At 58.8% G+C, this 111,211-nt stretch overlaps 5 protein-coding genes and 1 long non-coding RNA gene across 9 annotated transcripts in view; 4 read left to right on the forward strand and 2 right to left on the reverse strand.

Moving 5' to 3' along the window:
• Window positions 1-7,872, reverse strand: part of LOC119104132 (tensin-2) — a 40,844-nt gene extending 32,972 nt beyond the window's left edge. Inside the window, exons 1-2 of the mRNA XM_037227818.1 lie at window positions 7,774-7,872; window positions 3,616-3,678 (exon numbers count right to left, since the gene is read on the reverse strand). Coding sequence (XP_037083713.1) covers window positions 3,616-3,678; window positions 7,774-7,872 — 162 coding nt within the window. The remainder of the gene's footprint in view (window positions 1-3,615; window positions 3,679-7,773) is intronic.
• Window positions 7,873-18,440: 10,568 nt separating this feature from the next.
• Window positions 18,441-30,465, forward strand: LOC119104134 (protein ROP). Of its 2 annotated transcripts, none has more exons than XM_037227820.1 (7): window positions 18,441-18,579; window positions 20,023-20,756; window positions 22,587-22,811; window positions 23,220-23,414; window positions 24,700-24,981; window positions 29,501-29,785; window positions 30,306-30,465. In XM_037227820.1, exons 2-7 carry the CDS (start codon window positions 20,085-20,087, stop codon window positions 30,408-30,410), a joined length of 1,764 nt encoding a protein of 587 aa, XP_037083715.1. In that variant the 5' UTR covers window positions 18,441-18,579; window positions 20,023-20,084; the 3' UTR covers window positions 30,411-30,465. The 2 variants fall into 2 exon arrangements, with proteins under 2 accessions (XP_037083715.1, XP_037083716.1); XM_037227821.1 differs by having other exon boundaries at window positions 29,501-29,736; window positions 30,306-30,394.
• A 3,152-nt stretch (window positions 30,466-33,617) lies between these two features.
• LOC119104145 (uncharacterized) lies at window positions 33,618-36,568 on the forward strand. 3 transcript variants are annotated; one of them, XR_005094876.1, is made up of 6 exons: window positions 33,618-33,675; window positions 34,014-34,162; window positions 34,591-34,701; window positions 35,292-35,459; window positions 35,799-35,911; window positions 36,201-36,568. It is a non-coding gene; the product is annotated as an uncharacterized LOC119104145 (long non-coding RNA). The 3 variants fall into 3 exon arrangements; XR_005094875.1 differs by lacking the exon at window positions 33,618-33,675 and adding an exon at window positions 33,688-33,791 and having other exon boundaries at window positions 36,201-36,567; XR_005094874.1 differs by lacking the exon at window positions 33,618-33,675 and adding an exon at window positions 33,688-33,818 and having other exon boundaries at window positions 36,201-36,564.
• A 1,437-nt stretch (window positions 36,569-38,005) lies between these two features.
• Window positions 38,006-51,647, forward strand: LOC119104133 (rho GTPase-activating protein 12). Its single transcript, XM_037227819.1, has 10 exons — window positions 38,006-38,338; window positions 42,153-42,287; window positions 42,888-43,006; window positions 43,972-44,332; window positions 45,152-45,289; window positions 45,458-45,640; window positions 46,445-46,615; window positions 47,130-47,285; window positions 51,291-51,406; window positions 51,644-51,647. Exons 2-10 carry the CDS (start codon window positions 42,159-42,161, stop codon window positions 51,645-51,647), a joined length of 1,377 nt encoding a protein of 458 aa, XP_037083714.1. The 5' UTR covers window positions 38,006-38,338; window positions 42,153-42,158.
• Window positions 51,648-52,155: 508 nt separating this feature from the next.
• Window positions 52,156-67,196, forward strand: LOC119104143 (rho GTPase-activating protein 15). The gene is made up of 8 exons (XM_037227828.1): window positions 52,156-52,232; window positions 56,936-57,067; window positions 58,048-58,170; window positions 58,551-58,710; window positions 59,899-60,027; window positions 64,224-64,399; window positions 65,164-65,408; window positions 66,216-67,196. The coding sequence occupies exons 2-8, from the start codon at window positions 57,065-57,067 to the stop codon at window positions 66,391-66,393; spliced, it is 1,014 nt and encodes a 337-aa protein (XP_037083723.1). The 5' UTR covers window positions 52,156-52,232; window positions 56,936-57,064; the 3' UTR covers window positions 66,394-67,196.
• A 4,325-nt stretch (window positions 67,197-71,521) lies between these two features.
• On the reverse strand, window positions 71,522-91,076 carry LOC119104151 (tensin-4). Its single transcript, XM_037227834.1, has 6 exons — window positions 90,652-91,076; window positions 76,215-76,373; window positions 73,669-73,931; window positions 73,121-73,303; window positions 72,420-72,591; window positions 71,522-72,117 (listed from the first exon to the last, which is right to left on the reverse strand). Exons 1-6 carry the CDS (start codon window positions 90,874-90,876, stop codon window positions 71,908-71,910), a joined length of 1,212 nt encoding a protein of 403 aa, XP_037083729.1. The 5' UTR covers window positions 90,877-91,076; the 3' UTR covers window positions 71,522-71,907.
• Between the last annotated feature and the right edge of the window lie 20,135 nt (window positions 91,077-111,211).

Consider the following 111,211-nt stretch of genomic DNA (forward strand, 5'->3'; position numbering starts at 1 on the left):
CGTCAGCCGGCCGGTCCGGGTGACGAGTGCTCGGCGGCCCCTCCGGCGCCGGACCACGGACACCTACACGGGCGTCAGCCGGCCGGTCCGTGCCCGCTCAGCCGTGCCACCAGCGGTGGCGATCGCAGCCGCGCACCGCAGGCGGCGGGTCAGCCGTCCCGCGACGGGGCGGCCGGGCTCCGAGTAACGGGGGCCTGCCAACCCTGGCGAGGTCGTGCGTGTGCCCGCCTCCGCCCTACTGCCTCAATGAAGGCGGACGGGGGAAGACGGCGTGCATCTCAGGGTGGGAGTGACCCAACTTTGGCCGCAGGAGACGCCTGCAGCGGCCAGCGACCGACCAGATACGGCCTCCGCGAAGCTGCGGGGTTATGTCTCTCGCTCCACTCCGGCCGTCCCAGGGGGAAGGGTTCACGCGTGACCGGCGCCGCAACCACGGGACAAACCGGCCTGTCGGCGGCCCCAGCTGTCGACGGGGCCAGCTGGGGAGCGCGCGCGATGCCCCCCCCCCCCCCCTCCCGTCCCCTTCTTTTCCAGGACTGTGCACCACAGCGCACGGGCTGCGCGCGAGCAGACCCCCGGGACGGAGTGCTGTCGCGCGCGCAGCAGACTCGACGCCAGTCACTGGGAGCCGCCGGCCGGGAAAAAATAGTCCGCCGCCGTCCGGACCGCGGCGGGCCGCTCTCTCCAGCCGCCGAGCTGTGAGGAGAGCTGCTGCTGCCCTCCGAGTAAGCCGCGCAGCCAGCGCCGGCCGTCCCAGCCCGGCAGCGGACAGCTGCGGTACAGAGGCCGCCCGCTCCCAGGTCGGCGCTGGCTGCTCGGTATCAGAACAGCCAGCGCCGGCCGTCCCAGCCCGGCAGCGGACAGCTGCGGTACAGAGGCCGCCTGCTCCGCCGCCGCTCCCAGGCCGGCAGCGGACAGCTGGGGTACAGAGGCCACCCGCTCCGCCACCGCTCCCAGGTCGGCGCTGGCTACTCGGTATCAGAACAGCCGCCACTGGACGGCGACGCACGCCGAGGTACACGCTACGGTACCCGCGTCCCCGAGTCGCAGGCTGCCGCGTGTGGCTCCCTTCCATCATACCTCAGCTACCTGTGCAAACGGTCCACACATGCGCCCCTGTTCACACGTTCGCCGGGGGCAAGGATACCGCGGAAAAAGTGCGGCCATGCCTTCGCCGCGGCGCACGTACCCAGTGCGGAAATACCTGCGCTCGGTGCAGAATTTTGCAAAGGCACAAACAGGTTTCCTTTCCCTGGAGCCCATGGTTGGTAACGGCTGTTGCTGTCTGAGTAACCACAAGCTGCGGCAAGGTCACACGAGGAGCCGAGTGTGTACGTGTATAAATACTGCTGCATTCACCCGCCGCAAAACGTATTCATCATAAAGCTTTCGTCTAAAACCGGGACCGAATTCCGTGCGCTAGCGCGGCCTTCCCTCAGGTAACACGGCTTCTCACCTGCCCCCCGTCAGGCGGGCTTCCTACCGCCGCCGCTCCTCCCGGGGCGCCCCCACTGCAGCCCCGCACCGCCAGATCCGGGACAACCAGCAGCTCAAACAGCGAGGCCCGCACGGCGCGAAGCACCTGTTTACGGCCGGGAGGTCGCACGCAGTCGGCGGGCGGCGGCTCGCGCGACGGTCAGCTGACGGTTCACGGCAAGGTCAGTGGGCGGCCCGACGGCGGGCGCGACACCCGCAGGTAACGGTGCCGGTCCCATCAGCGGCGGCCCGGCCCAGCCCGGCTGGGGCCGGCTCAGGCTGGTGAGCGGTGCTGGCCCCTTCACACTGCCGCCGGCCGTCGCCCCGCCCGCTGCGGAAGGCCACCACACAGGTCAGGACGGGTGGAAGGCAGAGGGGGGGGGGGGCAGGATCAAGCTGGGACCGCGGGCAGGGATCAGGTGGGGAGGGGATCAGCTGGGGCCGGGGATCAGCTAGGACCGGGGACCGGAGTCAGCTGGGGCCGGGGAGATCAACTGGAGCCGGGAGATCAGCTGGGCCGGGGGATCAGCTGCGGCGGGGGACCAGAGTTCGGCTGAGGTCTGGGGGTATCACCTGTGGCCGGGGTAATCAGCTGGGGCCGGCGTATCAGCTGGGGGCCGGGGATCAGCTGAGGCCGGGGGATCAGCTGGGACCGGGGACCGGAGTCAGCTGGGACCGGGGAGATCAACTGGAGCCGGGAGATCAGCTACGGCCGGGGAGATCAACTGGAGCCGGGGGATCAGCTGCGGCCGGGGGCCGGCTCATGTGCGCACACGCTGCTCTGACCGCAGGCCAGCTTAGTGGTCCAGCCCGCGTGTAAGCGCCGCCATCAAAACACGCCTGGCAGACGGGAGGACGACGAGCGTGATGGTGTTTACCGTGAAGACACCAGCCTGGCTGACGTACTCTGACAACACAGGACAGCCCGCGCTCACATGCGGGGGATTGCGGAGTGTCAGGTGGGCACCAGCGAGGGCTGACCGCAAACGGCTGTCTGGTGCAGACGCTCCGAAGGACTTCGACCCAACGGAAGGCTAATCCCGCCGAGCTGAATAGAAACACGATGATGGTCACTTTTTGTGCCATCATTCCTAAATTACCCGCAATACAGATACGCCCGCCCTCCCAAACAGGCACGCCCCTAATCTGCGCAACACGCGCTCTTAACGCATGCGAAGACGCACGCGGGGGCGAAACCAGCCCAAACGCGGAGGGCTATCATCAGCCATAAAAGGCTGCGGCTTTTCGGGAGAAGGAAACTGGCCCTATCAGGCCGAGGCCGTCACTCCAAAAGAGCCGGCGTGCCAAACTCACGGCGGCCGAGACGGCGCGCCGGAGCACGGCCGGCCCGGGCCGGCGCGCATCTCCTGAATACCATCGGGGAGACGGGCGGCGGGCGCGGGCGGCGGGCGGGCGGCGGGCGGCGGGCGGCGGGCGGCGGGCGGCGGGGCGCGGGCCGGTGGGGCGGCGGGGCCGGCGGGGGGCGCACGGCTGGCCCGGGCCGGCGCGCCATCTCCTGAATACCATCGGGCGGCGGGGCGCGGGGCGGCGGGGGGCGGGGATGGCGGGGCGGCGGGCAGCGCGCCGGAGCACGGCTGGCCCGGGCCGGCGCGCATCTCCTGAATACCATCGGGGAGACGGGCGGCGGGCGGGCGGAGGGCGGCGGGCGGCGGGCGGCGGGCGGCGGGCCGGCGCCGGCCAGCTGGCCGGACGGTGACGCGCGTCCTCCGCCCGCGACTCTATATGGCACGGCACCAGATCACAGCGATGGAAGCCGGCGTCTTGAAAAGGTCGGCCGTCGCAAGCTTCAAAACGGGCCGGTGCCACCCCACGGAAGCAGTCTCATTCGTATCGATCGCGAATTCGGCATAGGCCGGTTTTGCAGGCCGGCTGGGCTCATCTGGGCGGCGGCGCTAGGAGGCTAGCCTAAGGCATTATCTCGGTGGTTGGCCTTGCGGCGCCGCTCGTCGCTGCGTCACGTGACGCGGACGTCACGCCATCCTCCTGGTGACTGTGCATAGGCATGCGAGCGCTGCGGGGAACGTCCGCGGGTCTCGCGTATCTCGCGCCTGTGAGAGCATTGCTGGAGCCCCACTCTATCCGATGTTCGCGCCGGTGCACATTTGGCCATCAGCTCACCTGCGTCTCATGTATGGCGGGCAGCGGGCCCTGGTGCGCGGCCAGCGAGTAGAAGCCGGGGCTCTGCACGAAGAGCCGGCATAGCGCCCGGTGCCTGCACGGTCACGTTCATGCCGGGGCGCACGGTCACGCGCGTCACCGGCTCTGCCAGGGGACCCAGGGCGGCCGGGCCGGCCGCCGCCGGCTGCTCGCTGGCCTGCAGCGCGCACTCTCACTCGCGCCCGGCGGCCCTCCGGCCGGGTCGCCCCGCCTCCTCCACGCGCCCTCCTCACCGTCACAGACTGCTCGGTATCGGCGTCCTGCACCCGCTGCGCGCCCCGCTTGACTGTCGCCAGAGCCACGCGCCGAGCGCGCCGCCGCCCCGCCGCCGCCGACGGCGCGGCCGTGTACGGTCTCTGGCAGGGAGCGCCCGCGCGTCAGAGACTGTACGCCACGGGGAGACTGTCGCCGGCAGCCTGCCGCCGCTGCTGAAGCTGTTGCTGATGGATTAGTTCTGCGCAGATGGCTGGAAGCGGCAACCACTTTCAAAGCCGGCATGTCGGCTCAAGCCGAGGATTAGCGAAAGCGACAGATGAGGAACGAGCCGGACATCGAGTGACATAACCGCGCGAATAGGCGGTTTTTGCTTTTGACTGATTTCGGGCAATAGCGCGTTTTTTCACACACTACGGTTTCGCAAGACATCAGGAGTCCAGGAAAACTAAACGTGCTAAATTACCACAATCCTTGGTAAGCTTCTACAATGATACTGAACGAATGCATCAAGACAAGACGGCTTGTCATTTCGTGACGCGTTTATCCCATCCCTGCCGAAATAGTCAAAAAATGAAATTATTTGAACAAAATACTCGACAGCAGTCACTACCCAAACAGCGTAAGCAAGAAACTGGACAGCAAAAACCGACTCTGACAAGCAGTAACCGGCTACCTCGGTTGTATTCCACGTGGTCCCAAGCCAACGATCCATGGTCACACCTGATCACCCTGTCCTGGGAGTTCACGGGCCCGGGCGCCGCTGATCAGACCACAACAGGTCAGGTCAGGTCGGACAGGAAACAATCGCTCGCGCACCGGGGGCTCCGGCTCCCACGCGGATGCCGCGCCGACACCGAGCCGGCGGGGGTCCTCCATCACCGGCCCGGCCGGCCGGCCGACGCACGTCACCGGCTCAACTTAACACGGCGACGCCGTGAGTGGCAGGCGGCGGCCCGCCTGAGCGGCGCCCCCGCCGGCACCGGCCCACCCCGAGCCGGAGGACGGAAGCCCGCCAGCGCCGGCCCCGCCCCCAGGGCAGAGGACGGGCGCCCGCAGGCACCGACCCACCCCGAGCCGGAGGACGGAAGCGCGCCAGCGTCAGCCCCGCCCCCAGGGCAGAGGACGGGCGCCCGCCGGCACCGGCCCCGAGTCAGAGGACGAACGCCGGACTCGGCGCCGGCTCCCTGAGCTGCTAACACGGCCGGGCGTGAGAGGGCCGCCGACAGTGAGCCCGCCTCATGATTCGCCGTGACAGGCCGGCCGCAGCACCGGGGAGCTGGCAAACCCGCACAAGCGGCCATGGCGAATCCACCGGTAAAAACGGCCTCCTTCGCGCCAGAGGCGGCACCGGTCCAGACGGAGGATGAAAGTCTGACGAGGGTGGAGAACGGCGGCGGGGGCCAGCGGGTCTTTCATTTTTAAAAGACGCTCGTCGGGAAGCCACTTCAGTGCTCACACGTAAAGCCGACGGCGGGTTTCCCATACCTGATATGGCTGCACCTTGAGCGCGTCACGTGCCGACGCGGTGTAGATCAATAATGACACGGCCAGACGCTTCGAGACATTTCGCCGGACATGGCTGAGCTCGGAACAAATCGTGACACAAAAGAAAGCCGAACAGAATAAATGGAAAACAATAGACAGATCAGATGACGTCAAAATTTGTTATATCAATGATACTGTCCGAACCTGCACCGAGGTCATCGCGACCCAGAATGCGAGCCATCGACTGCAAGCAACTAAGCAGTACCGATTGGCAACACCAACAACATTCACCTCTGTACAAAGCTGATGGCAGGGCCGTCGACAAGCGGACGGCAAAAACATGCCCACAGCTAAACAAACGTGCCCCATCGCCAACTAATCTCGGCTGCTTTCTCCGCGTGTATGACATGAGGATGCCGCTATCACCGTTATCTTATGCCGAAACGAGCCGTGCAATCTACCCGCGTATCAGACACACGTTCGTTATCTCGATCTCCTTGCCGTGGCAATCTGGTACAAGGTCTGCAAACCAAAGTTAACCACGGCTGTACTGAAACGATAACTGAACTACGAAACAAACCTGTCCATCCAGCAACCTCATGCACACGACCACTGTCAAGCTCAACATGTTACGGGATACCGCTGCAAAAATGCAGGCACCTGGTACCAGCAACAGCCCAGATGTATTTACGTTGGCGCAGAACTGCCAATTTATAGCTGACGCACTGGTGCCGGGTTCCAATGCATCCAAAACATGGTCAACTCTTTCAGTTGCCAACAAACTACCTGTATCACCAGCCCACGCATTGCTGCGTGGTGCTGAATGGACCGCTCCGCGGTGCTCTGCTGGTAACACGGCGCCAGAATATTCCTCCGCTTTCGAGGGAACTGTAAAGATACTGCTCAGAGTACCCGTCTGAATGTCCATAGACCATACACTACCCTTCGCTGCATTGCGCTACAAAGAGCAGCTAGTTCATGCGCATGTGAATGCAGCACTTGCCGCACTCATTCATTCGTGAGGCACACGAACAGACCACACATACGCGCCGCCACCCGGCAGCCAACGCACGTGAGAAGCTATTCTCTCCCCAGCCCGCCAACCGAGCATGCTGCACCGCACCACAGCGACACTCGTACGCCACCTGGTGACACGTTCTGAAACTGAAGCTTGCGCTGGCGGCCGGCTGGCGGCCAAGCGGCGGGCGCCCAGCGCCGACAACCGGCAGCAAAAACGACAGGTGGGCGGCGCAAACACCGTAAACAAACGCACTTATGCCGACAGCGCCACTTTACGTCAGCGCAGGCGCCGAACAAAGGCCGGCGTTGTCATTGGAGCGTGAGCGCGCGCGCGCGCGTGTTTGCCGATCAGGCGGCATTCCGCAGGGCGGACAGCTTTGTTTGATGCCCCGCCCCGCGCGCCCAGCCGCCACAGGCTCGGCCCTGAAAGCCCACAGCGCCATAACACGGCCGGACAGTGTCGGCTTCGCCCAAAGGCAATGCTGACCAATCACGCGGCGGCTGGATGGCCGCCCAGAAGCGATCCGATCCGACGGTCGCCGGGAAGCGATCGGAACCGCTCCATTGTGACGCCATACATGTTCCCACGTGCCGGGCCCCGCCAGCGCCGCGGGCCGCCGTCGTACCGCCGCCGCGGGCGGGGAAGGCCCAGCTATCGCTCCTCGACGCAAGGCCTGGCTGGCACCGCTATCAGGCCGACACGGCGCCGTCCAAGCTGCCCCAGTCAAGGCAGATCAGGCCGAGACGGCGCCCAGCTGTCTCAGCCAGGGAAGCGCAAGCCGAGACGGCGTCGTACCAGTCAGGACGGGTCCAGCCGATACAGCGCCGCCCCAGCTGTCCCAGCCAGGGTAGCTCAGGCCAACACGGCGCCGCCCCAGCTGTCCAAGCCAAGGCAGCTCAGTCTGACACGGCGCAGTCCCAGCTGTCCCAGTCAGGACAGCTGCCACAATGGCCGGCAAGTCTGGCCATTTTCCGGGAGATATGGCCCGACAGCCGATACCACGGCCTCACGGTACAGCATTGCTCGGCCGATACTCGACACCGACAGGCAAAGTTCAACTGCTGCGCAGACCACGCTCAGCTGTCACGCAGGCGCGCGCCACTGCTGGCAGCGCCGGGGTGCAAGCACAGGCGAACGGACCGCCGTTGAGCTCGAGGTGCCAGGCCCGACCCTGACGGCGTGCGCCACACAGCCGCGCCCCGCGCGAGTACTACATATAGACACACCGACCATGTACTACGTATAGACACGACCGACCTTGGCTTCGTACGGGGAACCTTGTACACACAACCTCCCACAAACCCCAGGAGAAGCGAGTCCACCAACAGCAGGAGCGAACTGCGCAGCCACCAGCGGCCTCGTGCCTGGCGCCCCCCCCCCCCCCGCCGTCCGATTACCTGGGAGGGTCGCGGCGAGTTCATCCTCAGCGTGTAGCTCCAGCCCAGTGCGCGGCCCAGCTTGCCGCCCAGCACACGCCGCAGCCGACGGAACCCCATCGACGCCGACGCTACGGCGCTCGCGCCGCGCGATCGCTCAGCAGTCTTGTTGCCTCACTCGGCAGCGGTCACGGGGTCGGGGCGGGCGCGCACGACAACACCACAACGTGCTGTCCACTGCGGCACCGGCGCGGTCACCAACGGGAGGTCACGAAGACTGGTCACAGACCGCGCGCGCCCAGCTCCCGCAGCCGACGGCCAGCCGCCACTGGCAGGAGACGACGCGGGCGGGTCGGGCCGCCGCGCGCATGGAGAGGCATACGTGAGTGGCGCGTTCAAGGCACGCTCGACTCGGCACGGCGCGCCACGGCTCAGCGCGGCTGGCGGCGCCGGCGGCGGACCGAGTCCAGGGTCAGCGGCGGAGGAGAGGTCTCGGCCGCCCGCCGACCTCCGACTCCGGGCCCTGCTGCCCCGCCCGGTCACAGGCGGTGCCGGCGTCACTGGCACCGTCGCCTTGGCTCGCCCCACGGCTCGTCACCACGCTCCACCAGCCGCCGACCAGCTCCGTGATCGACCTCCGCCCACCACGTCCGCCGAGCCGCCGCCGGCAGCTCGCCGCACGGCCGAGAGCACGAGTGAGACACGGCCACCGCCCGGGCCGAGCCGAGCCGGCGGTTGTCGGCGCGGCGGGCAGCAACGCCGACTGTGACGTGATGCCGAGCGCCGCCGACAATCGCGGCCGGCCTATCGGCTGGCAGCGCGGCCGATCGCCGCTCATCTGATACAGACGGTCCACCCCGCCCACCCGGGAACTGCGCTGCAATCGAACACGGCGGGGCCAGCCCACCTGGCCCACCCCATGGTGGGCACACCCCGCTGTGTTCGGCCGCGATGCAGCCGAACACAGCGGGGCTGAGCTGCAGCCGCCCACCCGACCCCGGGAACTGCACTGCAGCCGAACACGGCGGGGCCAGCCCACCCGGCCCACCCCAGGGACCGCGCTGCAGCCGAACACGGCGGGGCCAGCCCACCTGGCCGACCCCAGGGGCCGCACTGCAGCCGAACACAGCGGAGCTGAGCTGCAGTCGCCCACCCGACCCCGGGAACTGCACTGCAGCCGAACACGGCGGGGCCAGCCCACCCGGCCCACCCCCAGGGACCGCGCTGCAGCCGAATACGGCGGGGCCAGCCCACCCGGCCAACCCCGGGGCTGAGCTGCAGCCGAACACGGCGGGGCCAGCCCACCCGGCCAACCCCGGGGCTGAGCTGCAGCCAACCACGGCGGGGCCAGCCCACCTGGCCGACCCCGGGGCTGAGCTGCAGCCAAACACGGCGGGGCCAGCCCACCCGGTAGCTCTTGCCATACGGCCGGAAGTACGGGTGAGCCCGTAGGTTTATGCAGCACATGCAGTAGCGGGCTTTCGGAATTTCGAGCAAGGCAGCTAACAATGATATAGCTAGGTCAGCTCTAATTGTAATGAGTACAGACCATAACGCACATAAACCTAACAAAAATGCTTATTCTAGAATCAAACTATGTTATCATACAAATTGCAACATCGCGCAATGTTGGCCACTAGTGGTCTTACATTAGAGATGCTGCCTAAACCAAAGCACATCGAATTGGTCTCGCATACTGTTGGGTCATCACAGATGACATCAACGACTTTTTTCTTGTAATTCCTATCGGCCACCAATAATTTGTTGATCGAAGTAAACAAAACTGCTCTACATAAATGGGTACTAGCCCCCCCCCCCCCCCCTCTGGCGCGGCGGTTCAGTCCGCTGTGAGTAGACAGGCCGCCCTGTTAAGTGAAGCCTGGGCGGCTCTGTACCATTAGCACCAGGTGAACAGTTGGGCCTGTGAAGCGGATTCTGGGTGGAGAAGTGCGCCAGGAACGTAAACAACTGAACAATTGGAATGTACATGCAAGCAACACATATAACACATGCCTAAGGTTTGACGGCATGGTACACGTGGATCGGATCTGAAACATCGAAATGAATGTGCAGATACCAAACTCTGCGTATGTGCCGTGGCCCTGTGGACCATGATTCTCCATCGGGATCTAGCACGTTTATGTATTTGTTCCCTCTCTATTTCCCGAAAACTGAGTGAACTGATTAGGCGGGACAAGAGTGCCGGCAGTCAGATGCTGGTGTCCTAGCCAGCTAAACGCCTTTTGCAGTGGTACGGGCGGGCGGAATAACATATGTTTATTATCACCCTGCGGATATACCCGAGAACAAGAGAATGGCGCTCATCGCCTTCGGGAACCAGTATCGGTAGGGTACTAATATATGGACACATCCTACTGACATGCGTTTGGTAGGCAGAGGTAGACTGATGTTTAGCGTCCGCACACTAGATACCTATGGCCCGCGCGGCTGGGATATTGGCTGGCTTTGGGCCCGTCCGAAGGAGTTTACGTTTTTGGTGACTGTGACGCAGGTCTGGGGTTAAATCGCGACCATTGTGAACGGATATTGCTCACAGTGCACTGGGCAATGCGCCCGCGTTACTTTCATGCCCTGGCCTGCCTGGGTTCAGGTCAATGTGTGACATTGGAGGTCGGTTTCGGGAAAGGGTGCCCGTGGCGGCAGTTTCCTGCCTGTCGCTGGTGCACCTTTGTTCTGGTTCGCCTCTGTCCACCGCCCCCTCCGCTGGTATGAGTGCGCCTCACGTCGCTGCGACGCCCGGTCGCCGACATCTGGGCCGTTTTCCGCCGAGACCTGGGCCGTTTCTCGGCTCATTTCCTCGGCTCTATGGCGGTCTTACGTTTCCTGTCCTAGACAAATGACATATTGCTGATATTCCACCGTTACGAAAATACGGACCTGATCAAAAAGCCTGCATTTAAGCGACTTAAAGACATAACAGTGCAACCTTGAAATATGACTGCAAACTGTTGCAGATAATTTCAAGACGGTGCGACAACTAGTTCTAATCATACAAGCTCGTCAAAGACGTTGCTGGTTAAGCCGAGCTGGGCAGAAGGAGCTGAACATTTCCTGTCAGCTGGTGCTGAAACCAGTTGGGGCCGCGGCCTTGCTCGTAATCCCGTCAGCATCGCCGTGAGTCACAGTAGCTCAACAACAAACCACTCCAGCGACAGACTGTGCCACTTTGTCGGCACCGCGACGAACGTGACGCAGTGCGCGAGCTCGAGCCCGCAGCGTGCCGACCGGCAGGGGACGGCAACGGCGACGTCCGCACAGCGGAGCAGCCGCAACTAACGGCTGTGTGGATGCCGCGCCGGGCCGGGCACGGCGGTCAATGCAGACACAGCTTCCTAACTCCGAGGGTTGTCCCACAGCTGCACCCAGTCCAGACGCCAGTCGCAGACTGCCTGCGCTCACAGCAAACGTAGTTCACCGGGACGCGGGGCCTCGTCCCGTCTCGTCCCAGTGGAGCCGACTGCGAAGGGAGCCGGCGCCCGACCCGAGCCGCACCTCGGCGTGATCCAGCACCGGGCCTACTGCCGGCACACCCGCTGCCGACCTGGCACGTATGCAGCCCCGTCCGGTGCAGCGCCCAGCCTCATCGCTGACGGGGCGCGGCGCCGGTATCTCCGGCGGCCCGGCTGGCGGGCGGCCGGGCCGTGACTCCGTTAGTCGCTCGGATCAGGCAGGTGGCGACAGCGCCGATCGGATGGGGCCGCTATCCGAGCCAGTCGCGGACCACCGCCACTCAGTCGTCACTGCACACCCGCCCGGGCCACCGAGGCGACGCACCGACACCGCCAGCACGCCAGAACGAACGGCGCGCGCGCACGTCAATGGCACCTCGCGCGTTAGAAATACAGATTACCGTTTATTGTGTTTCCCAGCGGTGATACTGAAGCCCCAGGCTCCGTTTATAATGCCTGCCCACGTATGCGACGCCCTAGTTTTAACACTCGTATGTTGACCAGTGTCTCGTAAAATGGAGGCGGACTTTGTACTGCTATTGTCACTGTGGATTATATGAGAACCAAAACTGACGAAAACAACTTCAATCCGAGGTTTGGTTGCATGTTTGCATGCATGGCTTTGGGACCAGTGTTTGATACGCGGAGCTAACTGCAAAGGCTCTGACTCTAACACCCCGCGCGAACGAGACCTGTTCAACGAGTTTTCAATCTTTGTTTCGGCACTTCGTTTCGCAAATATTCCCGATGGACCCGAATATGACCCCCACTGCTCTGACACGGCTGCGCCGTGCCGGCCTGGTCTCGTTCCCCTCCGGCTCATTTCACCAGGTGTGTCTGTTGAATCATGTTTTCTTGGACACAAATGTACTACCATACGGATTCCAGAAACGGATTTTCCTGCTACGAGGAGGTCCATTTCCTGGTTCTTTGCACACCGCGCTGCGGTGAACGTCGCCAGTATCAAACTAACCACGAACTGCCAATAGATTGAGCCCACTAGCCCAACGCTCTGACATCCACAATGCCACCGAGCTAATGCTGCATGTCAAAACGGCCAGCTTGTAGTACTTGACAACGTGCAGCCATGGCAGCTCGGCCATGATACCCAGTTGAGGCCACCTATGCAGTGCATCCCACAGCTCCAGCTCGCGCCCGCCTGGGCAGCACCATCCCCATCCCATCCCACCCAGCCAGAGTGCTCCTGATCAACCCACCTCCACACCGCATCACAAACCAGCTCAGTCAAGCTCCGCGCGGCATCTTTCGGCTCGCTCCAATGACCGAGAGCCCCAGCCAGCTGGCGCCACTGAGCGGCCGCGCCGCCCGGCCTGGCCCACTGCCCCAGCCAGCCGCTCAGCCGGCCCATTGATCGGACAGCGCGGTCGACTCGGACCGGTGCGCGCGGCCGCCGCCGCCCGTGACCGGCTGTTCCGCCGCGCGCTGCGCCCCGCGGGGTGTGGTCGCCGATGGAGCCCGCTCTCCGGCGGTGGGCCGCGCCCGCCGACGCCACTCCCAGGCGGCAGGTGCGGTCCCGGCGGCCGGACGATCCCGCAGCTCTGACGGGCACGGCGCCCGGCCGGGCCGGCACCGGACCCGACGCCGGCCGCTCCGGCGCGCCGCCGCCGCCGCCGCCGCGGCCCAGATGTGCGCGACTTTCCCGTGACGGCGCCGGCCTGCGCCACTTCCGCGCGCGCCGCCGTACGCCGGCGAGCGGGGGAAGGCCGACCAGCCGGCCGTCAGCGGCGGGACGCCGAGCGAGCGAGGGCGGCTCGGCGGACCTGCCCCACACGGCAGAGTCGCGCCTGGCCGCCTGACACGGCCTGCGCCGCACAAAACACCCGCCGGGCGCCGCACGACCGCGTGCTCCAGCCCGCCACCGTGTAGCCAGCCGCTCAAAAACACAAATCAGCGGACCAACTGTTATTCTCCAGTGCGGTTAGACCGTGACAGGTTCTACGCTCTTCAGAATATGACTTGATGAAAGTGGACAGAAATATCGGTTGAGCGGGAGGCGGCACCCTCCGCCCCTGGAGACGGAGCGGACCCCTCCTCAGCCCGTCAGCAGGCATGACGTAACCCCCAACCATGCACAACGCCGCCGCATCTGCGTCCGCTCCGCCGTCGCCCCCGTCGCTCATGGATGCTCCGGCTGCTGACACTGAACCGCCTCAGCGGGCAGCTGAAGCCCTGCAGCAGGCGCGATGAGCGTGTCTGCAGCCAGAAACGATGTTCCCGGACGAGCTGACGTACTGCCCAACGCAAACACGGCCCCCGGCCGGCGCAGCTGCGGCTGGGTTGGTCGCACCGGGGTAGCGCCGGAACCGGACACGCGTGGGAGTGAGGCGATTGGGGCACTGCGACCGAACACGCGATGAGAGGAGCAACCCGATTTTAAGCTTGTGACCCTTGAAGTACTTTTGCAGCTCATAAACATCGCTCCGTGATCAATATTGAAGGACGGTACGTCACTGACGGCACTTTCTCCTTCGATTTTAAGTAATTCTCCATTATAAACAAAAAGCAAAACCAATGCACAGCCTGCATCAAAAGCCAGGGACTATTATCAACGCACGTGTCTTCTAGACACCTTAAAACAAAGCAACGCTAATTATGCGAAAGTAGTTGAGTCAGCTACAATTTATTTCATGACGACCGCTAATCCCAAAAAGCATTAAGTGCGATGCGAATTGCATCGCACTCATCGCAATTATACAATCATCCAATCACCTTAATTGCATCGTAAGATAATCATGCAATACACTTGACCCGAGTAACACAATTCGTTCACTCCAATTACAATCAGAGAGCAAATGTAACAGCCTGAAACATCGGAACAGTGCCCCTGCTCCAAGCCCGCCCACTAGACCGGTGTCCCTAGCACTGACAGACCGACCGGCAGACGCGACCGTGACGTCATGACCCGTGCCCATCCTGTACGTCTATAGGTCGCGTGTCCGGCCGGTAGGGGCCGGTTGGAGACAGTGGCCCGCTCTCACCGGCCGCCGCGGCTGGCGACAGCCCCCTCCCCCTGGCGCCGGACGCCAGGTCAACAAACAGTCGGCTCCGGTGACGCCGCCGTGTCAGACCGACGCCCCGCCGGCGGCCGGCTCCTGGCGCAGAGGGGTGTGGGGACTGGCCGACCGGAGGGCACCGGCCAGGGCACGCGGCTGGCGTGGGCAGGACGACTCTGGTCGCCTCGCCGCGTGGGCTCCAAGTGTGCAACATGAATTGACGGCGGAAACATAGTGCTTAGCTGCAGGGATTAACACCAGATTTTACGGAAGGCGATGCTGTGAGCTGCCCCTGAACAGAGCATACAGAATCAACAGCACGCAAGTGTGCCGTACATTCCCGTGGTTTAGACTCGTCACGATCGGTCGACACTGCTATTGTTCAGGATAACTGATCGAGATCGACTGTATCCGCCCTCCTTTCCTCATTCACGCCTCATCTGATGCCCTGGCAACGCCCCGTATATCCGAGGCAAGCTGCATGTCTCAGCCATGAGCTGGCTAAGTGCCCCTTCACCTGGCGGGGCACCCGCACATACCGAAGAGATCTCCCTGTGCGGGGTATGTCCCCGTAGCAGAGGACTTCCAAGTGTACGGAGTCTGTGTGGGAGGCCACTACCCAGCCTCATTCATGCAATAACCCTGTCATGGTTATTATTCGCCGAAAAAGCTCTAATCCAAATCAAACCAAAGAAAAAACCGGCGCCAAAAGGTGCATCGTCAGCACTCGCGGTGACGCAACCGCATGCTCTATCTTAGAGGGATAGTGTTCGCCAAGGCAGGTGAGCTGGAGTGAAGGACAATTTCACTTGAGTCGTGGTTTGGGTTAAGTGAGCCTTCGAGATCCATAAACGCCACTGAAGATCTGGAAAGGGCGATCCAAAGACCATCCAGACGTACAAATAAAAACGCCGTGTGAGTAATACATACGGCAGATATGGGTGCTGCCCTGCGCTAAAAAGGGAGAGCAGAAAAAACGGACGAGCAGACGTCTTTGCTTTTTACAGCAAACGCCACTTTCGCGAGCATATCCAGAAAGCCTTGATGACATCCATCTTTTACAGCGCTTTACGAGCTTGGAACAGAGCGGTGCTGAGGCCGGAGAATGAGGCCGTCTCCTCTGGCTTCCCTGCCGCCACCATTTAGCGCTGAGGCCGGAGAGTGAGGCCGTCTGCTCTCGCGTGTCTGCCGCGGCCATCCAGCGCTGAGGCCAGAGAGCGAGGCCGTCTGCTCTGGCTTGCCTGCCGCCACCATCCAGCGCTGAGGCTGAAGAGTGAGGCCGTCTGCTCTGGCTTGCCTGCCGCCACATCCAGCGCTGAGGCCGGAGAGTGAGGCCGTCCGCTCTGGCGTGCCTGCCGCGGCCATCCAACGCTGAGGCCAGAGAGCGAGGCCGTCTGCTCTGGCGTGCCTGCCGCGGCCATCCAGCGCTGAGGCCGGAGAGTGAGGCCGTCCGCTCTGGCGTGCCTGCCGCGGCCATCCAGCGCTGAGGCCGGAGAGTGAGGCCGTCCGCTCTGGCGTGCCTGCCGCGGCCATCCAGCGCTGAGGCCAGAGGGCGAGGCCGTCTGCCCTGGCGTGCCTGCCGCGGCCATCCAGCGCTGAGGCCGGAGAGTGAGGCCGTCCGCTCCGGCGTGCCTGCCGCGGCCATCCAGCGCTGAGGCCAGAGAGCGAGGCCGTCTGCTCTGGCGTGCCTGCCGCGGACATCCAGCGCTGAGGCCGGAGAGTGAGGCCGTCCGCTCTGGCGTGCCTGCCGCGGCCATCCAGCGCTGAGGCCGGAGAGTGAAGCCGTCCGCTCTGGCGTGCCTGCCGCGGCCATCCAGCGCTGGCCACTGCACGGTCGCGGCCGGACCATCGACGCTGCATGGGGCACGTGCGGCCCAGGCCGTGTCGCGCCCCGCACAATCCGGGCCGGCCAGCCATCAATCAGAGCCGTTTCCGGTGCGCGGGGCGCCGCCTGCCGGATATTCACCCGTTCCGCTCTCGCGGCGCACAATGTGACAAAGCTGCAGCGCGTTTGCCGGGCTCCCAGTTATGCACCGGCTCGCGCCGGACGGCAGAGACCACTAGGGGTAATGATGGGACAGCACTGGTACACCTCGGGGATGGTGGAAGGTGAACCACTGGAGGGAAATCCATCCACTGTCAGCACAACTTTCTGTGTCCCAATATTGGTCGAAGCAGATGTTCTTTCAAATCTTGTCAGTTATGGGCAGCACTTTAAGTCACATCATTTTCCCAGAGTATTCAAAGTGTTTACCCAAGATCCCAGGAGTATAAACAACTGGCATACACTGGGGGATATCAATCTGGATTGGGAGTATTTATGATGCAGGCAGGAAGTTGTCATAAGCAAGACTTAAAATGAGTAAAGTGGTGACCAGAGATGTGCCTGGAGGACCCCAAAAAGATCCCAGAATCCCATTAACATGCAACCACATGGGATCCTGGCTCTTCCATTGGCATCCAGGTACATGTCTAGTGACAACTGACTGCAGTATACAATCCAATGGGTTACCATTGCAACAGTCTGAAAACAAACTGGGGAGGTTTTAACAAGGAGTAAGGCTTTGCATCCCCCTGGATAACACATGAGGGGTGTGGACAGATCCTGGCACTGTATCTGGCACTGTATGGGTGGCTGAGCATCTTCTGCTGAGAAGTGTGGTGTGCGGAGGGAAATGGAAACATAACACAATGGAAAGGAAAACAGGAACAACAATGTAGCTGGTACCTGCACCACTGTTTGATGATCAATTTATCAGCAATAAAAAATAACACAAATGCTTGCAATCATACATATTCTTCACATATTTTGTGTATTTCTTTGCATACTTTGCTGAAGCAGCTACTTTTTATGAGGAACAAGACATTGCTTTTAAAATAATTCTGCATGGGACAAAACAATCAACTAATGCTTGTAGACATGGACAACTGATACAGCAGAAGCTACACTGCACATCTGAGAAACACCAGGCTTGATTCTCTGTGGTGCCCACTCTTCGTGCTAGGGTGCGTGGCAAGTGAAACCTAGGGTCATCAGTTGAGTGAGTTGTAAAGCCCCAATGACAATGACAATACCTGTTCCTGTTGTGCATAACTACTCTCAGACCCTTATCATGAGATAACCATCATCTGTTAAAAGCTTTCTGCAGGTTTCATGAAATCCTGATGGTCCTATGAACTCTTGCTCTTGGATTTCTTGTATTCTTTATGTGTGCTTTTTCATTATATATGATATGCTATGCATAAAAATGTCAAAGTATCAAGATTCTGCATAATGTAGGCAGTCAATGTCAGAAACCAGACATATCGGCACCAAGTGCATAACTATAAAACCAATATGTCGTACACAACAGCACATGTTAGTTGCCATGCAAAAGTCAGGCCTTAACACATTGCAAAGGTACTTATAAATATCCTTAGTCAAGCAACTTACCCATCCAGTAGCTTTTGTGTATCTTGTAGCTGCTCGCAGCATCAGGTCACGAACTGACCCATTTCCATCTCCACAAGGAACAACCACTCTTATCACACCGAAACACACTGTCACTTTCATTGCTAGTTGTACTTCCACAAGCTGAAGCAATGTCACTCAATCACTGTGCTTCATTGCCCTTCCTCACGTGCTCTGACTCACATGATCGGAATGTTCTGCTTCCTGAGCTGTGATTCATCTGTTACCTGCAACCGGATGAGCCCATCATGAGTTTAACGCTGGAAAGCACCGTACTATCAGAAACAGTCGTTAGCACAGAGCTAGTTCTACGAACATACAATGTTAAAGGCCCTAACGGCACCGTCTCCCCACCCGCCTCCCAAACATTTGAAAACCAACCGAATTGGTGTCGAACATGATCGACGCCGTAATTGCCTCACACGATTTCTAACTTGAAAGGCCGAGATCGTTTGGGACCACAACACCCACCTGTTGTTCGCAAGTATGCTCATGCACCACCACTCACCTGCTATTCCTATATAGTCACATGAGAGAGTGCTACCTGTGTTTGCCCCCCCGACCACATAACGAGCGCATCGCGATCTGAGAACCCCGGCGGGCGCCTTTCTTGTTTACGTTTACGACAGTAGAACTTGCCTTACGCACCACCTACTGTGCAGACTGTCTCCTATAGTTCAGCAGTAGACACTAGATGTCTCTCGACTCGCCTGAGCTCACAATCGATAAGTCCCCAGTCTGCCACCAGCGAAAGGGACTTGCTTTGCGTTTGTGGGTTGGCTGTTGTTTGTTTGCTGCGGTCGTGCTCCGGTCGGATTGTGAGAGGACCAACACGTTGTTACTGCGCGGTATTGTGTGACCTCAGCAGTAACCACATTGCAAGTGTTTTAGTGTGAGTATTACTTTGTTGACATTGCTAGATTGTGGCTGTTTAAGAAAATCGTGATATGCCTTTTAAAACTTGTTGCGATAACTAGACCAACCCACATTCCTTTTATATGAACATAAGTTACTTTACACATTCTGTGATTGAAGCATTTTAGGAGCAGGTCCTAGTGAGGATAGGTCTTGTCTGCATGTAGCAAACAATAGGGCATATCAAGTGCAGGCTGTTTGTGATCCCATAGACATGGCATGGGCTGTGTAGTGAATCAAGTCTTCAAACTATGACAGGGATATGGAAAAGATGTTTGGAACTGTACCAACATATCTGCAATATTTTGTCAAGATGTGCGACAATTGTGAGTTGGCAGACCAGCCAAGAGTTAATGGAAAGCACAGACCAGGCAGGCAGTAGTAATGCAAATTTTCTGCAGTTGAAAGCACATAGGTGCAGGGAATTAGGTGGTTATGGCCACCACTGGTTAAGCCTTTAAATTCAAACCCATAGGATGATGATTCAAAAAGTTGTGTGGCTCAGCCACACCCTGCCTCCTACATCCCCCACCCTTACTGGCAAGATTGCTGTCCTGTTAATATTGTAATGGAGGGATATTGAAGCATACAGTTTTTTTTAGGGGAATTGGTGTTGCTTTTGCTACCACTGACTTACTTCATTTTGCACATGGTGTTATCAGCCTTCTGGGGATCGGCTACACTGTGACTTGCCAACCAGCCTGGCACACCATCACCCTGGCTGCCTGAGGCCAGGTGCTCTCCATCCTATGCAGAGCTGCATTCAAAAGGCAAAGAGCCATAATCTCTGTAATCTGAGAATAATATTTTATCAAAAGTTTTTCACCTGGGGTGGAAAGCTGCTGTTGTGTTCATAGTTGGCCTACTTGAAGGAAAAGAGCATAACTTTCCTAATGTGCATAATACTTAAACAGCTGCATTTGTTAGTGATAATGTCATTCCAGAGGAATTAGAATAAAGACATGATTGCAGATAAACAGTGGATTTGTGGTATACAGTATGTAGAATGCTTGATTTTTATTCTTAATGTTTTGTGGGGGTACATTTAAAGGCTCTGACATAATAGGCTGACCTGCCTGCATGGGCTTCACATTACATAACCAGCATATGCCCCATCAACCATCATAGTGGTACCATTGATCAGTGGATAGTCCCAAGCAGCTCATAAGAAAATACATCTACAGCTGCATATTGCCCAGAAAGAGACACATGTGTGAGCATCATAGCCTGTAGATATCCTAATTAATGGGAGCTGGTTTATGCTGGTGCATTGCTGTCTGGTGGAGAAAAGTGCAAGCCATATAAGTGATCATGAACCTACCTTGTTTTCTTTCCATTGTTTATCACTTAAAGTTGCATTTTTCACTGTATTACTGCAGTGTCCAGCATGACATACCCTATTCTGCACCTCTGCTCACAGGACGTGTCCACCTCGCTGACACTGCCATCTGCCTTGCCTGTGGCCTACACCCTCGCCCAGCCATGTCGCTGAAGTCAATCGTGGGCCAGAAGATCATGGACATCGTGATCAAGTCGCAGAAGAAGGGCGCGTCGCCTGACTGGCGCGTGCTCATCGTTGACGAGCTGAGCATGCGCATGGTCTCTGCCTGCACCAAGATGCATGACCTGGCTCAGGAGGGCATCACCATCGTTGAGGACATCTACAAGAAGCGCGAGCCGCTGCAGCACCTGGAGGCCGTGTACCTGGTCCAGCCCACTGAGAAGTCCATCAACGGCATCATCAACGACTTTGCCATTCCCACACGCACCATGTACCGCGCGGCGCACATCTTCTTCACGGAGGCGTGCCCGGACGACTGCTTCAACATGCTTGTCAACGCCAACGTCTCCAAGTACGTGAAGGCGCTGAAGGAGATCAACATCGCCTTCCTGCCACAGGAGTCTCAGGTGTTCTCACTGGACTGCGAGGACACGTTCCCCGTGTTCTACAGTCCGTCGCGCGCCGCCGGCCGAGCCCAGACGATGGAGCGCATGGCGCAGCAGCTGGCCACCCTCTGCGCCGTGCTCGGCGAGTACCCCAGCGTGCGCTACCGCAGCGACTTCGACTACAACGTCGAGCTGGCGCAGATGGTGCAGCAGAAGCTGGACGCCTACAAGGCGGACGAGCCCACCATGGGCGAGTCGCCCGAGAAGGTAGGTTTGAGGGCGGCGGTGGTGGCGGTGCCGGTCCCAGTAGCTGACCGATTTGTTTGTACGCCGCGGGACTGCCGGTGACGGATGTGACGCGGCGGGTCCCCTTTTGGAGGATCTTTGTTGTCCCATAGGAGAAAGATTGGTCAGATGCTAGCAAGCTACTTTCGGGGGAAATTTTGCCTTTTACTTGTCATGTCAGATGGTTTGGGCGCTCATTGTGCTTTACTGCGCACATATTGTGGTGAGGTTTGAAAAGCATCGCAAGAACTTTCCAGATCTTCTATTACTTGGAATGCCACGGAGGATTTCGAAATTACCCTGTTTGGGCTAAAGACCTTCCCCTGAGTCAGTTGCGTGGTTTATTTTAGACCACGTAATCTCCACGATCACGTGTTTTTTTTTTTTTTGCCAACAGTGACAAATTGCTGTACATCGAAAGATGCAACGCTTATCCAAAAGGAGTTTGCATTAAGAGGGCATTACATATTTGGTGACTAAGCCTCTATTTGCCGACCAGGGCTGCTGAGTTAGGTTGAATGCTGTGCAGATCGGCGTGGGCGGACGGTGGCTGTATCCTTCCTCATGTAATGAGCAGGTTTTTCCTGTGGTGCCATATTTCCTTCTATTTCTTTCCATCCAGCCCTCCCAGCGCACACTTCCGTTAGTGCCGCCGGTAGATGGTGTGTCGGCCGACCCGCGCGGTTTGTGCCTCTGTGATTTATCCCCGTAGTCTGGACTCCGAGGATGGTCCGCGGCTTCGGGCTTTCGATTTGGTCTCGTGGTTTTGCTGCCCCGGGGCGGCCGGTCCGTTCCGAAAGAGAGCAGCGGACGCACGCGACACCTACGATCCTCGGAAGAGCTTTTTGTGCCGCTCATTTCGGCGCAGCCGGCTGTGTGAGCTGGATACAGCGATGCTGAGCACATCGGCTGGTGCTTAACCCTAGCATGCGTGTTACCAATTGACACGTTCAAAAACACTGGACATGCCGCCAGTCAAGCTTACGCCATGCATTGTATGAGATGGGACGGGCAGAAACGCCTGTCATACTTCATGGGATATTTGTTACTCTCCAGCTGTTGAACGGTAACCACCCTGACTCCACAGCTGTGATCTTCATCCGCTCCGCCTCAAAGACACAGCTCTGACTTTCCAACTCGTGATTCTGTTCCCTGGAGTATCCCCACTCGCGCTCTCGCTGTTGACCCCGCCCCGCCCTGGGTCCCCAGTCGCGCCCTCAGCTGTTGATCCCGTTCTGCCCTGGGTCCCCAGGCGCGCCCTCAGCTGCTGATCCCATCCCGCCCTGGGTCCCCAGGCGCGCCCTCAGCTGTTGATCCCGTTCTACCCCGGGTCCCCAGGCGCGCCCTCAGCTGCTGACCCCGCCCCGCCCTAGGTCCCCAGACGCGCCCTCAGATGTTGATGCCGTTCTGCTGTGCGTCCACAGGCGCGCTCTCAGCTGCTGATCCCGCCCCGCCCTGGGTCCCCAGGCGCGCCCTCAGATGTTGATCCCGTTCTGCCCTGCGTCCCCAGGCACGCTCTCAGCTGCTGATCCCGCCCCGCCCTGGGTCCCCAGGCACGCCCCTCAGCTGTTGATCCCGTTCTGCCCTGGGTCCCCAGGCGCGCCCTCAGCTGCTGATCCCGCCCCGCCCTGCGTCCCCAGGTGCGCCCTCAGCTGTTGATCCCGCCCCGCCCTGGGTCCACACGCGCGACCTCAGCTGTTGACCCCGCCCCGCCCTGCGTCCCCAGGCGCGCCCTCAGCTGTTGATCCCGTTCTGCCCTGGGTCCCCAGGCGCGCCCTCAGCTGTTGATCCCGTTGTGCCCTGCGTCCCCAGGCGCGCTCTCAGCTGCTGATCCTGGACCGCGGCTTCGACGCCGTCTCTCCGCTGCTGCACGAGCTGACGCTGCAGGCCATGGCGTTCGACCTGCTGCCCATCGAGAACGACGTGTATAAGTACGAGGCGAGCCAGGGCGAGAGCCCCAAGGAGGTGCTGCTGGACGACAACGACGACCTGTGGGTGGATCTGCGGCACCAGCACATCGCCATCGTCTCGCAGCAGGTCGGTCACGAGCGCTGGTCGGCTCGCCCTGCCGGCAGAGGGTGGGTGTGGGGGTGGACGCAGGTGTGGTCCGACGCAGAGCTGTGTGCTGCTGCGGCAGTGGCGGGGACCCTGGCGGTCTCCGTCCAGCAGGCGTATGTGGAAATGTATGTGTAATGGGAGTCGGTCATAATTGGCTCGGGGTGGTTGTGAGTGGGCAGCCACTGCTGTGATGTGCCCCTGGGCATTGCGGATTCTACTGTAGCACAGTGGATGCTACTCTGGGGTATTTTATCAGCGTCTCTCCAATGTTGGTTGCATTTTACAAGTGACTTCTCATCTCTGGTTGAGCAGGTGCATCACTGATGTGTAAAGGTACGTCGAGCTATGTAGTCTGCTTTTTGACGAAGCATTCCGTCCCCGCCTCAGGTGACTAAGAATATGAAGAAGTTCATTGAGAACAAGCGCGGCATGTCCACGGACAAGGCGTCGATGCGCGACCTCAGCCAGATGATCAAGAAGATGCCGCAGTACCAGAAGGAGCTGAGCAAGTACTCGACCCACCTGCACCTGGCTGGAGAGTGCATGGCCGCCTACCAGGGATACGTCGACAAGCTCTGCAAGGTGAGCCGGGTGGCCAGCTGAGCCGAGCCGACAGCTGATGTGAGCCGGACGGCCAGCTGAGCCGGGCTGTCAGCTGATGTGAGCCGGACGGCCAGCTGAGCCGGGCTGTCAGCTGATGTGAGCCGGACGGCCAGCTGAGCTGGGCCGATAGCTGATGTGAGCCGGACGGCCATCTGAGCCGGACTGTCAGCTGATGTGAGCCGGACGGTCAGCTGAGCCGGGCTGACAGCTGATGTGAGCCGGACGGTCAGCTGAGCCGGGCCGACAGCTAATGTGAGCTGGTGGTGGACGGCCAGCTGAGCTGGGCCGACAGCTAATGTGAGGGACGCCGTCCGTCTGTGGTCCACCCCCGGCTGGGACGCATGCTCCGAGAGCTGGGTTGTGTTGCGGTACGCTTGGGTTTCCGAGCCATGTTGCGTAACTGTTTGAGGTCTGAAAGGCCATTGGGATTTTGGTTCCCTTGAGGATGTTCGCCAAGAGTTTAGGTTGAGAGTGTCTACGCTTTTCATCTACGCGCAATGTCAACAAAGTCGAGCGGCAAACCCGTCGTTATAAGCCGTTTGGACATAGCTGTTGAGGGTTTGGCTGGAGGCTTTAGGGAGTTAATGAAAACAGGCCTATTTTCCGATTTTTTAAAAGTCCGGTGAAAATTGGACATCAAACAAAATCGAACAGACTTCGTCACCAGCCATGCTGCAGTCTTCGGAATTGATCCGAATGGAGTATGCTGCTAAGTAGGGCGTACCCCGCCCACTGCCGGGACTGTCGTGGCCTCGAGCTGTGTTAGCCAGCTCAGCCCGCTAACGTACGGCCAGAGGAGGGGGGCCCGCATGACGTAAGGCAGGCTCAGGCAGAGGCCCCGTCCGGGTCTAGTCCGAAGATTATGCCAGTGTCTGGTGTATTTCTGTGTAATTTTCTGGCGGTTTAATACCAGACTGCATCACGGCCCGGGACGGACTCGCCAGGTCAGTTTCTCGGGCTGAATACAATGGAGCCGAAGCTAATACAGCCACACGTCTCACAAGCACAGGAGACAAGGGTATAATGGAGGCGGTGTGCGCTCACTTGAGACCTGGCGTTCGGAGAGCGGGACAGAGACTATGTGTGACGGATTTGCTCGTATGACGGCGTTCGCTGTTACGGACGCTAGCCACAGCTTGGACACGTAATCCGTGCTGATTGTTAAGCAGCCCAGGCCACTGGTCATCCGCTGATGTGCTCGCTCGCTCCCTGCACCGGGCCGCGTGACCCCAGTGACATCTGACCCCGCTTCCCGTGACCCCAGGTGGAGCAGGACCTGGCGATGGGCACCGATGCCGAGGGGGAGAAGATCCGCGACCACATGCGCAACATCGTGCCCATCCTGCTGGACCAGAACGTCACCACCTTCGACAAGATCCGCATCATCCTGCTGTACATCCTGGTGAAGAACGGCATCAGCGAGGAGAACCTGAACAAGCTGATCCAGCACGCGCAGATCCCGGCCGAGGACCGCAACATCATCACCAACCTGTCCAACCTCGGCCTGAACGTGGTGGTGGACGGCAACAGGAAGAGGATCCACCCGGTGAGCTTGTGCTGGGGCCGCTGCGAGGTCGCTCGCTCACCGCGGCCAGCTGTCCGACCTAGTCTGCAGCAGCGCTGCCTGGTGAAAGTTAAGCTCATAAAATCTGTGTCGGTATTCCCGTTATTCACGAGACACTTTGTGTCCCAGACAACTGGGGTCTGTTTTGTGAAAAGAAAGCTCAGGTTCAGAAGCATGAAAGCGTGGCTTATTTCTTGGCAGGCCTTTCACGTTAGGATTTGGGCTATGTGCTGCCTTCTCGCTCCTCCCTCACCTTTGCATTACGATCTGGCACACCGTACAATGACCCTGTGCTTTACTAGCTCACTGCTCCGTTGCAGTTCTGTGTTTAGGGCGGTCTGCGTGTACAAACTGTTGTATTCTGCAATTCACAGCTCCGATATTTCACTTAGAAGTCAGCAGGGGCCTTACCGTCAATGAATCCGAAGGGCCGACGTCTGATAGATCCACCGGTGCTCATATACCAACATTCTCAGTTTACCTCCTGACTAAGATGTCGGTCTGTTGCCGAGGTAGGGATTCCATGAATTCCAAGGTGATCAAGTCTCGCCGATCAGGACGGCACTGGGTGGCAGCTACAGCTTGATCAGCGTGGCGGCGATCAAAGATAATTACACTCCCCTCCTGACCCCAGCGCTCGGTTCGTAGCCCGTTCGCTGTCGTTTCCGTTCCGAGTTGATCTGGCGTTCAGACGCTGACTAAGCCACGGCAGCCATTTCGTACGACGCTCGGCTATGTGCGGTCCTAATAACGTCCAGCCAATGGCAACGCTCCCCCGACCCGCTGTGACCAATAGCAGCCAGGCTAGCGCAGACAGCTCAGCTCGTGAATTCTGCCTCGCCAGTCTCTCGAGCGAGATGAAATAAGCACGACAATCCTGTCGGGTCTATATTGGTCGGCACTTTAAAGGCATCCGGTTGGCAGCGCAGCAGTGCGTTGGCGTTCGGTCTGACGTCATCAGTAGACTGATTGGCCGGGTGTCGCCAACGTCCCGCCCACGGCCGCCCGGCGGAGAGCAGCCCCGGTGAGAGTGCGGGACCAGTTATGTGGAGCTCTGTGAACCCCCCAGTGGTGCCATCCATCTGCCGCTTTATGAACCCGGACGGATCAGATTTGAAAGCCATTCCATTAGGTTCAGTGCGCTCGGTTGCGCCACCGCCGCGGATATAGATCCGGAGAGTGACCCCGCCGCCGCCGTCCACCGGCGCTCGAGCTGCCCCCTCCCCCCCCCCCCCCCCATCATTAACGTCGGGCGGCTGGGGTCCCCGCGCGCCGCCCACGGTCTGCATCGGTGGCTGCCGCCGGCGGGCCGCCGCCGGGAGTGGAGCGGTGTTGGCGGCTCGCCTCGCTGAGGTCGGCGCCAGCGGCGGCAGTGTCGGCCGCCGGTGACGCCGAGACGGTCGATGGTCCGCCCGGCGGCGGCGGCGCTCGGGCGGCGGGTCCGCCCACGCCGGCGGAGCGGTGGCCGGCCCGGTCGGTGACGGCAGGGTCGGGGGGCTCCAGCCGTCACTGGCTCCGAGGGCTTCACCGGACCCTAGCTGTCGATGTAACTGGTAGACTATTTGCAGACTACCGGAGGTAGGCGGCCGTATTAGTACCTGTTGCCCATACGCCCCCCCCCCCCTCCCGAAAACCGTCGATGGCGTGCATAACATGGCGTGACATTATAATGATGTGGCGGTGTCCCGACAAAAAAAAAAACGAATGGAAATAGTCGAACGAAAAAAGTTGATAAAAATTCGACCGGGATGAAAATCGAATCAGAACAAGTCGAGGGCCAAAAAGTTTCAAATGGGATAAAAGTTCAACCGGAAGAAGTTGAACGACAGAAAACTACAGGGAAAAGGGATAGAAAAAGGTAAGGAAAAAAAATATACAGAGAAGAAAGTTGAACTGGTCGAATTGGATAAATATGAAGGGAACAAATTCCAGGCCTATATGTCAAAGTCTATATGGAAAGTCAAAATAGAAAAGTCAAAAGACGGAAAGCGCAAAGGGGCGAAACTCGGCAAGACGTCCACGGGACACTACTGAACGCCTATGATGGCACACCTCGTTATTATAAGCACAACATGACACGCCGGGTACTGACGGCATCTTCAATATTTACTCCGTCGCGTCGTTGAGCTATACTTCCTGGTGTATTGAAGGTCGATAGCTCGGTGTAGCAACTCCGAACTGATAGTACCGAACGCCGGGGTGCAGTTTCCTATTCAGTTGGAGGAGGGGTACTCTTACCTTACATTTCTACCCTTCCCCTTCTCCCCCCAACTTTGGGAAGAAAGTAGCTTGATTCCGGGAGAAGCCCATCTATTGGCGTTTTGAAGAAAGTTGGCGTCATTTTCCCCTGCCCCCTTTCCCAAATCATTTTTTGAAATCACGCCCTCGTCCAAATAATCAGGAGCTTCAGGCCATCCTCGCTGATGTCAAGTACATGCTTTTGTGTCTGGAACGGGTCCATACAGTGCGGGGTTTTAGGGCTTCATAACGCACGCCCAGGTCCACTGCCGAAACAGCTGCACAACAGACACGGTCCGCTGTCCTGCGGCCGCCCAGCGTGCCCCGCTCTCCTGCCTCTTCCCAACAGACACGGTCCGCTGTCCTGTGGCCGCCCAGCGTACCCTGCTCCCCCTGCCTCTCCCCAAGAGACGCCGTCCGCTTGTCTGTGGCCGTCCAGCGTACCCCACTCCCCTTGCCTCTCCGCAACAGACACCGTCCGCTGTCCTGTGGCCGCCCAGCGTACCCCGCTCCCCCTGCCTCTCCCCAAGAGACACCGTCCGCTGTCCTGTGGCCGCCCAGCGTACCCCGCTCCCCCTGCCTCTCCCCAAGAGACGCCGTCCGCTGGTCTGTGGCCGTCCAGCGTACCCTGCTCCCCCTGCCTCTCCCCAACAGACACCGTCCGCTGTCCTGTGGCCGCCCAGCGTACCCCGCTCCCCCTGCCTCTCCCCAAGAGACGCCGTCCGCTTGTCTGTGGCCGTCCAGCGTACCCCACTCCCCATGCCTCTCCGCAACAGACACCGTCCTGTGGCCGCCCAGCGTACCCTGCTCCCCCTGCCTCTCCCCAAGAGACACCGTCCGCTGTCCTGTGGCCGCCCAGCGTACCCCGCCCCCCCTGCCTCTCCCCAAGAGACGCCGTCCGCTGGTCTGTGGCCGTCCAGCGTACCCTGCTCCCCCTGCCTCTCCCCAACAGACACCGTCCGCTGTCCTGTGGCCGCCCAGCGTACCCCGCTCCCCCTGCCTCTCCCCAAGAGACGCCGTCCGCTGGTCTGTGGCCGTCCAGCGTACCCCGCTCCCCCTGCCTCTCCGCAACGGGAAACGCAGACAATGTTCGGATCGCGCGTCGTTGCGGAGTCGGCGGAACGCAGCTAATGTTGCGAAACAGTAGAGACCTTAATTTTGGCGTCGTATTAAGTGTCGTAGCCAACAACTTTCACTGAAGGCAACCTGTCCTTCGGTGCAAAACTAAAAAAGTCTGCCCGGTTCCGTCCTGCTCCGTCCAAACCCGTGTGATCTCGTCCTGTTCCGTCCGGTTTTGTCCGGTTCTGTCTGATCCCGTCTGGGCCCGTTCTGTCCCGCCCGGACCCCTGTGGCGACGTCCGACAACGTCCGCTGCCGCCTGATCGCGTCCGGTCACGCGTGGTCTCATCTGTGGTGCCTTCCGGCGCCGTCCCGTCCCTGCCCATCTGGTCGTCCGGTTTCGCCCGCTTCGGTCCCATCTCGTCAGTTGTCGCCCAGCCCCTTCTGGTGTGATCTGGGCCGTGCGTTACCGCCCACTTCCGTGTTGTCGCGTTCAGTTCCATCCAGTCCCATCTGTTTCTTCCCGTGGCCACAACTGTATCCACGTATCATACCGGGCGTGAAATACAGATGACTTCTGTTTTAAATCATTTTAACTGCGAGTGTTTTTTACGTATCAGAGGGGGCAGGTATCCCTGTCCGTATTCTGCTTTTCAACTGATCTCCTGTTTACTTTTATCCCGGTCCAATTTTTGTCTTTTGACTTCTCCCATCCTGCTTTTATTCCTGCCGACTTTTATGCCCTATAACTTTTTATTCTGCGACTTTTTCCGATTCGGCTTTGATCCCTGTCAACCTTATTCGTTTCGTCATTGTGTCCTTCGGCTTTTCCGGTTTGGCTTTTATCCCCGTCCCCTTTTTGTCCTTCGACTTTTTGTGATTTTACTTTTATCCCTGCTGCCCTTTATCTCTTTCGATTTTTTTCCCCTCAACTTTCTCTTATTCGAGTTTTATCCACCCGGCCTGTATCTCTTTCGACGTTTTCCATGCTCATTTTTCCCTATAACTTCTCTCCTTGCGACTTTTTCCGGGAACCGATGTCGGACGATGCATATTTCTATCAGCTGATGACGATCTACTCGTGCTGAAGACTAAGGCGTCACTTTACTGTTGCTGACTCCCTCCCCCTTGATACTGAGGGGAGACGCGGGCTGTGCCGGCCCGCCCCCCGCGTGATGCTGACGCCGCCGGGCGCGCCCGACAGATCTCGCGCAAGGAGCGCATCACCGAACACACGTACCAGATGTCGCGCTGGACGCCCGTCATCAAGGACGTGATGGAGGATGCCATCGAGCTGAAGCTGGACGAGAAGCACTTCCCGTTCCTGGCGGGCCGCGCCGCCACGGCCGGCTACCCGCGCGCCACGCCCACCACCGCCCGCTACCACTGGCACAAGGACAAGGGCGCGCAGAACGTCAAGAACGTGCCGCGCCTCATCGTGTACGTGCTGGGCGGCCTGTCGTACAGCGAGGTCCGCGCCGCGTACGAGGTGAGCGAGCCCCCTCCCCCTGCCCGGCTGGCCGCCGGCGCGCCAGGACACGCCGCGTCTGGCTCCGAATGCGGTGACCGGCGGCGGTCGCCCGCCACAGATGGCGCTGGCCTCATGCCGCTGCTGCTGTGTGTCCTGACCGAGCAGAAGCTGTCCGGGCCGGATTAGCTCAGGCTCTGGACAGAGGTGACGGCGGACTATCCTAGCTGGGCAGGTGGATGTACGGGTAATTTCAGCCGCACGTGACAGGTAGCATCACTACCCGTGTACTCCACAAGTATGTGACGCCGTTCAGCCGAACTCATGTCATTAAGAGTACTTGGTAGACAGATATGATCGATTTCCTTATTTGAGGCGGGTAATTCCCCAGCATGCTGTTTTCGTCCACCCCGGTACAAGAGTGGGCCGCCGCAGCCAGACGGGCTGTGGCGCCAGCCGTGCCCCGAGCTGGCGGCACTGTCGGCGCGCGTGCCGCCGTAGTGTGGCCGCCTGAGCAGCCGCCGTGTGTCCCCCGCCGCAGGTGACCAGCGCCATCAAGAACTGGGAGGTGGTGATCGGCAGCGACCAGCTCATCACGCCCGGCCAGTTCCTCAAGAACCTCTCCAAGCTGGGCGGACCGGCGTAGGTGGCGCCACCGGTGACGGCCGCCTGGCGCCACGCTCCGGTGGCTGGCGGCGCGGCCGGCCGGCAGGGCGCGCTCGGCGGCGCGCCGCCCGGCCGCCGCCAGTCGGCCCCGGTTGGGGTGGGTCTCTAGTCTGCGGTGGCCTGCGCGTGCTCCTCAGTCCGGGCTCTGGCGGCCGTGTGGTGCGGCGACTGCGGTTCTTGGTCTCCTCCGCTGTCTTTGGTTGGGGCTGTGGGCGCCGGTTCTGCCTCCTTGGCAGCCTCAGCTGTAGAAAGCGGCTCAGGGCCGAACATTTGTTCTGTGGTAGGGTTCAGTTGAGGTCTCTGATCGCGTACACGTCTCGGGTTTGGCCAAACAATCGCGATTGTCCATAACCTATCCATTCCCCGGTATAATTGCATGCACTCTGTTGCTGCATGCTCTCCAGCTTGCTTACGATTGGCTGTGTTCTCTGGCGCTGATGTAATTGGTCTTGCTTGTTCCTCTCAGCTTTTCGACATTTCACTCTCTTTTTATGTCTTCTTCTCTATTCCACCATCCCATATGGGAACTCAAAGTGATTGTTAGGGGCATGGCTCTACCTTAGTTGCTTGCGTCTTGCGACGAGTGAGTTGTGATTTGGTGGCGCTTTGTTGTTTTCCTCAGTTGTGGTACGAGGTTGCGTTAGCGTGCATTAGCGACTAGCGTGCTAAGTAAACTTGATAGGGATGGACTGGTTGAAACCAGGCTCTGGGGTTGCTTTGTGAACGCGGCGGGCACTGACATCGGTGCCTCGCGGAACGATTCTGGATTGCGGGGTCACATCACATTGGTATCGGTACACCAACGTACGACTACTGCACTCACCCTACAAACTGGGCTGTTGCCGCGATCAGCCCGCCCGGCTGGCGGCTCTGGCCGACAGAAGCGGATGAAGTATGTTCGAAATGGGAAAGCTTTGACTGCTTGATGCAATGTAGCAATATGCGAACGGCTGGATACAACTTATGATTTTCTCAAGAGTTCCCAGGGCGTGACCGCGGTACGCTTGAGCGCGACGCCGCGGTTCTGGATCTCCACCTCGCGTGTGCTTGTTCGTACTCACAATCCCCTTGATGGAAGCCCCGATGGATAGCGCTGGTTAGCCGTGGTCTTTGTTCTATTTATCTCATTAACGCTGGTGGTAAGCGAGAGCCGTAATGTCGTCTTGGCGATATGCAACTTACAGCTCTTGCCTTTACGTCATAAAACGTAGTGTGCCTGCTCACAGCGGTTCGTCGTCCGGCGGAGCGATTGGGTTAAGTATTTACGGTTGTTTTATTTATGCCTTCTTGATATCTGTTAATATATTTGACTATTTGTGATCTTGTTTCCACGGAATATTTATTTGTTAAGGTCGCTCATGTATGTGACATCTTATCCGCAAAATCGGTTGTTCTCATGTGCACTTCCATGTGGCGGCGTACCTATTCCTGCTTGCGAAGATTTCTGCTCCATCCCTCGACCTGGCCCTGTTTCTCTTGCCCGAGCATTCGCATGCCGTTGGACTCAGTCTCGCTCCCGCGACAGCCGGCACCGGCCGAAGCGTGACAGCGTGTCGCCGCGCGCGCCTGTACCGGACGGTGGCCTGCCGGGCCGGGCCGATCCGGAGCGCCGCCGCCGCTGCCGCCGCAATAACGTGTCGTGGTGCCCTAGTCAGTTCGCTGGCGCGCCGTGGCCACTTGGCAGCTTCTGCGGCAGTTTGTCTCGTCATTCCGTAGTGTAGGCGCCGGCCGCGGGCGCGCGCCCTGCCGGCAGGACCGCGGCGCTCGGCCTCGTGCGCCCGTGGTCGACTCCGGAAGCGGTGTGGAGCTGGGGTGCGTATATCAGTAGACCCAGTGGGACGGTAGGGGGTCGGGCGCCGGCGAAGTGATAAGCCGCGAGAGGTTAGCTCCGGAGTAGCCGCGCAGCGGCGGCGGGTAGGAGCGCGCTTAGGGCGGCTGGGCTTGTTCAGATGAAACGAAGTGGTGTCTCGTGTGTTACCTATATAAATATATATAGATAGTGATCATCGGATGCCCAATCAGGTAGAAAATAAATCACAATTAGACTAATGGTTGTTTCTTCCCAAACACCTGCGGTTGACCAAGGAGAGATTCGTACATTACGCAGGCGGTTTTGAAAGCGGGTGAAGTACACGGGGTACTCCACTTAGTGAAGTTTTTATTATTATTTCACGCTACACCTTGAGGGCATTGGAATGCTGAGGAAATGGAAATGTTGGAATGTTGTTGGAATGTCACCAATGAAAAAGTTGAGGGTGCATTCTTCGTTCCTTGTGAATAAGCTCAGGGCATCACTACCCTTGGGATAGGGGTGCATTTGCGCAAAATATGTAAGGGGTTGAGTCGTAAAAAATGGCACCCTCAAGGTAGGCCAAAAAGTGCCTTCCTCAATTTGGCCCACTTTCGTCTCAAAACTGTGAGACTCCCGTCCCTCGTCCTCTCTCAGCTGAACGGGAAACTACACCACTGTGTTGATGGGTACGTGGATGCACGCAAGGAGAATGAGAAAACTGTGGAGTACTGCGGAAATTAGCGGGCGTAGGAGACGTCTGATCCACAGGAGTCTTGAGTGTGCACTGGACGCGTGAAATCAGCGCAGCCAAGTACCCTTACTAGATGCATAATGAACTGTGGCATGGGCTCGCAATTGCTAATATATTTGTCATTACCTAGCGTATAACAACGCGTGACATCTGGGCGGTGGGTGTGAAAAAAGCTGGCGCGGAACAGAAACAGGTTCAATGCGCACTCGGAAATCGGCCCCGGCGGCTCAGTTGGTCAGAGCGCCAGTATCCCGACTCCCCCGTCCGTGGCGGGCTGGGTTTGAGTCGCTTTATGCGCTCACTATTTGCCCTTGACAGGTGTAGCCTGCTGCCGGTGACGGCGGCCGCGACAAAGGTCAGATGACGTCAGAGGGCAGGGTGGGCCGTGTCAACCATTCCAGCACGTTGAGCTTTCGCCACCAAATTCTGCCGTTGAGTTGGAATTGTATGATCGGACAGTAGAGGTAAGGGTTTACAAAGCAAGCACTGGTTAGCGTGAGTTCCGATCCCAGAAATCGATTCAGAAGATTCGGATTAAATATTTCAAAAGAAAATCATGTCAGTAAAATGTGGTAGCGTATAGCTCACACATTTATGGCGCATGTGTTGCAATGTTCCGGGAAGCCTCGCCTGTCATGAACTGTCTGGGGGGCCACACGGTCCTACCGTGATCCCTGCCCCCCCGGGTGCAGTTCCACGTCAGTAAGTCGAAAAGGCTTCGCATTGCGCAATATAAAACTGGCATCGTAGTCTAGTGTAGATTGTGTAATAACAGCTTTGCCACAGCAATTGTACAAGTGTCAAGTAAGATTTATGCTGTAAGTTGTCGTCGGAACTAAGTCCAGGTTAGTCTAGCCACTTGACCTGTATCAAAGCTCTAGGATAAATTACTAGGCATCTTTCGTGTTGTCGTGTCTCAAACCATGCGCTCCAGGCCTGGATGCCCCTGCTTTGTTTTTTTTGGAAAGGAAAAGGCATGCCCTGACATCCAAATAGTTGTGCTGGTAGACAGTCAACATGTAAATAAATGTGTTTTTCAGAAGATGAAGACTGCTATCCTTGGGATATTCTACAAAACACTCTTCATCTCAAAGACAACCTGTGAAGAGCTGAGAGAGTATCTGAATAATGCTGAAAAAGTCATCAAGCGAACTGAGAAGTATCTGGGACAACTCAGTGCATTAGCTTCGTATGTAATAGCTCACATTGTCCTCTCCTGGTTGCAGTTATTCACAACATAGTTTGCTTAGTTGAATGTGCCATCCCCATTCAATGTCAGATGTGCGGATTGCAAATGAGCACCATATAACCAGGCATATGGATGCCAATATCTGACCACAACAAGTATATAATCTCGGACATACTTCAGAAAACTGAACACAAGTTTTGCCTTTTTATATGCTTTGATGAGCATTTGTTTTTTGTTTGACTGAATTGTTGGTAATGATGTTTGTTTAGTATCTTCACATATATACTGAGATGTTGCACTTGTTTCTCAAAAAATAGTTCTATTTTGCTTTTAGCTATGCTGAAATAGTAACTACCTCAGGAATGTTTTGCAATTGTCAATTGCAATTTATGCTACAAGCATTATGCTGACAACAGATACTTTTCCAGGCCTGCTGTTGAGTCTTGTTCATTAAGCAATATTCCTGGTTACCTGCCCAAGCTGCGTGGGTGTGTGGCAAGGAAGGTTACTGACAGTCTTGTACAATGGAAGGAAATCCGGTAGGTGTGTGCCAGGTCTGCCATCTGCACATGTGTGATATATGACTTATCACTTCCAAAGATGATGTTGATAAGCACTCATTGTGTGTAGTCTTGTAATATCTGTGGTATATAGTTATTTCAATGTGATAGGGCATACCAAAGCTATTTCGGTAGTCATACAAAGCATGATTTGTATGTCCAACTTCATGCTGAGCCCTTTTACTAGATGCTTTATATTGCAAAGCCTTGGCTCAAATTCCAGCATGCAAAAATATTTTTGATATTTTGGCAGAATTCAGGCATAAAAATAACTGCCATAAGCAAAACAGATGAGAAAACCATGTGACACTGGAAATGCTTTTATCATGCTGTTATGTGTCTTCTTTGTTTTGCTATGTATTCTATTATTTTGTCATGTGTCTACTTGCTTGGCTTGAAATGTTGCTCTGTAGAATTAAGATTTTGGCCTGGTTCTAAAAATATCATTTGAAAAATGTTTTGATAACCTAATTCATTCTAGTCCTGTACCAGACAAACATAAGTGGACTTCCTGGCCATGTTTTGCTGCCATGGGCCGGCTGACACTGCTGCACACTACCGCACCTCAGGCATGCCATGTGCGGGCTGGCCAGTGAGGTGGTGAAGCTCTGCAGCGAGGCTGATGCAGCGCACCATGCGGTGGGCGCGGCCCTACCGCCCGACCCGGACCCATGTGTCCCGCGGCCCGTTGTCGTGTTGGAGACAGTACACGACTGTCGCTGCTCCTTCGCCCAGCTGTGAGTGCCGAGGAGTTGTCACTGCCTAGGCTGTTGGCTGAATATCGTTAGGTATCATGAGATCGATATATATATATATATATATATATGTATATATATATATATATATATATATAACTTGAACTATGAAATCTAAAGGGAGCATGTGCCGCAATTTTTGTTGCTGAATTTTTGTTATGTGTGTATTTGCTTGGCCATCTTCATTGACTGTGGAGTTCCATGTTCAGGTACATTTTAGTATAGCAATCACAAGCAATGTTTATAACAATTTCTAAAAACATAACTACCATTTCTGGAATATATACACAATGATAAATATATATTGACATATTTGCTTAGGTTGCACTTACTACAAGAAGAAGAAGAGGACGTTTCCCAGGCACCTGACGATGAAATTTCGAACATTCGCGAAGACCTACTGGAAATGAAAACTATTCTGGAGGTTATTGAGGGTAAGAACTTTAATGACTGAGGTGTTTGGTTGGTAGATAGCTTTTGCTTGCCATTGAGGAGCATTATTATAGAATGTGCAGTCAACATTGGCCCATCTCCTTGGGTCAGTTGTTGCCAAACTCGGACCACAGGTTCGATGATAACCAAGCTTGGCTACCCAAATGCATTTTTGTTACGTCGTTATCAAATTGTGCTGCTGCAGTTTTAGCCAATCAAGTTAATCTGTTCCATCTATTGGGAATTATGATGTGCAGGTACATAACGTCCTTTTTGTGTGTTCTTTTCCAGAGCGTCTCCAGCTGTGTGCATATGTGACGTTGGCTTGGGAAGAGGAGACTTGTTCCGCCCGGTGATGGCTGCATCTACATCCCGATCTTGGCGCAAGCGGCTGTGGCTGAGGCTACATACTTGTCTGTCGTCTCCGACTTTTCTGGTCGAGAAGCTGAAGAGCGATGGCACACCGGATTATGGCATTCTAGTCAATATACTGTTTTTTGTTTTTTTCATGGATAGTTTACGTTGCTTGCTACTGGCAGATTGCCAGGCTAACCTTGTCTTCCTAAACCCACTCCTTGTTTACGTCAAAGCGGGGAAGAACGTGATCCTCTCACCATGGCACAACCGAGCACCGATGATACGAATGCATCGCGACTTCGCGAATTGTCAGGAATCGTAACCGTGCGCACCGAATACCGTCCTGCCAGCGTACTGCGCGTGCTGTTTTATCCATACCTTGTCCTCCACGAACCGAATACCGCCCTTCCAGCATACTGCGCGTGCTGTTTATCCATACCTTGTCCTCCGACCGAATACCGCCTTCCAGCGTACTGCGCGTGCTGTTTTATCCGTACCTTGTCCTCCGCGGACCGAATACCGCCCTTCCAGCGTACTGCGCGTGCTGTTTTATCCATACCTTGTCCTCCGCGGACCGAAACCGCCCTTCCAGCGTACTGCGCGTGCTGTTTTATCCATACCTTGTCCTCCGGACCGAACCGCCCTTCCAGCGTACTGCGCGTGCTGTTTTATCCGTACCTGTCCTCCACGACGAACCGAATACCGCCCTTCCAGCGTACTGCGCGTGCTGTTTTATCCGTACCTTGTCCTCCACGGACCGTACGCTTCTCAGTTGTGCGATCGGCCGTTGTTCCCAGTCCCGCTCCTGGCCACCCGTCCTTGCTCAACGAGCCGGCAGCGGCAGCGGCAGCGACCGCTCCGACGGCTCCGGCATCGCCGGCGACGGCGGGCACCCTCCGGCTTGAGGTGATCCGTACGCTTCCCACCCTTGGCCGGGTAGTCGTGTCGCCACCCAGCCACGGTCAGTCGGCCCATGGTGTATGTGCCGCTATGTGGCGATTGAGGAGTGGCTGGGCGTATGCCGGGAACGCCAGGCTGTGTGTCGGGTGGACTTATAGGTACAGCTCAGTTTTTCGTGGAACGTGGTGCGATGGCGCACCATCAATTCGACAGCCGGCCCGAAAACGCTAGAGTTTTTCGCGGGAACAGACCTCAGCTTGGGATGAAAGAGGGGCGGTCCAGCCAGACCTGCCGGGGATGAGGGCCTGCCTCGAAGTTGGTGGCTTTGGCTTGATGCTTCATGGGGCTGTTAGCAAAAGTTCGGGGTAATAGTTGACGGCTTGCGCAAGTGACATGGGAGAAATCACGCATCATCATGGGTCACTAATCCAAGTGGGGCACCTCCCCGGACGGGGAGGTTTGTTTACCTCTGTTTCTCTTCCGGTATTTGCGTGACCCCCGCCGCGTTGTCCAGAACTTTTTCCTCTAGGTGTTCGCTGGATCTGTTTTTTTCCTTTTTGGCTGGGAACGCAGGTTGATATGGTGTCCCAACACCAAGAGAACAGGCGCTGGCGCTTGCAGAGTTTCCCCAATGTCAAGTGTGAACGAATGCCTGAGAAAGTGATCGTGGTGAAGCTCAGTTGTTACGTCGCTTCTTTTCACGTGAACCGATGGGATGCATTTTCAGCATTCTCGGGAAGTAGGGTCGCCTGATATTCACATACTCCATGCTGTAAGTGAACGCTGGAAAGTGCCCAACTAGGTTGCCGAGACGATGGTAGCTGCTTTGCTGGGCCTTTATTAATGTATAGCACATCGCCCCCATGCAAGCTGTTTGGACTGACGCCCGCGGTTCGTCGCCGTCAACTGTTATGCGCCGTCCTTTCTTCCGTTACGCGAATTATTCGTGAGTCGAATTAGTCGGCACACTGATGCATGCTCTGGTGACAAGGCACGATGGCTGAAATTAGCAGCCTCGACCTGGTATCGCACCTGTTGATGGATCAGCGAAGCCAATCGGTGGCCTGCTGCACTGCGGCGGCTGTGGCGCTGAAAGCTGTTCGTTCCTGTTTCTCCGTCAGTTGTTTACGGATGGGCCCAGCCGCCCATGACGCTGGTGTTGGCGATTGTAGGTCAGTGAGGCTGAGCTTAAGCCTGCGGCTGTAGTTGTCTGGTGGTGGTGTGGTGCCGTTCGTGAATTTTACATTGTGGGCGCAATTGCAGTACTACGTGACTAACCTGTGGTATGCCATCTAAGCCTCGCGTCCGCGAACGGTACTTCTAACGCTCGTCTATGGGTGCGTAAGTTTTGTCCGATAGCTTAAGCAGTTTAAGTAGCGATGCAATGCCAGGGTAAGCCGTGTGTTGAATCTACATTGATGATTATAAACTGTTTCAGTTTTAGGCAGCCTGACAGTCTGTCAGGAAGTGGAGCAATGGGCGATGCGCTGGCCGGATTTGTGTTGTAGGTCATCAAGTAGCTTTGCAGCTGTTTGATTCTGCTCAGCCCCCTGGCTTACAAAGTTGTGTTATGTTCTCATTGGTTCACAGTTTAGTGCACTTCAGTGAACATTTACCTTTCATTAACCCCTCCCCTGACTTCTATTTCTGGAATAACCTTCAGACTCTTCCATCCAGCAAGCAGGTCAGCCAAATGTTCATTAGTTGGCAGGTAATTAGCTTGACATATTTTAGGAAAGAATACTATAATGGTAGGTCTCATTCCATGGCCATGATATTGTCAATCAGAGTTACCATGCCCAAGTGGCTGACAGAGGTCATGCAAGATTAGTCCATTAAGATAAAGCCAAAGAGGTTTGTGCTGCTGATTTCAGGTAACTAAGGTGTATAGCTGATGGATTTCTAAAATAATAACTGGTGTATGAGTGAAATTGAAAGGTCAGAAACTTGAAACACTGGTCTATTCAGATCTTAGCCTGATTTGACTCCCTTTTCCCAACCTGGAATTAGCCATTTAGCCTTAATTGATATTTCAACATGTTTTTGACTTGCAAAAACATGCTTTATGTGGTGATGGTTGGGAAGCTGCCAGACCATTGTTGCATGTGTTAAAGAGCACTGAGAATGCGTAAGTTTTCTAATATTGCAGGTATTTGGCATGATGTTCATGTCACAAGTAGGTCTGTCATGGGTCTGCCCCCATAGTTGAGTCAGTTGCAATGCCTACCTCTGGGTGGGTTTGAGCTGCTACATAGCTTATTATTAGCCCCTGGCTGGGATGACCTGCAGCTGGTGGCACCAGTTGCTCAGCCAGATGACATTAGGCTGCTTGGTGGGCCATGATGAGCATAGCATTCACTACCATATCCTGCTGTTGAACCAGATTTTCATGGCCAGGGGTTGGGCTCAGGGTCTGAAGGACAAGCATAGCATGTGCTCTTATTCCAGAAGTCCTTGCAACCAAAATGTTTGGACTGTACCCTTCCCCAGGATCTAAAATGTTGAATGTTGTCATATCAGACAAATTCAAGGTGCAACTGACAGGCCTTGTCAGTCTATCTCCAGAAGTACTTTGGGTTGCAACAAGTTCATGTAACTAATGATGTCACAGGCCACACAAGATTCTATCATTGTAACAGTCAATGAAAAGTAGTCAAAATTTTGGGTGTATTGGCTTATATATATATATATATATATATATATATATATATATATATATATATATATATATATATGTGTGTGTGTGTGTAACTTATAACTTAATTAACATCATTTTGGTTTAAAGCTACCTGTAGTCAACTTAAGGCAGCCTGACCAGACATTGCTTTTGTGCTCTTCTGCTGATGTGGTGTAAGAAAGTCATTGATGTGGAACTGTTTCCTTGTACTGACCAGTTTTTCACAGATGCAAGCAATACATCTTTTTTCAAGGGCTGTGGGCGTACATCATGTATCCCTTGATAGTGACATGTGTGACCTCACATGATGTGACTAGCACCAATTAGCAGCCAGTCAAACCAACCAATGAATCATGTCAAAGGAGCCCAAAATTGGAAATGAAACTGCAATTGGAGGCCAATATTCCCATGCAGCAATTCACCATTGAAGCAGTAGTTTTCTGATCCAACCTAACATAAGAATTTGCTTACTACCAGAATGTGTGAGGTTGATAGCCATTACAGGCATGGCTTCTACAATTGATGGTGAGACTTATCAGATACTGAATAGTTTGGGGCCGTGCCTGGCATGGTTCAAAAGTTATTTCTGTGGCTCAAAATGGGCTGCTTTCCACCTGCTCCATGCTATAATGTGTTAATAATTCCTGTGGGGTATGCAGAGGTTAATCACTGCCTCCTGCAGTTTTCACTGAAAAGAAATATCCTGGACCCCAAGTGCTCTCTCAATAATGCTGTATGATTGTGGCAACAGGACTGAGTGGTCTCTGGGGTACGGATCCACTGACTGTATGGCACCCCATTGGCCCCACAATTTCAGTGGGTTGGCTTTCTAAAATTATTGGTTCCCCAAGCACCAGTTTGGTATGTAACCCAGACCAGTGGTTAGCATCTCAGGCCATTCCCAGTTGTGAAATGTTGTGTACACCCCTACTTGGTATCATTTACATCACATGTTTTATTGAGCATTGTGTAATGATTAAGTCCTGACTTATGATGGGGCAGATGCCTGGGATCAGCATCCATGCTAAGGTGTGCTTATTGTATGAGCCTGGACCAGGGGTAGCACCACATATTTTGAGTTTGAGGGGATTTGGGGCAAGGGGTGGGCAAAATGGGGCCTCCTCACAGGGGGCATCCTGGGTGGTGGCATGTTCAAGGGGAGGGGCACTGAGGGTATGTGCCATTTACATTTGTTTTTGAAAATCCTGAATGGGGCTGTTTGAATACCTAGTGCAGCATCTCACCTAAAACAAGGTCTCTGACTTCTGAAAAGGGCCTCCTGATGCATAGAGGGACCTGCTAGTCCAGAACAGGATGTTCTGATTCACATATTGGCTTCAAAATCTAGCCAAGGTGCCTTGTTATCCCAAAACAGGGTATTCTGAGCCAATACTCTGCCCATCTGATGCAAGAAAGGGGCCTGCTGTTCCAGAAATGTGGTTTCCTGAACATAGAGGGTGGTTCCGAACTCAGTGTGGGGCCTCCTAATTTGTAGCAAGGTCCTCCCAAGCCAGCAAAGGGGCCTCCTAAACACATAATTGTGTCTGCTAATCTAGAGCATGGGTCACCTTTTCATAAAAGTGGCCTCATGATCCAGAAAACAGGCCTATGGATTTTGAAAATGGCCTTTTGAGCCAAATTTATTGCTCCAACTCAGTTATGGGACCCTGCATGATTTTAATTTTTTTAATCTGTGGGTAGTTACAATGCCTTTAATTTAGTAAAAAGTGGCCTTTCCTTTTTTTGGGGGGGGGGAGCAAAAACATACTCTTGTCCCACCTTGCCTGCTGGCAGGATGGGCAGTTGCCCCCTCTGCTCCCCCCCCCCCCCCCACACACACACTGCATCAGCTCTGGCCCTGATACCACCATCTGATCATGAATTTCTGGGTGAGTGGCAGAATTTTGGCAGTGAAAGCTCAACTTGCTGTGGTACCATGCATGGGTTGTCTTGCCCTCAGACATCACATGACATTTGGTGTAGCCACTGCCACCAACTGCAGGCTGTTTCTGTCAGGGGCTTATTGTGAGTGCCTAAAACAGTATGAGCCCACCCCTTCATAAATGGGTGAATCAGGAGGTGGGTGCCATAACAAACTGAGTTTTCAGGATAGATCACAAAGCATAGACACATTGGTGCATTGGGGGTATGCTGTGCCAATACTGTGGGCTGCCATACTTCTCCCGAAGACAAGACCGCCAAAAATCCTGTCATTAGCCACCCAATTGTAGTCAACTTTGCGGTGGGATGTAAACTGCACAGCTTGTCTGCCCTTGCCCTGCATATGGCTGACTCAGCCTGGTCCACAGGTGCCCATGGACAGAGACTTGGTAGTCACTGTCTTGTTCGACTTTGAGTACCATGGCAGTGATGGAGAACGCGTGTACATGTGCAAGGATGAGGAGTTCCTGGTCATCCAACAGACCAACAGTGACTGGTGGCAGGTAAGAGGCAGCACAGTATCTCATGGTAACTGCCTTGTAGTCTGTTGGTCTCCCTTGTAGAGTGAAATGTAGAAGTCAAGTAAGTAAAATGGATGGTCTTTATCTGCTATAGCAAAGGAGTCATGTCCTATGGTTTCCCACAGTAGCTCTGTTGCAGTTGTGTTCTAATTTGTTGATTGATGTTTGCTTATGGTATGTCGTCAATGTGATATGGTGCTGTTGTGGCTCACTGGGTACATATTGCTTCTCTCCCATGTTGGATGTGAATGTACCTGCTGTCACCATGACTAAGACCTGGGCACGTCAAAAGTCTGTGAGCGATGTAGAATCATTAACGAACACTGCACACGACTTGTGCGGCTTGTCTGCGATCGTCGTGGGCAAACGAGTCGCCTGGCGCAGGCCAGAGACGCGATGTCGCGCGGTGCGCGGCGACCGATCTGGCCGCGCTGGGACGTGTCCCGCGGTGGGAGGACCCATCAGCTCCCGTGGGAGTGCTCAGCGGCTGCGGGAGAGCCGCTGCAGCCCCGGGCTGTGGGCGCGCGCCCGCCCGCCGCAGGCACTTGCCGTCGCTCAGCGGCGACCGTGGCCGATCCGCAGGTGATCCGGAGCGGAGAGCGCAAGCCGTTCTACGCGCCGACCCAGTACCTGCGCCTGCAGCCGCATGCCCGGCCGCAGCTGCCGCCCAAGGTCAAGCGGAACGCGCGCGACAGCAGACGGTACGCGGTAGGGATGGGACGGGACGGGACGGCGGCCGGCCCGCACTCGGGGTGGAGCGGGGCACCATGATAGTGCCCTCGTCCACAGTGAATTTCGGGGTGTTGTGGAGAAATGATGTATATATATATATATATATATATATATATATATATATATATATATATATATATACCAGAGATGAGAAGCTCGAATTGGAAGTCTCAGACAGTACCGACGGTGTGGAACACTAAGCATTTCATTTACATATGTTTTGACCATCTCATATCTATTATAGGATATGTTATTGTGATTATGTCATGGAGATGTTCTTATGAGACGATATTGCATGCTTGAGCATTATGTTACTGAGCATAACACTGAATAGCAGAGTGGAGATCGTAGCTCGAGCTCATTTTAGTAGAGCACCAGATGCATAGGTGTTTGCATGCAACCCTCGGTGGTGGCCTCAATACTGTCGACCTTTTATAGTTCGCAAGGATAGTACCTGATGGTAAGTCGATTTATAGTCCTGCGGGGCGAGGTTTTACGATGCTGATTTGTTCTTTGTCCCAGAAAAGCAAACCAGAAATATGGCAGTTAACTTAGCACATAGCATGCACAGCCCTGGATTGTCTCACAAGGGCTGGTTTTTTTTTGTTTTGTCGTTTTGCTGTTCCAACGGAAAGTGCTGCCTGCTATCGTCCCCTTGCAAATAAGATGTCTTGCACCGCGCTGTCTTTCATGTCACGTCACTGACACTTCCCAACGTCGGTTTCTTCCGACTTTTACGGGCGCGAGAGTTTTTCGTCACAACATTAACTCCGATCATCATCGAAGTCATCTTGGTCATCGCTCCAACTTGTCTCGGCCCCGCCTCCTGCTGCGGAGCACCAGCCACAGACCGTGCTTTCCTGTGACTTCCCTGGGCCCATACCGCCCTGTCGCGCGCGCTGGGCCGCCTGGTGACGCGCCGGCGGTGCCGCAGGGCGCCGCTCTCCATCCTAGACGCCGAGCGACATATCGGTGGCGACGATGGCGCCGACGACGACGACAACGACGAGGGCGGCCGGCGCCGCTGCAACTCGCTGGAGGACGCGGCCGCCGGCTCCTCGAGCGTCGAGACGCTGGACGATTCGCCGCCGGGGCAGCCGGCGCGCGAGCCGGTGGCGCGCCCGCCCGCCGCCCGGCATCGGCGGCCACGCATCACCAAGGACCTGTGGGCGCGCCGCAAGTCGTGGTCGGTGGACGAGCGCAGTCGCACATGGGAGCTGGTGCGGCCGGAGGCGGCGCCGGCGCCGGCCGCCAGCACCAGCAGTCTGGACGGCCGTCACCGCGGCGCCGACGCCTGGCCCCGGCAGCCGCCACGGCCCGCCGAGCGGACCGAGCCGCTGGCCGAGGGCGAGGCGTCGATGGCGCGCCACCCAGCCGAGCGAGCCGAGACGCCGCCGCCGGAGGACGGCGACGGTACGGACACGAGGCTGCGGCGCCCGGCCGAGCGGCCCCGGGCGGCGCCGCCGACCGAGGACGGCCGACTTGCGTCTGGTTCGCGGCCTCCGCAGCCGCACGCGCGGGGACCCGACCCGCGACCTGCGCCGGGCTGCGCCAGGAGCGCGCGGCCCGTGGTCGGTCAGAGACCGGCGCCGGTGGCGGCGGGGTCCTCCCTCGTCTCCACCACCGCTCTGACGTCGGCCGCCGTGGAGCTCCCCCGTCCGGCGGTAACGGAGGAGGCGCCCTCGCGGACGACTGACGGCGGCGAGACGTCCCGGGCTTCGGAGGTGCCTGCTGTCGGTCCCGGCCCCGGTGAGGGTAGACGCTTTCGGCAAGAGGTGATCAAACTGATGGGCCGCGTACGGCGCGAGGAGCGCCGCTCGCTGGAGAAGCGCTCGGCGCGGCCGGAGGCTGTGGACAGAGGCTCTCCGCGCGAGGGCCGGGAGGCGTCCGCCCTGCCGGCGCCGGTTGTGAAGGGCGGCGCCGCGGAGGTAAGGCTGACGGACGCGCCGCCGCAAGCCGCCGAGGGTCGGCGAAGGAGCGCAGACAGCGCCGGCGGCGGCGGCGAGCGCCAGGTGGCGCCGGCTGCCGACGCGCCGGACGCGGAGGACGAGGCGGCGGCGGAGCGGGCCGAGCCGGGGCCGCGGCCGGACCTGCTGCCCTCGCCCGACGAGCAGGACGGCCGGCCCGGCTTCCAGCGGCAGACCTCGTACGACCGCAGCCTGCAGTCGTTCAGCACCTTCTCCAACCTGCGTCCGGCGCGCGTCGACCTGGCCGGCCACAACGCCAGCTTCAAGCGGACGGCCGAGCGGCTGGCGCGGCCGGCCGAGCCGCCTCGCCGGCCGCCGATCGCCAAGCCGTCGGCGGCCGGGCGCCAGGTGGAGCCACCGCGCGTGGCTGGCCCGCCGCGACCGCCCGTGCCGCCCAAGCAGCTGCGCCTGCGCCCGGCCGCCGACGCTGGCTGCTCGTCGGCGCCCGTCACACCTGACGACGCCGAGCCCTGGTCCGACTCGGAGCCGGCCGACAGCGAGGCGGGCGGCTCCTGCGAGCAGCTGGACCACGTGCGCGCCGCGCTCTACTTCGCCAACCCGCTGCGGCCGCGCTCGGGGCTCAGCCGCTCGGCCGATCACCTGCCCGTGCCGCGCCCCCGCACGCGGCTGTCGGAGGTGGGTGACGCGCCGCCGCAGGCTGGATGCAGCGGGCGACGCTGGGTCAGGTGGCGTCTGCTAGGGGCCAGTCATCTGGGTTGGCGACCTGGGGTATGGGCTTGCTGGCTTCCGCCAGTGTCGACCTCCCCCATGTTAGCCGACACCGGTGTTTGCCGGGGCATAGTCTTGTTATTGAAGCTAAATCACTGTCGATTTGTTAATTACATTTTGTCACCAACTAAGCTAAGAACCTTCAACGTGTCCACTGTACTTGGCTACCTTACGACTTTCCATGAAGTTGCCACGTAATCCCGACTACCCGAGGTTGCAGCTTGCTTAACCCCAAACTTGTCAGGTGCGTCATGTCCAAGGCTATAAGATAGCTATCGTATTTTGACATTTGTTGGTTCTTGCGATGGGAAGTGGTTTTGCTCATTTCCACCGCCTCAGATTGTTGTACATGGCTCGGTGCCGAGTGCGACGCCCTGGCCGCTGAGGTGGGAGTCTGTCCTATCCCTACCGCCCCAGATTGTTGTACATGGCTCGGTGCCGAGTGCGACGCCCTGGCCGCTGAGGTGGGAGTCTGTCGCTGAGGCCTAGGGGTCTGCTGACTGAGCCTGCCCGGCGCCCCGGCCGCTGAGGCCCAGGGGCCGGCTGACTGAGCCTGCCCGGCACCCCGGCCGCTGAGGCCCAGGGGCCGGCTGACTGAGCCTGCCCGGCGCCCCGGCCGCTGAGGCCCAGGGGCCGGCTGACTGAGCCTGCCCGGCGCCCCGGCCGCTGAGGCCCAGGGGCCGGCTGACTGAGCCTGCCCGGCCCCGCCAGGTGTCGTCGACTCAGATGAAGGAGGCGCCGCCGGTGCCGCACATCCTAGACACGCCGCAGCGCTGCCTCTGGGACGGCTGGGGCGAGTACGTGCACCGCGGCAGGAAGTACTACTACAACGTGGACACGCAGAACAGCACGTGGAAGCCGCCGCGACGCAACGTCAAGTCGGTCAGTGGTGCCCGGCTGGGGCCGGTCCGTCCGTCCATCCGGGAATCCGTGTCCGTGTCCGTCCGTGACGGGAAGGACCTCTGGCCCCCATACTGGGCAGGGTTGAGGCGGGCGCGAGCCGTTGGGATGTGAGGTCCACGGCCCCACGGGCTCAAGTGAGCGTGTTCGTCTAGTCATTAGCTTTTCGCATGGGATGTCTTGCTGTGGCAATCAGTGCTTGGACGGCGAGTTTGCTGTTCCAGAACAACCAGCGCGTATCTGAGAGTAAGCCACGTGCCCCTGTCGTTTGTTTGAGGTTCTTAGTTCAGTTGGTGACAAAAAGCCACTGCCCTGATTTACGCATAAAATTCCATGTGCTCTCGCAAAATGGCTCTCAGTGCTAGCCCAGTGTATTGGTCCTCGCCCCACCTCAGCATCACTCTCAGTGTCTTCGCTGCCGGCACTGCGACCGACTCCGGCCGCTCCCGTCCCGGCTACGCCCCTCCTGACCGCCCCCACCGCCGCCCCTCCCTAGACGAGCGTGAGCCCGGAGAAGTATGGCGAGCGGGAGGAGCCGGCGACGCCCGTGCTGGAGGTGGACGTGCCGCTGGTGCCGCTGCCGTCCGGCTGGCGGCGCCGCGTCGACTCCAGCGGCGAGCTCTGCTATGTGCGCGACACGTCACCCACCCGGGTAAGGCCCAGTGTCACGGCCCCCACTGCCCACCAGTGGTGACCACGCCCCCCCCCCCTCCCTACCTGGGTAAGACCCGGTGTCGTGGCCCCCATTGCCCACCAGTGGTGACCACGCCCCCCCCCCCCCCCTCCCTACCTGGGTAAGACTGCAAAGTACACGTCTGCCTAGCCAGGTGAGAGTGGACCGACTGTTATAAAGGCGGGTTAGGGTGGACTCGCATGCCTTTGCTCGGGTGAGGCCGTCTCCACGCCCCCTGCCGGAGCAAGGAACAAGGGGCGTCCCGCACATCCCTCTACCCGGGTAGGGGGAGGGGTGATGTCCCACCTGGGTAAGGGTGGGTCACACCTCTCCGCCATCAGGCTTGGGATCTGTCCGGGAGGTTCGGCCTTGTTTTCAGTTTCCATACAGGCTTATGCGTAAGGGTCAACAGGCCACTGAAGGCTAGCTGCTGCTGGCCGGCCAGCTGCTGACCTGGGACAGGGACCGGGCGGCCGCGTCTGGTGACGCTCTCATGCGCAGCATACAGCCAGGCCTCCTCCCGCCGCCGGCTGGAGAGGCGCCCGGCATTGGGAGGGCAGGGCTTCGGTGTCACATCGGAACGGGGTGGCTGCCAATGGAATGTGGCATGTAAAACGGGTTTGGCCGTGCATGCCTCAGCTCGCATTTTTGTGGGGGGGGGGGGGATGGGGGGAGGGTCCTGTCCGTTTCATGTCCTTGGTATGGACCGCTTTTAAGCTTTGCATTAGTGACCATCCGAGGATTCATACATAACCAGAATCGGACGTCACGCTGGGACGTCCCTTCTGCAGCCTGTCACGAGACCATGACTCCTGCGCCGAAGTCATCTCGGTGCGTTCTATCAGTTAAAGGGTGGCACGGCGCTCACATGAGCGTGGTGTGGAACAGGATGTTTGCATTAACCCGGAAGCGATGTCACCACTGGATGGACTGGTTGGGTGCTAGTATGAGACAGCCCTTAGTCCACATGGGCCTCAGCTTTGAATGCACGACCGATTCGAAGCGTAATCGCGCTGACTGCATGGTGTGATTGCGTGCGTCCTCTCGGTGTATTCGAATTGAGCGGAGTAGCGTGACTCTTCTTCGAAGAAGGGCGATAAAGCAATGATATTAGGATATCAAACTTGTTGCCGCTCTCCGCCCCCCCCCCCCCCTCCCCTACCAGAAAGTACAAACAATAACGGAAGTCAACGGGCCGCGAGGCCCACAGTGATGAGAGAGCTGAGTAGTGGCGGTTGTCGGCTAAAATTTCGCCGGGTGCTGTCTCTTCAAAGCGTGGGCCACATTGCTCGCGTAACTGGCCTGTGTGGAAAGGATTTTAGGCGCATGTCTCTGATCCTTTCACATTCGAATCACCTCCTCAAGCCAATGTTAACTAGGTAAGCGTCGCTCCGTTACAAACACTACATGGTCAGGTAAAGGTAAGCACCTAGGTAAAGTCAGATCTAGCCATAAGTAGTGTCAGGGTGGGCTTCGAAGCGTCCTTGAATAGGCTGTAAGCTTTTGCCCAGCTTCGGAACATTTTTTGTTACAGAAAGTATACACGAAAACACATATACACGGTACGCTATTTACTGCGTGCTCACATTAGAATGAAATACAATAATCCGTAAAATTCACCGCATTTCAGTAGACACGCCCTCTTCAGGTGAGTTAAAGCTTTGACAAATTTCAAACTGAACTCACCTGCACAGGGTATTTGTGCCAAAATCTAGTGAATTTTGGAGCTCACAGCATTGCATTCGAATTTGGAACTCAACAGTGGACCGTGTGGCATTAATTAAAGTCCACAGTGTCGGAGAGGGTCTGATATCGACAAGTCACTGTATGTCGGACGTACGTCTATTGCTACCATTATGCATGAAGAAGCGGCGGAAGAGGAGGCAGAAGACCGCTGCAGCAAAAACAACACGTCCTCGAAGAATGAGATCATCTCAGAAGTGAGCTCACCGTCTCGATTTCCTCCTTGGAACAACCAGATCCAACCCGCGTCGCCAGCCTGCGGCGATCCACTCGCCGTCCGCTTGGCCGAGCTCCGGCTGGAAGTGGACGGCTCTCGCCGGCAGCCGTCGACGTCGCGCCATCTGCGCCGACCGCCGCGACGCCCTGCGGCCGGCCGACCTCGAGGCGCCGGACGCCCCGCTGACCGCACGCTTCCCGGACGCGCGCGATAGCCGGCGGGGCAACGGCGGCGCCCGCCGGCGGATTACTGAGGCCCCGGGCCGCGCTCAGTCCGCCGCCGCCGTCAACGGCCGCCTGGCGTCGCCGCTGGCGGAAGTACGGCGTGCCGGCGGCAGCGCGGTCGCCTCCTGACGCCCGCTCACAGCCCGGCCGGCCACCATGTGCGACGATGACGTCATGCTGCGCTCGGCGGCGCGCCGGCACCTGGCCGCGCGCCGCTCCTCGTCCGAGACCAGGCTGGCCTGCTTGTCAGAGTTCGGACTGCGACAGGTGAGTGGAAGCGGCGGCCGCCGGCGGCGCCTTCGTCGCCGCGCCGCACACTCGCTATCGCCGGCTTCCTGTGGTTGTCGCCGGCTAGCGGCGGCGAGTGCAGTGCGAGCGCGATGGCGGAGGTGCGCGGTGAGACGGCGGCGGTCGAGAGGCGGCAGCGGCGGCGCCGCGCCAGCGATCAAATGGCGCACATCGTCAACCTCTCGCTGATGACGATCCGGGCGGACGACGGCCGGCCGGCCAGTCCAGTTAGGAGCCGGTCCGAGTGGGACGTGGACGGCGGCGTTTGGCGCGAGCCAGACGAAGTTTGGGGCGAAGATGAGGTTCTTCTGCGTGGCCACGCGCGGACGCCGGAGCGACTCGGCGAGCCAGAGCACACGCGCAGGCGGCGCACTGGACTAGAGAAGCTGCCCAAGCGACACAGTGGAGAGGAGGAGGTTTTGGGGCGCCGTAGAAGGTCGGACGAAACGCTCAGGCGTCACAGCGGGGCAGAGGCGATTCTGAAGCGGTACAGCGGGATGGAGGAGGCTTTGAAGCGACACAGCGGGGCGGAGCAGCCCTTTAAGCGGCACAGTGGAGCGGAGGTTCATCTGAAGCGGTACAGCGACGCCGAGGCTCCCGTGCAGCGGCACGGCGCGGCGGACGAGCCGGCGAGCCCTCGAAGCGGCACAGAGGCGCCGCTTAAGCGCCGCAGCCGGACGGCGCGGCTGTCGCACGGCTTCAGCTCGTCCAGCGACGACTCTTTCCACACTGCGCTGCACTCGCCCACCGACGAGGCACCGGCCAAGGTGGCTCGCGTCTCGCTGCCGCCCGGCGAGGCGTCGCCGTCCGAGGAGGCGCCGTCGCCAGACGTGGCCGCGCCGCAGCCCGAGGCGCCGGTACAGACGCCTCTGCCGCCGCCGTCGGCGCCGGAGGAGGGCGGCCGAGAGAGAAGCGCCAGCGACGCGGCGGCGCTGCAGGCCGTCTCGGTCCGCCAGCGGATCGGCCAGATTGAGCAGGGCTTGGCCAGCGCGCGCCGCGGCCGGCCCGCCGCCGGGCTGACACGACAGACGGCCCGGGTAGGTGGCCCGCCGCCAAGGCCCCGGCGCGGGTGGCGGCGGGTGTCATCGCGAGGTGGGCCCTGCTTCACAGCAATAGCGGCGCGGTGTTGACCAGGGCGACAGCGGTATGCTAGGACCCGTGGAAGGGGCTCGAATGCTACTGTGCGGAATGGTTCCGACATGCATGCTTTTTCTGTAAGCGTGGCAGGTTTAGAATGCAAATGGTGCCCATCTTTCATGTCATCATTCTGTTTGTCTTTCTCTTTGTTTCGTGTTGTTTTTTGTCATGCTGTTGCAACTGATCTCATTTCAGGAGCGTGTACATTGTAATACGTTACAGTTACCAACACATTCTCTAAGAGAAAGTCCTGGAGAGCTCTAGTACTTCAGGCTCTAAAGCCAACACGTGAGCACTTTTCTTGGTCTCCCTGTCCCCGTTCGTTTGGAGTTGCTGGCCGTCGTGACCGAGTCCGTGCTCTCCTCTGTTCCGCAGTGGTACAGCAATCAGAACGAGGACGGGCATGTGTATTTTTCGAGGAGGGCGGTACGTCCTCTTACTGGGCCCTGCCGTCTGTCGACGATGGAACTAGTCAGAATGCCAAAGACAAGGTCAGTAGTAGTCTTGGGTTCGCTGTTGTGGGCCGGTTTAGTTGCCCTCGCATCTGATATCCCCCATGTCTGCTCGCATTTCACAAACTGCCTTGCAGCTCGTGGCATTTCCCCGCTGCGAACAGCTGCTGGCTGGTGTGTCCCCGTTTCCGAAGTCGGCCTAGTCCCTCTTCTGGTGTGTAATGTGTCGGGCCAGTGCGCCGCGTCGCCTGCCCGTGTGCCTGCCGCGCCCGCCAGATGACGCCCCTGGCGTCCTGTCGGCCCGTAACCGGCTCCGAGTGCCCCGTCCGTCCGTCCGGGCGGCGGCGGCGCCCCTCTGACGTGCGGCCCTCTGCCCGCCGGATGTCTCCCCTGGTGTCCGCCTGTCGGCCGGTGACCGGCTCCCAGCGCCGCGTCCGTCCGGGCGGCGGCGGCGCTCCTCTGACGTACGGCCCTTTGCCCGCCGGATGGCTCCCCGGTGTCCGCTTGTTGGCCCGTGGCCCGCTCCCAGCGCTGCAGCCGTCCGGGCGGCGGCGGTGCCCCTCTGACGTGCGGCCCTCTGCCCGCCGGATGGCTCCCCGGTGTCCGCCTGTCGGCCCGTGGCCCGCTCCCAGCGCCGCAGCCGTCCAGGCGGTGGCGGCGCCCCTCTGACGTGCGGCCCTCTGCCCGGTAGGAGGGCGACGGCGCGGCTGGGCGGGCCGGCGCCGCCGCCGCTGCCCATTCCCGCCGTACGTGCGCCAGGCGGGCCGCAGCCAGCGGGGGCCGCTCGCTGCTGGTGCCGCCGGCGCCCGGCGCCGGCCGACCCCGCGTGTTCGCCGGCGATCAGACGCACACCATCCTGCACCAGGTGAGCGCTGCTGGGCCTCCCACGCCTGGTCAGAGCGGCCGCGGGAGCACCAGCTCGACGGCGCGGCGAGCTCGGATGCTGGTCGCTGCAGGTGGGGCGACTCTGTGTCAGATCCTCCTGCAGCGAGCTCCTCGGTCGGTGTCTACCCGGCAGATGAAGGCAACCGGGGACGGCTTGCCATGCCGCCTGCCCAGGGCCGTGTCAAAGTAAGCTCCTGGCGCACCACCTCGCTGTACTTTTAATTCGCTCCTTCACCGTATTACACCAGGAGCTGCTAGAGTCCTAATGTAGGCATCGCACTCGGTGGGTGAGAGCGGCGCCTGCGACAGAACTAGAGTTATGTTGTAACGCACTAGCTGCTTCGATAAGCACGTCATGCGCGACGACAATTAGGCTTCAGTCTGGCGGCGTTACGTGGAGACGGACAGAGCATTTGAACAGTCATGACGCATGGTGTCTGGTGCCAGTCACCTTGGAATACAAGACACGGCAGCTGGTGTTTTTAGGCTTTCTTTGTGTTTTTATGAGCCATTGTACTTTGGTAATAGTTGGCATATTGATGATCAGCTCTAACGCATTGATACACCTCTTTTCACCGAATATTGTTGGTATTCTACTTATTTACGAATGTTGCCAGTTGTTAAGAGTTCATGAACTCTGGCTGTGACGGTTATTTTGCACCCATTGTGTAAAGCAATCTTCTAGATGATAAAACCCCAGTGCGCGGTTTTCTTTTTCTCCTCTCCTTTCTCTTTCACCTCTTTCCCCGTGTCTGGAACGGAGTTGGCGTAGACATATATGACAGAAACGGCTGGTTGTGCAACATTCGTGTCCTACTGGGAAGTCTCTTTAGGGGACATGGAAAAAAAGGACGCAATAGATCAGACTGATTGGCGACTGAATCAGCCAGCGCATCGCACCTGCATTATGACGTCCTCTCAGGCCATCTAGCGGACTGTTTAGTGGCCGACCGTCGAGCCTTTTTACGCCGGATGTCATGTCATCGACTTCTGGCCCAGTTCTCTGGGCCAGAAGTCTGGGCCAGAAGTCTGGGCCAGATCTGCGTGGTGAACACGTTAAAATTGGACTCGCCTCGGCGCATTCTAGGCTCGGCTGGGCCCAAACCTGGTCCATGGGTGTTGAAGACGTTATGGGATGTACAGACGGCACGAGACGTTATCGCAAACATTACCGATGCTCCTGGCCTTTTCTAGGGTCGTTCAAATGTCGAAGTCAAGCTTACCTACCAGATATGGAAAAAGTTACGTCAGATTGGCCTGTAGACCCGTCCTATCTTGGCCCATAGTTTGATGTCAGTGGCAATTATTTGGTCATTGGAGGTCAAGGTCACGCGAGGTCAGGTCGTATGGATGTTGTATGACTGCGCAGTCGAAATGCCCGAAAAGTCGACGACTAGGTAAGTAACAGGTTGGGTCAGATGAACAGCGTCGTGCGGTAGTAGATATGTCATGTTGTACTCATAGGTATATGTCCTCGCGCATGAAGATCGTAAGCGTAGCGTCATTTAAGGTCAAGGTCATGGAAGGTCACACAATAACCTCAGGTGATCTCACCTGGCACCTTAGAAGTGAAAAGTCGCACACTTTGACTGGCATCGACTCCACATCTTGAACATTTCCAAAGTTACCTATAGTCGGCGAAAACGTGATTTGAGCAAGCTTGACGCCTTTTGGCGGGTACAACGCGACAGCATCCAATGGAGTTTACAAGTCACGCACTGGGCTACTTGCACCCTCTTTTGTTCCTGCCCATTGGGTATGGAATCATAGGATACCACCGCAGCATTTCTGCAGGTGACAAAACTGATGAGGTCGATGGGATTGAAGAGCCGTTTTGCCAATCGGTATTATGCTGAATTGTTTTTTTTTACGGAAGTTCCCAAGAATTTGAGACATTCCCCCAAAGACCGCCACCTGCGACCTGAGTGGTTGTCAGGGGGTTGACGTGTTCCATGGATTGAGTTAATATATCGGCGGATGGACGATGGCTGCCGGCGCCGGCTTCAGACAGCTGGCCGCCATTGTTGGTAATGACACTGGAACCTCAGCGGGCTGGTCAGATTGCCCCCGTGTCTGCCGCCTCCGGTGTTCGTTGAGCGTGTATGTTTCGGCTAATCAACACTCATTGCTCGTACTTCAGCACCAAATGCGGTGTGCATTGAGAGCAGGCGTTTTTAGTTCTGTCGGAATCAACTCTGCAACCTGTTGAGTCGGAAGCGGCGCTGCGGTTAACAAACATTTTGTTGACCGCAGCGCCGCGTGTTGACTGGAACAGATTCTTGTTAATATTTGTTGTTTGTTGAGGCCTTAGTTCAGTAAACCCAATCATCAGTGAATAGTTCAGTGAGCCCAGTCAGCCGTCATCATCGACAGAAAGTTACTAGCAAGTATATGCAACGATAGCCAGTCATCCGGCAATTTCTGGGCGGACCAAGTGGAACGCAATTACGTAGCCGCCTGGTCACCAGAAGCGACTAATGTGTGCAGCTTTATGAAGACCAAATAAGGTCCCAGAATGCTTTCACTGCGATCGGTTCGTGGTCGGGGACGGAGGGCGCTGCGTGCCTTGCATCCGCCGGAACATCATGACTCTGCTGGCCGGACGGGTCCCGTATCCTTCCCGGGCCCGGTGTGTCGGCCCCAGTGACTCACTCCTGACCCGCGGCTGTGATGTCACCCCGGAGTGCCGTGGCCCTCCGACGCTGGTTCGCGCTCTGAGCGCCGTCGCCAGTGTCGCGGGACCCGGCACCGACTTGTGACCGGCCGGGGACCCACCGCTGGGTGACCGACAGTGGATCGGGGCCGCTGGGTGACCGACAGTGGACCAGGGCCGCCGAGTGACCGACAGTGCACCGGGGCCGCTGGGTGATCGAGGGTGGACCGGGGCCGCTGGGTGACGTGCATTGGACCGGGGCCGCGGGGTGACCGACAGTGGACCGGGGCCTCCGAGTGACCGAGAGTGGACCGGGGCCGCTGGGTGACCGACAGTGGACCGGGGCCGCTGGGTGACGTACAGTGGACCGGGGCCGCTGGGTGACCGAGAGTGGACCGGGGCCGGCGCGTGATTGACAGTGCACCGGGGATCGCTGAGTGACCTACAGTGAACCGCTGTGCGGGGTCTCCGGCCGGAGCGGTCTGAGCGGCCGCCGTCGCCGGCCGGTCAGCTGGTACTCTGCACCGGTCGAGGCAGAGATGCCGGCCGCTGGCCCGGGGCTGTGGTCCGTCTGGTGTGAGGCGTGTGTTGCCGTGATGACCGGCGGCGCCCGCCTGCGGCCAGGTGTCATAGCCATCGCCATGGTCAGTGTAGTGTGCAACGGGCACTCTTCCTCCAGTGAAGCGTGGAGCGAGCTCTCTTGTTCGTGCTTAGCGTGGAGCGGGCACTTATGTTCCAGTACTGTGTGTAGCGGGCACCGTTATCCCTGCAACATGGTCTCTGCCGAACATCCGGATTGGAAATCGTTCCGGTGTTGCGCAGAGGCGTTATTGGTATGCGCAACCGACGTGAGATATTCGATACACCCCTTCACAAAGTATCGAGTATGGGTCTAAAAAATTGTGTTGGTCGGAATGGCAGGTGGAGTAAAACTACGAATGCGATTCCATTTCCATCTGTGATCATTCTTATTCCGAAGTCATACTATTCTTGAGCGGAGTAGTATGATTCTTGTCACACCGTTGCTGAGAACAACAGGGCTGAGGCCATTATTTGGTTGTGTTGTGTTTGGATTGACTTGTGTTTTTAAGTGTGGTTTAGCCTGCGCCAGCGGCTCTGATAGCCAAAGACACGATAGGCACGCCTGGACTGCTAACTCAGGATATAGTTGCATGCCGTTTTATGAGGTCATTTGGTCTCTTGGTGTCTTGGTGTAGGGCAGAACCTGAGGGGACATTTTCTCGCCATCTGATGCTAAGACACGGCCGCTTCGTGCCGGGTTGGCTCTCTGGCTGTTGCTAGCTGAGGCATATACAATGATCAGCCGCGGTAGTTCCTGCTTGTTCGGCTCGGGTGCCCTTGGACTAAGTCCGCGATATTCCCTGGGTACGAAGTCTGGTTGAATGCCCTTTGGATGAGGTACCCCTCATGTATGAACGCAAGGAACCAGACTGTGCAGTGCCTTGAAAAAATGCAAAAATGAGCGAGATGTGCAAATAATCACTGCCCCCTCGAAAAGCCTAACTTTGTCAGTTTGTCCCTCGATAGGCTTGACTTTGTCAGTTGGTCCCACGAAAGGTCCGACTTTGCCACTTTGTCCCCTCGGGAGGCCTGACCTTGTCACATTGTCACCTCGAAGGCCTGACTTTGTCACTGTTCCCACAAAAGGCCTGACCTTGTCACTTCATTATCTCGAAAGGCCTGACTTTGTCATTTTGTCACCTTGAAATGCTTGACCTTGTCACTTCGTTACCTCGAAATGCCTGGCTTTGTCATTTTGTCATCTCGAAATGCTTGTCCTTGTCACTTTGTCACCTCCAAATGTCTGACTTTGTCACTTCGTCCCCTCGAAAGACCTAACTTTGTCACTTTTCCCTTCGAAAGGCCTGACTTTGTGATGTTCTACCCTCTAAAGGCCTGACTGTCATGTTCTCCCCTCGAAAGGCCTGACTTTGTCATGCTGTCAGCATCGCCAGGCTCCCCCGGCGTCGTTGTGTCCGTCCCCAGACGCCGTCTCCTGCTGCCGACAGGGCACGCTGAACCGGACCAAGGTGGCCACAGAGACGTCCCGGCGGGTGCGCAAGAACTGGGCGCCCTGCCACGTGGTGCTCACGGACCGCTACCTGCTGCTCTTCAAGGACGTCAAGGGCGCCGCCGGCATGGTGAGCGGCGGCGGCGTCACGGCGTCACGCTCCGACCGTGGGGGGGGGGGAGGGGGACGCCGCTGGGAGCGGGGTGTGTGCGGTGGACGGATAGGTCGGGCAGTGCGAGATGGTATTGGCAGTGCTGCCTTGTTTGCGCGATGGATATGTGTCGCAGTGGCGGTGTTGGACGCCCAGGTCCGTTTCGCGAAAATGTTTGTTGGACCTTGCCGTCGCCTCCCCACTGTGACCGACTGTGGGTGGTATACTTCCGGAAGGTAGCTTTCCAACGGCGTCACGCAGTTCGGGAGGCGCCAGGTCCATTCTGAAGCACTTTTCATCTGTCGCCGGTGTCTCCACACGCTGTCGTGTTAGTACGGCAGGGCGGTGGCAAAGAGAGAGAGAGAGAGAGAGAGAGAGAGAGAGAGAGAGAGAGAGAGAGAGAGAGAGAGAGAGAGAGAGAGAGAGAGAGAGAGAGAGAGAGAGAGAGAGAGAGAGAGAGAGAGAGAGAGAGGAGAGAGAGAGAGAGAGAGAGAGAGAGAGAGAGAGAGAGAGAGAGAGAGAGAGAGAGAGAGAGAGAGAGAGAGAGAGAGAGAGAGAGAGAGAGAGAGAGAGAGAGAGAGAGAGAGAGAGAGAGAGAGAGAGAGAGAGAGAGAGAGAGAGAGAGAGAGAGAGAGAGAGAGAGAGAGAGAGAGAGAGAGAGAGAGAGAGAGAGAGAGAGAGAGAGAGAGAGAGAGAGAGAGAGAGAGAGAGAGAGAGAGAGAGAGAGAGGAGAGAGAGAGAGAGAGAGAGAGAGAGAGAGAGAGAGAGAGAAGAGAGGAGAGAGAGAGAGAGAGAGAGAGAGAGAGAGACCGGGCGGGAGATGGCGGGGCGGGGTAAGGAAGTGTGGACTTCATCGGCGCGATGGTGGTCCGGGGTCCTCATTGCCGTGCCGCCGCGAGGAAGTCGCGTCGCTGCCCTTGACGCACGCTCTCCCTTTGACGTGGTCGGTGCGTCGGCAGTGGGGCTCGGCCGGTCACAGTCCAGAGACGTCGGTGGACCTGGCCGGCGCGCTCGTCTCCTGGCGACCCGACCGCTCCTCGCGCAAGAACGTGTTCGAGGTGTGCACCGTGCACGGCCTCCAGGTGAGTGTCGCCCCGCCCCGCCCCGGCTGCAGCCGCGCGCTGCCGACGGCGGGCACGGCTGCGGACACGGGCGTGTCCGGGCAGTGTCACCGTCACTGGAGTACACAGGGCTCGGCTGTGCTAAACGCCGCCTGTGGACGTGGTTGGAAGGAGCTCAGTCTGGAATAGAAATGGCGATGTGGCTCTTGCGCTCCCTTTGCATTCAGTCCCGGCGCTCCCTTGGTATTGGTTGATTGTCGTCGATGTACTGCTCCTGGCTGCCATCCGGTCCACATCTTCCCCACCGTCCCGTCCGGCGGCGCCCGGTGCGGCGTCAGACCGCAGCGGCGCCATCACCTGTGCGAACGCCGTGCCCTGACGCCTCGCCCCGCTGCCGTCAGCTGCTGCTGCAGGAGGAGAACTCGACCACGGCTGGCGTCTGGTACGGTGCCATCCGGGACGCCATCGCGCGCATGCCGCAGGGTCTGGACCACCTGCTGGCGCCGGAGCGGCCGGCGCCGCGTGAGGAGCTCCGGCTGACGCGCACCCGCTCCGCTCGCTGTGAGTGGCCCGGCCGGTGGCTGCGGCCGGAGTGGGCGGCGGACTGGACGGGCACGGCTAGGGGACCAGGTGGACGGTGCGTTGGTGTCGGGTTCGGCGGGGTGTGTCGGGCGTGTTAGGGCAGCGGGGAGATAGTCGTGCTGTGTGTTGTTGGGTCTGATGTATGGAACAACCCAGTCAGTTGTTCCACACATCCATGAAAACAAGGTCCGAGAAGTCTTGATTTTTGGGCACTTTGTTTAAAAAGATTCGCTGTGCTGTGGAAGTCATTCGGTATGTGGCCAGCGGAAGCGTTTTAGGTGGGTCGTGGTAATAGACATGAACTCCTGCATGCTGGAATACTAACGCAAACAAAACAACAAATTTACCATGGCCTTTGGCTGATGTGATTCAAATACAGTAGAAGTCTGCATATTTGCTGTCAGTTTTTTAGGGTAGCATCTTGGCCGGTAATGTGAAGCGATGGCGTCTGGGTCCGTAGTGCAACTTTTAGGCTCAGAATGGCCGTCAGCTTCACCCATAGTGCGAGCCTCTCACCTTCTGCATGGAATCAGCATGTGTTGCTGTCGCATGCAGGTGGCGTTTCGTCTTCAAATATCTGTTACCAGTGCCGATCTGTGTTGCGCATTGCGCGTACGCCAGAACACCAGTCGAGTGAGCCATTTTGTGGCGATAGCCTCGTATGCATTGGTGGCGTCGTGAGGGCCGGGGCAGTCCGAAGCTACGCCACGTCCGACCATGTGGCCTCGGGAGTCGTCGCGTAGCCATTCGATTACTGCCGTCATTGGCAGTGTGCGGACATAGCGGTGCCGCAGTCGTCACCTGGGAAGGTCACCGTCGCCATGACCAGATGGGGCCGTGCCACCGACAGCACCTCAAGCTCCTGTCAGTCTCACTCGGTCCGGCGGCAACTATGTGACAGCTTCCTGCGTTGTCTCTGATAGGTGGACGTGCACTGACTCGTCGCTGCCTGGCCGGTGCTCTCTCTGTCTCCGTTTCCGTGCTGTGCCGCCCGTGACCTGCCGCTTTCTGTGACGTGCCCTCTAACGCCAGCTGACAACATTTAACCGGGCTGTACATACGTCCCGCTCTGGTCGGGCGTCGGCGCGCTTGCTCGGCTAACCCGCCTGCCGCCGCGCGCGGCGCGCTGGCCGGCTTGCTCCACTAACCGGTGTGGCCGCCTTCCAGTCAACGGCGCCGTGAGCGGCAGCCAGGAGGACCTTTCTAGGGACAGTAGCACGATCCGCGATCGGCTGCGCCGGTTTTTCCGCGCGCGCCCGCCGGCCGACGCGCTGGTCAGCCGCGGCATACTGAAAGGTACGTCCGACGGGTGCTGCCGCTGCCGGAGGCGCTCCCAGCTCGTGCGTGTGTGCTCCGGGCTCGGCCCGCGTGCTCGCCTGCTCTGCATGCAGTGTGTGGAGGAGGGCGATCTGTCTGCTCCTGGTGTGCTGCGGTCGGCGGGTGCGGCGCGCGGTGGGGGTTTCAGCATGCGGTGGTGCGGTGGTGAGGGGTGAGGCGGCCGCCCGGATGGTGCGCTCCTCAGGCACGGCGGCGGCACCGGCCGGTCCATGTAGTCTCCTTCCGGCTCTGTTGAAACAGACCGGATATGTAGGCTGGCCACACTGGCCAGAATACGAGCGGCGCCTCCCGCAGGATGGTCGGGGCTCCGCGCCGCTAAAATGGTCGGTTGGTTGGCTGGTCTAAAATGGTTGGTCACTATGGTTGCTGTGTTTTTCTGCACCCAGCTCTTATGTTTGCGCGTGGCTTTTGCGCCTAAGTTATGTTTTTAAACCATTCTGCGCGAGAGAGTTGGGTCTAGAGCATGTATCGAATTAGTGCACGGTTTGTTGGGATTAGAAGTGGGAGACGGTGGTACATGGAACACGTGCACCACATGCTGGCCTGGCTGAAGATCCAGTTTTCACTGTCCTTGGCGACTGAAGGTTTTGCAGGGATGTTTGAGAGATGCGGCAGTCCTTACAAGGCGCAGATAGCTGCCGAGGCCTTGACCCCATCACCTCAACAAAATAGGTTTGGTCCAACGGACACCCTGTGCTGACGCGCCGCAGCAAGTCACGCGTTGTTCTGAGCCGGCCGCCTTTCGCCCGGCTGGCCGTCACAGCCGGGCTGTGACAGAGCTGGCCATCTGCGACGGGTGCGGGTGCGGGTGCGGCCGTCACGGGTGCGCGCCGTCCGGGATGTGGGGCCACGTGGAGGACGGGTCAGCGGTCAGGTCCGGCGTCGCCCCATCGGTCCCGCCGCCGGCATGGCCACGCTCGGCGCCGTTCACGCTGGTGACGCCGCGAAGGCCCGGCTGGTCGCCCAGGCAACGTGTAGAGACGGCTGATGCGGCGTGCTGGCCGGTGCGGCCCGTCCGACCGGCGATGGTCCCGCACCCGCACTGTGCTGAGCGTCCCCGGGAAATGACGGGTCATTTCGCTGGACTGGGCAGCGGCCGGGGGTAGACACGCGGACAGATGGAGGGCAGGGCAATGGCCTTAGGTGCAGCACAACGCGCAGCGGCTTGATTTCGGTAACTATGGCGATGCTGGTTAGGTATCGCTTTAGTGCGTCTGTTATTGATCACACACAGTGATGAAAACCATTCTTTGGAACTGATTACGGATGATAAAATGGCATTGATGCCATCCTGTTACGGACGCGTGCGAGGATATGACCACAAGGTAGCTTCAAACATTCAAACACAAACAAACTGTTCAAACATTTGCTAAGGTCACACATGTAAGGCGTCACACCAGGCGCATCGCGGCAGCGGTGGCTTCACCGACGTGTCTAGTCTCAGTTGTTTTGCATCGATTGTTATGGCATGCACAAGATTGCCATCGAGCATGTAATGCTGCACAATGTTATGTAATGTTATGGCATGCGCAAGATTGCCATCTAGCCTGTAATGCTGTCGATCAGCGTAACTTAACAGAATCGTTCTGGGAAATAACGAGCGAGGCTGTAGGTTGCTCGTGGTTCAGTTCTCATCCGGAGCGTGCCACTTTGGCCGGACCGGAATGTGCTGTACGAATTAATAGTCTTAAATCCACTACTCATCACAGCTCCACGCAGCTCTGCGCATCAAGGATCAAATTTTTAAAGCTGTACTGTAGCCGCTGTGAGGTATGTACTTCAAAATAATTTGATTCTGTATGATTTTCGTGCAATATTACGATGTTGTTCCTCTGCTATCCACATAGGCTCATGATTCTGCGCGATTTTCGTGCAATGTTACGATACAGTTCCTCTGCTATCCACATAGGCTCATGAAAATGTATTTGTCCCGGGAAATCAGCTCAGCTCAGGTGAAAACCGGACTTAGATCTCGAGTATTCGATGTTAGCACAAAGTAAGCGCGTCTGCTCGGAGCTGGTCACGCCCGATAGGCGGGCTCGTCAGCTTTGGGAGTTGGTAAAGTTGGCGTGAGACGGTGGCAGTCGCAGCAAATGGGGATACGGTGGGTAGATGGCGACTATATCGTCTTCCTGTTACCGAGCCAGTTCAGCACTGTCTGGCCCCACAAGCTCGACACAAATTGACAGTGAGCGGCCTGATTCTTCAATTTGTATGGCTGGTCTCCATTGCATCCTCGAAAGCTGCGCAGGCGTAGACAAAATTGATTTTTTCGATATAGACCCAGAACTGCTGCGCTTTTGTCAATCCTCAAGGATAATGCAAACTTCGGTCAACGTAAAGTTGTCCATTTCATCGACTCCAAAGCTAGGTCCGCAGCCAGCTAATTGCCGTGCATTGGCGTTTGTGAGCTGTGAGCATTGGTGTTTGTGAGCTCGTGTGTGAATGCTGCATCCGTCAACATATCTGCCTGTGAACCCACGAAAGGCGGTCATGACCGACGGTAAGACCCCTATTTGTTAAGCTACCAAGAGCCATAATCGCCCTTGTTTTGATATCATTACACGTGATGGCCCCCCCGTCAGCACCTCGCCCGTCAGACGCCCAACATACCGGCTCTCTGGCGTCCACATAACTGCGGTGTGTTGTGATGGCGGCTTACTTGTCATCTTCACAATCTCCGAATCCTTGCATCAAAAGTCCCGTTGTAGCTTAAGTCGGAACGAAATCTGAAATGGAGTGCTTCACATTTGTATGGGGTTTTGGGCTGAGACATACCTTGTGGAAATCAGTCAGGGCTGTGCACGGCCCTGCCCTTCCTAAGAGTGAACCCTCTGGTTTCGAATCTAGACGTCCGAGAGCTTGTGTAGACTTCCAAGGTTATCCAGTCCTACGTGACGTCATACAAACGTCCCGCAAATACTTCCACCCCATTGGCCACGCAGTGCTCGAACCCAATATAAATATCGTCGAGTTATTGGCGTGCGGCGTACATCAGTACGATTTCTGGCCCTAATGGAGATCATTTGCCTATACAGTAGTGTCACGCACGCAGTGCTGTAAGTTTGGACACGATTTTTGGTTTGGTTGTTTGGATTAGCGCCCTTTCGGCCACAGATGAACATTTCAGGGCTATTGGATAAAGAATAGATGATTTTGGGGCAGAACTACATGCGCTTGTGGGTCAATGGCCGAGCTTTAGCTCGCGCAGGAACCCCTCAGGGTGTGCGCCGGGCGCCCGGTCGGGGTCCCCCTTCTCACGGGGCTCTCGGCCCACTCGTGGCTGGCGCATATAGGCCGCCCCGGATAGGTGGAGCGTCGCGAGGATTAGGCTAAAACAAGAGAAGAGGATAAGAGGTCATGTGCTTTGCTACCTAATAAAGGGAGATGGACAGTGGTACCAGTCGTAACAGAAATAAGACTGATAATCGAATTACTTATGGGTAACACCGGAACCGAGCACCTGAAGACAGGTTAACAATATGAAATTGCTGATTAATGTGCAAGAACACCAAGAGAAAGGGTCAAAAACACGCGCACATTAGACTATTTTGGCTCTGCCAATGACGCACCGATGCCAAGACACTTCTCGAGAAGGTGAAGTACTGCAAGTGAGTCAGACATCCGCTATCATAGGAATTTCGCACGGCCAGTTCGGCTGGCCCTCTGATGTCTTAGGAACGTACCGTGACGCAATCAAACGATAACGTATTGATGAACGTATTCACTAAGTAGTGAAACTGTGTCGCCTTGAGCAGTGTTGTGTATTTAAAAGTATACCATTAGTTACAAGCGAGCTTATTTCACCATATCTGATGATCGCCTCGATGTCTTCAAATGTGTAAGATTTTCTATAATTGCATCGATCTTCGATGAAACGCCAATGAAAAGAAGGCTGCCGATATGTTGCATTGTCCCGCTGCCATCAAGCTCGACCGCATTAAGGGTCTGTTTGTCGTATTACGACTTGTGTCTCGTCTGGCCGGAGGTGCCGCCGACACGGTACGTCACGTGGCCTCGTCTCTCCGTATGCGCCGTGGGCGTGTATGGCCGCCGACTGATGTGTGTGCGGGCCTGCTGCCGACTGCTGCTGTGCGCCGGGTCGCCGTGTCTGCGCCGTCGCCGCGTGACCGGGCCGGCCGCGCTCTCCGCAGACGAGTCGGTGTTCGGCGGCCACCTGGCGGCGCTCTGCGAGGCCGAGGGCAGCACGGTGCCGCGCTTCGTGCGCGAGTGCGTGTCGGCCATCGAGGCCAAGCCGGAGTACATGAAGATGGACGGCGTGTACCGGGCATCTGGCAACCTGAGCCAGGTGCAGCGTCTGCGCTGCGAGGTGAGGCTGCGGCGCCCCGGCCCACTAGACGCCGGCCATGCACTGCTGCACAGCGGCCCCGCCAGCATCCGATGCTGTGGAGAATGGCCGCCACTTTGCTGTCGTGGCACTACCACAGGGCCCGATTTGTGTACGGCCGTGCGGTGGCTTTGCGCTTGGGTAGTATGTGTGCTGAATCTTTGGTTGAATGACATTCGTTGGGACATATCGCGTTCTGTCTTGCTGGGCTCAACATTGCTTGTTCCCACATGGTGCCGTGGCCCTGTTTGCTGTTGGTCGTGTCTTTCCCAGCGTGGGCGTCCTGATCGGCGGTCGGTGTTGTACACAGCCACCGGCATCGCAGCGTGCTTGTCTGTGTCACTCCTAGGTTAATTGGCCTAAACGATTAGGTACCTCAGCTAAAAAAGCGCCAGTTTAGCATCACTCATAACCTTGCTGCTCACGAATGCTGAAGCTTGCTGTGTGTCTTGTGTGGGTAGCCAGACTGTACGACTTCCTTCTCGGCTTAATGTCGTGCCTCGCCCGTACATTGTGCGGTGCGCGTGTCAGCGTATAGCTTTCCGTCTTCCGAGTGGGATGACAGCTGCCGTCGCCTCCTCCCGTTCCCTCTCTGTCTGTGTGCCTCCGCTCTCTCCCCCGCCTTCCGCGCCTTACCGCCGAACCAGAGGGGATGACAGCTGCCGTCACCTCCTCCCTCTCCCCTCTTTATGTTCATCGGCTCTCCCCCGCGCTTGTCACACCTCACCACCGGGACCGGGCGGCAGGTGGACCAGGACAACTACCAGGTGCTCTGGGACGAGGAGGACGTGCACGTGCTGACGGGCGCTCTCAAGCTGTTCTTCCGCGAGCTGAAAGAACCGCTGGTGCCGTTCGAGCTGCTGCCGGAGGCGCTGCGGGCGGCCGGGCTGCCGGCGCGCGCCGAGCAGGTGTCGGCCTTCCGCTCGCTGGTGGTCGACCTGCCGGCCTGCAACCGGGACACGCTGCGGGCCGTGCTGGGCCACCTGAGCAGGTGAGGCCGGCCGACAGCGCGGCAGCAGGGGCGGGCCGGGGCTGTCTGGAGTACAGCCTGGTGTGTGGCGATGGCGCAGGGACCGCGGTGGGACCCATGCCGGTTGTGGGAGTGGGACGGATGGGACCTGCGAGAGTCTTGCGCCGGGTCGTCGGACAGGTGGCACGTGCGATGGTACTCGTGATGTATTTTCTCGTTCCGCCTTCTTTCTTGAAGTTTCGTGGAGGTCATGCTCCTCACACGTAACGATGCGGTGTCTGCGACGATTTAAAACACAGACAGCGATTGCTGTGATGGTTTCTGGCAGGCGGTCCGCCGCGAGGCGTCAGCCGCCTGCACTCGGATCGAAAGGAAAGCTGTTTTTATTGCAACTGTTCAGCAGGGAAACCGTCAGCAGGGAAATCAGCATCAGAAATCAGATCAGCAGGGAAACCGTCAGACATGCGTCATGTTACACGCCACTCAAGGACAAAATCGTGTGGCTATGCCCCCCCCCCCCCCCTAAGTACTAGTCAGGGTGCGTGAGGTCAGCAAACGGTTAGAGGTTCCCAACTTGAGTGGGCAGGCAGCGATTTGGGAGGCCCGGTAATGTGTATCTTCGATGCGTCCGGCCCGTGGGGTCTGCACGGATTGGGGGGGGGGGGGGGAGAGGGAAGGGGGCGGGACGGCAGTGTGCCGGGACAGCGCGCGGCGACGCCGGCATGCTGAGTCAGCCGGCGTTGCCTGGTGCCCCGGCGCCGCCAGCCGGAGCTTCGGCTCGACGTATGTGTTGGTGGGCGTGTAGACGTGGCGCGTCTTTCTCCGCAGGGTGACTGAGCTGCAGGACTTTAACCGCATGCACGCGCACAACCTGGCGATCGTGTTCGGGCCGACGCTGATGTGGCCCGAGCAAGACTCGCCAGACCTGGCGCTTGATCTGATGAAGCAGAACCGCGTGGTCGAGGCGCTGCTGGAGAACATGTCGGCCGTGTTTGGGGCCCCGTGATCCGCCGGCGCCGCCGCCGCCGCTGACCGGGCCCGGTGGAACGGGACCGCTGCGCTCGGCTCCGCTCAGCCGGCGCTGACGTCATGGGAGCTGGTGACAAGCGATGCGGCTGGAGCACCGGCGGCGGCGTGCTGCTCTGGACGCGTCCGTACCGCAGCAGTGAGGCTGCGGAAGAGAAGAGGGGAGGCGTCGGCTGGGGCGAGGCTGTCCCGCGACGCCCGACGCCCGAATGGCGTCACCCGCCGCAGACTGGTGTGGCGGGTGGCCCGGGGACCACGCATAAGACCCCTGGTCGTCCGTGTCGAGGTTTGCCCTCAGTGATCAAGTGGGTGTCTGTGATGCCGGGTGGTTCTGGCGGAATGATCTGCGCGAGAAGTATGTTTTGAGGTGGGACGACCGTCCCAGTCGCGGGTGGCGCGTCCGGCGCACACCGGCGTACCGAATCGCGAGTGTTTCCATGCGGAAACCCGCACAGAATCTTGTCTAGCTATTTAAGATAGTACATTGTTATGCTTCTTCTTGGTTACCACGTGCCTCGGCGCTGCTGCAGCCGATGAGACCGGGCCGTCTGCTGGGCCTGGGAACTTGTGTCAAAATGGCCGCCCGCCTGTCGGACGCCACGCCAACGGATGCCTTCCTCTTCCCTCGTCTTCCGATTTGTGGGGCGGCTCGTATGCCTGCCGCAGCGCCCCCAGTGATACTGGAGATTCCATTGTCTACATTTGTTAGCAGTCTGTATTATTGCTACTGTAAATGGATGTATATTGATGCTATATGGTGGTAATACAAAGCTCGGTATTTTGTCACTGCCTTTGGACGGAAAGTGCGGAAGCGAATGAGCGAGCGGTGTTTGGTGTGATCGTGGCACCAGTAGCGACGTTTTGGTGACAAGGAATGATGCGTCAGTTTTGCTGGCAATGAGAGCAGCACGTTGAAATTTGACCTGAAAGGCTTCGCACCCGCTTAGTTGTATGCTAGCATCAGGATTCCACTCTTGCGCTATCCGTGATCAACCAGGGCATCGTCAGCCTCGTGGCCGCCGGATCACGCACAGACGTGAGCGACTTGCCCCAGCGCCTCGGAAGTTCTGTTACTGAGCGCCCCAGGGCCCGACCACGTATTATTGGCGTTGGCAGGTGGCTTTTCCAGCCGTGCATAGGGTTTCTCGATCATGCGGAAACTTATTGCTTCTGTTCCCGCGGAATCGATTTCGACTGACGCGCGGCACGCGGAGTTGGAGCTTCCCGCTCTGACCACGAACAGCAGCACATTTTAAGCCAGCGACGATTTCATCACAGGGATGATGACGTCGGAGCTGTTTCACTTCTGACCAATTTCAATACCCCTTCACCTGGTCACGCACTGGTTTCGCTGGGTGAACGCTCTTCTCCCTTTGGTTACGTTGTGTTTAGCGTTAAGCGTTGTGTTAAACCTACTCGTCAGTTCCATGCGTAACGGTGGCATATGCCTTGCCTGGAAGCTGTTTCTTAGACGGCATCAGCCCCGCGGTAGTATCTCAGATCCGTCTTCTGTTTCCGGACATGGCCGTCGACAAACTGCCGGACTATGCTAAATGCGTGGAAGCCATTTCATCGTCGGCATTGCGATCCGTCACCGTTCAACACGTGAGAGAACATATCGCAGATGAAGACTGTGAACTCGCTCAGCTGCGGGGCGAGGTTTCTGAATTGGCGCGCGTGGTTAACGCGCGCCAAAAATGAGAGAAGGGCGGCGGTCCCTCACAAGGAGTGGCGGTTGGACCCGCCGGGGTGCTGTGACGTCACAGCGTGGGGCAGCACGGGCCCGCTGTTGGGCCCGCGGTGCGCAAGGGCCTGGGGTGCAGCCGGGTGCCACGTGGACCGGTCGGCCGGCACGGGCCGGGCCCAGGAAAAGGAGGGAGCTAGCGTGCTGGACCTGTAGCTCACCGGGCCATATGCAGCAGGACTGTATTGGTGCTCCATTAGGGCGAGGCCGAGGCCGGCCGATGCCGACAGTCTGCTGGAGGTGCCACGAATTTGGCCGTACCCAGTATGACTGCCCGATGGGTTTAAACTAAAACGGGTTACTGGCGAGGGACGGGTGGTAACCGAGGCTGAATCGGCACGCCCCAAAGGCCCCAGCTCGGCCATTCAGTCAGTTGACCAGCCGGCAGTTCGCTCGCTGCGAGAGAGGGGTCGCATTGATAAGCCAGACTGCACGTGGTTAGTGCACACCGGTGCTGTGGTGACCCGTGTTTCAGTGGCTTTGCCCGGGATACCCACTCTGCCACGGGCGCCCTCAGGACAGCATCCCATCGGAGCGAACGGCATACAACTGCGATTTGTGCGCCAGATTTTGGGCGGGCATTCTTATTGGCCAGCATCGCTCAGTCACGTTCGTACACTAGTGATAGAAAAAATGCCCGCTCCAGCGATACTTGGCACCGATATGCTGGGAAAATTTAAGACTTTCAGCATCGATTTCGCAAGGTGGGCTGTTTGGTGTCTGTTGGATATTGCATATTGGATATTGGTGGCTGTTGTGTCCAGTTGGAGGCCAGGCGGGGTGGGACGCCAGCACAGCCGATAGCCGTGCGACTGGCATCTGACTACATTTTGGATTCCTTCTCGGAACGGGTGGTAGATGTCAAAGAAGTAGATTTCGATGAGAATGCACGTGACGTGGCATCTGGCCCTGAGATTTCCAAGGCGGAGCGGTATGAGGTCGCTTTCTTTCCTTTCCTTGTTTTGCACGTTCCGCCGTCGGCAACAGGATACTGATCCAAGTGAAGAATGCTGGCTTGAAGCCAGTGAAGCTTTATGCCAACTCGGTTCTGGGGGAAGTGTATGGCGACCGGGTGGCCGCAGCGGCTGGCGGGAAGCGCCCACACGGAAAGCCCGGTTCGGGTGGCCCGTCGCGCACCGAAGCAGTTGAACTGGATCGATTAGTTCTTAGGAGGCTGTTCGACAGATATCGGGACGTTTTCGCAAACAGCGACGATAAGCTGGAATGTACGCATCTGGCCCAGCTCACCATCAACACTGGACATTGCTCTCCAGAGGCAGTCCGAGCGCGACGGACTCTGTATCACTTGAGACCCGAGGTCAGGAGACAGATCGCTGAGATGGAGGCTCGTGGAATCATCCAGCCATCCAGCTCCCCCTGGTCTCCGGCAATCTTGATGGGTAAAAAGTCGAATGGGTTGTATTGCCTCGCAGTAGATTTTAGAGAACTCAATCGCAACGCAGTCGATGAAGTTGCGTACCTCCTGACGGTTAAAGAGTGTTTGGACCGTTCAGCGGGCTCGCATATTTTTATGACTTCGGACTTTAACTTTGCATACTGGCAAGTCCCGTAGTTCCCAGTGGCCGGGAGAACCGCGTTTACCATGGAGGATAAACGATGGGAATTTCTGGTTATGCTGCTCTCTACCAAGGGCGCTCTTGGTTGCTCTAGGCCTGATGTCGGAAATGCTGCATGATTACGGGTGGGCAAACTGTGTTAGAACATTTATCCCTACTGCACTCTGGCCTACATCGTCTTCGGCAAGCAAAATTGACGGTGAAAAGCTCGAAGCTTGTGCCCTGTCATCGCCAGATGAAGTTCTTGGGACACATTGTATCGGCCTTTGGCGTGGACCCCGACCCTGATAAGGTGGAGGCAATCAGAAACTGGCCTCGAATGGAATCAACGAGGCAGCTTCCTGCACTTGCTGGCATGTGTAACTACTACAGCGACTTCGTAGAGAATTTTCTACCGGACTTGAAGCTTCTAACGCGCCCTTGCACGCAGTTTCTGACAAGGCCGTTTCTCGTGGAACGAACTTGGAGACCAGGAGTTCGAGGGATTTGAACATGCTCTATGCAAGGCCACGATTTTGTACCTTGTACCGAACATACAGAAGGGCTTCGAAGTTAGCACAGACGCATCAGGCATCGGTTTTGGGTGCATGTTTTTGCAACGGGACGCTGATGGAGGCGACTGCCTGTTTTGCTTTGAAAACGTTTTGAGACAGCGAGAAAAATTGACATAGACCTGACAAGAAGGTTTTTGCGTTTATTTTTGCTCTTCGAAAGTTTCGTGCCTATCTGCTCGGCAAACCGTTCCAGTGGTTTACGGATCATTGCGGTCTCCAGTGGCTACGAGATACCAGGCATCCCAGGGGACGTTATGTCAGATGGATCGATTTTAAGAAATCTCAATTCACTACCCACTATCGACGAGGTGCTCACGCCCGTCCCGCCGATGCGCTATCCCGGGCCATGTTCATGCGACTCCAACGGTGACGCGTCCCACCCCCGCCGACGTCACGGCTCACACTGCGGCGGAGCTCAGCGTCGGGGAGTTAAAGGGCGCGCAGCAGGCGGACAAGCCGCTGCGAGAATTGTATCACGAGCTCCAGTTCAGCAGGACGGAAGGGAACACTTGCAAGCAGTGGCACCGGCAAGGCCTGGAACTGCTGGATGGTGCCTGCTGGTTCTAGAGCGGCTGACCGCTCGGGTACCCCCCCCCCCCCCTTCGAGCACGACAGATCCGGTCATTTCGGTGCGAACAGGACCCGTGTTTTGTTGCTGCGAGCGGGGTACATGTGGGCAGGGTCGGATCTAAATGTAAAGAACCATTGCCGCAGCTGCTTGGTTTGTGCCCGCTCCAGCGAGCCTCGGCGGCGTTTGAAAGCCCCGCTCGAGATAACTAGTCGGCCAACAGCTCCGTGACAGCATGTTGCCGTGGATCTGACGGGACCGTTTGGCCGAACACCAACAACAAGGGGGAATCACGTGAGTTGTTGAGTGCATTTGCGGGGAACGTTGCGTATATATATATATGCATATATATATATATATATATATATATATATATATATATATAAGGCAGTGTTGTTAGCCTGCTCCTCATAAATCAACCAGGAAAAAGGAGAGATGATGTATCATGTGTCGGCAACGTGCCTTAATCAAAACAAATATGAGCAGTAAATAGAAGGTTCGAATTGTTTTGGAGCTTTGGATTATAGAAAAAAAATTGAATTGCATATTTTAAATTTGAACTGAATCGTGAATTATTGATGTGTCTTGAGCGATTCACTCAGTTTAGGCTCAGGGATAACGTTTTATCGTGCACTATGTCCCGTTGTCGCTTCTGCGCATACAACCTGTATTACGAGTGGTTTATTTCAATCAGTTCACGTTCAAGCAAACACATCATAAGCGCGGGTCGGTCGATGACTCTTCAATCTCCATCGTCGTTTCCCGCGCCGAGGTCGAAGCCGCGCAGACAACCGCCGCACAACCAATAAATAATAGACGTATCTCAGATTACCTACAACGCGTGCGGCATCGGACAACTAGCGTTAGTATCACAGGAGCGGGCTGCGAGTCCGGTCTGATCGGCCCCGGTGGCCTGAGGTCACCGCAGGTCAGCCCGGTCGGCCCGCCCGCCGCGCGGGGCACAGTCAGTCACTGTCCGGACGGCCGCCGCCGGCTCCGGGGACGCCGCCCGTCCCCGGCGGCGCGACACTAGCGCCGCGTCGCGGCCGTCTCACACGCTGGTGTCAGCGGTGGCGCGCGACAGTTCACTAAGTCCGTTGTACTCGGAGTCCGTGTCGAGCTCGACCAGGTCCTGCGCCGACTCGGAGCGCACGAAGTTGGGGTTGTAGCGGCTGAGCGACAGCGTGCACGGCAGCAGCTCGGGCATCACCGAGTGGTGCGTAATCAGGGCCGTCAGCGAGGTGAACTCCTTCATGAAGCCCTGCAAACCCAGATGCCGTTAGACACCGGCCAGTCACGCATCTGGTGACGCCCCGCTTTGCAGAATGTGTAGGCGCCTTGAACAGCTTACCGTGGCACGAAATATATCGATGATCCCTAGGACTACGCAGGCGAAATCAATGACAGGAATACGTGAACCCGAATTGCAATACGATGGCGATCGAACTTGATGATGTCCGTACCCGCACGAGTGACCAGCGAAGCACAGCACAGCACAGCACGGTACTGACATAGCACAGCACGGCACTGGCACAGCACAGCTCAACAACAGCTCGCTCGTACCTTGATCTTGTATCCTTTGGCGGTTTTAAGGATCAGGTAGTGGGCGATGCCCGACACCTGGAAGTCGCGGGGCACCCTCAGCGAGAGCGCGTAGCAGCCGTGCTTGGTAGTCGACTCGCGCACCATGAAGGCACCCACCGGCTCCTGGGAGAGCACCTCGAGCGCGATCTCCCTGCGGACAAACGAGGAGATTGTCAGGCAAACCGACACCAAACGCTCCACATTGCCCGCCTCCGCCTGCATGTCTTATGGCGCGTGGCGGGAGAGCAGTAGTGACAACTCGTCGTCAGGTGCGTGGTGGGTGGCCCAGCAGCAATAATCTCGCCCCACAGCCGGCGGCTACTCCACTCAGTAAGGACCGTTTCCGAGCAGAGTATGGATCCTGTATTTACCGTGTAGACGATGCCACAAATGCATCCTACCACCGAGCTGCAGCGGCGTTAAAATTCCAAACACCTGTCTTGCTGAAGTACAACACGGACCCTGGTCACCGAAGCCACAGAAACGCCACTACCCCGAAGTCCACCAGCAGTGCACTGCCGTGAAGCCCATCAACCGATAACTGAAATCCTGTTGTGTGCCTTTCCTCTGAAGCTCGCCAGAAATGCCCGAGCCTGATTGAAAAAGTATTTCGTTCGGTGTATGCGCCCGGTATGTCGGCCCGGTATGCGGACGCAGTATGCCGTCGGCACGCGACTGACCTCGGTATGCCTGCCTGGAACCAGGCGGCGCTGCGCAGCTCCACCCGCTCCTGGCTGGGGCCCTGCTGGTAGTAGGGCGGCGGCAGCGGCGTCGAGGCCCCGCTCGTGCCCTCCGCGTGATGTGACGCGGAGGCAGAGCTGGAGGCGCTCGACCAGTGGCAACTCTTCGTGTCCTCTCGCAGGCTGAGGACAGGCCGACTGGTTAGAGCGGCGCGGTCGCTTTTCTCTTTGCGGCTTGTACCGACCACGTGCACTCGATGATCCACACAGAAGCGGCGCAATAAAACCGGTTCCGCACACCACAAGAATGCCCCTTCAAAACTGGTACCTTCGAGCCCTGGTGGCACCTAATGCAAGCGATCCTGTTGAAAAGTGCACTGCATAACACGACAATAATCGCTCACTTAACATCGAAGGCGACATGATCCGCAAAACTGGAAATGTCAAATGTCTCGGCGAGCAAAACAGCACGCCTACCCAAGAGATAAGGTGACACTGCGCCATCCACGCGGTCCGCCCGCGATCCGTTGGCGCGCGGCGCCGCTCACCTCTGGCTGCTGGCCGACACGGAGCGGCCGGCGGCCGAGAGCGGCCGCACATCGCCCTCGCTCGAGCGCGACTCCGAGTCGGTGGTGGACACGGCCTCGTTGACGTAGCCCGCCAGCAGGGGGCAGCGTAGCTCGGCGGCCAGCCGGGTCGGCTCCTGGGCGCCGGGCGCCGCCGGCGCCGCCGCCGCCGGACTCGCCAGGTTGACGTTTTTGCCCCGCGACAGCTCGCGTCGGCTAGGCTCGCGATGCTTGGAGCGCCGGCCCTGCGGAGGAGGCGGGCCAGGTCAGTGAATGAACGACTCTGGGAGGAGCGTCTAGTCAAGCTGCTCTAATATCGTGGGCAAACATGCAGCATCAGGTCTTGAAATGGTTATATTCCCCCAATTCAGGTGTTATCCAACCATTCTGATCCAACTTTTTGTGCCACATGGGTATAGTGCGGATAGAAGTAATGCCAAACATCGGCTTCCTCAGTCGTTCCGGAGTGCCATCATCAAAATAATAGTGTGCTGTAAACCATAGCTCGAACCAGACTTTGAAACGCTCTCACTTCACAACCCGTCTCACTTTCCTGTTTCCACGACAACAATTACGTGTTTCTTAACTTGAACAGAGGCGGTTTCTGACAGAAGCTTTTCAGACACTTCCTGTGTTTGGGTGGTGCTATTTCATGACTGATGAGCTGTGGGGCCCGCGGATATACATTCAGTGCTGACAGGCGCTCTTCAAAAGGCGTACCGTCTGTGCTTGAGGAAAATTCCAGGGCTTCCGTTGCACAAGGAGACAAACACGATCTGGTGTGAGGGTAAACGCATGACCACCGATATGTGAGTGGCTCGGCTCGGGCAGCGGTAAGGGCGGCCTAGCAATGCTTAACATTCTTCCGAGGCTGGGTGATCGGAGGCCGGAACTGAGCAGCCGGCACCATGCCTGGTGTCTAACACACAGCAGAGGCTGCCGGCTCGCTCATCGCGGCAACCTCTGTTAGGGTTGGTGGGCCTGCTCACACCTGACCTGACCGACACGTCCAACAAGTGGCGCAGCTAAAACAAACTGACCGTTGACTCCACCTCGGGCGAGAGATGGCACGCCATAAACGGGCACGTGCCGGTCAAAATGCTCCTCATTTTTATGCCAGTCTTGTCGGGCTGTATGACCAGGCTTGACCATAAAATCCCAAGCTCAGCCTCGACGCATTCTGTACACTTCCACCGAGGCTTGGCGATAGCCTGTCCGTTGAAGATGCGTGGTCCCGTTGCTGTCACCTCCTCGGTCCGCGGGCGACCGGGCCAGCGACGGCAGCGCCTGTCCAGCCGCGGATATCACGTCCGACAGCCGGTCCGCGGGTGCGCCGCGCGGCCCGCCACCTGGCGTCCGCGGCGCCGGCGAGATCTTCCGCCTGGCTGAGCGCCGACGGCCGGGCCGACCGCGCGGCCGTCCGTCTGGGAATGCTCGGCTCCAATGTCGCAACGCCGTGTCGCAAACGCGGCAGCCAGACCGCCTGAGGGGCCCTATGTGGTCTGGCCAGCAGCTCTGATCACGGAACGAAGAGCCAGGCTCGAGCCGAGCTGGGGGCTCGCGGCTCAGGTCGGCTGGAGTGAACGGCGGCCGTGAATGCACTGGTGTGCTGGAGGCTCGCGGCTCGGATCGGCTGGAGTGAACTGCGACCGCGGGATGCACCAGTGTGCTGGAGGCTCGCGGTTCGGGTCCACTGGAGCGAACAGGACGGCAGGTGCCGCGGGATGCGCCGGTGTGAAAGCGCCGGCGCCGCGCATTTGGTGGTGTAGTGGCTCCTGTCGTTTTCGGCGGAGACATGGCGCACATATTAGTCGAGGCATGCCATGCTGCGATGATGGGCCCGGACATGTCTGACGAGTGCTTTAGAGCGGGCCAGCCTTGGAATACGAGTCGCTGCCAGCCCGTTCTGTAGTAGCGACGGCGCGCGAATCACGCGCTGCACCAACACGTTTCTTTGAACCGGCGAAGGAGCCCTCGGCGGGGCTTAAGCCCTGCGGTTTTGTCTCGGCCTTGTTCGAGATCCTTGCACATCTCGGTTTCCAGACGCCGCATGAAGCCCTACGAGATCCACTCTGAAGGCCCCCGCCACCTGCACGGCTTGGCATGTTCAGTTGCATGCACGCAGTGCTGCAGAAGACCGTCTGCATTCCTTGCAGGCCAGACAAAACTGGGATGCATGCTTGCACACATAGTTGTTTCGCTGTCCGATTTCGCACTGCAACATCTTGTGGCTAAGAAGATGAAGAAGAGTCCCGAGGCATTCGCCTGGATCCGATTGGTTCTTACTGGTTGGCCGTTTTCCAAAAACGGCTCGTCTTAACGGCTCGTCTTAACATCCGGGCAAGGTCGTGTAGAATGGCTCGTAGCGCACACAAAGCTTCAGCATTCCATCTTCTTCATCCACGAGCCCTCGACTCCTCTACATATCCACGACGAGTTGCAGTGGCCAAGTCCTCTACGGGTACTACGACTCCGCGCCAGGTGCCCCCCCTCCCCCTCTGCCCGCCCCACCGCCGGTAGGCACTCACCCAGGTGCGGTTGTTGGTCTTGTCGTGGTTGTTGCGGCTCTCCATCTCCCAGGCGGAGTCGTCGCCGGCGCTGCCCGGCCCTGCCAGGCAGGATCGCTGCAGGCGCGCCGCATACGCCATTCGGAACGCGTTGCCCACGATCGTGTTCAGCTCCTCTGCCTGCGGAGAGACGAGCGAGGTCAGTGATGCGGCTGGCTGTCCCGTGCGGGGATGGCACGGGTTGGTGCGGCGCTCAGGGTGGCAGTGGTCGGTGATGCGGTTGGCTGTCCCGAGCGGGGATGGCACGGGTTGGTGCGGCGCTCAGGGTGGCAGTGGTCGGTGATGCGGTTGGCTGTCCCGAGCAGGGATGGCACAGGGCAGTGTGGCGCTCAGGGTGGCAGCGTTCAGTGATGCGGCTGGCTGTCCCGAGCAGGAATAGCACGGGGTGGTGAGGCACTCAGGGTGGCCGCGGCCGCAGTGCAATCATCGAGACGCAGTGTAACTCCGCCGGCTAAAGTGCCCTAGAACCCTGATCGCACCGATGCTCGGTGATGAGAGGGGTCCTGCGGCGTGAGAAAGGTCACCTTTGTGACCACAAGTGGCCACCAGAGAGGTCACTTCTCGTCCACCAGACCCGACACGTCCCGGATCTGGTAGACAGTGCGTGGGCTCGGAACGGCGTTCAGTCACGTCCGTTTCGTGACGAGAAGTCCGACCTGACCTCCCGGACGGGCAGGCTTTGGAAGTAGAACGCTTGCATCATGCGTTCTACTTCACATGAGATTAAACACCACGCAATGTCTTCGTCGTTTTACTTCGCGCATTATAAGGCTGCGATGGACATGACCCTAATCGCACAGATAGGTGGTCGTCACACACCCGGCGCTGTAGCACGGTCGCTGTGCTCACGGCTCGGTGCGGCAGTTTTCCCAAAAGAGGGATGTTCCGAACGTACAACCGGAAATGGGTTTTGTAGCCGATGAGCGCATATTATCTGTGTTTAGTCCTTCGTGTTTCGAACGCCAAGTAAGATCCTCGTTCGGATATACAAACTTTGACATTCGGCCCAACGATGTATCCATGTGCCCTACGCTTTCACGGACGCTGCGTGACCAGCTTATATATAAGAACAGAAGCTCCAAGTAAGAAATATCACCACGTACTGCGCTTAAGTGTCATTAAAAAGTTGCGTGGAAAACGACAGAATTATGGGAAAGCCGCAAACTTTTCCAATTCCTGGTATGCTGTCAAACAACGCAAAATCTTTGCGGAATGATCAAAACTGGACAAAAATCATGCTAGCACTTACAATATCAAACGGTAATCCGACAACGGCTAAATATTTGGCGAAGCCCACTGGAGCCCTATCTTTCCTCCAGGCGGTCCTGCCGGGTGAGTCACCCTTCCATGTCAGCTGTGCGGCGGAAACCGCAACTCCGTCCGAAACAGTGCGCCGAGTGCAACCACGCAGCAGGCTACAACACATCGCGGGCAGCGTAGCAGCTTTGTGAGTCACTCGCCAGGATGTACGGGGCGTGTGTTGTGGCTGGTGCTGCAGCGAGCAAGCCGGCGTCCGGTCAAGCTGCGATCACTTTGATACTTTCCCATTGAGAAATCTTCATTCCAGTGGCCTCGCCAAACAATCTTTTTTGGACGATTCTCCCGCGGTGAAAACCACTGTTGCACTGCAGGATCACCTTAAGTAAACTCGCGGTTGCAATGCAGAGTCATCTAAAGCAAGCTCGCTGCTCTAATGCAGGATGATCTAAAACGAGTCACTTCTGCACATTCATATGACTCAGAGGACAACCGGAAAAAGCCATTCCCGCCGCCTTTAATGATTTAATGACGTCTGTGACGTCATCCATGAACCTGCCGTCCTTCCGGAGTCGCCCTCCGGACCGTCCACGGCTCCGCCGAGCCAGCCGCCGGTCCCGTGTCCGCACCGCGCCGGACGAGGGCCGCGGATGTGAGCTGCCCTCCGAACCGTCCACGGCCCTGCCGGCCCAGCCGCCGGGCGACGGCCGCGGGTGTGAGCTGCCCTCCGAACCATCCGCGGCTCCGCCGGCCCAGCCGCCGGTCTCGTGTCGGTACCGTGCCGGGCGAGGTCCGCGGGTGTGACCGGCTGACCGCCGGCCCGGCCGGAGACCGCTGCCAGCTACGCTGCGTGGCAGCTGACGACGCCGGCCGCCGAGAACAATCCGGACCGTACCATCCACCGGCGCCCGACGCCGTCAGCAGTCGGCGGCCGGAACGGGGCTAATGGACCAGGTCTGGCCGCCGCTCGTCGGCCGGCGACCCGGTCAGGTCGGCCGGCGCGCACACTAGCGGACGGACGGACATCCAAAGGCACGGATGGATGGGCAGGTATCCGGACAAACCGACGAGCGCACACCCGGAGCGGGTGACTGGGCTGACCGGCACGTTTGACTGACTAATGGGAGCACCAACGGCTAGACGGAAGAATAGCCGGGTGCGCCGGTTAGAGACGGCTGACAGTTCGGCCGTCCCCGGCCGGGACTTCAAACGGGCGGCCGCGCGCCGGCGACACGCCGACGACCGGCCGCCAGCGTCGCTCTCGCCCGACCGAGCGCTCTGGCGGGCGGGCGTCTGGAGCTCGCGCGCCGGCCGGACGCATTCCGACATGTCGGGCTGGCGTATCGGGTGTCGGCGGCCCGACATGGCCGAGCCGGGTCAGCGTCGACAGGTGGGGTCCGCTCACAATGGGGCGGCGGCGACGGGGCGAGATGGGGACGCAGGGTGTCAGCCGGCGCTGGGCGGCGCGCCGTCCTGTCGCATTGTGCCCTCGCAAGCGGCCGGCTGTGACAGAGGGCGACGTCCTCCGACGGCCAGCGGCCCAGAGGTGAGCCACGCGCAGACGGCCAGCCACACACGGCGCGGGTGGACGTCAGGTGCCACCTGTCGAGCTCCGACGAGCAGACTATCCGCCTTGCCCCACGCCTGGCGTGGCAGCGGTCACACCAAGTTTCGATGAAATTGGCCCAGTTTTAACAGGTGGCCCTTGAAAGATGATCGCTCCGGCGGCTGCGCGTCATGCCTGCTCTCCTCGGGGAGGTTCACCATTGCCGTCCTCTCCACTGGCTGTGGGCGGGTCGGTGACGGTGCATGTGCCGAGTGCGGAGCCGCCCGCACCGAATTTCTGCCACCCGGTTGTTTCCGGAGCGCCAGTCATCGCTCAGCTGGTGACCGAGGGAGAAGGGGGGGGAGGGGGGGAGGGGGGGGGACAGAAGGTGACACGGCGACCTTGGCCGGCTGCGCCGCATTCGCCGCTGCGCAGGGCGCTCCGCCGCTGCAGTGTCTCGGCAATGGAGATGAGCCGTTTCGACACGCGGTCGTTTCATCTGGGCGCGGCGACCAGCGCCGAGTGCCGGAACGGGGGCGTGTGACGGGCGGGGACGCGCCGGGAATGTCGACTGTCGGGACGAGTTTGCGGTGACAGCCCCGGGATGGCGGCCAGGCGATGGCGTGGTTAATTACAAGGCAAACAGGTCGTGTGACCTGACCCGTCCAGTTTCACGACATATGTCTCGCATTTTTGTCGAACGTGACAACACAACGGCCTCTGAAGGAAATCGATAATAGCCCTTTGGAGCAGCTAGGAAATAACGGGCCCCATCCAGTGGACACGTAGCGACAGGGCCGGCTGAGATTCCCCGTCACCCTTAAATTCTGCCCCGATAACGCGTCGTCCCCGCGGACAACAGGTGTCGGGCGCCGACGCCGGCGAGATGACTCGATAATTGGGCCGAGGCGGGCACGAATCGGACGTGGCCGGGACATTCCTCGGCCCGGGCCCCTGAGCGGACCCGGCGCCGGAGCCGGACCGGCTGCGCGGTCGGCCGCTGACGAGCCGACGACCGTCATGTCCGCGCCGGACGACGGTCGGCGGACATGACGGAACCGCCCGGGACGTGACGGCGGCCGAAGGTCGCGCCGCGCCGCTATGCCGGTCACGTCGATCGTTTTTACCCGCGCCCGTCAGGTGGCCGTTGGGACGAGCGGTGTCGCCGTTCTCGCGACCCCGGCCGGCCGAGAGAGAGGAGAGGTCGCTCCAGTCCGCGCGCGGCTGACGCCCGCGGCGCCTTTCACGGCGGCCCGCGGTCGCGCCGCTAAGCCCATCCATTCCGCAACATTAGCGAGGCCGCCGTGAATGACATTTGATTTGTATATAATGACGCTCCGGCGGCGGCGCCCTGAGAAACGCAAACAGGTCGGTCGGCCGCCGCGCTGCGCCGCCGCGAGCTGCGCCGTCGCGCGCCTGGGAACGACGACAAAAACGGCGCACCGCCCGGCTCCAGTCAACGGCCGTGTACGGCGCGCCGCGCCGGATGTCGCCGCGTTTTTGCCGGCCGCGCACACAGCGCCGCCGCTGTTGTCCGGGCCGTCACAACACGGCGTTCCGGCGCGGCGTTGCCCGGCGTGGCGCGACGAGGCGCGGGGCGTCGTGGCGCGGCGCAGCGCGGCGAGATGCGGCGCGGCGGCCGCGGCCGCGGGCCGACCCGTCAATGCGGCCGGTTACGAGCTAATTACACGGCGGTGGTGCGATCAGCGGGCCGGTCGCGGGGTCGGGGCCTGTCGCGGCGCGCCGGCGCCGTGGGACCGGCGGCCGGCGCCGCGTCATCCCGCAGCGATGCAGCCGCCCGCGGCCGCCGCGCCGCTGATGGCACCTAACGCGCCGTAATTGGCGACCGCGGAATCGATCCGTGGCCGCGCCGACCCCGGGCCCGGTGGCGCGGCGCCGGCGGCGCTCGCTGGATGCCGGCCGCACTGGGCCCGTCGTAAAGACGGCCCTAGCGGCTGCACAACCGTCTGGGCAGGCCGAGCGACAGCTGGGGCTTGAAGGCGGCATCGCCTCTGGCCCTGTCTGACGTGTGAGAACGCGGGAGATGAGGCAGGCTTCGTTTGTCCTGAGCGTTTTATCTCTGGCTTATTAATCGAGGTATTTGCAGTGGAATTCATTAGCGGCGCAGCCATCAAGACGTTTGACATGTCGCATACAGCATGCATGATATATTTAGCATCACGATAGCATGCACGGTGCACAAACAAACTCATGGTGTCTTGAACCCACTGGAGCGAAAAGCTCATGAGACGTTGATGGCGTGAATATTAAGGAGGACCTCGCCACAGCTAGGAGCGCTGAGAGACCTCGCCTGCGCATGGTACCTTCTCAGAGGTTCAGCCAGTGGCAGGGCGCGCAAAACTCTCCGTCACTTTCCCGGCAAGAGTGGCGCTTTCTCTGCGCGCCGCCACGCCGAAATGAAATATGCATTGTGGCTGGGCGCGGTGCGCACTTTCAAAAGAGCTCAGGAAACAGATGGCGCTGCTCGCTTATGGCGCCGCACGCGTGCCGCGCTCGGCGATTGCGGCACCGGTGAGGCGTCGCAGTCGTCAGCCATGCGCCGCATCCGTCAGCGCGGCGCCAGTTTCGCCGCCGGTCGTGTGCGGGCGGCGGCCGGAGAAGAAAGCGCCGCGCGGCCGCGGGCGGTCCGACGTGCCGACGTCGAGGCCGCACGCGACAAAGGCAGTCGCACGTTTTTGCCGCGGTGAAACTGCTCTCGCGTGCCGGGCGCCCTTCGCGCCCGACCCCGACCGCCTGACGTGTCCAGTTAGCGTCGTCGCCGCCGCCGTCTGTGGCCGGCGAGCCCGGGACCTGGCTCATCCGGCGAGCTGCCGGCCTCACGATTTCAGCGGTGGGCGGAGCGCTTCGCCGGCGCGCCGCAGCCGCCGACCGACTCCACCGGCCCGGCCGAAAGGCGATTACAGCCCGTCCGAGAGCCGAATTCCTGGGCGGCGGCGGGCCGGTGCGATTTCCGCCGCGCCGAGTCGGAGGCGAGATTCGGCGCGGCGATAGCGGGCGTCCGGAGCCCGGAGCGCGGCCATCCCGCGCGGCGCGAGCGTCGCCTCCCGACACACCTATCGCGCCGGATCGCGGCCCGCCTGCCCAAAAATACCGAACAATACGCCGGAACGCCGCAGGAATGCCAGCCCACACATTCAATGCTAATCGGTGAGGCAAGAGGCGCGCCTGCTCCACGTGACGGCTCGGTGAGGCGGTGGCGCTGGGGAGGGGGAGGGGGGCTGAGCCTGGTACGGAGTGCGGCATCACGCGCCGCTGGCCCGCCGCGCTCCATCGGCGGGAAATGACTTCCGGTAGAGAGCGGCCCACCGGAGCGAGGGGGAGGGCGCCACCTGCCGGTCGACTCCACCTCCCGCCGGTTCCTGCCAGGCTCCAGCCAGGCCCCAGCTATAGTATCCACCCAGACACCCAGACACACAGACACACAGACACACAGACACAGACACACACACACACACACACACACACACACACACACACACACACACACACACACACACACACACACACACACACACACACACACACACACACACACACACACACACACACACACACACACACACACACACACAATCTGAAATGTGTTCGGCTCTTGCCGAACTCTGCTCGCAGCGCTGGATCTAACTGAAATTCCAGCTTCAATCACGCTTGCAAACTCCGATGGGAGTTTATATCCATTGCGAAAAGTCAAACTCTTACGCTGTTACACCGTATGTAGCAGCTTTGGATTCGTCACTGCCGTGAACATTTATTCCAGGTGCGGTCTCACCTTTGTGAGCCCTTTACCCGGAACAACCCTGGCTGTGCCTCTGACATCGCCCGCGCCGGTCCAGCGCTAGCGGCGCAGACGGAGCGCCTCGCCCGCTGACTGCGACCGTCGGTTACGCTCCGAGCGCGCGCTATTGATGAAGAGCCGCGCTGCCGCGGCGCCACGGACGCCTGAGACGGCGCGGCCGACCGATACCGACCGATACCGGCGCGGTGCATTTGTCTTGTGACGTCAGCGGCGCCGGCGCGGCATCGTCTCCGACGCCCCGGGAGGCCACATTCCTGGCGCGCCGCGCTGCCGCCAGCGGCCGCCCACTCGGCGGCCGCGCGCTGCCGGTCGCACTCACGTTTAAATGGTCGCGTGGGAATGCAGAGCGCCCTGCTTTCTGGCGAAGCGCGGCCAGCGCGCGTCGGCGAGCGGCGCCGTCCGCCGCGCCCAGCAGCGGGACAGCGCATTCCACGGGCCGCCGCCCGGCATCCTTGACACGGATGGAGAGGATCTCCGAGCCGGTCCGGCGCTCCGAAAATGGGGTCAGGTCACTTGGAAGATTATCGCACCCCGATCAGCCGTAAACGTCAATATTTTGGCGATTGACATTCGTGGAAGCCCAGTGGCAGCCGTCTGTCTGACTGACATCCGGGGATAATCGCTGTGGATGAGAGACTCGTCCTGAATGCTCCCGGCCGAGGGGAGTGAGCCGGGTGGGGGGCCACCACTTGAACCCCTGCCCAATCCAGCGTCCTTTGTGCCCGACCCCCGCCGGCTCAAGTGCCTCTTCCTGGTTGGAATGCGACCATTTGCGATAAATGCATGGCCTTGCGAACGGTCGCCCGCCGCGAACCTGGGCAATTTGCCCACCGTCGGCGCGCCGAGGCCTGGCCTCAACGTCCGGCTGCAGCGGCAGCAGATGAAAGTCGGCGCCGTAATGACGCTGCAGGGACGCGGAACAGCCGGCCCTGTCTACCGCTGACGCCGAGGACGGGCTCTGCCGCTCGCAGCGCATACCGAGGCTGCCGGTCCGAGCGCGTCGGCGATCGTCTACGGCCCCGCCGTCCTCCACAGACGTGCCGCGGCAGCCAGAGGCCGGGCGGCCGCCAGCCGGCGGACGGATGGCGCGCGGTCGTGCCGGCGACAGGGCGGCGGCGTCGGTGGCGCCGCACTCGTCAGGGCGGCGCGACTCTCTCCGGGGGCGGGGCGGCGCGGCCGAGTGTCGTCAGACATTCCAGTCCGCCCGCCCGCCCGCCGCCCGGCCGGCGCGCTGGCATGCGGGCGCCGCCAGCGGCCCGTCAGGCGCCGGGCACGCGCGGCCCCCGCCCGCCGCCGCCGCCGCCGACCGCCCCGCAATGGGTTGTGAACTATGCCGGCGCTTTCGGAGCGGCGTCCGCGTGGAAACTTTGCTCAGGGCCAGACAATGGGAGGCTGCAGCTCTGGCGACATTCCTTTCCCACCATTTGCGCCGGCCGATACCCGGCCTGCAGCGGCGGCGGCGGGCTCGACGCCGTGCACTGTGCAGCCGCCGCCGCTGCCGCCGGCTGTCGCCGCACCAGCTGCCGTGGCGTCCGGCCGCGACACGCTGTCGAAACATGCGGTCGAGGCATCATCTGTACGGCGTCACCTGCCGGCTTCGGCGGCACCAGCGACGCGCCGTGCTGAAACTTAACAGCGGGACCCTCGTGTCGCTCACAGCTCGAGGCGAGTTCGCCAGGTCGCGTCGGGTCGTGTCCGGTCGGGCCCGGCCGGGTCGCACAAGGGTCGGTCGCGACACCCGCCACCGGCCACCCAAAAACTCCAGCCTTGCAGCCGGCCGGGCCACATTGCAGGCGCGCTGGGCCCTAATGCCGACCTCACGAGCAGACGAAGGTCGAACCGGTGCGCCGCAGCAGACACCACCGCCGCCGCTGGAAGTGGTGTTTTGCCGGAAAGGTTGAAGGAAAGTGCTGATCTTGGGAAGGTAATGCTAGCTCAGTGTTTCAAAGGCTGGAATAGCTAAACTGCACACTTTTCTGGAATTCGTGTGAATTACAAGTGGAATGAGCAGACAACATCAAACGCAAAATGAATGCTGATTGATGTCCGCGCGCCCTAAAATTCCCCGATATCTATCAAAGACGGTCAAACCGGATAATCTTTTCCGGTTATGTCTTGCTATCATCGTTGGCTTCGCATTCCGAATGCGAGACGAAACCGGCAGGTAATTTCCGAACCTGCCGAACGTAAATCAAAATATCCGTGGATGATTATGGGATAGATAATTATTGCGAAGTGGACGACCTTGTTAGGCCGGACGGTGATCGGAATGGCTCGCTGGAGCTGGCCCGTGCATCGCGACCGAGCGACCGACGGTGACTGACGTCGCGACCGACGTCGGCGCCGCCGCGGACCCAGAGCGACCAAGGCGCACCGGCACCGGCGGCCGACCGCCAGCCCATCCAGCTCGGCCGAGAACATATCACCTCGCACGCAGACAGCTGACAGCGGAGAGCGGGCAGCAGACGGCGAACGGCGGACAGCGGACATACGACAGGGGAGGAGTGTGGCGGCGAGAACGGCGGACAGCGGACAGCGGACATACGACAGGGGAGGAGCGTGGCGGCGAGAGGGCGTCAACATCGGGCTCAGCCCGCGGCCGCGGCGGGGAGCATGTGTCCGACGGCCATTCAGAGCTGGTGTCGCCGGCCGCCGGAAAGTCCAGACCACTGACGTCACGCGTCTCACAAAAACGCGCCAGATGGGGCGGATACCGTAAAACAGGACCGGGTTCATAAAACGGGCCCGGACGGGCGCTGAGCTTCTTCGGACGGCCGGATAACAGCTGGACGGCATTTAATTGCTCCCATTGACGGCACGGTAGCGTGGAAGTCATTAGCGTTAGTGGCCACGTTTAGTCCGCGCCGGGGAAATTTGCCCTCCAGCGGACAAGCACGCGCACGCACCGGTACACCGGAAGCAATGTGGCATCATCGACAGGGAATTATCGTGCAATTTTCTTTGCTCTAAGCCTCAAGAGCACACATGTTATAACGTAACCACCTATCCGTCAAACACCCTTCAGAGCGAGTAAACAGCACGCAGTCATACAGCCATTTTCCAAGCAATTCTAGCCATCCGCTCACCGCTCACCGCTCACCGCTCACCGCTCAGCGCTCACCGCTCACCGCAGTCCGCTCACCATCCTCTGCTAAAACCATGCGCCTGGTCATTAGGCTTGCTCGCTAAGCCGGTTCACACATTTTCCCTGTTCACTCGTTGGGTGGTCGTTGAGTAGCCACCTGTTAAACGAGACATCGACCCCTCTTGGCAGCGAAAGCGGAGACAGCTCGATGGTTTGGTCTGTCGCTAGCGTCCCTCCCCCTCCAGTGACCCCCGTACCTCTCGCCAGGAGATGAGGCGAAGGCTGTACTCCCGTCAGGGATCCCCCGCCCCTGCCCCCTGTGTGTCCCTGTGGCGTTCCTCGCCCACAGCCGTGTCTCTGGCCGCGGGTGGTGGGCCCGCGCCAGGGGCGGCGGGCCGCGCCGAGGAGCCCGGCTGGCCCGGCGGCCGGCACGGCCCGGCGGTACGCAAGTCCTGTAATCGCGTGACGGGCGCGGGGCGGTGCCGGCCGCCGCCCCTCCGGCCACCGCCAGGCCGGCGGCCATCACAGCCCCTTGTCCAGCACAAAAGGGCCGCCGCCGCGCGCCGGCCGGCCGCTGGTCGACATGGACACCCTTTGTTCGCTGAGCGGCACCGAACCAAAATAGGCCGGCGGGGCGAGCCACGGCCGCCGAGGCCCGCATGTCAAACTTCATCAAACGCGCATAACTCGGCTGCGGTCATTCAGACCGCGCCCCCGAGGAATTCCGGCACCATTCACGCGGCGGCGGACAATTCGATAAGATCGGAGAGATCTTTTGACCGGGTGCTCGACTTCAATAAACTCCCCATAGACGTGGCGCTTCTAAGGATCGGCCACCTGACTGATTTCTGACATTGATAGTGTGAGGGAAAGCAGGAGGAAGCGGCGGCCCAGCGCTGGCGGCCTACAAAGGATGGGATGATGGAGCCGACTGCCCTGAGACAGGCGGCTCCGGCTCCGGCGCCGCTCACGGGCACGGCCTCACCCAAGCGCAGACGCGCCTCAACTGCTGCGTCACTGCCGTAACATGGCATCCCGCTGCGTGGCCCAAACACGTAAAGAATGTCAAGGATGCAGAGGCCGGGGCGTTAGCCAAATACGTCTCCCCAGCCGTGGTGACCAAACACCTCCCTCCCAGCCAGGTGGCCGCGGGCGGCGGCCTTGCTGCCGCTCCTGTGGAGGCCGGACAGCGCGCGGGCAGAACCGGGCTCATCAGCGCTGTCCCGCTACCCCACCATTTGGCCGCGCGTTAAAAAGCTCCGGCAAAAACGCAAGCAGCGTCGGCAGCCCGCCGCGGCGCTCGGCAATGCACGGAATGCCGCCGAAAAACAGCGCCACTCCCCGCGCCGTCGCAGCGACGGCGCCGGCCGCCGCCGCGGCGCCAAAAACGCACGCCCAGGGACACCGGAATGTCTTCTGCACTGCACCGCGCGAGGACCCGAGGCAGAACCAGCCGACGAAGGTCACCAACGGCGGCTGGGCGGGCGAACTTTAAATGCGGAGTACGTGAAAGCGTCTTGTCCTTCGCTGTGCTATGTATTGCCGCATTAAAAGGCTCACTCACGGCGTTAAGCCCGACCTCGTTTGGAATCGACCGGGTGTTGGCAGGACGAGAGCCCATTTAGCTGATTAGAGTGGCTGTTGAGACGTGCATAACAACCGTTAATTTCGGCTGCATGCGTGATCCGCCTTCCGCGGCTGCTTTTTGTACGCGCGCCGCTCGAGCAAAGCGTGTCTGAACGCTCAGGCTCGTTCCATGCCAAGGGGTCCCAATAGTACAAATGTAACAAGTTCGTCTCCTTCCTGGCTCACCGACGTTCGGACAGGCCTGTCAGAAGGCACGTCTTCCACCGGGGAGCGTAACCTTGTGCTAATTTCGCAGATAGTTGGCGTGATTGCTGCCACATCTACCACGCCGCATTCTACATTTCTCACCGTACTGTTGTCTCAGCCGCGGTAGCTTTAACGAGAGGCAAAGCCCAATGCTGTCCACATTGACGCGCAGACAATTTTGTCTCTCGGAGCGCTTGCCGTAGCCGAGACCCGGGGGAAGGAGGGAGGGGGGAAGAGATGACTCAAGCCAAGAACCGAACGCCTGCTCAAGCCGAGACCTGAGGGAAAGGAGATCTGGAGAGAGATGGAGATGGAGGATCTGGGGGAGATGACCCGAGTTGATCACCGAGAGCCAGCTCGAGCCAAGGTCGGGGGGAGGCGGAGATGACCCGAGACAAGCACCGAGAGCCGGCGCGAGCCGCGAGAGCTGGGGGATGTGACGCGCCGCCGCGGCCGCGGCCGAGTTCCCGCCAGAGCCGACAGACCGTGTGCTGCCGCCGCGTCACTAAGACCGCTCGGCGGCGGCGGCACATCTCAGCAGCCACAACGGCACCGGCACCGCGCGGCAGTGCGGTGCCGCAGACTGTCTGGGCGACGGAGCGGAATCGTCTCGGTCACAGAACAGGCGCACAGCAAAGCCTTCGAGTGTGACTGGCGTCTGGGAGAAGGAGTACAGTCGTCTCAGTCACCGCCCAGGCGGAGAGCGAGGCCCCAGAGTGTCTGCTGCCTGGGAGAAGGAGCACAGTCGTCTCAGTCACCGCCCAGCCGGAGAGCGAAGCCCCAGAAAGTGCCTGCTGTCCGGGAGAAGAGGCGCAGTCGGCGCGATAACAGCTGAGGGCGTGGAGCGATGCTATTGAGACCATCTTCGAACTGCGAGAGCTAAGCGAAGCAATGGTGGTACGCTTAAACATGGAAAGGAATGCATGTTTAATTGTCGGCCACCTACGAGAAGGCGAAAACTATGAGCTCCCTCAAGCTCTGGTCGCATGACGTCACCGCAGACGACATGCACCATGTGGAGCCCCGAATCGACACCAAGTCTCCTTCACCGGCTTGCAAAGTACGAGGTTCCGTCGCGTTAGGACCAGTGGGCAACACCAGCCGACAAGACACGACCCGCGCGGAGGTCGCAGGCGCGGCCTCGACCTCCTTCCCGTGCACGCACCGCAGCCTGCCGAGTCATGCGGCGGCTTTCAAGCCACGTGCGCCTCACGTCTGCACGTGAGGCGGACGTTCTCATTCCGCCTTTGCGCCCTGTCACTTCACAGGATGTGGCGCAATGCGGATGTTGTGGTGGGCATGTTTGCACTGAGATCGCACCATCGCAGTCTGGTGGGCGTGTTCGTGCTGAGATCGCACCATCGCAGTCTGCATCCGGCGAGACAAAGCGCATGCTCATCCGAAGACGCCAATGAGTGACTGAGTTTAACGCCACGTATGCACGCAAATATTCCGTTTACAGTTACACACAAACTTCCATGCAAGGCCTCCTGAGCGGTTCCTCGTACCAGCAGGTACTACGCTTTCTTCAGCGTTCGGGTCGCGGGCCTCACACAGCAATTCTAAACGACCGGGCTGACCCTATTTCCGCACAAAAAGAGACGGCATAAATTCCTGAGAAGGTGCTATTGTTCTTATGATGCGGTAGCCTGTATGCCGGCGAGCTCAAAAGAATGAAAATTAAGACGGAACAATAAATTGTCGGTAACCACCGAGCCGGTGCCGTGGCTGGTCATGCATTCTCGAGCCCTCAAAGAGCGTCGTGGCAGGAGGAGAAAAGCAAATTCGTACTGGCACTGCCTGCCTGATTGTCGCGGCGAGTGGAAACGAATAATTAGAGGTTAGGTTCTGAATATAATTAGAAGGATAGATAGGATAATAAGGGAGTGGCGGTCGGGTGCGCGCGCCGAGATTACAAGACAAGACCACCGAGCGGCAGTCCAGCCACGTGGACGCTTCGGAGGGTAGGGCCTCCGCCGAGCGGCTGCGGATGGTGGCGCGCACACGTGTGGCATGCCTTGGCCAGTCGCGAGTTGCAGTAATGGGGTGTTCAAAGCTGACGGGAAAAACACTGCAAAGTGGTGTAAGCTATTTGCGGTTTGTTCAAAACGGCATAGCTCGGTTGTGTCTGCGAAATGCATTTGACCAGCACTCGAAACGAGCTGTGCGTTGGAAAATAATGAGATTGTGTGAGCCCTAAACAAAGGCATCTTTCCGCCCGAAAGAAGCAAATAATCACAACATGCGGAAGATTGGCGAACAGGATATAACTGGCCGACAAACGACCCACAAAAGCACGCCATTTGTAAGCGGTCGACAGCCCCAGACGCAATCGACCGACTGAACGTTCTGCGAAGCCCTTCCGAAGCCCGTTCGAATCGGGCAAGGCCCGCGGCTGCGAGCATTAGCCGGAACGTCTGGCGAAGCCATAAAGCCTGCATCGGATCAGCGCCGACGGCTCTCGGCGCGTCCGTCCAGGCAGCTCCGGCGGCGCCCATACATACGGCCGTCGCTAGAAAGTAGCGGCGTCGGCCGGCGCGCCACGAACTCGGTCAAGCTGCATTAGCAGTTTGGCGAACGAGGTAACGAGAGAGGCGCGAGCGAGCGCGCGCTGGCGCCGCGCCGTCCCGGATCTGGCGGCCGCTGACCTGAAACGGCCGGCCGCCGGCAGCGGCGCCGCCGCCGAGAGGACGGCCGAGCGGCGGCACGCACGCGCGCGGCCGCCGGCGGCCGCAGCTCGCCACCGGTCAACCGTATCGGGGCCATTGGGCGGCGGGCGTGGCGCCGACACCGTACACAGCTGGGCCAGGCGCCGACCAGCCGGAGCGGCGTCAGCTGTGCCCCAGGCCACCAGACCCACCTGCAGCTTCTGCGTGCGACCGCAGCAGGAGCACGAGTAGGACACGTAGTCGGCGCTCTGTATCAGCAGCGGTATGTTCTCCTTGGACGACGCGTAGTCGTCGAACAACTTGCGATAGCGGGCCCGTAGCAGCGGGCATAGCTGGTTGAAGTTGTTGCGCAGCTTGTCCATGACGGAGGGCGGCTGGTCGCGCGCCTGCTGCAGGTTGTTGTGGATGACTCGCATCTGGGCACCGTCCGTCGGCCGCTCGCTCTCTCACGTCGCGGTTCGGCTCTGCTCGCCGGCTCGACTGACAGGCCGCCTATTCGGCCCGGCCCCGTCTGTAATTTGCGCCGGAACAAATACCGCGCGCTCGGGTCGGCCGGCGGGCGCGTGACGTCACAGATCGAGTGGCGCGCGCGCTGGCGAGACGCTCACAGCACTGCTCGGGCGCCGACCGCGGACTGTCCGGGGACGCCGGCGCGCCGCTACGCCGGGCGAGCGGCGCCGGCGCCGAGGGTAGGAGCGCGGCCGCGAGACAGATCCCTGCGCTCTCACCGCCACGGCCCGCGTGGCAAGGGCGCGGCGCAAGACGGCGGAAGGAAATGCATTGGCTTGGCTGTTGAAAACAAGCTGGCAAGAATGCAGCAAAAGTTAAGCCTGCCCGAAAAACACCCGCAAAGATGCGACAGAGCGGCCGACTGTACGCGCAGTCTCTCACTTTACCTCCTCAATTGATCGGTTTCGCTTACCGCTCCTGTCTAGAAAGGAATGTTAACTACCCGCCGGACGGCGGCCCGTGGGGAAAATCTGCATTCTTTAGTACAGCTACAAGTCGATCAAGTATTTTTTACAGCGCCGGAATAGAAACGCAGCGATCCGGTCGCTCGCGACGCTGCAGCCTGTCGGAAGCCGACTGAAATGTCATTCGAAGGCCACCTCGAAACCACTAGGCTCAATGGGACGCGAGAAATCCGGTTGCTCTTATTTATAGGACGGGTTGACGAGCGGAATGGAGTACGAGGCCGGGCAGGAATGATAATAATATCTCCCAACGTCGTAAATCGTCGACAGTGCATTCTTAATTGGCAATAAAGAGCCGAGCCACGGAGCTGAAAGTCGATACGGAGCGTCGGCGGCCGGCCGCCGAGGACGGCCGCGGCCCGGCGCCGGCCGAGACCCGGGCATTCCGGCGCCGACCCGGCGTCGGGCCGGACCCGGCTCTGTTTGCAGAGGTGCTATCTGCGGCGTCATCTCGGCCGGCCGGTACACGGAAGTGCCGCCCACCGCGACATGGGTCAACAGCTCGGCGACCGGTGCGGTGGCCAGGTATGCCGGGAGGCCCGGCTCGGCCGCCCGTGCCGCCGGGTCGAGCCGAGAGGCCGCCTCCGACGTCAGCCGGGGCTCCGGCGGCCGCGGCCCGCCGGCGCGCCGTCCGCGGCGAACGTCTCTCTTCGTGCGTGTGGGGGCGGAACCCCGGGAGACTCTCCGTTCCGTCCGCTGGTATTGTTGCGGTTGCCGCGGCGTGTTCCGGTTGCGCAACATTTCGAGCTGGGCGGGAGTGGGCCTCACGCAGGCTGGGTTGCTCAAGACGCCGGCTCTCCCGTGTCACGCGGCCCAACAGGCGGCTATGGCTGAGGCGCTCATGTGGAGCCGTGCGCGGACGGGCCACAGTGTGTTAGCCGGCGCTCAGCTCCCTAGCTGCCATCCCAATTCTGATGGCGGTCAAGTGCGGGGTCAGTGGACTGCCCCAGCGGCGGCACGGCTACGTAAGGATGGCGAGGCGGGAGCGGGCCGGATTCCAGAGCCCCGATGTCGACACAGGCTGCGTTCCGCAGGCTCATGTTCAGCCGCCTGAACGCCGGCAGCGTGAACAGCAAATGTAGCATAAGGCGGCGCAGGTGGTGCGCCACACTGCCGCCCGGCACGCAACCGCACCGCAAACGGCGTCCGCAGGCAACGCCCGACATGGCTGTGGATCAATACAGCTGAGGGCGCGGAGACCGGCGCCGGCGCGCGGAGCCGGCGGCGGCCGCCTCCGTGTCGGCCGGAGCCCCGGCTGTCGCCAGCGGCGTCCAGGTGAGGCGCCGGCCTATTGAGACGATCCGCCGGCCCGCCGAGCCGGCGCGCTGGCCGCCCGGCCGCCCGGCGGCCAGCGCGCCGCTGCGCTGGGCGCGGCGCGTGTGGAGAGCCGTTCCACGGCGCTCGCAGGTGCTGATCTTCGCGGGATTCTGCCGAGGAGGGACGAAATCTGCATGAAGTGCGCCGTCGGCTGGCGTGCTCCCACGATCCGCGCGGCCGCTCACGCGAGCGGGGTGGGTCGGCCCGTGGTGTTGTGTTCAGACGCGGCGACGCAGTCTCGATGGTGTGCTGTGCGCCGCCGCAGTCTCCGCGGCCGCAGCTCGGCCCCAGCGGCCGCCACGGGCGGGACGTAGCCTCCAGCTCGGCTCGTCCGCGCCCGCCGCGCCGCCGTTCCACGGCACCTCCGGCCATCCGCTTCTCTTCGATGTGGACCGCTGATTGCCATCCGCTTCTCTTCGATGTGGACCGCTGATTGCCACCCGCTTCTCTTCGATGTGGACCGCTGATTGCTATCCGCTCCTCTTCGATGCGGACCAAAAATCAGCTCGCTTACTGGCGAAACATAGGGTGGGCTTTCGTTGAAAAAGCTGCATAAAAAACGCAATCACTTTTGCATAGCTCTTCACATGTGAGACTGGATAACGCATCCACCGTAGCAGAGTGTGTTTTTAGAGCGAAATTGGATTTTCTGATACACGCAGCTTAAACAAACAAATAGTTCTTTGTAACCTTTGATCGGCTTTTAGGGGACGTTCGTCGCTTTGGGCAATGCTCATTTTAATGTTATTCATTCTCATTAGTATGTGTTCCCTAAAAAATGAGGCAGCACAGGGTTGACTTTCTACACAATAGCTTTTCTACTATTTTTAATTCGTCGCAAGATGTATAACTCAAATCAAAAACAGTTGGCACAAATTCACTCTCTGGCACGTTATATCATGAGCCAAAGCGCATCGCTGGACAAAATTGGGTCTGGAAACGTGATGTCCCTAGCTGTGTCCGCCTTTAAAACATTCGCAACATTATCATGCACCAGGAGTTCAAAATGGTCCAAAATCGGCAAACTCATCGCCACACAACGGCCTTACATGTCATGTTAATCCAATGAGTAAGATGAAATCACAGACATCCGTTTAGATGCTTGATACCGATACTCCATAGCTCACGATTTCTGAGTAACGGTGCCCTTTCCAACGTATCGGTCGTAATCACAATCATGCATATGCTTTAGGCTTAAGACATTTCCTCGAAGTCGGCTCGGGCCTCGCGTGCACTACCGCTAGGTCAACCGACCGGTCTCTGGCAGCGGCCGCACCAGGGGGGGGGGGGGGGGGGATATCAGGGATGGTCGACTTGGCCCCACGCGGGTGGGAGTGAATATCCTGTCAGCTGACCAGCGATAGGGGTTGGAAAGATGAGGAGTGCTCGCACATTGAATAAAACATAAAAATGTTACCGACTGGAAAGCGCTTTTCACAGCTTTCCAGCCCCTTCCACACCTTCACACACCTCCTAGCTTACGATGAGCCAGTCATGGCCGTTCAAGAATGGATATACGGTACAAAACGGTAAGCGGAAGAGAGCAGAACACAGACATATACAATGAATAGCACGGCGGCGTGCATGGGTGACTTCCTGGTCATCATGGGCGATGAATAACTTCCTGGACGCTGATGAGCTGCAGTAAACAGCACTTCATTAGGTAGTTTGCAGGGATGCCATGGCAACATTTCCACTAGACACATGCACATGCTCCCTCGGCTGTCAGTGGCTAGGAGTGAGCGCCTCCTTAACCATCACTCACTTAAGATGACTATATCCACAGCCGTCAGGAACCGCGTGAGGACCTCCTCGATCGTCAGGGACCGCGTGAGCACTTGCCCGATCGGTAATAAGTGGGAGAGACTGAAGTAAGTGCGAGTGAGAATCTGGAGTCCTTCTGTGAGCGGGAATGACTGCCGCCCGCATGTCAGTGAGCCCAAGTGAGCTCCTCCATCATAAGTGAATCGTCGGTGAGCGGGAATGAGTTGAAGTGAGAGCCTCTTCACCCGTCAGTGTCATCAGTGAGCTGTCAGTAACAAGAGTGAGCGTCTCGTCAGACGCCATTGGACTGGAGTGGGCGCCTCCCCGACCGCCAGTGAGTGGGAGTGGGCGCCTCCCCGGCCGTCAGTGAGCGGGAGTGGGCGCCTCCCCGACCGTCAGTGAGCGGGAGTGAGCGCCTCCCGGGCCGTTAGTGAGCGCGAGTGGGCGGCAGCCGGCTCGCCGCACCTGCCGGCCGGCCGGTCGTCGCCGGCGGGGCGCCCATCGCCGGCCGCCGCCGCTCCGTTCACACGGAACACGGAAGCGGCTCGCCGCGTTCCCAGGGGAGTCTGGCCACTGCCACGCAGAGGCTGGGCCCGCCGCCGCCGCTGGAGTCGCCTCCGGAGCCGCTCCAGCCGCGGCGACTAACATGCCAGAGACGTGGGCCGACTGGAGCGCTCCAGCTGACTCGCTCCACTGAGGGGTAGCGCTCCGCTGAGGGATGGCGCTCCGCTGAGGGATGGCGCTCCGCTGAGGGATGGCGCTCCGCTGAGGAATGGCGCTATGCTCGGGGATGTCGGCTCGGAGGAGGACATTATCACCGGTCGATGTAGGGACGTCTAGATGTCTAGATCGTCATACAACATAGCATTTGCTTGTTTGTTGCGCATTCACTCTGCATAACCGTGCGAACGTAAAATGTCTCATTTGTACCAAATCATAGCAAACATGCAGGTGTGTGATGGAAGGTGCAGCCACGCGTGTTGAATGGCTCAGATCGAATGCTGCTCGTGTCGCAATTTCATTTCATGACTGTATTCATAAATAACAGCAATCAAGAAGACATCACCTCAAATGCACGGGATTCAGCACTGCTCGCGCCGAACGTTTTCAAAGCGACCCATAGGCGGACACTACTGGAAATCAGCTGACGCGGGCCGCGAATGGAAAACCGGTCTGCCCGGTGGTGTTGATGAAGACCTGCCAGCAAGACACGACTGGGCACTGCTGTCTGGTAGTTCTGTATCACCAATGCGCAGATGTGGTCTTGTGTACCCGTTTTAAACTGTCTGACGCTGGACTTGATTAGTCTGGTCGTGACCCTACACGAGGATCAGTGCATTAACTAGCTGGCATAGCTAAACACAAGTCATGCCTCACCACAAGAGGACAGCTGTGCCGGACACGCCCTGCTTCCGCAAGACTGTCCGTCAGTCGGCAGCTGGACGGACCGCTGTCCGCCCTGTCGCTGGACAGACCGCTGTCTACCCCGCCGCTGGACAGACCGCTGTCTACCCCGCCGCTGGACAGATCGCTGTCTTCCCCGCCGCTGGACAGACCGCTGTCTGCCCCGCCGCCGGACAGACCGCTGTCTGCCCCGCCGTTGGACAGACCGCTGTCTGCCCCGCCGCTGGACAGACCGCTGTCCGCGCCGCCGCCGGACAGACCGCTGTCCGCACCGTCGCTGAACAGACCGCTGCCTGCCCCGCCGCAGGACAGACCGCTGTCTGCCCCGCCGCTGGACAGACCGCTGCCGGCCCTGTTCGGCGGCAGCCTGCGCGTGACGGCCGTGTCAGCGCACATCGCTCCACTCAGCGGGAATGCGCGGAATCTGGCGTGTCGAGCTACCGGCCGGGCGCCGCCGGAACGGCATCCACACCCGGCATACCGGACCGAACCGGACGACGGCGCGCCCGGGTCCGCCAGCCCGGTCATTTGTCAAGGTCCGCACATCGAGCCGCTCCGAGCCACCGGACCGGACCGGACGACGGCGCGCCCGGGTCCGCCGGCCCAGTCATTCGTCCAGGTCCGCGCATCTCAGGACACTCCGAGCCGGGGAAGCTAGGCGCCGCTGTGCGGTCGTCCGCCCTGCCGCTCCGCATGTCGGGTGTGTTGGTGAGTGCGGTGCGTGAGAGAGAGAGGCGGTGCGGTTCGCAAAGTTCATGATTAGCGTGATGAGAAAATTCGGTGCAAATTTAAAACTCACCCCGGTGGGTCCGTGAGACACGGCAATATCGCATCGCCAATCATCGCGCTCCGCATTTTTCAGCGGAGATTAGCTCTGCGATGAAGATTGGATGTCCAGCGGAAATGCCAGGCCATCTCCAGCTGCAGCGCGGTGTTCAGAATAGCGACCTTGCGTTTGCAAAACCTATAGCGGTGTTTTGCAGAGCATCCCTATTGTTGACAGCATATCAGCTTTGGCATAAGCTTGGAAATGCGGCATTTAAAAAGGTCCAATTATTGCAGGACGACCAACCAACCGCTCACTTATTACCACGCTAAGCAAAGTTCACGGCATCCCATAAATCATTTGATTACGCATTTAAATCTGTTGCGCTGGCCGAAACGATACTTGCCGGAAAATACGTGAGAACCATAGGAAGCATCAACATTTTATACCTGGGCTTAGTCCGTTCGCCTTTGCGAGTCATCTGCCGTCCGAACAGGTTCACAGGGTGCTTGTCAGCGTTTAGAGCTCCATATATAATGCCAAGTGCATTTCTCACCACCGCCGTGCACCGTTTATGTGGCCACCAGCCGCTTAGGATATGTTAATGAGCGACGCGACGAACCAAACGCTTTGTATGGAGGGCAAGTGATCTAAGAGACCGACATATATTATAGTATGAATCGAGCCATTTTTGCACCAGAGAGAAAAACAATCACACGTGCCCATTGTCTTTTGACATTAACGGCCAACAGCGTATGCGAATATTTAAAACGCACCGGATACAGGCAAACAATTGGGGCTTTGCGGGACAGACCATTGTTGGCTATTTTTCTTGCGATGTGGGTGGACAGGAAGCTCGGGCTTAAATTCTTAGATGCGCGACGCGGCGGTCAGGCAGAGCGTGTGACGAAAAAGAGCCGCGAAAGTCAAGTGGAGACTTGACTTTAGTAAGCGGATGGACTGGTAGCGAAAATGGAGGGAGACGGAACTCATAACATGCAATTTACGATCGCCTGATCGACAATTCTTGTGCTTAGGTTATAAAACCGCACGCCTGAATGTACCGCATGGATGACGAAGTATGATGGAGGCCAGTTGCATGGCGTAGATGAGCCCCAGCATTTTTTTTTTTGCCATCGAATAGGCCATTTGCCTTCATGTAATCAACTCAAAAATGCGATAATACGATTGCCCCCGCGATGAAATGTATCACACCTTTGTCAGCGGTGAGGTGTGTTTGATAACAATAAGTGGAAAGTGCTCTCTAAAACATCCATTTAACACATAGGTGGGGCAGCAGGTGCCGTCCAGAGAAAGCCGTGTTCTCCAGCGATAATGCATCTCCGATCGATGCCGCCCTCCTCCCATTTAACACCGACCGACGAGCGGCCATTTAAATTCTTCCAGCGCTGGAGCCCATCTCGAGACCGTGCTAAAACCATTTGGCGGCACGCCACCTGGGGACGCTCTCCGAGCCCGTCGGCCGGGCAGCGGAGCCGGCGAGCGCGTGCTCTCTCAGAAAGCCGCCGGCGTCCGTTAGCACATACCGGTCAGATGCAAGCGTTCGCACACATCGGCCCGGAGCAAGCGAAACAAGAGCTGGCCAGTCTTTACATCGGTACCCGGTGTGTTTACAGTCGGTACCCAGTCTGTTTACATCGGCGTCCGGTCTGTTTGTACTCAGTACCAGGTCCGTTTACGTACATTGGTGTCCGGGCTGCCCATACTAGTGCTCGATATTTTGACCCCAGTCTATTGCGATCGGTACACGGTCTGTTCAAATCGGTACACGGTATACTTACGATCGGTAATCCGATCCGTATAAATCGGTACACGGTGTGGTCACGATCGGTACCCGGTCTGTTTACAGTGGGCACCCGGCGTGTTTACAATCCACCCGCTAGCCCGGCATCGGTCGGCCGGCCCTCGCGCCGAGTTATGCCGCCTTTTTCGCGCCATTACGTCTGTTTTCCATAGTGTTTTCATCGTTTCTCCACTTTCTACAGGCCATTATCACCCGGGGCGACGAAAGGTTCCGATTCTGTCCGGACAGAAACGCTTGGTCCAGACACACACAAGGCATTCCTAAGGCTACAATGGAGAGTGTGCGGGAACGAATGGAAGGTCATTTTAGAGGAGAAAGTCACATCACGGACAGTTTTTGTCCGCACGCCCGTGGTACTGTGCAATGTTAGAGATTTTAATGCATAGCGATTTTACTTCGAGTGGATAGAGCACTAATTCATACGGCATAAACGCAAGTAGGACGTTTTCTTGTTGGCCAGTCAATCAAGCCAGGCTGGGTATGCCTAGTTAATTATCTTACATCAAGTTTATAAATATATTGTCACCGTAAATGTTTCATCACATCGATTGCTATTGGGGCATGCATTCTGCAAACAGTATTAAGGATGTAAAGGAATGCTTAGTATTGCATGCATACATATCCAATGGCGGATCTAGAGGAGTAAACAGGCAAAAAAGGCCTCTTCTGGGCGTAAAGGAAAAACCCAACAAACTTTTGCTAAGAAAAATTTATTTAAGAACACACCTGAAGGCAAAAGAAAGCAAAATCTGATGACTGTAGGAAGTCAGAACACGTCTTCTGTTTGTTAGCTCGCAAGCCAGCGCTGCCCCCTCCTTCCCCTTCAAGACGATGTTCCAGATCCGCCCCTGTACAAAGCTCCCGGTGTCCACTAACGCACATGCGTAGGATTGTATTCTACGACCGGCCGCCAAACATAACGCAAAAAAGACACAGGCAGCTTCCTGTCAGTCTTCAACCCAAAACCTATTCAGATTTAATTTGCAATAGCGCACTCTAATACTCACTGTTGAAAAGTGTTATTCAACCACCCTAAGCCCGCATGCACAGACCACGCACGTCTTTTGTTGGCTTGCATTAGAGCTTTTTCGGCCATTAACTACCGTGTCAGGGCTGAGCCATAAAACAGAGAGGATAGTGGTGGGGTAATACTGCATGCACCTGGGAGTTCTCCACCACGCTCAGCCCACATAGAGGCCTCTCTTGGGGGCAGGTGTGGGCGCTCGGACGGGGCCTCGCCGGTGGGAGGGGCTTAATCCCACTCGTGGCTGATGCGTGCAGCTTGCCTCGGATAAGCGGGGCGTCGCGAGGATGTAGGATACACCATGAATAAAGAAAAAGGGATTGATACCGTGCATGTTGAGCCAGCGTGACCTTGGAAGTGTGTTAAAGTATCACTGCATCGCTTTTTATAATCGTACATCATTTGTGTAGGCTTCATTCGTCACCGACTCCCCTGCAAAACACCCGGCAATATATGCAGCCTCCACTCTTCAGTGTGCGAAGGAAGAGCGTTTCCGACGTTCTCAGCTCTCTCTCTCTCTCTCTCTCTCTCTCTCTCTCTCTCTCTCTCTCTCTCTCTCTCTCTCTCTCTCTCTCTCTCTCTCTCTCTCTCTCTCTCTCTCTCTCTCTCTCTCTCTCTCTCTCTCTCTCTCTCTCTCTCTCTCTCTCTCTCTCTCTCTCTCTCTCTCTCTCTCTCTCTCTCTCTCTCTCTCTCTCTCTCTCTCTCTCTCTCTCTCTCTCTCTCTCTCTCTCTCTCTCTCTCTCTCTCTCTCTCTCTCTCTCTCTCTCTCGCGTGCGCACCGACGGCCCGGCCCCACCTGAGCCCGGCACGCGGTGCCGCCGACAGCGCCGCCCAGCGCCACCCAGCCATACTACCGGCGGCGTTATGCAGACGAGCAGGAGCGGCGGCCGGGCGGGTCCGCCCGCGGTCGCACGCGCGATCGTACTCTGCCGTCCAACCGACAGCCGGTCGAGACCGGCTCGAGCCCGGCCGGCCCGCGGGCGCCGGTCCTGCGACGTACCAGACTGAAGCGGCATACAGCGGGAGAGGGCCTGCGTGCACCGGTCCCATGGCGCGCCAGGGTGTACCGGCAGGCAGCGGGAGAGCGCCCGCGTGCGCCGGTCCCGTGCCCCGCCAGGGTGTACCGGCAGGCAGCGGGAGAGCGCCCGCGTGCGCCGGTCCCGTGCCCCGCCAGGGTGTACCGGCAGGCAGCGGGAGAGCGCCCGCGTGCGCCGGTCCCGTGACGCGCCGGGGTGTACCGGCAGGCAGCGGGAAGGGGCGCCGGCACGCAGTTGCCGAGTTTGGGGAGGATCCACACCGCCGGCGGCCACCGCCTGCTGAATAATGCAACGCTGCCGACATTAGGAGCTTGTACCACTCGTCCAGGAATGGTGCTCAGCGGGCGGCTAGTATGCCAGCCTAAGCCAACAATGAGCGGTTTCATTGATAGTTCACCAACAGCCCGAAACGCCAGTGAAACAGGTGTACTTAAATGTACATATTGTTAATCCATCCACAGTGAGGGGTCTGACCAAATATCGGTAGCCAGGTACCTCAAGTAACACCCTAAAAGGAGGCATCCAGCCTTTTTGTACTTCGCACTTATTGTCACATCAGATGCGTTGCAATATGATCAGTAATGCTAGTTTTCTCGAAACCTTTTCGAAAAGCTTAGAATTTTAGAGTAAAGAAGCCGGCCCTACGGGAGAAATCTCATTTGATTTCATGCTCACCCTTATGAAAGCACTAACTTTCATATACCTTGTTTTTTTGCAACGTATGTGTTCTGTGATATTTGCAACACACTTATGTGTCAAGACGCTTTCTATAGTAAATGCTGCAAAGCTTCAAACACTGTCTAGACAAAAGCATAGGAAAGATAAAGCTATTATCCAGCGAATTCAACGAAACGTCATGCTATGGCCTTGAGGGGCCTTGGTGCTTGGAGGGGCCTATGGCCCCTTCCAGCACTTAACGCAGTGATTCTTTTCATTGCGCACTTTGGAATGGATGGAATGGAATGGAGTGAAGGAATGGGAATATTTTTTAGGGAATGGGCATGGGAATATTCTTTAGGAATGAGAATATCACGTGATTCATGTGACGCACTGACTCACACTTCAACCAACCAACTCTCGGTAATAGGCCCTTGCCCGCTGAGCCAATCACAGACGTTCTTTCATTCGTACCAGCACAGGTGCGCACGGCGGTTGTCATGGCGACTGTAGTCGCGACTGTGGGAGAGAAGCGCAGTACTGTCGCAAGGCGTCGACAGCGTAATTTGGACTTGAAAATAGATAAAATTAATTTTTTGTTATGTCTTGATGGTGTTGCGGTGGCACTACCCAGTGCCATAAATTAGGCATAACTAGTCGTTGGGTTTCATTAGAGTATGTTTTTGAAATCTGCCCCGAAGATGGCACACCCCCAACAGCGTTCCTTTAAGTACCCCACATGGATACCAACGAGCATAATACAAAACGCAACTGAATAAATACCATATCATATATATATATATATATATATATATATATATATATATATATATATATATATATATGTATATATATATATATATATATGTATATATATATATACCGTTCATGGGTGCGTAATTTGCAGTAAGTTCCACAAGTAACGAGCTCCAAATTCCGACCAGCAACTCATAAACAACATCCAGGCGAGGGACGATTAACGGTGCGCACCAGAGCGCTAGCCAGCAAACCCTCGTTGCTGCGCCTATCAGTCGTCAACCAATAGCAATACAGGGTGGGTCACGGTCACGGTAAGCTGCATACCAGGGACTCAGTCAGAGGAGAGGGGGGGGGGGACTCTGCCAGGTCCGGTCACCCTTCTCCTAAGGCCCGCATGTGGAACTTAAGCAACATGGACGGCGCCTTCTGTTCACTTATTTATGAGAAGTCCTCACTGAGCCTCCCCCCTCTCATTAGAGAAGACCCTGGCTGCGGCCCTGCTATGCGTTAATGTTGTACTCATACTGGTATTGTAATTGTACCGAATCAAACAATAAGCCACTTCTTGAAATGATTCTCGTGCACAAAATGAATATAGCCATGAACTGTAGCACAGTGCTCACACGACGGCCCAGTGATGGCTACGTTTGTGTTAACTACCAGTTCACTGGTTATACGTTGACCTGCACGGCACCTCACGACGCACTGATACATCAAACGCTTCATTTGCGGCATCCAAATTGCAAAGTGGACCCACGCCACCTCGACTTCCGCGAAACGCGGCTGAATACCCCGGCGTCGATGCTGGCTCCAGCCGGACTCGGTCGGGCCGCGGCGGCTCCGGCGGCGAGGCGGCGCCGCCCGGGGCTGTGAGGCCTGCGCCGCCGGCGCTGCCCCGCCTCCGCTATCGGGACGGCATCGGGGGCCGGCGACGCGGCGGCCCGCTCGCCCGGCACCGGCCATAACCACAAATCAGGCGCTAATGTATCACGGGTGCAGTGCGAGCTCGCGCGCGGCGCCCGCAGCCGCCCGGAATGCCGGCAGTTAGCCAGCTGATTTGCATGTGTGCGCGCCGGATCGGGCCGATGAGTTGCGGCGCCGGCCGGCGCGGCCGCCGGCGGCGGCGCGCGGCCGACGCACGTCACGCCGCCCGTATTAAACGCGGCCGCTTCGCATGGGAACGCCGCGAACGGCGCGGCGGGCGCGGAATGCGTGGGGCGCGGTGTGGAGGAGGCGCCGGCCGGCCGTGCGGCGGTGCGGCGGTGCGGCGTGGGCGTCGCGCGCAGGGTCGGCGGCCGCCACCGGAGCCCGGCGCCGGCCACTCGGCGCGGAGCTGAGCACGTGGCCCGCTGGTGAGGGCGAGCAGCGCGCGCGCCACAATCCCTTCATCTTATCAGACAGATGAGCCTGATGCGGCCTCAGTTTATGTTGATCGCGACCTTGCGAGAGGGCGTATGCTCCTGAGCGGACCAGGGATATGTCGCCAGTGTCCAGTGGCACACCCCAAAACTTGTTTCGGGTGTTTGGCCGCACCCGTTGCCACCGGATCCACGATATCAAGATAGCCATGTGGGGTCAACGCGCCGTAAACAACCGACCGTGCGGGACCACAGGGGCTCCAACACCGGCGCAAGGCGACTGCCCAGTGACAGCCTGCAGCGGCCGCCACATATATCCGCCCAAAAATTTGCAGGCAGTCGTGAACTCTTTGGTAAATTGTGCCGTGTGCATGCCTTTGCTGGCATTGTGTCGGAACAGCGCGGGTTGTCTTTCCCCGATATTTCACAGGCCTCCGCGGGTGCGCCTCTGCTGCGCCGCTGGCGCACGCGGCGTGCTGTCGCCGTTGATTTTCTACTGCAGGGCTGGAAATTCCGCCGCGCTGCTCCAGCGCGCCCTGCAGTGCGACTGTAAATTGTCAGTGACTGCGAACGCGCGGGTCTGCGGCCGTTTGTGGCGCGCTGCGGACTGCTGCGGTCCGCTCGCTCTGTGGCGGCCGTGTAAAACCGCCGGCGCACACAGCCGCCCGGCGCGGCGTGAGTGGCGATGATGGCCCGGCGCCAGCCACCGTGTCGCGCAGATAGGAGGTCAAGTGAATGTCGCCTGTATTCACACTCGAGTGCACCCGTGGCGCGGTTTGCCGGACCGGCGGGCACAGCTCGAGAGAGGTCTTCAGGCGGACAATGCGTCGGCCATACGGCGGGTGAAAATCCAACAGTGAATGCCTGCATGGCAGCGTTGGCATCCATGTGATTGTAACAATGGCTCGCGGAGGTGGTTTTTGAGCTTGTGACATGAACTTCCCAGTAAACAACGTCGCATTGGGTGCTACAAGCCCGTGTTACGGTGCCATCCCTGTCGGGATGGCATCGTCCCATCCCTGTCTGATCGCCTCTGGTGTACATCCCTGTCGAGATGGCACCGGCCCATCCCTGTCTGATCGCCTCTGGTGTACATCCCTACGTATGGGATACACACCAGAGGCGATCAGAGTGACGGGTAAGGTGTTGTCTGTCAAGCAGTTACACATGCATCCCCGGAGATAGACAACCACTCATGGACAGGTGACGAAGCGTTCAAGCATGCATTACAGAAATTTCGCAAGAATGTGACAGCTGTTTGCGGGATATGATCGCATATAATCAGGGGTGCAGCCAGGATTTTTCAGTGTGGGGGAGTTCGGCGCAGTTTTTTTACCACCAACTGCCCCGCACCCTGGCTGCACCCTTGAATGCATTGTATAGCCATGGCACATCTGGAGCAGTGACTGTCAATAAACCATATGTAGATTGCCCTGATCTTTGGAGTGATTAGCGCATCGTGACGTAACAGAATCGTGTAAAACTTAACGGACTGTTTCTAAACCATGATGACCCTTTCGAAACCATCGTGGGAAGATTCAAAAGATTTGAGAGCATCACAGATGAGTCAAACAAATAAGTAAGACTGAACCCTCGTGATGAGCGACACACAACACTTAATTCCTCCATGGCTGAGTTAATCGCCAGTCGTCAAATTCGTTGTGAATTGATTGTGAAATATTGTGATTGTGAAGTTGTGAATTAAAAACCTTTCCTGACTATGAAAACAAATTGCATGACTACACTACCAGGGCATTAGCCATAAGAACGAACAAGATTTGCCTTCAAATGAGCGGAATTCCTCGCATTCATGATTCATTGCAAAGCACGAGCCTCTCGGTCCAATCAATTCCCAGAACTGTTGGGTGCTGGATAAATCACCAGAGCGGACACATAATGATATGAAACGGAAAGAATGAACGGAAAACAGGGAGATATATTTTACTCCCGTGGTAAACCCCAGGCGCAGCATGTTTGTTCAGATTTCAAAGGTTGGCTAGGGGCCGGCGGCCGGGCGCCGCCCCCCGTCACGAGGGGCACGGCGCGTACGCTCCCCTCCGGCGTCCCCCACTGGGCCGATCGAGGCCGGCCCGGGCGCCCGGTGCGCGCGCCAGCCGCTGAGTTATGGCCGATATCGGCCGGGCACGCCGTGGCCCGCGGCGGGGGAGCCCGGCAGACGTTCCCCGCCAGCGGGACGTCCGAACGACGTGTAATGACGCCCGCCATGGGCCCGTGTAATGTCCGGCCGAAGCGACCCGACCCGCCGCGCCGGGCCCCGGAAAAAACGGCCGGCGGCCGCGGCAGGTGCCGGCACGCGCCGCCAGATCACGGACACAACACGGGGTGACGGGGCTGAGCCGGGCACAACCCCGGCACGCCTTTGGCCAGCGCTGAGGCGTGAAGCTGGCGCAGCGCCGGCAGCTGCCGCTGCGAAACACAGCGCTTTGTCTGCCGGCTAACGAGGCAAATCCCGGCAGCCTGCCGCCCCCGCCCCCGCCCCCGCCCCCGCCCCCGCGCTCCTTATCACCGACTTATCCGCGCCGCCATCGCCGCCGTCACCGCGCCGGTAATGGGCCCTATCGACAACGCGACGTTGGCCGACGCGGAGCGGCGTCGACACGACCGCCGCCGTCCGCCGTCGCCCCGCTAAGTGGGCGCGCGTTCCCGGCCCGCGCGGCGCGCGCTTGTTGACCGCGTGAGGCGCGGCCCGCCGCCGCCGCCGCCGCCGCCGCTGATGCGGGCGAGCGAGCGGCAGCGGCGTGGCCGGGACGGCCCGCGTCGGCGGCAGCGGCGGCGCGGCCCGACCGCGAGCTCGCCAGATCACAACAGCGCCGCACCTGTCCGCCGCCGCTGTCGGTTCGCGATCAGAAGCCTGGCGGCGGCGGCCACTCCGCGGGGGCGGCGCAGCCATCACCCGGCGAAGACGGATCTGAACAGCTTTCGACGTCGGGATAATGCCCCGGGAACGGCTCACTCCGATGCGGCGGCGGAATGCTGGCGTGTGCCGCAGCTGCTGGATGCCTGACGAAGCTTACGATCGGAGGCGACGGGACGATCAGAGCTTGCCGAAGGCCTCCATAAACAGGTACCAGCCTTGAGATAGGCACGCATTTGCATAATCTATACATGTAATATGAGGCTATCACCGAGTCATTCGTCTCTTTGACACGGCTCGTCGGGTTGCATGCATCCAGATAAGCGATTAGCTGTCCGTTGTGTGACAGCGGGACATAGTGCCAGCGGATGACAGCTGGCAATACCCCGCGGGCAGAACATGTTTGCCGTGACGCTTGACCTGACGCCACTCGAGCCAAGTTGTGAAACATGCTGACAAACTAATACGTCCACTGCACGAGCACAAGGAGCACTGAAATAGTGACGCGGAGCCGAAGCCCAGCGCTGTTTTGCGGTGGGGCGAGCCTGGTTGCTTATATCGTTGAAGGAATTGGGCCTAACCAGAAATCGCAAGGATTAGACAGCTGTGAAAAGGTGCGGCATAAAAACCTCTGTGTTGATTTGGTATGTGGTATCGTTTTATCACTTGGTACCTTTCCCTTTGTCGGGAGCTCCTTTTACACTGAAATATGTTTGCCAGACATCTGCCTGAGCATAAACTTTATGAGAAACAATAATTTGGAGCTGGTTTTTACGACACCGTTGTTTTATTTCACGGTAATATGGGCGAAGATGAAATAAAAGAATGACAAAGTTGAGATTTGTTCGGGACGGGCACCGCTTTGGAAATTATAACTTTTTTCTCGTGTTAAGCAAACTAAATCCATAACATGCTTTAGCAGGCCAAACAGGCCATTAAATTACAACATATACTTTTGGTCCCTATCCAATGAAGGGAAAAAGCCAGCAAACAAGTTTGTCAGATCATGTCTGGCAGAATTGAGGGCTTGGAGGCTCGGAGTGGAGTCAGACGTCAGGTCCATCTCCCGACTACATCAGCAGCGGCCATCAGCAGCGGCAGATCACATCACCATCAGCAGCGGCGCATCACATCACCATCAGCAGCGGCAAACCACGTCACCATCAGCAGCGGCAGACCACATCACCTTTCCGATCCGTCACAGCGAGTCAGCCACCCTGCCTGTATCTATTACAGCGCCGCGCCACGTCCACCCCGATCGGCCACAGTCCGGCGCTTCATCTGCCAGGATCCGTCACGGCCCAGCAACCGCCCGTCGCGATCCGTCACAGACCAGCAGCCGCCCGCCGCGATCCGTCACAGACCAGCGCGCCGGGCCCTCGGAGGTCGTCGGCGTCCGCAGAAGGGTCAGACCCGCGGCTGGTCTTCGGCGCCGCCTGGGACGGTGGCTGCAGCTGCGACCCGCCCTCCGGCGCGACGGAGCTGCAGAGACTGGCGGCTGGCGCGGCCGTTTGCCGTGCCTGACTGGCGTAGCAATCAGTCGGTAGACGTCAGCCGTCGGACTGGAGAGAAGTCTTCCAGGTCTCTACACCATGTGCCTGACGCAGTGCACGGCTGCAGTACTTCGGAGGCATCCCAGCCCCCCACCCCGACGGCACGCAGGTAGCGCAGCCGTCGACTCCCACAGCTCGAGGCGACCCGCCGTTGCTGCTACTTCTCGACGCCGGTCTCCCCTTTCAGGGCCTCTCTCGGGGCTCTGCTTCCGTGAGCTGCAGCCGGCCGCGGCCCCGGCGCCTGTGACAGCTCGAGACCGTCCGTTAAACGTCAAGGCCTCTCTCGGGGTTCTGCCTACGTGAGCTGCAGCCGGCCGCGGCCCCGGCGCCTGCGACAGCCCGAGACCGTCCGTTAGACGTCAGGGCCTCTCTCGGGATTCTACTTCCGTGAGCTGCCGCTGGCCGCGGCCCCGGCGACCCGCGCCAGCTCGAGACCGTCCGCCAGACCTCAGGGCCTCTCGGGACGCTCCGTCCGCGAGCTGCAGCCGGCTGAGGCCCCCGGCGGCCGTGACAGCTCGAGGCTGGCGCCGATGGATGGCGGCGCTGAAGGTGATCCCGTCCACGTGGAATGTCAGGTATGCGGCGCACGCTCGCGGGTGACGCGCCGCCCCGCCCCGCGCGCTGCCGCGCCGTCATATTCAAATGGGAGAGCGGCCGGAGCGTGCCGGCACGCGGTCGGCCCGCCCGCCGTCACGGTTGTGTGTGGGGCCGCGCCGCGCCGCCGCGGAAGACATTCCTCATCAGGCCCACACCGTCAGATATGCATCTGGCGAAGGTCGCACCGACTTCGTTAGCGGATACAGCTACTGCTGACTGGAGACTTTTTGCGAGCGTCGCCACCGCTCGCCAGGCCCCGACGGCGAGGATCTGTGGAGCGGCCGGCGCTGCTCCCGCCTGGTGACCTCACCCCGGCAGTGTGGGCGCTGGCGGATGTAGTCGGTCGCTCTGCCTTTCTCCGCCCGCTGGGCAGAGACCGTCGGCCTCGGCACCCGGCACCGGTGGCGCCAGCTCGGCCCGCCCCAGCGCGGTGTCGTCACGGCACGGGCGGACACAGCACGTGCCTGACCCCGGTCCGCGCCGGCCATGCACTGGGCATGTAAACTGTCGCCGCCGGTTTGCGAAACGACCGGCGCTCGTGGCTGGCGCCGCATCTAACTGGGCGTCGTCGGCAACGACCTCCGCACAGCGCCCAGCCGGGGAGGGCGCGGGGCATGCCTCTCACTGGGGCCCTTCCGGTACGACAGCGGCGGTATGGTCACGACGTGGTGGTGACCCGCGGCGGAATGCGCCGTAACCAGAGCACGAGCACCAGTGGCTGAAGGACCGCCGCCTGAGACTGGCCATGTATCTGACATGGGGAAGCCAGCAGAGGAAGCGTTGTCTCAGGCTACGAAAGGCATCCGAGGAAACGAGGAAGCCTAATTTTAGAGTGTTTCACAATGCACTCAACTTCCTTGCTGCCTAGCTTACGTTAGCGTCGCCGCCTCACGCCGACACGACGCAGGACGACGGAGCACAAGGCCGATGCCAGATGCGAACCCACGGCTGGGCTCGCAATCCTGGGTGAACGCTGCACCAACGGTGCGGTACACGTCATATAGACATTCTCAGCAGCAGGAAACCCCAGTAGTCGGGGATGTCTATCCTCCAGCACACCAGACGGGTCCGAGCGCACTCCTCCAGCCACACCAGACGGGTCCGAGCGCAATCCTCTAGCAATACGCAAATGCATTGCTGTGACTTGACTGGCACAATAAGTCTAGTTCGTGCTCCTTTCTATCTTCCTCTGTATCCGGTGGGCAACGGGAATCCCAAGCCTAGGCTCATCTGAATTCGCACAGAAAAAGACATGCTCGTGATTTATGAGTGCATAGCTGCGACTCTGGGCCGAGCCTATGCTTCCTACGGTGAGCTGACCGCCACACTATACCCTCATACTCGGCTCCCTCAGCACAGGGCGTTTTCGGCAAAGTGTCGGTCCTTTCGGTTAGATCGCCTCCCAAACCCCCCGCATTACGTTCATCATTCTCACGGTATGCGTTACAACTGGCGGCCTGTCGCCTATTCTTCAAATGTTCACCCCTACTGAAGTTCGCCCTTAGTTTCACCCCTACACCGAGCCCTCTCGATGAAGGCTATCCTGGAACAGGCCTCATGGTGGAACGTATGTTCCGTGTCAGGACCTCAAGGGGAACTTTTTTCTGGCGTGAAGTCTTCTGGAGTTCTGGATGCAGTGTGCTGCTGATGCCGAGAACCCTCACAAAAGAGTGTGTTCTTGATACTGGGACCCCCTTAGATGAGCATTCCTTCGTTCTGGATCATCTCAGTGGAACGTGTCCCAGGTACAGCTCCCCTCGATGGCGTGTCTTCATGGTACCAGGTCTTCTCAGTGTCTAAGGTACCGGAACTTCTCGGTTGGGCGTCTCGGCGCGTGGTACGGGGCCTCTCGATGAAGCGTCTCGGCGCTGGTACCGGGGCCTCTCGGTGGGGCGTGTCAGCGCTGGTACCGGGGCCTCTCGATGAAGCGTGTCGGCACTGGTACCGGGGCCTCTCGGTGGGGCGTGTCGGCGCTGGTACCGGGGCCTCCCGGTGAAGCGTCTCGGCGCTGGTACCTGGGCCTCGGTGGGGCGTGTCGGCGCTGGTCCGGGGCCCCTCGGTGGGGGCATGCCCCAGGCGCCTGCACCTCTCGGCTGCGCGTGTCCCTGGCACCGAGGCCCGCAGCGTGGCAGCGCGGAGGCCGCGTAATAACACGGCTGGCAGAGGCCGGTGCTCGGGCGGGACCGTGATGGATTCCCCGCGGGCCGGCCGCCGCGTCCCCGGGCCACCTCCCGCCGGCCGCCGCCGGCGCCGATCAGGTTATTATTAAAATGAGCGGGGGGAGTGCCGCCGCACCGCTAATGCCAGAGCGTCGGCACTGGGGGGCAGCGGCCGGCTGCGTATTAACAACAACACGCCAGAAGTATGCAGCGCCGCCGGCCGGCGACTGAACGGATTCCGGCTGTTCTCAGATCATTACTCGGCCGCGCTTCCCGGCAGCTAAAATGGCCGGTGGCGGCGGCGACGGCTCTGTGCCTGACGTCAGGGGCCACGGGTGGGGCATGCCTGCGCGAGGAGTGACGGGCCGTTCGTGGGAAACGCCCGCTGGGTCGCCCGAGATTGGTCGGGGTCAAAGTCTGATTCATTTTCGGAGACCGACAGAGACCGTTGGATAATATGCAGACCTGGCTGAAGAATGCTTCGGGAGCAGACCGGTTCTTCGCCTGGCCTTTTTGAATAGTGGAGCACTGACAAAAAATCGTTGCCTTGTTGAAGAAGCTACACAAAATAAGGTGGGGAAATAGTTGGGCAGCTGTAATAATGGCTTCATAGAGCAGACGCCGGCAAAAGGCCCAAAAGTTTAACCTTGTCTTGACGAATGGAGGCAAATTACTGAGAGAC

The sequence above is a fragment of the Pollicipes pollicipes genome, unplaced genomic scaffold, assembly GCF_011947565.3.
Source record: "Pollicipes pollicipes isolate AB1234 unplaced genomic scaffold, Ppol_2.1 Scaffold_5909;HRSCAF=7009_pilon_pilon_pilon, whole genome shotgun sequence".
NCBI lineage: Eukaryota > Metazoa > Arthropoda > Thecostraca > Pollicipedomorpha > Pollicipedidae > Pollicipes > Pollicipes pollicipes.

Coding starts and splice junctions, on each gene's coding strand:
- LOC119104134 (XM_037227820.1), top strand. CDS start 20,085: ATGTCGCTGAAGTCAATCGTGGGCCAGAAGATCATGGACATCGTGATC. Junction 22,812..23,219: donor TCGCCATCGTCTCGCAGCAG/GTCGGTCACGAG, acceptor TCCCCGCCTCAG/GTGACTAAGAATATGAAGAA. Junction 24,982..29,500: donor ACAGGAAGAGGATCCACCCG/GTGAGCTTGTGC, acceptor CGCGCCCGACAG/ATCTCGCGCAAGGAGCGCAT.
- LOC119104133 (XM_037227819.1), top strand. CDS start 42,159: ATGGACAGAGACTTGGTAGTCACTGTCTTGTTCGACTTTGAGTACCAT. Junction 45,641..46,444: donor CCCGCACGCGGCTGTCGGAG/GTGGGTGACGCG, acceptor CGGCCCCGCCAG/GTGTCGTCGACTCAGATGAA. Junction 46,616..47,129: donor CGCGACGCAACGTCAAGTCG/GTCAGTGGTGCC, acceptor GCCCCTCCCTAG/ACGAGCGTGAGCCCGGAGAA.
- LOC119104143 (XM_037227828.1), top strand. Junction 58,711..59,898: donor GCGCACCCGCTCCGCTCGCT/GTGAGTGGCCCG, acceptor GCCGCCTTCCAG/TCAACGGCGCCGTGAGCGGC. Junction 65,409..66,215: donor GTGCTGGGCCACCTGAGCAG/GTGAGGCCGGCC, acceptor CTTTCTCCGCAG/GGTGACTGAGCTGCAGGACT.
- LOC119104151 (XM_037227834.1), bottom strand. CDS start 90,876: ATGCGAGTCATCCACAACAACCTGCAGCAGGCGCGCGACCAGCCGCCC. Junction 73,932..76,214: donor AGACCAACAACCGCACCTGG/GTGAGTGCCTAC, acceptor CCTCCTCCGCAG/GGCCGGCGCTCCAAGCATCG. Junction 72,118..72,419: donor CCAAAGGATACAAGATCAAG/GTACGAGCGAGC, acceptor CTGGGTTTGCAG/GGCTTCATGAAGGAGTTCAC.